Source organism: Bos grunniens, chromosome 20 (assembly GCF_055505025.1).
Source record: "Bos grunniens cultivar Pamir isolate PY7600 chromosome 20, Bosgru_T2T1.0, whole genome shotgun sequence".
Lineage (NCBI taxonomy): Eukaryota > Metazoa > Chordata > Mammalia > Artiodactyla > Bovidae > Bos > Bos grunniens.
The window spans coordinates 19,367,115-19,511,293 of NC_141184.1; the positions used below are offsets into that span (position 1 = coordinate 19,367,115).

General features: G+C 37.5%; 1 long non-coding RNA gene across 2 annotated transcripts; it reads left to right on the plus strand.

The window, feature by feature from the left end:
• Positions 1–53,874: 53,874 nt before the first annotated feature.
• On the plus strand, positions 53,875–99,276 carry LOC147350150 (uncharacterized). 2 transcript variants are annotated; one of them, XR_015149187.1, is made up of 4 exons: positions 53,875–55,126; positions 59,909–59,968; positions 73,058–73,192; positions 98,929–99,276. It is a non-coding gene; the product is annotated as an uncharacterized LOC147350150 (long non-coding RNA). The 2 variants fall into 2 exon arrangements; XR_015149188.1 differs by lacking the exons at positions 73,058–73,192; positions 98,929–99,276 and adding an exon at positions 61,331–66,135.
• The last annotated feature ends 44,903 nt before the right edge of the window (positions 99,277–144,179 follow it).

A 144,179-nucleotide genomic window follows, 5' to 3' on the forward strand; every position in this document is an offset into this window, starting at 1 on the left:
CTAAGTCAATACATCGTGTCCACTTCTTGCGACACCATAGACTTATGACCCATCAAGTTTCTCTGTTTATGGGATTTCCCAGGCAAGAATACTGGAGTGGGTTGCCATTTCTATCTCCAGGGATAAGACAGAATTGACTTGGGGCCTTAAAAATTGAGTTGTGTAGATATTTTTCTCAGTTTTTGACTTTTGTAGTTTTACTTATTTATTTACTTAACATTTATAAAATTTGTATAATGGGAAAATTAAAATCATCCTTGCCAACATTGTAGATGTCGCATGAGAAGTTAATTATGTCATGTCTGCAGCATTGCTTTGAACTCCAGGAAGCCAATTAAATTTTTAAATATTTAAAAAACAAATATGCAGACATTTCTGGTTTAAATTTCTATCAAGCCAGAGGAAAAAGTTCCTATATAACTACTCATTCAGATTTTAAAGTATATGAGTCCATAATAATGGTATTAATTTTTCTTTAATTTAGAGAATAATTCTTTTATATAGCCTTGTATATCGTTATCTATACATAGGGTGACAAAGTCCTAGTATTATCATTCTTGCCATTTCACAACAGGCTTGTGATTCAGAATCTGTTAAAAATTATATATCAATTTGGTAGACTCTTCATGACAAAATACCGCAGGCTAGGTGGCTTAAAAAAGAGAATATCTTCAACGTTACAGTCTGCAGTCCAGGTGCCTGATACCAAGGTGTTGGCAGGCTTGATTTCTCCCAGGCCTCTCTCCTGGATGTGCAGATGGCTTTCTTCTCGCTTTGTCTTCCCATGTTTGCCTCTCATTGTGCACACAGGCCTGATGTCTCTCTGTGTCCTAATCTCTTTTAATAACAAGACCAGACATATTAGACTAAGACTTACTTTAATGACCTCATTTAATGTAAATACCTCTTTAAAAATTCTAAATTTGGCCACATTTTGAGGTCCTGAGAATCAGGGATGCCACACATAAATTTGATGAGGATACAAAACAGCTCATAACACGTTGTTTGTTCTCTACCAGATAAAGATGAATTCAACTTGAAGTCTTCATTTATTGTATGGAAAGTCAGCAGAATGATACTGCATTTATACAAATGTAAAATAATTGACATTTCTGTATGTGGTTATTGGTATCCACCTATGCATATGCATATGTGAAAATGAGAGCTATAAAGCCTGAACACATATGCTTTGGTGTGCTTTTAAGAGCATTGCCTTTCAAAGAGTTAAAACACAGTTTCACTGTATTAATAAGGAGTTAGAAAGACTTCCGGTGGTCCACATATAATATAATATTATTTAGGATTAATTATTTCAGGCTATGTTCAGTGCTATGCTATTTTCTCCCAGACATAGTGATTTGATAATTCCTAAAGATAGGAGAGAGGCTGAGACACTGAGAGAGAAAGAGAAAAAAGATATCGGTGCTACCACCCAATTTTAGAGTAATGTGGTGGTATAGCTGCTAATTCCTGTCTGATCCTTGCAACCCTATGGACTGCAGCCAGCCAGGTTCCTTTGTTCATGGGGTTTCCCAGGCAAGAACACTGAAACTGGTTTCCATTTCCTTATCCAGGGGATCTTCCCGACCCAAAGTTTGAACTCCTGTCACCTGCATTGCAGACAGATTCTTAATCGCTGAGTCACTAAGGAAGCCCCTTTAGAGTAATAAATAAGCTTTGAATTTGAGAGAAGATACACACTCCGTCATTATTTTTTAAAGAGCTAACTGAGATACGTTTGATACAAAAGAAAAACTGAACATATTAATATATGCAATTTTGATAAGTATGGAATTATGCATATCCTTGTGAAACCATTACCACAAGCATGGTAATATACAGGATCTTCATTCTAGATATGAGAACACAGATAGACTGAAACTGAAGAGATGGATAAAGTTATCCCATGCAAACAGTAAGTAAGAGAGCAGGGGTAGCTATGTTTATATCAGATAAAACAGACTTTAAGCCCAAAGCTGCCACTAATGACAAAGAAAGACCTTATAGAATGATAAAAGGATTTTCCTCATTGTGATTTTTATTGAAGTATAGTTGATTTACAATGTTGTATTAGTTTAACCCTTCAATCTTTAAGTTTTGGGAATCAGGATACAGAAATCTGGTGAATGGAGAACTCAGAGTTCAGTTCAAACCAAAAACGAATTTGATGGAATGTAATTGAGCAGACCTTGAACATATTAAAACTTCCTAGGATCCTGATATTTGTATTGGACTCCTGGGCCCTGAGAATAATCACTTTGTTACCAAGGGAAGTAATTTTCTGTATTGCATTTTCCTTATTTCTTAACCTTCCAGAAAAGTTTTGGCAAAAATTACAGTCAAGTATAGGCTAAGTTCTGATCAGTGATAGAAGTGACATGTCCAATTGTGGTAAAAATTTAGTATGGGAAAGGGCAACACAAGATCTATAAATCTATGGAAATGTGTGTTGACCCTCAATATGTTAAAACAGCAATCAAATAGTACTTTCTGGCAGAGGAAACAAACACCAGATAGACATCAAGATCATGCAAATATCATTCAGAGATTCTCAGAAATGACTTGCAGAAAAGAATTTACTTCTAGAAAATGCTAATTGTTTTGTAGCATTGTAATTTGGATAATAGAGTTAATAGATACATACAGAAACATGAGATTTTCAGATATATCAATACCTGAGCAATAATTCCTGAACTACACCCCATGATAGCTCTTTTTAAAGTGTTTTTACTGAATTATTAAAACAGTAACATTTCTTTCTATATGTACTTTTAAAGTTTCTCTAAGAATATAAGACTTCCCCAGGGGTACAGATGGTAAAGAATCCACCTGCAATGTAGGAGATGTAGATTTGATCCCTGGGTTGGGAAGATCCTCTGGACAAAGGATGAGCTACCCATTCCAGTAATCTTGCCTGGAGAATTCCATGGACAGAGAAGTATAACAGGCTACAATCTGTGAGATTGCAGAGTCAAACATGACGGAGTGCCTAACAAGGAAGGTAGTGAAAGAAAAAAAAAAAAAAAGGAAGAATCTAGCACTTAAAATTTCCTGCATGAAATCTAGTGGATGATTACATTTGCAAATGTATATCTGTCAAATCTTTCTCTCTGTGTATCTCCCTTTGTCTCTTTCTGTCTTTGTCTCTAAGGCACTATCAACACAGAACACTTAATTTTATAAATGTATCTTGTTTTTAATCATCATGTGTGCCCTTAAAGTTAACACACCATTGGTTACTCAATTCAGCCCTTATCCAACTCTAAGACTAGAATCTCCTCCCACCTTGAAAAATAATAAGAAAACAAAAGTGAAGAAACATTAATTGTAGTAAATTTCTAGTACTATTTAACATATGAGCGTCTCAGAAAAAGAACTAGTCCATGCTTTATTAAAAATATATTTCTTCATTAAACGTGAAATATTAAATGTTATCAGATCACATTCATACAAGCCATAATTAGATTACTTCAGTTACAATTATAGTCATTCACAGCTTAAATATCTAGGATTGATTTACGCAGATTTTTTTTTAGTTACCAGTTTTTAACTCTGAAAAATTAAAAAAAATATATAAACAGATTAATTTAAAACTAGCAGGATCCTGAACTTCACTGTTTTCCTTAAAATATAGTTTTGTGGGATAAATAGCCAATGAAAAGTTTACAGATTTTGGAAGGATACAACATCATCAGTTCAGTTCAGTCAATCAGTTGTGTCCAACTGTTTGCAACCCCATGGATTGCAGCATGTCAGGCTTCCCTGTCGATCGCCAACTCCCAGAGCTTGCTCACACTCATGTTGATTGAGTCGGTGATGCAATTCAACCATCTTATACTCTGTTGTCCCCTTCTCCTCCTGCCTTCAATCTTTCCCAGAATCAGGGTCTTTTCCAATGAATCTGTTCTTTATATCAGGTGACCAAATTATTGGAGCTTCAGCTTCAGCATCACTCCTTGCAATGAATTTTCAAGACTGATTTCCTATAGGATTGATGGGTTTGATCTCCTTGTGATTCAAGGGACTCTCAAAAGTCTCCTCCAACACCACAGTTTAAAAGCATCAATTCTTCAGCAATCAGCTTTCTTTACAAACAACACTCAACATCCATACATGACTACTGGAAAAATCATGGCTTTGACTAAACAAACCTTTGTCAGAAAAGTAATGTCTCTGTATAGATTGGTCAGAGCTTTCCTTCCAAGGAGCAAGTGCCTTTTAATTTCATGGCTGTGTGCAGGTTCTCAGCTGCTAGCCAAGTCTTTCTGATAATTTCATGGCTGTGTGCAGGTTCTCAGCTGCTAACCAAGTCGTTTGGATAATTTCAGGGCTGTGTGCATGTTCTCAGCTGCTAACCAGTCTTTCTGATAATTTCAGGGCTGTGTGCATGTTCTCAGCTGCTAACAAAGTCTTTCTGACAATTTCATGGCTGTGTGCAGGTTCTCAGCTGCTAATCAAGTCTTTCTGATAATTTCAGGGCTGTGTGCATGTTCTCAGCTGCTAACCAAGTCGTTCTGAGATCCTGGATGGTTGACATCCCCCAGGAGCATCACAGCCTGAGATCAGCTCTGCAGGTGAGACATACAGCACACCTGAGACAGTGCTCTTGCAGTGCATGCAGGAAACAGAGTGGCTGGGCCTGGGGAGGTGATTAAGATGCACAGCCCACCTGAGCCAGTGCGCTTACCAAGCAACTGGTCACCTGTGCTGCTCAGACCTGGGAAGGGAACAAAACTCATGCCCAATCCACGGAGACTGAGCTAGAAGTGTGTCTGAGTGTCTCTTGTGGAGGTATGGGTCAGCAATGGCCTGCTACAGGGGCTCTGGATGCAGCAGACCTGGGTATGGGATAAGCCGTCTTGGAGAAGGTCGCCATTAACCCCACCATAGAACCACCAGAACTTACACAGGACTGGGGAAACAGACTCTTGGAGGGCACAAAAAGAAACTTGTGTGCACCAGGATCCAGGAGAAAGGAGCAGTGACCCAATAAGAAACTGAACCAGACATGCCCATGAGTGTCCAGGAGTCTTTGACGGAGGCTTAGGTCAGTGGTAGCCTGCTAAAGGGTCAGAGGCACTGAGTGCAGCAGTGTTTGTGTGGGATCTTTTGAAAGAGGTTGCCGTTATCTTCATTACCTACACCATAGCTTGATCTCAGGTCAAGGGACAGGGAGGGAATGCAGCCTCACTCATTAACAAAATGAGAAAGTTGGATTAAAGATTTACTGAACATGGCCCCACCCATCAGAACAAGATTCAGTTTTCCCCTTAGTCAGTCTCTCCCATCAGGAAGCTTCCATAAGCCTCTTATCCTTATCCATCAGAGTGTATACAGAATGAAAATCACAATCACAGAAAATGAAGCAAACTGATCACATGGACCACAGCCTTGTCTAGCTCAATGAAACTTTGAACCATACAGTGAAAGGCCACTCAAAAAGGACAGGTCATGGTGGAGAGTTCTGACAAAACGTGGTCCACTGGAGAAGGGAATGACAAACCACTTCAGTATTCTTATCTTGAGAACCCCATGAACATTATGGAAAGGCAAAAAGGTATGACACTAAAAGATGAACTCCCCAGGTCGGTAGGTGCCCAATATACTACTAGAGAAGAGTAGAGAAATAACTCCAGAAAGAGTGAAGAGACAGAGCCAAAGCAAAAACATCAGCCAGTTGTGAATGTGACGGGTCATGGGAGTAAAGTGTGATCCTGTAAAGAACAATATCGCATAGGAACCTAGAATATTAGGTCCATGAATCAAGGCAAATTGGAAGTTGCCAAATAGGCGATGGCAAGATGAACAAGGACATTTTACGAATCAGTGAACTAAAATGGACTGGAATGGGTGAATTTAACTCAGATGACCATTATATCTACTACTGTGGATAAGAATCCCTTAGAAAAAGTGGAGTAGCCATCATAGTCAACAAAAGAGTCCAAAATGCAGTACTTGGATGCAATCTCAAAATGACAGAATGATCTCTGTTCATTTCCAAGGCAAAGCATCCAATATCAGAGTAATTCAAGTTATGCCCCAACCAGTAATGCTGAAGAGGCTGAGTTGAATGGCCCTATGAACAACTACAAGACTTTTAGAACTAACACTCAAACAGATGTCCTCTGCATTATAGGGGACAGGAATGCAGAAGTAGGAAGTCAAGACATACCTGGAGTAACAGGCAAGTTTGGCCTTGGAGTACAAAATGAAGCAGGTCAAAGGCTAATAGAGTTTGCCAATAGAATATGCTGGTCATAGCAAACACCGTCTTCCAAAAACAAAGAGAAGACTCTACACATGGACATCACCAAGTGATCAATACCGAAATCAGATTAATTATATTCTTTACAGCCAATGATGGAGAAGCTCTATAGAATCAGTGAAAGCAAGACTGAGAGGTGACTGTGGCTCTGAACATGAACCCCTTATTGTCAAATTCGGACTTCAATTGAAGAAAGTAGGGAAAACCACCAGACCATTCAGGTATTACCTAAATCAAATCCCCTACGATTATACAGTGAAAGCGACAAACAGATTCAAGGGATTAGCTCTGAAGGACAAAGTGCCTGAAGATATATGGATGGAGGTTCATGACAGCATAGAGGAGGCAGTGATCAAGACCATCGCCAAGAAAAGAAATGCAAAAAGGCAAAATGGTTTTCTGAGGAGGCCTTGCAAATAGCTGAGGAAAGAAGAAAAGCTAAAGGAAAAGGAAAAAAGGAAACATATACCCATTTGAATGCAGAGATTCAAAGAATAGCAAGGAGATAAGAAAGACTTCCTCAGTGATCAATGCAAAAAAATTGAGGAAAATAATAGATTGGTAAATAATAGAAATCTTTTCAAGAAAATTAAAGATACCCAGGGAATATTTCATGCAAAGATGAGCACAAAAAACAAATGAAATTGTATGGACCTTACAGAAGCAGAAGATATTAAGAAGAGATGGCAAGAATACACAGAAGAACTATACAAAAAAGATCTTCATGACCCAGATTAAGAGCCAGACATCAAGGAATGTGAAGTCAAGTGGGCCTTAGGAAGCATCACTATGAAAAAATCTAGTGGAGGTGATGGAATTCCAGTTGAACTAGTTCAAATCCTGAAAGATGATGCTGTGAAAGTGCTGCACTCAATAAGCCAGTAAATTTGGAAAACTAGGCAGTGGCCACAAGACTGGAAAAGGTCAGTTTTCATTCCAATCTGAAAGAAAGGCAATGCCAAGGAATCCTCAAACTACTGCACAGTTGCACTCATCTCACATGCTAGCAAAGTAATGCTCAAAATTTTCCAAGCCAGGCTTCAACAGTATGTGAACCAAGAACTTTCAGATGTTCAAGCTGGATTTAGAAAAGGCAGAGGGACCAAAAATCAAATTGCAAACATCCGTTGGATCATCAAAAACCAAGACAGTTCCAGAGAAAAATCTATTTCTGCTTTACTGACTATGCCAAAACCTTTGACTGTGTGGATCACAATAAACTGTGGAAAATTCTTAGAGATGGAATGCCAGACCACCTGATCTGCCTCCTGATAAATCTGTGTGCAGGTCAAGAAGCAACAGTTAGAACTGGACATGGTGCAACACACTGGTTCCAAATCGGGAAAGGAGTTCATCAAGGCTGTATATTGTCACACTACTAGTTTAACTTATATGTAGAACACATTATGTGGAATGCCGGGCTGGATGAAACACAAGCTGGAATCAAGAATTCAGGAAGAAATATCAATAACCTTGGATACACAGATAACACCATCCATATGGTAGAAAGCAAAGAATAACTAAAGAGCCTCTTGACGAAAGTGAAAGAGGAGAGTGAAAAAGTTGTATTAAAACTTAACATTCAGAAAACTAAGATCATGACATCATGTCCCATCCCTTTCTGACAAATAGATGAGGAAATGATGGAAACAGTGAGAGAGTATATTTTTTCGGTCTCCAAAATTACTGTAGATGTCATGAAAATTAGAAGACACTTGCTCCTTGGAAGAAAAGCTATGACCAACCTAGACAACATATTAAAAAGCAGAGACACTACTTTAGCAACAAAGGTTAATTTAGTCAAAGCTATGGTTTTTCCAGTAGTCATGTATGAATGTGAGAATTGGATTATATAGAAAGCTGAGAGCCAAAGAATTGATGTTTTTGAACTGTGGTGTTGGAGATGACTCTTGAGAATCCCTTAGACTGCAGGGGTATCCAACCAGTCCATCCTAAAGAAAATCAGTCCTGAATATTCATTGGAAGGACTGATGCTGAAACTGAAACTTCAATACTTTGGCTACCTGATGTGCAGAACTGACTCATTTGAAAAGACCCCGATGCTGAGAATGAGGATGAGAAGTTGATGACAGAGGATGAGATGGCTGAATGGCATCACCGAGGAGATGAACATGAGTTTGAGTAGCCTCCAGGAACTGGTGATGGACAAGGAAGCCTGGCGTGCTGCAGTCCATGTGGTTGCAAGATTTGGACACGACTGATTGACTAAACTGAACTGAACTCACTGAACGGCAGTCACTCTCTTCAGTGATTTTGAAATCTAAGAAAATAAAGTCTTTCACTGTTTCCATTTTTTTCCCAGATTTGCATAAAGTGATGGGACTGGATGTCACAATCTTCGTTTTCTGAAGGTGGAATTTTAAGTCAGCTTTTTCACTCTCCTCTCTCACTTTCATCAAGAGGCTTTTTAGTTCCTCTTCACTTTCTGCCATAATGGTGGTGTCGTCTGCATATCTGAGATTATTAATATTTCTCACAACAATCTTGATTCTGGCTTGTGATTCATCCAACCCAGCATTTTGCATTGTGTACTCTGGTACTCTGCATGTAAATTAAATAAACAGAGTGACAGTATACAGCCTTGACATACTCCTTTCCCAATTTTGAACCAGACCATTGTTCCATTTCCAGTTCTAATTGTTGCTTCTTCACCTGCATACAGATTCCTCTGGAGGAAGGTAAGATGGTCTGGTATTCCCATCTCTTTTATAATTTCCATAGTTTGCTGTGATTCAAACCAAATATTCGGTATAATCAATAAATAAGAAGTAGACATTTTTCTGGAACTCTCTTGTTTTTTCTATTATCCAATATATGTTGACAATTTCATCTCTGGTTCCTGTGCCTTTCCTGAATTCAATTTGAACATCTGGAATTTCTCAGTTCACATACTGTTGAAGCCTGGCTTGGAGAATTTTGACCATTACTTTGACCATTACGTTGTGAGATGAGTGCAATTGTGCAAAAGTTTGAACATTCTTTGGCATTGCCTTTCTTTGGAATTGGAATGAAAACTGACCTTTTCCAGTCCTGTGGCCACTGCTGAGTTTTCCAAATTTGCTGGCATATTGAATGCAGCACTTTCACAGCATCATCTTTCAGGATTTGAAAAAGCTCAACTGGAAGCCCATCACCTCCACAAGTTTTGTTCCTAGTGATGCTTCCTAATGCCCACTGACTTTTCGTTCCTTGATGTCTGGCTCTAGGTGAGTGATCACATCATCGTTGTTATCTGGGTCATGATTTTTTTATATAGTTATTCTGTGTATTCTTGCCATCTTTTCTTAATATCTTCTGCTTCTGGTAGGTCTATACCATTTCTGTCCTTTATTTTGCCCATCTTTGCATGAAATGTTCCCTTGGTATCTCTAATTTTCTTGAAGAGATCTCTAGTCTTTCCTATTCTATTGTTTTTCTCTGTTTCTTTGCATTGATCACTGAGGAAGACTTTCTTATCTCTCCTTGGTATTCTTTGGAATCCTGCATTCAAATGGGTGCATCTTTCCTTTCTCATTTGCCTTTAGCTTCTCTTCTTTTCTCAGTTATTTAAAAGGCTTCCTCAGATGCCCATTTTGCCTTTTTGCATTTATTTTTCTTAGGTTGGTTTTGATCACTGCCTCCTGTACAATGTTATGAACCTCCATCCATAGTTCTTCAGGCATTCTGTCTATCAGATCTAATCCTTTGAATCCATTTGTCACTTCCACTCTATAATCATAAGAGATTTGATTTAGTTTATACCTGAATGGTCTAGAGGTTTTCCCTACTTTCTTCAACTGAAGTCTGAATTTGGCAATAAGGAGTTTATGTTCTGAGCCACAGCCAGATCCTTGTCTGGTTTTGCTGACTGTATAGAGCTTCTCCATCTTTGGCTGCAAAGAATATAATCAATTTCATTTCAGTATTGACCATCTGGTGATGTCCAAGCGTAGAGTATTATCTTGTATTTTTGGAAGAGGGTGTTTGCTATGACCAGTGCATTCTCTTGGCAAAGTTCTATAAGTCTTTGCCCTGCTTCATTTTGTACTCCAAGGCCAAACTTGCCTATTACTCCAGGTATCTCTTGACTCTTGCATTCCAGTCCCCTATGATGGAAAGGACATCCTTTTTTTTGTTTTTTGTTTTTTTTCCTTTTGGTATTAATTCTAGCAGGTCTTGTAGGTCCTTGTAGAACTGTTCAATTTCAGCTTCTTCAGCATAACTGTTTGGGTCATAGACTTGAATTACTGTGATTTTGAATGGTTTGCCTTGGAAATGAACAGACATCATTCTGTCATTTTCCTCTGTATCAAAAGATAGTATAATAGTCAGTAGAGAAATGAGGCCTATGACTTTTCCTTCACTATTACAAAGATTTTGCATTGCAATTATTCTTCCAGTAAATCATTAAATAGGTGTTTCAAATTTTTCTTTTATGGTAGAAATGATTTGCACATTATTTTGATATCATGTGAACCTGACCTCAGAAGTGTAAATGTGACCTTGAGATGCCTTTTCACTTTTATTTAGTAAACAGAGACCAGAATCCTCAGATTCATGCACACATTCAACACTCTGCAATTCAAATGTGTTTGAAACTCTGTTAGGAAGTAATAAAATTTTAGCCACATTTCCCACAGCACTTTGGGGTACTGCTGCTTCACAAGATTTTCTCTAAAGTAAGGTTTCAAAATCAGCCACAAAAGCTCTTATTCTAGATCATACTGGCATTTGACCTTTGTAAACTTACACACATTTAAAAAAATTTAAAAAGGAGATGCTAAGAGAGACACTTATCTATTTCAAACTGCAGTTATACCCATAAACTACAGAGATATCGTGACCTATAAAGTTCAGAGTTGTGTTGATTCTTTCTAACAATTACCCACAGTTACTATGATTTTTCTGCCATCACTAAAAAATGTCATTGCTGAGATAACTGCTCCAGTTTGAGATGGTGGAAGATTTAACAAGTAACTCATATATAAGATTGGAGGAAGAGGTTGATTTGATTACTGCCATTTTGAAGTGCTAATTGACCAAGTGATAAGATGTCTCATTCTCTCTGAATCTTTATCATTATTCAGACACTCTTAACAATGTTTTATCCTGATATAGTTCTTTGAACAAGATTTTTTTTTCCTCTTCTTCTTTTAAATTGGCTCTGAGATGGCCAGTGTCCAATCTAATTATGTGATAATAAGTGTTAATGACAGTATTATCAGATGGTAACTGGGCTTCATTAATGTGTCTCATTATGAGTCTCAGTCTCTTGTGGAAGGTTTGAAGGAAGGACCTTGGGTGTTCCAAATTATATATGAATATAACATTTATGGATCCATAGCCAGGGGAAAAGAAGTTATCAGAAACATACTTAAGCTTTTTCTACAGGCTTTTCTTTCCCAAACCTAAGCAGTCATCAGTTCCTTCATAAAATTCACCACAGACCTTTAACATAATGACCAAAATAAATAGGCTTTGATTAGATAAATACTGTGTAAGACCATCAGAGCTGCCAACGTTAATATACTTTGGTAGAGGTATACATGAGTTCATGTACAAAACAGTGCCAGCCTGTTTACCCATCAACAGGTTCAAACCAGTTGGACAGAGGAAACAAAAATATTTCTAACTGGATTCACCTACACAAGTATTAATATTCAAAGGGTTATTATAAAGTTATGATATATTACAATTCTTAATGCATCCAAGTCAACTTCCTATAGCTTCTTTTTGAGATAATTGTGTGTGTATGTGTGTTTGTGTGAAGCATATATTAACAACTAACTTGCTGTAAGTAAAGAGAGTTGAGTAAAGTCACTTAGTCATGTCTGACTCTTTGTGACCCAAAAGACTATACTGTTCATGGAATTCTACAGGCCATAATACTGAAGTGGGTAAAATGGTCCCTTCTCCAGGGGATCTTCTCAACCCACGGATTGAACCCAGGTCTCCCACATTGCAGGCAGATCCTTTACCATCTTAGCCATGAGGGAAGCAGTGCAGTGAAAGTGAAAATTTTGCTCAGTCATGTCTGACTCATTGTAACCCCATGGACCATAGAGTCCATGGAAATCTCCAGGCCAGAATACTGGAGTGGGTAGCTGTTCCTTTCTCCAGGGGAATCTTCCTACAGATTGAACCCAGGTCTCCTGCATTGCAGGCAGATACTTACCAGCTGAGCCACCAGGAAAGCCCAAGAATATTGGAGTGCATAGCCTGTTCCTTCTCCAGCAGATTTTCCCAACTTGGGAATCGAACTGGGGTCTCCTGAATTACAGGTGGATTCTTTACCAGCTGAGGTACCAGGGAAGACTGCTGTAAGATTCAACTAAAACTTAAAAGTTTACTTATGACAAAAATTTTGTCTTATTAATATGACCTAGATTAAAAACATGTGGGTAAAACATGTCTGTCCCACACTTTTATAGTTTTGAGGAATAAAACTTTGCTGTGCCAAGAGAACACTTTTTTTTTTTTTCTGAGGAACAATTAGCCCTGTTGAGTAGACAAATGTAACTGAATCACCGGAGATGCTACCAGGGCTGCACTGTAATAGGATGTTTAATGGAACATGTTATTATATTTTAAAACTAGAGACTAGGTTAAGGTTTATATTTGCATTTGTTAGTATGTACGATTGCTTCCTTATATCTAATAAAATATTTAAATAAGGCTTGAGCTTTCTTAAGGCCCAGGAAAGAATAATAAAGACACATATGATATGTTTCAATATTTAAAAGTCATAAATAAAGTTAAACTATGACATAAACTATACTTTGTCTCCCACTTTGACAAATATACCTTCTTAATTAAAGCCAGATTTGAACTACAGTTCCTGGATACTCAAAATTCAACACCAGATTCTGGGGACATGAGTTGAGTTGGCCCAAAGACATTGTCTCATAGATACCTTCGAGGCAGGAGTTCACTGACCCATCTAAGCTCAGTCTACTACCATACATCCTACAAAAAACTTATTAGGCCCTATGGTCTCTAGTTTTCCACACTGTACATGTAACCTGTGTGACAGAGTTATTCACACATGCATTTCTTCCATGCTAGAAAACAAGTAATATGGTTTAGTGATCAGAAGGAAGACAAATAAAGACAAATAGCAATAAGGAGGAAAAGAGAGAGCCCAAACTTCACATACTTGCAGAGACTATTCTAGAGGAGAAGCTAAGGAATAGATATTGATGTATGTGCTTGGAACAAGTGCATATAGAAAAAAAAATTTAATAAAAATGTCCTGAGGAAAATACTTGCAGGAAAACAGGACATTGTAGAATATAAGAAAATTGGATACCAGAAAGAAAAATATTGATTAAACCAATGTCATTTCCTTAGGCACTCTGATTAATATCAGTTCTTTAACCAAAGCAAAACTAGAGATTAATATCAGAAGTCCTGGTGTAACTTTTCTTATTTCATTGTATGTAGTAATGTAAGAAGCACAAGCTGGAATCAAGATTGCTGGGAAAAATATCAATAACCTCAGATATGCAGATGACATCACCCTTATGGCAGAAAGTGAAGAGGAACTAAAAGGCCTCTTGCTGAAAGTGAAAGAGGAGAGTGAAGAAGTTGGCTTAAAGCTCAACATTCAGAAAATGAAGATCATAGCATCTGGTCCCATCACTTCATGGGAAATAGATGGGGAAACAGTGGAAACATTGTCAGACTTTAATTTTGGGGGCTCCAAAATCACTGCAGATGGTGACTGCAGCCATGAAATTAAAAGACGCTTACTCCTTGGAAGGAAAGTTATAACCAACCTAGATAGCATATTGAAAAGCAGAGAGATTACTTTGCCAACAAAGGTCCATTTAGTCAAGGCTATGGTTTTTCCAGTGGTCATGTATGGATGTGAGAGTTGGACTGTGAAGAAAGCTGAGCGCCAAAGAATTGATGCTTTTAAACTGTGATGTTGGATAAGATTCTTTAGAGTCCCTTGGGCTGCAAGGAGATCCAACCAGTCCATTCTAAAGGAGATCAGCCCTGGGATTTCTTTGAAAGGAATGATGCTAAAGCTGAAACTCTAGTACCTCATGCGAAGAGTTACTTATTGGAAAAGACTCTGATGGTGGGAGGGATTGGGGGCAGGAGGAGAAGGGGACGACAGAGGATGAGATGGCTGGATGACATCACTGACTCAATGGATGTGAGTCTGAGTGAACTCAGGAGTTGGTGATGGACAGGGAGGCCTAGCGTGCTGCAATTCATGGGGTCGCAAAGAATCGGACACAACTGAGCGACTGAACTGATGTAGTTATGTTGATCAGTTATATAGGTTTTGATTCAGAATACAGGTTCATTTGAATCTTGGTAGATACATTTTGTCTATTTATAATTTCTGAGTTGAAACAAAGCCTCTTCCATCTAGTGCAGTAATTGAATATTTGGACTAGATGATAATTACATGTCTATTGACATAACAATTCTCATCACAGTAACACAAGTTGCATAGCAGTTAATAAAGGTTTCAATGAATACTGTTTTGAATGAGTGTTTTCTGTTAACCAGCAACACACCATAGAGGTATTAATAGGGATTTCATATGGACAATTTATAGAAATGGAAATTTGCTATTTTTGTATCAAATTCACTTCTAAACATGGTTTGTTTTATTTTTATTTTAAATTTATTTATTTTAATTGGAGGCAATTACTTCACAATAGTATGATGGGTTTTGCCATGCATCGGTATGTATTGGCCACAGGTATACATGTGTCCCCTCATCCTGAACCCCTCTTCCCACATCCCTCCACACTATATCCCTTAAACTTGATATATTTTAGATAAACATTTACTCTCAATATGACTAAAATATTTCTTCCAGGCAAGTAAGAGGACTTTATATAATTATTCTCATGCACCAAATAACAATTTTTTAATTTTTTTTCTTTTTTTATCAATGTATTCTTAATTTACAGTAAAATGTTTTTAATCAAGCTTAGACTATTTCCATGTATAGGCTTGAAGTTCTTTAAGAACCAATGTGTGTGTTAGTTAGTTGTATTCATTTGACTCTTTGCAACTCAGTGGACTGTAGCCCACCAGGCTCCCCTGTCCATGGGATTTCCCAGGAAAGACTACTGCAGTGGATTGCCATTCCCTTCCCCAGGGGATCTTCCTGACCCAGGTATTGAACCTGGGTCTCCTGCATTGCAGGTAGATGCTTTAACTTCTGAGCCACCAATAGTCACCTCATAATTCCATCCTCTTTTTGCATAAAAAGTTTACAATAAAAAGTAAATAAATTGGGAGCTAGTCATGGGTCTCAAGAAAGTCACACAAATATCATTGCTTACTTTTCTCAAAAAAAGATATATTTTACTTATTGCAATATATGGAAAATACCATGCTTAGAACTCTCTTAGAAAGAACTACATTTAAATTTTATCTGCTTAATGTTTCATGTTATTATAAAGGCAAAAGCCATTTAAAATGTACATAAATATATAAAGAAATATAAAAAGATGTCATCACTGCCCATGACTTTTGGTCCAGGAATGGTTAGAAATGTGCAGATAGCACATTGTATTTATGCAGCCTACTGCAGGTAGTAGACAAAATCAGACTTCACCACCCTCCAAAGGGTGGTGTCCAAAATTTCTCACAGTAAAATAAAAAAAAAGTCTCACCTCCTGAAAAAAGACTAAGTCAGTGTGTTAAAATTAATGTGATTGAGTACTTTGAATATAGAAAAAATATTTCAATTTTTATCTCTTGGTTTCCTAAATTCACAAATATATTTTATGAATTATTTTCAAAGAACAACAAAAAGTAGAAGCTTCCTGAACTTTTGGAAGGTACCAAATATAAACTATTGATAAATATATGGGAAGTAAATGGGATAGATTTGTGGGCACGGAGCACAGGGTTATATTCTTGAGATCTGACTGGAGCTGTGGTGGTTGTATGTACAATATTTAGTGACAGATATATTTAAATGGGCTTCCTTAGTGACTCAGATGGTAAAGTATCTGCCTTTAATGCAGAAGACTTGCGTTTGATCACTGGCTCAGAAAGATCCCCTGGAGAAGGGAATGGTTACCCACTCCAATATTCTTGCCTGGAGAATTCCATTGACAGAGGAGCCTGTCGGTCTATGGTCAGTCCATGGGGTTGCAAGTAGGACACGAGTGACTGATTAACACTAATCACTATACTTACTATTAATGGGTAAAGAACCCGCTTGCCAATGCAGGACATGTAAGAGGTGCTGGTTTCATTCCTGGGTTGGGAGGAGATTCCTGAAGGAGGGCATGGAAACCTACTCCAGTAATTCTTGCCTAGATCCCATGGGCAGAGGAACTTGGAGGAGTGCAGTCCACGGGATCGCAAAGAGTAGGACGTGACTTAGCAGTGCATGCATGCATGCATACATACTTACTAATTCTTCTAGTCAACTATTATCCCTCTCATTTTGTTGATGAAGATGGTGGAGTTGCATCTCCTGGGGGTTCAAAATGACTTACAGGGAGAGGAATTTTGTCATACTTGGCAGCTAGTCCATCCCTCTCCCTATCCTTCACCTCTTGGAGCAAAAAAGAACAGCCCATGAGACTGAAGTTATTGAGTCTGTCTCCTCCCCTTCTTTGCCTTGTGATGGAAAGTGGGAACCTAATGGGGCTTACAGATAGAGCAGATCCACATTTATAATTAACAGGCCTATGACAGTTTTGTGAAATCAGTCAAGAAATCAATCACCTTCATTGAAGAACTTCTCATGTATTTCCCAAAACAGATTACTTACATCAAATATTAAGTGAGTCCTTATTTTATCTTAAACACAAAGACTGCTTAAAATAACACGAAACTTTTGAGTTATTTTGAGTTGTTTTGAATTTTGTTGTTTTGAGATGTGATGATGGATGAAAAGGGATCTAAAGAGTTCACCAGCTGTCCAGGGATTTATCCATCTCTGTATAGAAGTCTTCAAAAATAAACTTATTAATTAAAGGATGGATGATCATAAGAATAACATTTCAAGGCCTATGTGGGAGTTGTTTTACCTGTTAGTAACTCTTTTTTAATGTGGGTAGTGCCTCTTTCTGACTTGACATTAAAGTTCCCATATTTCTGTAAAAGTGCTTTGACCTTTAGCAGTGTGGTATGATCAAAGGTATTATAAACTTATATGAGTTTAAAAAAAGCCACATGGGGTTTTCAGAGTTTTAGAACTATATATCTGTTTGCAAAAATAGCACCCTTATATTTTGAGCACAGATTTTTGAAACAATTCATTGAGATACAAGCCTATCCTTTGAGGAAAATAATCAATGCACACACATATATACCCTAACACACCCCTGCACACACACACACACACACACATGACACAAACTCACACATCTGATTTTCTGAAACTTTTCTTTCAAAAATGAATATTTCAGGAATATAATTGATGGGAATAAAAAGACATGTTTACAGTATATAAAAAACTAAAAAGTTGGGGTTTTATCAATTTGAAGATGTTCATTAATTTGACAAAGACAAAATATAATGACAGTTTTAAACTTATAATTTTAATTTTTAGCAATTAAAAAATACATTCTATGTCCTGAAAATTGGCAGTACAACAACATAATCACAGGAAACATGCCAAGAATATAATTAAGGGGTTGGAGATTTAAAACAGATTTCTTCTGAAAATAAAATGTTTCAGAGGAAAAAGAACCAGACTTTATTTCCATGGTCCTAACTGCCAACTGAAATGCAATAAGTAAATAAATAAAGACCTTGCATATTTGCTAAAAGTCTCATTTCAGTTGCTCTGTCATGTCTGACTCTTTGTGACCCCATGGACTGCAGCACGCCAGGCTTCCTTGCCCATCACCAACACCCGGAACTTGCTCAAACTCATGTCCATTGACTTGGGGATGCCATCCAAACATCTCAACCTTTGTTGTCCCCTTCTCCTCCTGCCTTCAATCTTTCCAGCATCAGGATCTTTTCCAATGAGTCAGTCTTTCAAATCACGTGGCCAAAGTATTGGAGTTTCAGCTTCAGCATCAGTTCTTACAGTGAATATTCAGGACTGATTTTCCATAGAATGGACTGGTTTGATCTCCTTGCAGGCCAATGGACTCTCAAAAGTCTTCTCCAACACCATAGTTCAAAAACATCAATTCTTCGGCATTCAAGTTTCTTTATAGTCCAACTCTCACATCCATACATGGCTACTGGAAAAAACATAGCTTTGATTAGACAAACTATTGCTGGTAGAGTAATGCCTCTGCTTTTTAATATGCTGTCTACTTAGTCTTTAGCTTTTCTTCCAAGGAGCAAGCATCTTTTAATTTCATGGCTACAGTCACAATCTGAAGTAATTTTGGAGGCCCCAAGAATAAAATCTGTCACTGTTTCCATTGTTTCCTCATCTATTTGCCATGAAGTGATGGGACAAGATGTCATGATCTTAGTTTGCTGAATTGAGTTTTAAGGCAACTTTTTCAGTCTTTTCTTTCACTTTCATCAAGAGGGTCTTCAGTTCTTTTTCACTTTCTGCCATAAGGGCAGTGTCATCTGCATATCTGAGGTTATTGATATTTCTCCTGGCAATCTTGATTCCAGCTTGTGCTTCGTCCAGGCCGGAGTTTTGCATGATGTACTCTGTATATAATTTAAATAACAGGGTGACAATATACAGCTTTGACATACTTCTTTCCCAATTTAGAACCAGTCTGTTGTTCCATGTCCAGTTCTAACTGTTGCTTCCTGACCTGCATACCTATTACACAGGAGGCAGGTAAGGTGGTTTAGTATTCCCATTTCTTTAAGAATTTTCCGCAATTTGTTGTGTTCCACATAGTCAAAGTCATTGGCATAGTCAATAAAGCAGAAATAGATGTTTTTCTGCAACTCTCTTGCTTTTTCGATGATGCAATGGATGGTGGCAATGTGATATCTGGTTCCTCTGCCTTTAGTAAATCCAGCCTGAACATCTGGAAGTTCATGATTCATGTAATGTTTAAGCCTGACTTGAAGAATTTTGAGAATTACTTTACTAGCATGTGAGATGAGTGCAATTGTGCAGTAGTTTGAGCATTCTTTGGCATTGCCTTTCTTTGGGATTGGAATAAAAACTGAACGTTTTCAGTCTTATGGCCACTGCTGAGTTTTCCAGATTTGCTGGCATATTGAATGCAGCACTTTCCCAGCATCATCTTATAGGACTTGAAATAGACAACTGGAATTATATCCCGTCCACTAACTTTGTTCATAATGATGCTTCCTCAGGCCCGTTTGACTTTGCATTTCAAGATGTCTGGCTCTAGGTGAGTGATCACACCATCATTGTTATCTGGGTCATGATGATCTTTTTGGTATAGTTCTGTATATTCTTGCCACCTCTTTTTAATATCTTCTGCTTCTGTTAGGTCCATACCATTTCTGTCCTTTATTGTCCCCACCTTTGCTTGAAATATTCCTTTAGTATCTCTAATTTTATTGAAGTGATCTCTAGTCTTTCCCATTTTATTGTTTTCCTCTGTTTCTTTGCATTGATCACTGAGGAAGGCTTTCTTATCTCTCATTGCTATTCTTTGGAACTCTGCATTCAAATGGGTATATCTTTCCTTTTCTCCTTTGCCTTTAGCTTCTCTTCTTTTCTCTTCTATTTGTAAGGCCTCCTCAGACAACCACTTTTCCTGTTTTGTGTTTCTTTTTTGGGGGGAATGGTGTCGATCAATGCCTCCTTTACAATGTCACAAACCTCTGTCCATAGTTCTTCAGGCACTCTGTCTATCAGATCTAATCCCTTGAATCTGATTGTCACTTCCTTTGTATAATTGTAAGGGATTTGACTTCGGTCATACCTGACTGGTTTTCCCTATTTTCTTCAATTTAAGTCTCAGTTTTGCAATAGGGAGTTCATGATCTGAGCCACAGTCAGCTCTCAGTCTTGTGTTTGCTGAGTGTATAGAGCTTCTCCATCTTTGGCTGCAAAGAATATAATCAATCTGATTTCAGTATTGGCAATCTGGCTAAAAGTCTAATGTTCTGTATCTATACTATATTTATGTATATAGTTGTATGTATGCATAATATAAGGTCTTCCCTTGTGACTGAACAATAAAGAATCCACCTCCAAAGCAGGAAACCCAGATTTGATCCCTGTGTTGTGAAGATCCCCTGGAGGAGGGCATGGCACAATCTACTCCAATATTCTTGCCTGGAGAATACCATGGACAGAAGACTTTGGTGGGCTACAGTACACAGGGTCCTGTGAGCACCTTCAAAGAGATGGATATGACTGAAGCAACTGTACATGCATGCATGCATTATATATATATATGAAGTGAAGTGAAGTTGCTCAGTCATGTCCGACTCTTTGCGACCCCATGGACTGTAGCCTACCAGGCTTCTCAGTCTATGGGATTTTCCAGGCAAAAGTACTGAAGTGGAGTGCCATTTCCTTCTCCAGGGTATCTTCCTGATGCCGGGATCGAACACAGGTCTCCCGCATTGTAGGCAGACGCTTTACCTCTGAGCCATATATATGTACATATGATTGCAGATTTAATAAATGTTGACATTCTTAATTTTAAAGAAATTAAAAATGTGAGTTATAGAAGCAGCCACTTTAATATTTTGCTTTGATGGTGAAACACGTTTTTGTAAGATTAAGTTACATACACTAGCTAACTATTTCATCAGGATAATCTTATGGTTACCACAAAAACAAAATAGAGATAACAATAATGAGGTGCTTTAATCCTTACAAAAATTCAAATATTTTCATCACACATAAAAACGACAAACATTTTCATTAATGCAAGCTAGTGGTAAAGAACCTATCTGCTAATGCAGGAGACACAAGAGACATGGGTTCGATCCCTGGGTGGGGAAGATGCCATGGAGTAGGAAATGGTAACCCACTCCAGTATTCTTTCCTGGGAATCCCATGGAGAGAGAAGCCTGGTGGGCTACAGTCCCTGGGGTCACAAAGAGTCAGATATGATTTAAACAACTTAGCACAGCACCCAAAATATGTAGTCTAATAAGGTACATAGTATAAGGTCATTCTCCACCTTGGGAAAGGAAAATGTATGGAAATGATGACAAATGGAATTGACTTTAGTCTTTCCTTTGTGTGTTGTAAAAAATTTGGCCTTTATCATGGAGAGATCTGGCCTTGCCCTCAGCTTCTCGGAGGTAATCTATATCATACTTGATGGGAGTTATATATAGTGGCTGAGCATGTCTTAATTCTCAGCAAGAATAACAACTAACACTGGATGAATGTATGTAACCATCTGAAATCATTCCCTACCTAGGGTTTTAATGCACCTTTTAAAAATAATACAGATTTCATCGTATTTCATAAATGCCATTTTAATACCCACTGTTACCAATTAAATAGCTTGCAAGTGCTCACTGAATATGTGTCAGGAATTTCTACAAGTTAAAACTTTTGACATATCTGATATAATTGTATTAAAATGTCTTAATGACCTGGATAATCACAATGGTGTTGTCACTCTCCTAGAGCCAGACATCCTGGAGTGTGAAATCATGTGGACCTTAGGAAGCATTTCTACAAACAAAGCTAGTAAAGGTGATAGAATTCTAGCTGAGCTGTTTCAAATCCTGAAAGATGATGCTGTCAAAGTGCTGCACTGAGTATACCATTACATTTGGAAAACTCAGCAGTGGCCAGGAGTGGAAAGGCTCAGTTTTTATTGCAATCCCAAAGAAGGACAATGCCAAAGAATGTTTCAACTTCCTCACAAGTGCACTCATTTCACATGCTAGAAAGGTAATGCTCAAAATCCTTCAAGCTAGGCTTCAGCAGTACTTGAACTGAGAACTTCTAGATGTACAAATTGGATTTTAAAAAGGCCAAGGAACCTGAGATTGAATTGCCAACATCCACTGGATCATAGACAAAGCAAGAGAATTATAGAAAAACATCTACTTCTGCTTCACTGACTATAGTAAAGCCTTTACTGTGTATATCACAACATACTGTGGGAAGATTCTGAAAGAGGTGGGAATACCCGACCACCTTACCTGCCTCCTGAGAAATCTGTATGCAAGTCAAGAAGCAACAGTTATAACCAGGCATTGAACAATAGACTGCCTGGTTCAAAATTGGAAAAGGAGTACATCAAGTTTGTATCTTGCTCATTTAACTTCCATGCACAGTATATCATGCAAAAGCCAGGCTGGAGGAATCAAAGGCTGGAATCAAGATTTCTGGGAGAAATTTGAATAGCCTCAGATATGCAGATGACACCTCCCTGATGGCAGAAAGTGAGGAGGAACTAAAGAGGTTTATGATGATAGTGAAAGAGGAGAGTGGAAAAGTTGGCTTAAAATAAACATTCAAAAAAGTGAGATCATGGCATCTGACCCCATCACTTCATGTCAAATGGATGGAGAAACAATGGAAACAGTGACAGAATTTATTTTCTTGGGCTCCAAAATCACTGCAGATAGTGATTGCAACCATTAAATTAAAAGATGCTTGCTCCTTGGAAGAAAAGTTGTGACAAACCTAGACAGCATATTAGAAAGCAGATACATTATTTTGCCAACAAAGGTCCATGTAGTCAAAGCTACAGTTTTTCCAGTAGTCATGTATGTATGTGAGGGTTGGACCTATAGAAGGCTGAGCACTTAAGAACTAATGCTTTTGAGCTGTGGTGTTTGAGAAGACTCTTGAGAGTCCCTTAGACTGCAAGGAGATCAAACCAGTCAATCCTAAAGCAAATCAAACTTGAATATTCATTGAAAGGACTGATGATGAAACTGAAGCTCCAAATTTTTGACCACCTGATGCAAAGAACTGACTCACTGGAAGATGTCCTGATTCTGGGAAAGATTGAGGGCAGGAGGAGAAAGGGGCTCCAGAGGCTGAGATGGTTCAATGTCATCATCTACTCAATGGACATGAGTTTGAGCAAACTCCAGGAGATAGTGAAAGGCAGGGAAGCCTGGCATGTTGCAGTCCATGGGGCTGCAAAGAGTTAGACACAGCTGACTGACTGAACAATAAAAACTAATTTTATCTGTGGAAAAAAAATAGAATCAGGAATGTTTGTAATATCCAGATTTTCTTCTGGCAACTAGCAAAAGATGATAGAGTAGAGAATACTGTCATCTTAGCAAAGTTTTATATTCTAGAGGGGTTATATTGCAGAATAATTCATATCTTTAATTGTAGAAATCAACTGTCTGCAGGTAAAAAATGCTGTGCCACTTTCTAGTGGGAAAAACTTCAAAATATTATTTAATTCCCATTCCCATGGGCATATGTTTTTGCCGTTATACCACATACATTTGCTGTGAAGCACACAAAAGCTCACATGCAATGCTCTTAGAAGAGTGCCTGATACATATTACACAGTAAATAAATATGTCATATTTGAATAAATATATTGTTATATAATTAATGTTCAAAGTGAATATCTCATATGGAAAAGGAAAAACAGATAGAAAAAAGGAAAACAATAACTTTTCTTGAAATATATTTGATCCATGAACTATACCTGGTAGTTCAGCTAGTAAAGAATCCACCTGCAATGCAGGAGACCCTGATTCTCCTCCAGGGTTGGGAAGATCCTCTACCCACTTCAGTATTCTTGGGCTTCCTTGGTGGCTCAGCTGGTAAATAATCTGCCTGCAATGCGGGAGACCTGGGTTTGATCCCTGGGTTGGAAAGATCCCTTGGAGAATGATACAGCTACTCAATCCAGTATTCTGGCCTGGACATTTCCATGGACTGTATGGTCCATGGGGTCCAAGGAGTCCAACAGAACCGAGGGAAACTTTCACTTTCACTTCATAGTTTCCCTCCTGGCTCAGCTGTTAAAGAATTCACCTGCAATGTGGGAGACCTGGATTTGATCCCTGGGTTGGGAAGTTCCCCTGGAGAAGGGAATGTCTACCCACTCCAGTATTCTGGACAGGAGAACTTCATGGTCTATATAGTCTATTTTGAGATTGCATCCAAGTACTGCATTTCAGACTCTTCTGTTGACTTTGATGGCTACTCCATTTCTTCTAAGGGATTCCTGCCCACAGTAGCAGATATAATGGTCATCTGAGTTGAATTCACCCATTCCAGTCAATCTTAGTTCACTGATTCCTAGAATGTCGATGTTCACTCTTGCCATCTCCTGTTTGACGACTTCCAATTTGCCTTGATGCATGGACCTAACATTCCAGGTTCCTATGCAGTATTGCTCTTTACAGCATCAAACACTGGTTCTATCACCAGTCCCATCCACAACTGGGTATTGGTTTTGCTTTGGCTGCATCCCTTCATTCTTTCTAGAGTTATTTCTCCAATGATCACCAGTAGCATATTGGGCACCTACTGAGCTGGGGAGTTCATCTTTCAGTGTCCTATCTTTCTGCCTTTTCATGCTATTCATGGGGTTCTCAAGGCAAGAATACTGAAGTGGTTTGCCATTCCCTTCTCCAGTGGACAATATTTCTGTCAGATCTCTCCACCATGACCGGTCTGTTTAGGGTGGCCCCACATGGTGTGGCTTAGTTTCGTTGAGCTAGACAAGGCTGTGGTCTATGTGATCAGACTGGCTAGTTGTCTGTGATTGTGGTTTCCATCTGTCTGCCCTCTGATGCCCTCTGTCAGTTCGTACCACCTTACTTGGGTTTCTCTTACCTTGGACGTGAGGTAGCTCCTCTCGGCCACTGCCCCTGACCTTGGACGTGGTGTAGTTCCTCTTGGTCGCACTCCTACGCTGTCCATCTCAGCCGCCTCAATTACACAGGGACAACACCAGATGGTCAACACTGAAACCAGATTATTATATTCTTTGCAGCCAAAGATGGAGTAGCTGTATACAGTCAGCATAAACAAGACTGGGAGCTGACTGTGGCTCAGATCATGAACTCCTTATTGCCAAATTCAGACTTAAATTGAAGAAAGTAGGGAAAACGACTAGACCATCCAGGTATGGCCTAAATCAAATCCCTTATGATAATACAGTGGAAGTGAGACATAGATTTAAAGGACTAGATATGACAGACAGAATGCCTGATGAACTATGGATGGAGGTTCATGACATTGTACAGAAGACAGAAATGAAGACCATCCCCAAAAAAAAAAGAAATGGAAAAAGCAAAATAGCTGTCTGAGGAGACCTTACAAATAGCTGTGAAAAGAAGGGAAGCGAAAAGCAAAGGGGAAAAGGAAAGTTATACTCATTTGAATGCAGAGTTCCAAAGAATAGCAAGGAGAGATAAGAAAGCCTTCCTCAGTGATCAGTGCAAAGAAATACAGGAAAACAATAGAATGAGAAAGACTAGAGATCTCTTCAAGAAAATTAGAGATACCAGGGGAACATTTCATGCAAAGATGGGATCAATATAGGAAAAAACTGGTAGGGACCTAACAGAAGCAGAAGATATTAAGAAGAGGTGGCAAGAATACACAGAAGAACTCTACAAAAAAGATCTTTACGACAAAGATAATCACGATGGTGTGATAACTCACCTAGAGCCAGACATCCTGGAATGTGAAGTCAAGAAGGCCTTAGGAAGCATCATTATGAACAAAGCTTGTGGAGGTGATGGAATTCCAGTTGAGCTCTTTCAAATCCTGAAAAATAATGCTGTGAAAGTGCTTCACTCAATATGCCAGCAAATTTTGAAAACTCAGCAGTGGCCACAGGACTGGAAATGGTCATTTTTCATTCCAATCCCAAAGAAAGGCAATGACAAAGAATTCTTCAACTACCACATGATTGCACTCATCTCACACGCTAGTAAAGTAATGCTCAAAAATTTCCAAGCCAGGCTTCAGCAATACGTGAACCGTAAACTTCCAGATGTTCAAGCTGGTTTTAGAAAAGGCAGAGGAACCAGAGATCAAATTGCCAACATCCGCTTGATTATCGAAAAAGCAAGAGAGTTCCAGAAAAACCTCTATTCCTGTGTGATTGACTATGCAAAAGCCTTTGACTGTGTGGATCACAATAAACTGTGGAAAATTCTGAAAGAGATAGGAATACCAGACCACCTGACCTGCCTCTTGAGGAACCTGCATGCAGGTCAGGAAGCAACAGTTAGAACTGGACATGGAACAACAGACTGGTTCCAAACAGGAAAAGGAGTATGTCAAGGCTGTATGTTGTCACCCTGCTTATTTAACTTATATGCAGAGTACATCATGAGAAATGCTGGGCTGGAGGAAGCACAAGATGGAATCAAGTTTGCTGGGAGACATATCAATAATCTCAGATATGCAGATGACACCACCCTTATGGCAGAAAGTGAAGAGGAACTAAAAAGCCTCTTGATGAAAGTGAAAGTGGAGAGTGAAAAAGTTGGTTTAAAGCTCAATATTCAAAAGACTGTTCTATACATCAGTGTCTCTTTTGCTGTCTCGTACAGGGTTATAGAACAGTCTTTTGGACTCTGTGGGAGAGGGAGAGGGTGGGATGATTTGGGAAAATGCCATTGAAATAAGTATAATATCATATATGAAATAGTCGCCAGTCCAGGTTCAATGCACAATACTGGATGCTTGGGGCTGGTGCACTGGGACAACCCAGAGGGATGGTGTGGGGAGGGAGGAGGGAGGAGGGTTCAGGATGGGGAACACATGTATACCTATGGCAGATTCATTTTGATATATGGCAAAACCAATACAATATTGTAAAGTTAAATAAAATACAATTAATAATGTATGGAACAGTCTTATGGACTCTGTGGGAGAGGGAGAGGGTGGGAAGATTTGGGAGAATGGCATTGAAACATGTAAAATATCATGTATGAAACGAGATGCCAGTCCAGGTTCAATGCATGATACTGGATGCTTGGGGCTAGTGCACTGGGACAACCCAGAGGGATGGTATGGGGCGGGAGGAGGGAGGAGGGTTCAGGATGGGGAGCACATGTATACCTGTGATGGATTCATTTTGATATTTGGCGAAACTAATACAATTATGTAAAGTTTAAAAATAAAATAAAATTAAAAAAAAAAGAAAAAAAATAAAGCTCAATATTCAGAAAACTAAGATCATGGCATCTGGTTCCATCACTTCATGGCAAATATATGAGGAAACAGTGGAAACAGTGGTTGACTTTATTTTTCTGGGCTCCAAAATCACTGCAGATGGTGATTGCAGCCATGAGATTAAAAGACGCTTACTCCTTGGAAGGAAAGTTAAGACCAATCTAGATGGCATATTAAAAAGCAGAGACATTACTTTGTCAACAAAGCTCTGTCGAGTCAAGGCTATGGTTTTTCCAGTGGTCATGTGTGGATGCGAGAGTTGGACCATAAATAAAGCTGAGCGCTGAAGAATTTGTACTTTTGAATTGTGGTGTTGGAGAAGACTCTTGAGAGTCCCTTGGACTGCAAGGAGATCCAACCAGTCCATCCTAAAGGAGATCAGTCCTGGGTGTTCATTGGTAGGACTGATGCTGAAGCTGAAACTCCAATACTTTGGCCACCTGATGCGAAGAGCTGACTCATTCGAAAAGACCCTGATGCTGGGAAAGATTGAGGGCAGGAAGAGAAGTGGATGACAGAAGATAAGATGGTTGGATGGCATCACCGATTCAATGGACATGGGTTTGGGTGGACTCCAGGAGTTGGTGATGGACAGCGAGGCCTGGCATGTTGCAGTTCATGGGGTCGCAAAGAGTTGGACACGAATGAGCAAGTGAACTGAACTGATATAGTCTGTTGCTGCTGCTGCTAAGTCACTTCACTCATGTCTGACTCTGTGTGACCCCATAGACGGCAGCCCACTAGGCTCCTCTGTCCCTGGGATTCTCCAGGCAAGAATACTGGAGTGGGTTGCCCTTTCCTTCACCAATGCATGAAAGTGAAGAGTGAAAGTGAAGTTGTTCAGTCGTGCCCAACTGTTAGGGACCCCATGGACTGCAGCCTACCAGGCTTCTCTGTTCACGGGATTTTCCAAGCAAGACTACTGGAATGGGTTGCCATTGCCTTCTCCGCTGATATAGTCTATTGGGTGGCAAAGAGTCAGACACGACTAAGTGACTTTCACTTTCACTGTACTAAGGTACAGACGTTAAAAAAAAATCTTCTGAATGATTATATTACACATGAAGATGTACCAAGTTGCTTTTACATTAAACAAAAGGCTTGCCTGCACATTTCTAGAGTTGATTTTCAAGCAATATTTTTTAATTGAACTGATTGCCAGTTATATTTGGGAGCTTAATTATCACAAGATATTCCATTATATTCTACTTTTCTTTGCCTTCTTCTCTGCACAAATAAAAGAGAGAAACATGCTGCTGCTGCTGCTAAGTCTCTTCAGTCATGTCCAACCTTGTGCGACTCCACAGAAGGCAGACCACCAGGCTCCTCTCTCCACCAGATTCTCTAGACAAGAATATTGGAGCGGGTTGCTATTTCCTTCTCCTGAGAGAGCAATAGAACACAGTAAAAAGCATATAACTCACAAAGCAGAATTAATAGCTTGTGGAAATATTTTAAGCAAAATATTTTACAATATTATTGTAAATATTTAGCTGTCAGTGAAGACATGAGTTCATATTTCAGTGCCAATATATAATAACTGGATATTACTGGGCATGGAAATACATGTCTCAGTATCTATATCTGAATAGAAAAACATAACGTCTTTAAAGAGTTTAAATTGCATAATGAATATAAAGCAATTATTAAATTACTTGACATACCCAAATTGCCAAACTTTCTATAGTTGTTATTATCCTAACCACAAACATTATTTTGAAAACCAGATGAATCTTTTTAAGGAATACTAAATCTGACCAGTAGTCATCATCAATAGAAGTTTCTGTCATTGGAACTTTTTGTTTTTGACTATTAGTAATAATTCAGCCACTATCAATATTTTTTATCCATTTTAGGAAAGAGAAAAAAATGAAATTGGGTCATAGTAAATTCTTGGCTCCATTTGTTTATCCTTTTCTCTATGCATGTTCTTTGTCATGGAACTTTGCCGTTTCTTTAGTAGTTTGTAAGTTGCAAAATTGCTCTCTCTCGATTTGGGGGTCACCCCTGTTAAACTTGGTCTGACCAATAAAATGCTAGCACTTGATTCAAGTAGAGCCTTGAAATGTGCTTGTGAAGTTCACTGTGACCACTTCATCTTCTCTCATTGCCCTTAGAAAAGCATGCAGAACCTGAGTGGTCCCAGTTCATGGGAAGTGGAAAAGATACATAAAGCAGAGAATCACTTACCTAAACAGAGGTAGAAGAGTTACCTCAGCAGACCATTAAGTTTGTGAAAAATTAATGCCAATTGTGCTATGCCACTGGGATTTTTACTTTTTCTTATGCAGTTTGACTAATATAGGAGTTAATAATATTATTTACTATAACATACACATACACACATATACCTATATATATATATATACATAAATATATATATACATATGAAAAATATACTTTAGGTGCATTTTTATTTTCTTTGTTCTACCTATGCAACTCTTTACAAGAGCAAATATGTTTGTTTAAAAAAAAGGAGGTAAAATTTTGAAATTAGAGCAGTAATCTTGTATTTATTCCTTTGTACAAGACATGTCAATATTAAAATATAAGATGACATGAAATTTTCAAATCCTGAACATGGCTATCGTAAGTACACACACACAAGCACAACACATACACAGCCATACTATAGTTATCTCAAAAGCCTGACTAAAGCATATATCAGAATTTATTAGAACACAGATAATCACTTAAGGACATATGGAAGGAGTTCTTGATTTTAATTAATTCTGCCTGAGTGTTTCAAAGATTTGTAGAATTATTGCCTTCAGTAATTTGGATAGATAGGGGGATTCAGTGAGATTTCCTGAGGCAAGAAGTAGAAACCACATGATCATTAATTCTTCTTTCTGTATCCCATAACCTAAGGATATATGTGTGCATATATGTGTATTTGAGAAAAAAATATGTTATATTGATATATATGACATACCATTTTATACATCTAAATGTATTCAATGCTAACTTTATCACCTTTTTCTTATATTTTCTTTTCTAATGTTTTCATTTTGCTTTCCACTCTGAAAAAGTTAATTTACAAAAATTTCATAAGATTATAGACAACTGTAATTAAAGCAAAATATCATCAACTAAAATTGACATTCTCTAGCATAAAATATTGATTCTGGAATATTATTCTGGAAATATTAGTGAAATTTAGAAGTATTTGAATTCCTGGATACTGTAGTTCTGAAACATACATGAGTGATGATGCAAATGTTTAAAGTTGATATGTTGTACCTATTAGCTGCCTACACTTTACTGTAAAAGGTCTGATATTTTTTGTAGGATACTCCCTTGAAGTGGTATAAAAATGGACTAATCTATTTCCTGATTTTAATTCAATTCTAATGTTTATGTTCAGGAAATTATGTACAAAAATAAAGCACTATAGTAGACAAAGTTATGTCCTTCTCAAAGGATTCCACCTATTAAAGCCTAAAATCTGTGAATGTGTACATTACATGGCATGATAGGATTAAAGTTGAAGATGAAATTGAGGTTGTAAACTAACTGGCCTTAAAATAGGGAGTTATCTTGGATAATCTTGTTGAGTACAATGGGATCATTAGAGGCTTCAAAATACGGAAGAGGTAATCCATACCAAAGTAATGCCAAGAGAGACACTTGACCAGTCATTGCTATCTCTCAAGATGGAACGGGAGCACAATTCATAAACACCAGGCAGTCTTTAGAAGCTGGAAAATCAAGAAAATGGATTCTCTCCTAGAAACTCTAAAAATGCATGCTGGTCTAAGGATACCTCGGTTTTATCCAAACAAGACACATTTTGGAAGTCTGACCTCAGGATCTGTAAGGAACACTTTTGTGTCACTTTAAGCAACACATTTTGTATTACTTTCTTATAGAAGCAATAGAAAATTAAAACAGCTACTGATAAAAAGGAGATTTCCCCAAGCATAGTATACAATAGGGAGTGGTCTTTGTAGGATTGGAGGAGCAGGCTTGGAAAAATTTCTTCAGCACAGTCTCCCTGATGTCTCATCTTCAAAGCAGTACGGCGTCTGACAAAAAGGGAAAATCTTGCCAGATCACTGGGATAATTCCCTTCTGTAGAAAGATGTGGCAGATTTTAATATAAAAGATCAGTGACATTCTAGCATTTTAATGTAGATTAAGATTTCCCCCCAGGAGAGTAACAACTAGGAGGCTTTACACACTGATCAAGTCCCAAGAGCTTGAATTGTTGATTTTTTAAAAAGCACATTCTCAGTTTAACAATTCTGCTGGCATTTACTGTAGATCAAAAGCAGACATATTATTTCAGTTTTAAAAAGGGGAACTTAATAGTGATAAAACTAGCATTTTTTGAGCTTTTTTAAAGTTGTTTTATGAGTCAGTGGATTTCACTGACTGTGTGTATGCACACGTTTGTACACATTTGTGTGGGGTCTGGGGGGTAGGCATTGGGGCAAGGGTGCAAACAGGATGATTTTAAACAAAAGCTGTAAATGCCACCAAATGATAAGAGCAGTTCCCCAGTGACAGAGATTAAACAAATCATTTCAAGAATTGAGAGACTTGAAAGCATGCCATTTTCCACAGGAATGGTGCAAAGTTCCAGGAAGAAATTTAGGGAACCAAGAACCCCAGGGTAGTCCTTATTTTTGTCTAATCTCTAGAAGAAGATGGCTTTCCTGAGGACTTTCTTTCAATGACATAGCCCAGCTGCACATAGAATCAACACCAGCTACAATATTTTGTGAAGCCCAATTCAAAATAATAATGGAAATCTCCTTATTCAAAAATCATTAAGGATTGCAAGATGGTGACAACAGAGCACTAATCCAAAGGAGGGGCTCTTCGGAGGCTGGGACCTTCGGCAAGTACATAGGTGGTACACCCATGAAGTCATGCTGGAGTGGAATGGTGTGTAAGGAAGGCCTAGGCTGAGGCTGAGAAAGGACTTGATGAAGCTGCCTTTTACACCCCTGTTGTGTTTCTTTCTCCCTTGGGATCTGGGGGGAAATCCATGTGTTCCTGCACACTAGACTGCAGTCTGGAAGGGACTGAAAATGGACAGGTGCCTGTTTTGCTTTCCATTGGGGTGATAACTGTGTGAAGTGGTTTGAGCCCCAGCTAATTCTCTGGTATTGAGAGCCCAAGCCACATGCAGGAGTGGCTGAGTCCCACCAGCAGTGAACCTGTAGCACCTGAAGAACAGACTGTCCTTCTCAGCCCCTCCCAGCATCCACTCTCCAGCACATGGCAGACCTCAACAGTGAAGACAGCAGGCGGTGACCAGGGCCCAGCTGACCTTCTCTGAGTACCATAAAACAGTACCTAAGGCCCCAGAATACGGATATTTTAGTAAAAGAGTAAAACCTAAAAAATCTGTAATATTTACTTAATTCATAAATTCATTAGAATAATTTAATAACTCTCCACTTTCTAGCTTATAACAATGTAAACAAGTTCACTTTATGGTTTGTAAGTATCATGTTTGAAAAAATACAATTTTAATTTTCTTTTACCGAGTTTATTTCACTCATATTTCAGAATAGCAAAAATCTCAATTTCTCCAAGTATAAGTACAAACACAATTCTGGTTTTAAATTACCTTACCTTTTAGTAAGCTCTCAGCAAAATTCAAGAGGAAATGAAGAGCAAATATATGTGTATATGGGGGGGGGATTCAGTATTTCACACTGCATATTTCACTATGCTATTATAAACATAAACATTTTAAAATATAAAATGGAATTATAATTATTCTAATAAATTTATGAATTAAGTAAATATTAAAGATTACTTTTTACTATGTTATTAAAATAAAATATTAAAAATGGACCATGTTTGAAAAGAGAATAACTCATCAAGTATATTCTTCACATTTTCAAATCAGATCAGATCAGTCGTTCAGTCCTGTCCGACTCTTTGCGACCCCATGAATCACAGCACGCCAGGCCTCCCTGTCCATCACCAAGTCCCGGAGGTCACTCAGACTCACGTCCATCGAGTCAGTGATGCCATCCAGCCATCTCATCCTCTGTCGTCCCCTTCTCCTCTTGCCCCCAATCCCTCCCAGCATCAGAGTCTTTTCCAGTGAGTCAAATCTTCTCATGAGGTGGCCAAAGTACTGGAGTTTCAGCTTTAGCATCAGTCCTTCCAAAGAAATCCCAGGGCTGATCTCCTTCAGAATGAACTGGTTGGATCTCCTTGCAGTCCCAGGGACTCTCAAGAGTCTTCTCCAACACCACAGTTCAAAAGCATCAATTCTTCGGTGCTCAGCCTTCTTCACAGTCCAATTCTCACATCCATACATGACCACTGGAAAAACCATAGCCTTGACTAGACGGACCTTTGTTGACAAAGTAATGTCTCTGCTTTTGAATATGCTATCTAGGTTGGTCATAATTTTCCTTCCAAGGAATAAGCATCTTTTAATTTCATGGCTGCAGTCACCATCTGCAGTGATTTTATAATCAATTATTGACTTACCACACACTATATATTTAACAATATGACTGCTCTGTTGTGCTGATTAATGGAGAATTATATAATTGAATAAAGCATTGGTTAATTAGAAAATTCTCACATAATAAAACATAAAATGATAGGTGTACTACAATAAATATCCTTTTAAAATCAATATTTGGAACTTCAAGAAAGTAACAGAAAAGAGGGAAATGAAAATGAAAATTTTATTGAGGTTTAATGCTTCATCTGGAAGAAAACGATTTCCTGGAAATAAAAGAATATGGTATTTGTTGCTGTATAAGCATGAGAAATTGGTACTGAGTTCACACCGAGTTTGGGACAAATTTATACTGAGAGTCCCACATAAAGATGGGACCTCTGAGAAGTCATTTCAAAAAGAACCTAGAACATAGGCCTAATAAAAAAAAAAAATTTGATTCCAAGAAAGTGTGAGTATATTAGTTTTGATGCTTCAGAATTTAAAATTGTACATATAGGCTTGTAGAGAAAAATATTCTCCTGCATGGACTTGGGGCCCCCAAGGTGAAGTATTCACATTAAAAGACAGGTATTGAGGTAGGGTTTCTGGAATGATCCCTGGTGGCTCAGATGGTAGAGAATCTGCCTGCCTTGCAGGAGACCCAGGTTTGATCCCAGGGTTGAGAGATTCCCTGGAGAAGGGAATGGCTTTCTACTCCAGTTTTCTTGCTGGATAATTCCATGGACAGAGGAGCCTGCTGGGCTACAGTCCATGGGGTCTCAGAGAGTTGGACACAACTGAGCAACTAACACTTTCATTTTCTGGAATGATAGAGTGAGGATCCTGGCAGAACTTCTCCCCAGAAAAAAAACAGCTATTTAATTGGTAAAAACTATATGTGTAATATAATGGTTTAACTTTCAGAAAATTGACATAAGGGCATATGACATATGGAGAAATATTCATTTAAGAGAACCTCCTAAATCTTGGTAAGTACAGCCAGTCAGCTGCAACCTGCTTCCTCACCAGTTCCCCATGTTATCCGAACTCTCCTCCAGATGCTCTGTTGGAGAGCATCTGTATGGGGATGACCAAGAATAAAGGGACTCTCTTCCTCTAGTTTCCAGTTTTAAGTCTGGAGTTATACCCTTGGAATGACAGACTGCTGGCACTTCTTCACTCCAACTATGCTACCTCTCCACTCCAGCCCCTTGTTGCAGAAAATTTACCCTGGGTGGACTGGGCTAAAAGATGGAGGATCCCTCTCTCATTTTGCCCGTATTAGTAGAGAAGCTTTAGCAAAGGCTATGAATCCCAGAGACCTGGTGGATCCCACTCCAGCTCACTTATAGGGAGGAGATTTAATACTGAGAAGGGCAAGTTAAGGAGATGAAGGTCCATCCTGCCCCACCCCAATAATGCCTGCTCATTGAGCAGGGATATCTCTCAGGAGAAGTAAGCTGTTTCCCACACTCCCAGCTCTTTTGTTTTGATGCAGAGTTTCTTTCCAAGGGGAGAGGTAAGTCAGCAGTACAAAGATATCACCTGCTCTGCCAAAACAGACTTTAAAACAGAGCATGAAGAAGGTTATACCCAAAGACATTGTCAAAAAGAATGAAGAGCTTGGTGGAGAGCAGATATGAGGATCTTGGTAGCTTCATGATACCAATGGCAACAAGTGAAAGAACAGAGCAGCCAGAAATTCATGAGAGAGAACCCAGTCAGCCAAGAAAAATAATCCTGGGATCAAAGGAGCCTCTGACCCCTGGGGGTTGGCAAATGCCATATGGCATAGGATGGGTTGACCTGCAGAGCAGCAGAGTAGGACATGAATTAGTTCAAAATAATTTTCCAGCTGACACACAGATCCATCAATGCAAGGAAGAAGCCTTACAGGCACAAGGACCTTGAGCACAATCTCTAATGAAAACTGGCTGAAGCATGAACTTCTCTTAGGGGCAATTCTTAGGAAGTCAGACAAAACTAAAATTGCACACATCCCTGTCAGTCTGCAGGACTGTGCATGTTCAAGGATTCACCTTTTTGGGAGTGATAGGAGAACAAACCCCTCCCCCCCTTCCACCCCAAGCAATCAATCATTGTCTGAATATGAAGCAAAAAATATAAACTCCCTGTAGCAGCTTCTAAGTGACACAAATAAGAGTCAAAGAGGAAAAACAAATCTAACTGACTAAAGTGGCTTAAGTACAACCTGTGACCAAAAAGAGGTATACAACAACCTAGTTCTGACTGCGTAGCCAGTTTAAAAGATGAAAACAAACAAACAAAACAATCTGAACTGGGGCATCAAAGGCAGCATTAAGTAAAGGGAATAGACTTCATGAAGATAGTTCAACCAGCCACTTGAAAAAATAAACCACTAAATAAACAACCAAATCACCAATATCAAGCAAGGATGCTGTTACTAGAAACTGACTCTGGAAATAAATTGGTGCTCTGCCACTAGGAAAGCAGTTATGTTACTTTGTGACCTAAGTTGGTCACACTATACCCAGCCCACACCCCACTCACACCTTTATTCATTTAGAAAAAAATTATATGTGTATATATACGTATATAATCTCCATGGAAACTATGAGAACAGAATTAACTGAAAAATTCTGTAGATAATTGCAGTGTTTTCTGTAAATAGTCCCTATCCCTGAAAAAAGCTGTGTTGCTAAAAATGTCTTAATGGCTCCAATTTTGCCATTTACTCTTCCAAACATTTATAGTCTATTATTTATAAAAGTGTGTTTAGGGTATTAAAAATAAACTATATTTACCAAAAATAAAAATAAATTCAATTATTACCAAAAAAGAAAGAAAACTGTATTGAAAAATGATTTTTTCAACAGTAATTGGAGTTCATATAAAGAATGAAGATAAACAAATAAATTATTAGAAGAAGGTTAATATAATGAACTTTAAACTCTCTCTCTCTCTAAGTGCTTAGTTGCTCAGTCATGCCCTACTCTTTGCAACCCCATGGACTGTAGCCCGCCAGGCTCCTCTGTCCACTGGGGATTCTCAAAGCAAGAATACTGGAGTGGGTTGCTATGCCCTCCTCCAGGGGATCTTCTCAACCTAGGGACTGAACCCAGGTTTCTTGCATTGCAGACAGATTTTTTTATCGTCTGAGCCACCAGGTAAGCCCAAGAACACAGGAGTGGGTAGTGGGTCTCCTGCATGTCAGGCTGGTCCTTTACCAGCTGAGCTACCGGGTAAGCTTCTCTCTCTGTTTTCTCTCTCTAAAAAGCCATAAGATTATATGAAATGGTAATTTTAACAATATGTTGGTAAATTATCAGTTCAGTTGCTCAGTCATGTCCAACTCTTTGTGACCCCATGGACTGCAGCACACAGGTGTCCCTGTCCATCACGAACTCTGGAGTTTTCTCAAACTCATGTCCATTGAAACAGTGAAGCCATCCAACCATCTCATCCTCTGTCATACTCTTCTCCTCCTGCCTTCAATCTTTCCCAGCTTCTGGGTCTTTTCCAAGTGTAGGTTATATATACATCTAATACCTATGAGAATAATAGCAGACACGGATGGAGGAGAGAGTGGAGGTATATGGAAATAAGGTTTCTATCTTTCACTGCATTCAAGTCAGTACAAATGTGGAGCAGATTTTGGTGGTTTTAGTAGCCACTTTTAATCCATAGAACAACCACAAAAATAACTAAACATTGTAATTAAATATCATTTAAGAAGTTAAAATATTACACTAGAATATATTTATTTTAAAAAAAGGGACACAGTTTAAAAAGAACAAAAGTACAAAAACACTAGTCATATAGAAACAAAAAGAAAAGAAAAATGTGACATATATATTTTTATATATATATATATATATATATATCCAGCTATATTGATAATAGCATTAAATGTGAATGGTTGAATAAAACAACTGAAAGTCAAAGACTGAAATTTTATAAAGAAAATCAACATCCAACTATGCTGTTTACAAGGGAGACAATTCAGATCCACATATATATAATGTTGAGTAAATTGAACAGGAATATATTTTTAAAATTATATAGATAAGCACTATTCAACAAAGTTCCAAAATGCATTAGGATAAAACTGACAAAACCAAAGTAAAATAGGTTATTCAAAATTATAGTTTGAGATTTTAATATTCCTCTTTCAATAAGGATGAAAAAACTAGGCAGATCGACAAGAAAATGGAAAGGTACAGCAGCAGTAAACTGTATAAACTGAATAGATATCTATAGAACACTCCACTCAACAAAGCACAGTACAAATTTCTCAAGGGCACTGGGAACATTCTCCATGATAAACCGTAGGTGGAGCCCTAAAAATAGCCTCAATACAAATAAAAAAGCATTGAAATAATATAAAATATATTCTCTACCCTCTATAAAATTATAAATCATTATTAGGAGGAAACTTACAACTGTATGAAAATTAAACCACCTATTCTTAAATGCTAGTGTTTCAAATGGGAAATTACAATGGAAATTTGAAAATATTTACAGATGAACTAAAATGAAGAGTTATAGTAAAATTACATGAAGTACTTAAAGCAATTCTCTGATTTAAATTTATAGCTCTAAATAATTGTATTAAGAAAGAAGAAATGCCTAAAATTAATATAATAAAACAGCACTTTAGATTCAGCTTGAGAGAAGACACAACTCTCTCTATATATATAAGCAAAAAGGCATATTCAATTATTACCACAGAAAGGCAACGATGGAAGATTATTAAAGATAGTTTGAGAGACATGTATGCAGATCACTACTGTCTAACACATATCTTAGAAAAGGTCTAGGAAGCCATGGAGTGTGAAAGAAGGAATCATTGTTAAGGAATACCAGTTGAGATACATCTGATGGAGGATGTCATTCCCCAAATTGAGGTAACATGATTCAAAACTGATGTTACCAACAGTCTTAAAACAGTTAATGACTTAGCAAACATTTCCCTAGTTGTTCAGTGGTAAAGAACCTACCTGCCAAAGCAGGTGACATGAGTTTGATCTCTGGATTGGGAAGATCCCCTGGAAAAGGAAATGGCAACCCACTCCACTATTCTTGCCTGGGGAATCCCATTGACAGAGAAGCATGGTGGGGTACAGTCCACAGGGTCTCAAAAGAATCAGACACAACTTAGCAACTAAATAACAACAAAGATTTGTTGAATAAATCCAAATACATTCAGGTAAAATTGTTGTTGTTGTTGTTGTTGAGTCGCTCAGTTGTGTCTGACTCTTTGTGACCCATGGACTGCAGCATGCCAGGCTTGTCCCTTGCCATCTCCTGGAATTTGTTCAAACTCAAGTCCATTGAGTCGGTGATGCCATCCAACGATCTCATCCTCTGTTGTTCCCCTCTCCTCCCACCTTCAATCTATCCTAGCATCAGGGTCTTTTCTAATGAGTCAACTCTTCGCATTAGGTGGCCAAAGTATTGGAGTTTCAGCTTTAGCATCAGTCCTTCCAATGAATAGTCAGGATTGATTTCCTTTACAATTGACTGATTTGGTCTCTTTGCAGTTCAAGGGACTCTCAAGAGACTTCTCCAACACCACAGTTCAAAAGTATTAATTCATCGAAGCTCAGTCTTCTTTATGGTCCAACTCTTACATCTGTATATGACTACTGGAAAAACCGTAGCTTTGATAATATGGACCTTTCTTAGCAAAGATAAAATTATGAAGTATCAAGTGTAAGGAAAAGTCTTTAAAATCTAATGTTCATTTAGATTTTCTAAAAACATGGCAATTAAATGAGAACAGAATTTTCAATGAAAAAAAATTGAAATTAGATCACTTCCTTGATGGAAAGATGGAAGAAAATAGTTCTCAGCCTAGAATTGTATACACAAATAACCATATAACAAAATTGAGGGAAAATAAAAGTTATAAATAAACAAGAGCATAGAGCCTAATGTTAATAGACTTTCAGTGAAGTTATTGTATTTTTTTAAGTGATAGCATTCAGAAATAGACATATATCTTGCTGTAATATCACAAATAGGTAAAAATGGTGGTGAATCTAAACAAGTGTTAACACTAAATAAATAACTTGATGCTAGATATTTGGGGGTAATAAAGTTGGAATTAAAATACAGACACAATGCCATTTTAGAAGAAAGATGGCTCAGAAGGCATGAAATCCTAATTATATTTTATATAGCTCAGAAGGAGAATGCAGACATAATTTTATGAAATTTGGTTAGTAAAATGTACATGTAAAGTTTTTAACTAAGAAACTGAACATTTAAAATAGAATATACAATTTCAAACTGATAAACAGTAAAAGAGATAAAAAATAATAGATAATCAAAATTAGAAAAAGTCAACATTGCAATAATATAACTATTACATGAAATATAAGTTTTGTGCACATAGGAAAATATGTTATGGGACATTTGAAAGGTCAAAGATATTTCAATAGCTTGATTATTTTAATTATGTATCCTTGTTCAAAACCCAGGTGTGGAACTAAATAAAAAAGGATCTTAAATTTAGCAACAAATTATATATCAGACATTAGTAAATAGATTTTTTGTTTGCTATAGACACTGAATACCTACGGCCATTGTTCAGCTACCTCTTTTTCAGTATTTTCTGAGGGCTAATTTTTCACCTCCACTTCAGTTGAAAAATATGCATTGATTTTGACATTTTCAAAAATGAATTGCAATTAGTATTTGATGACACACTGACCCCCTGCTAAGAATTCATTAGGCAGATGATACAGTGAAATTTAGATATAATTTTGTTCACATCGTTCCAATTTGACATATCCTATTTAAAACTATGACCCATTTAAAGATGACTGAGAATGTCTAACAGAGCCATTCAGCTTCCTTATTCACTCTCTAAAGAATTTAGAATGACACAGAAAATAATGTGTGAAATTTTTCAATGGCCCTGAAAATTTCCATTGAAGATGACAAAGCCTAATCAAAAGAAATTCCTTTAATGAATGTGACTCTAATGGAGATAATATTTTCTCAGAAGCTGGTGAGTGTTAACATCTTCATGATTTGGATGCTCTGATTTTAATAAATTGTTTTAGACTTCACAAATTTTATCAAATCTACTCTCAAGCAAAATATTTCATAATTAAGAAATAAAATACTGTGGCCCATATTATCTACATAATAAGCCACTGCTGCTGGGGTTGTATTCTAATGCACTAGATACTTGAAATTGAATATTTGCTCACAATATTTTATTTTCTGCTATTAAGCAAAGCTGTAATATAGAGAAAAAATTCAATATTATGAAAACACGTTTTATTTTTTAGTTTTCCCTAGTTAATCTGGTTGTCTTTTCATTTTTTTTTTTTTCACATTTAGCTGGAACTCTTTTGTTACTGCTTTATTAACTTTTAAAATTCTGCTGGATAGACACTGCTGGTAAGTGCAGCACAGTAACAATAGAAGGTTAAAAATAAATGAAACAAAAGGAGAAACAATATTGTTCTGGCTAATTTCTATTTACAGAGAAGAATGTCTAGTCCCAAATCTGCTAATAGTTCCATATAGGTCCTAGTATAATATTTTGGTTTGCTTGTTCATCAAATCTGCCTAGAGAACAAAAGACATTTTCATGCCCTTTTGTTTCATGAGTTCACGTTTCAAAAGATAATTCATGAACCCAGTGTTATGATTGTTATTTTAGTGTCTTGTTCCCAGAATCTATGTTTTTGAAGTACATGTTATGTGGCTTATATTCATAGTCATATAATATAATCCTCACCAAAAGCAGGGACTATAATATAACATAGCATATGCTGTGTGTGCTCAGTCATATTTACTCAGTGTTTGACTCTGCAACACCATGGACTGTAGCTCACCAGGACTGTAGCTCACCAGGCTCCTCTGCCCGTGGGGATTCTCCAGGAAAGAATACTGGAGTGGGTTGCCATGCCTTCTTTCAGGGAATCTTCCCAACTCAGGGATCAAACCCATGTCTCCCACATTGCAGGTGGATTCTTTAACATCTGAGCCACCAGCAAAGCCCATGAGTATTGTGGTGGGTAGTCTATCCAGTCTCCAGGGGATCTTCCCAACCAAAGAATCGAACCAGGGTCTTCTGCATTGCAGGTGGATTCTTTATCAGCTGAGTTACCAGAGTAACTCATATGATAAGCCCCATATCACAGCATAGCATAGGCACATTTTATTAGGAAAGAATGTGATCTACTACAAATTGATTTAACGTGGCTTCCAGGAAAAGGGGTTTCTCTCATATAATAAGAGAAGTCCAGAAAAAGACAGTGCAGAACTGGTTTAGGATCTCCATGATAAAAGCACATAACCAGGTTTTCTCTCCCTTTTCCTTCTCTGATTCTTATGTGATTTTTATCCTCATTCCTGCTGCCGTTTAGTGACCATAAGTCTGCAGTAACACTGGGTATCATGTCTAAGATTAAGAAATAAAAGGATCATAGGAGAAAGATATCATGATTATCTACTGCTGCATAATGAATAAACAAACTAATGGCTGAAAAGTTGATTATTGAGTGTTATATTTTCATTATTATTAAAAAAGAATGGTTTATTTCACAGATCCTACAACCTGTGCTATACTCACCTGAAAGAATCTACTAGTCGTGAAAGCTGGAGGATTAGCTGGAGTCTCACTGAATGATCTTTCTCTCATTTTCCTCTCTCAGTCCTTTGCCCCAAGCATTGTATCTCTTCTGCCTGCTGGGAAAAAAAAAAAAAGCTTATGTGGTTATATTTTCCAGGAGCCCAAATCCAGTAATGTCTAGGCCTTCTAAGAGATTTGGCTTGATATCATTTTTGCCACCTGCTATTCCTATAAGTAACCCTCAGGCCCACCCCCGTTTCAGAAGGAGACTATACAAGAATCTAATACTGAGAGCATAGTTCCTTGGGAATCATCATTTAACAGATAATTGTGGTACATCATTTGTCTCTGAGGGATTCACATTTATCCCCACATTAAAATACACTCACTTTCTCAACTCCCAGAACAGCAGATGTCTCTTTGTATCACAGAATCAGGGTGTCAGGCTTGAGATTTGGAATATAGTGAGGTCCAGTTGTGTATAAGGATCTTCAGCTGTCAGAGCACTTTATCTGAATTCCTTTAAACTAGGTAGACAAGTTAACTTACACACACACACACATCCAGTATGCAATGTTGAGATTAGGACAGGAAAACAAAAACAGACAATTTTTACAAAGAGAGATTGTAAAAGGCACAGAGCAGGAAATGGTACCTTGTAATTCTGAAATCTAATCAGATACATGGCAAGTCATGCCAAATGTCGCCAAACATGACTTGCCAAGATGTGGCATGACTTATATGCAGAGTACATCATGCAAAATGGTGAATTACAAGCTGGATAAATTACAAGCTGGAATCAAGACTGCTGGTAGAAATATCAACAACCTCAGATATGCAGATGATACCACCCTAGTGGGAGAAAGTGAAAAGGAACTGAAGAGCCACTTGATGAAAGTGAAAGAGGACAGTGAAAAAGCTGGCTTAAAGTTAAACATTCAAAAAGTTAAGATCATGGCATCTGGTCCCATCACTTCATGGCAAATAGATGGGGAAACAATGGAAACAGTGACAGACTTTATTTTTGGGGGCTCCAAAATCAGTGTGGACAGTAACTGCAGCCATGAAATTAAAAGATGCTTGCTCCTTGGAAGAAAAGCTATGACAAACCTAGACAGCATATTAAAAAGCAAAGACATCACTTTGCTGACAAAGGTCCGTCTAGTCAAGCTATGGTTTTTCCAGTAGTGATGTATGAATGTGAGTATTGGAACATAAAGAAGGCTGAGCGCTGAAGATTTGATGTTTTCAAATTGTGGTATTGGAGAAGAGTCTTGAGAGTTGCTTACACCTCAAGGAGATCAAACCAGTCAATCCTAAAGGAAATCAACCCTGAATATTCACTGGAAGGACTGATGTTGAAGCTGAAGCTCCAATACTTTGGCCACCTGATGTAAAGAGCTGACTTACTAGAAAAGACCTTGATGCTGGGAAAGATTGAAGGCAGGAGGAGAAGGGGATGGCAGAGGATGAGATCATTGGATGGCATCACCAACTTAATGGACATGTGTTTGAGCAAACTCCAGGCAATGGTATAGAACAGGGAAACCTGGTGTGCTTTAGTCCATGAGGTCACAAATAGTTAGACACGACTTAGCAATTGAACAACAACAATCAGTTACATGATGACAATTGTTTGATGAGGTTCCAGTTCTGCTTCATGTTTCCCGAGAATTCTCTGAGTCATCTTTCATTTTCCATAAGAAGAGTTTTTCTTTTTCATCTCAGTGTCTTTTTAGCCTGTTCCCTGCCTGAGAAATTTGAGTATATTGGTCTCTTGTTACTGTCTTTCTCTTAAGTTTATAAAATTCTTTCACAAAACTGTGTATCTCTCAGGTCTCATAATCCACTCCATTATACAAAGGCAACACCACACAACATCTCTTTTTGAGTCACACCCTTCTACTTTAGACTGAGAATTAGGGTGCTGAGGTATAATGCTATCAGGATTCTTAGAATAACTATTATTCTTGGAATAAATTATCTTAGGGACTAAATGAATATATATAAGATTTTCCAAAAGTCATGTTTTCCTCCTTGAGAATTAGGTATCCAGTTGACATTTTTTGAATATCACTAAAAACTCTAAGAACCACACCCTGACTTAAGGCTATTTTTAATGGCAAGACCACACATTTAGTATTTATTTTAATAATATTTCTTACCTGGAGATTTTTGCCGAGAGAGAAACTGGGGGTGAGAAATAGTTTTGAGCTCAGTAACCACTGACTTCTTCATATTTCCTCTAAATTATGATTTAAACATGAACAATCCCTTCTATAGCTCATCTTACCCCTTCACTATTTTATTCTAGGCAGTTAACAGGAGCCAACCAGCACTTTCAATATCCTGTCTGGAAATTTCATAGCCATATCCGCTAGCTCAATGTGAGGACTTTCTATCTTCCACTTTAATGCATTCAAGAGTTTTGCTGATTATTCTGCACTTAACTCAGGTCTACTTAATTAAGTTTTGTGATAGAAATTTTCTCATTGTCCTTTCAGAATTTATTAGCAGTTTTCCTTCAGATCTTTGCCTGCTACCCAGTTTCAAAATGAATGCCACTTAATTTCAGGTATCTGTTACAGAAGCATCTCCCTCAGTGTCAATTTCTATTATGATAATCTCTTGTACCAAAATTCACTATTCAAAATTTGCTGACTTAATGACCATTTTATAATTTTTCACAATAGTTCAATACTGCTTGGGCCCATCTGGGCATATATCCTTCTTGTCTTGCCAGTGGTCACTTGTTTGTCTGCATGTCTCTTACCAGTTGCCAGAGATTAGGCTTTCCTTTCCCATGTCATCTCAGATGGTCTCCCTTTCCACATGAGTGCTCTAATTGATTGTTCCCTGGGGATCTTCTTTCAGGGTTGGAGGATCCCTTACATGATAGTTCTGATTTCCAAAATGCAAACATAGAACCTGCCAGGCCTTCTTAAAGCTTAGGCCAGGGACTGACACAATGCCATCTCCACCAGATTCTCTTAGTTAACACAGGGCCAGCCCACATTCATGCAGAAGGAATGAAACAAAGAGCAGTTATTAGGATACATGATTAATTTAGATAAAATCACAGGCAACAGACCATTGTAGGCTAATGTTCACCAGTTCTGGAAGGTTTACATAGAACACACTACAGCCATATTGTATTAGGAATGATCTACTAAAAATAAAGTAACTGCACCTAAATTTAAAAGAAATTTACCTTACATAATAAGGAGAGTCCATAGAGAGAAAGCATGCTTTGTGTACATTCTCAGGGATCATACCATGGGCCCTGTTCTTTCTGTCTTTTCATTCTCTGATTCTCAGTAGGCTGACTTTCCTCTTCATCTACCCTGGCTAATGATCAACATGAGACTGGTATAGATCCACGTGTCAAGATGTTATTGCAGGTGGAAAAGCTATAAATGGGACAAAATAGATTGTGAGTCAGGTTGTTATCAGAAAAGCAAAACTAGGAGACTTTTACATCCTCTTCATTGTACAATTTGTATCATCTGGCTACTCCCAGCAGTATGGGAAAAACTGCAGGCTAGAAAGATGCTGATCATTTCCTGTCACTGCAAAAACATTTGATAAGTAGGCTATTTGGCAAAAACCTATAGCTTTAGGGAAAATAAATTCAATATACAAGAATATTGGTGTGTTTTGGATACTCTTTAATTCCTTCAGCAAAAGGGTATACAAGGTTTATAATATTGTTTGGAAATAATTTGTAAACAGAGATAAAAAAAATGTAACTCCGATAACAAAAGTTGTCTGTCAGTAGTCTGTAATCCAAATTGTGCTAAGTTGCTTCAGTCCTGTATGACTCTGTATGACCCTATGGACTGAAGCCCACCAGGCTCCTCTTTCCATGGGATTCTCTAGGCAAGAATACCAGAGTGGGTTGCCATGCCCTCCCTCCAGGGATCTTCCTGACCCAAGGATTTAATCCATGTCTCTTACATCCCCTGCATCGGCAGGTGGGTTCTTGCTTGGTAAATCCCATGTACAGAAGAGACTGACAGGCTACAGTCCATGGGGTTTCAAGAGTTGAAAATGAATTGTGACTAAACAAAAACAACAATAGTGGAAAAATCAACTATTATTATATTCCAAATAAAAGAGAAACAATGATTATTTAGTGCCCTTTTCAAGAACTTCTTATTAAATATTATCAGACAGTTAATGTGATACTGTTAAATGGCAAAGGTTAAATATAATATTTGCATTCACATCAGTAGGAGCCTACTGGCTCTCATTCAAATCAGTTATGTTTATGGCTTAGGTTCATGGCTATCAAGCTTGAGATTGAACTTCTCAGCTTCCCTTGTAGCTAGGTGTGCCTACTGCCTAAATTCTTACTAAAGAGACACAGCATCAAACACATCTTAAATATGACTGGCAATAACTCACTCTTTCTTTACCTTGCTCCCAAATGAAAACAGTAATGACCAGAACATTTATAACTTTGTGATATGGATTATTGTTGTTCAGTCACCAAATCATGTCCAACTTTTTGTGACTCCATGGACTAAAGCATACCAGGCCTCTCTGTCTCTCACCACCTCCCAGAGTTTGCCAAGTTCATGTCCAATGAATTTGTGATGCCATCCAGCCATCTCATCCTCTGTCACTGTCTTCTCCTTCTGCCTTCACTCTTTCCCAGTATCAGGGGCTTTTCGAATGAGTCGACTCTTTGCATCAGGTGGCCAAATGTTGAAGCTTCATCTTTAGCATCAGTCCTTCTCACTTCCTGATGAATATTCAGGGCTGATTTTCTTTAGGACCAACCGTGGTATAGATAGCAAAGCCAATTTGCTGGCTGCCTGTACTGTTTCATGGAACATTGAATTCCTGGACCTACAATACACGTGTTTAGACACAAAAATGATGAGATTTATTTCTTTAACAAATTATTCTTTACTCTAGCCAATAAAAACTTGTGTATTGGAAGGCTTGCTGCCTGCCACAAAAGCCTAACAACAACAACAACAAAAAGTGTGGGTGTTACACTGCAGTCAGAGTGAAGGTAGTGCCTTTATTGAAAATGTCACCTCTGGTAACTGGAAGAGCACACCACTTGCCTAAGGAGCCTGCAAGTCTAAGAGAAGCTATTGGAAAGAGTCAGAATGTTGCCATGAGTTAGCTGTTTATTGCTGCATTTAGCCAGCTTATTTCAAGAATTAATGAGCTCAAGCAAGAACCAGACAATTTTCAAGCAGAGATTGAAGGGAATAGAAGGAATTTTGAAATGAAGGCTCTGATTGTTTTTATCATCCTAGCAGTAGGAAATAACCCTGTTGCATAGACCCTTTCTACCAGGGCCTGTTAAGAATTCTCAGCACAACAAATGAATCTGTAGATGATTTGTGCCAATGAGCAGATTAAGGGTGTTGCTTTCCAAATAAGCCTATTGTTTTATATGGTTTTATGTTTTCAATAGAGCCATCATTAAAATGATAGCACATGCTACTCACTGACTGAAGAAGAGAACCATTCCATGAGAGCAGGTTTAATAATTATCTCCAGAAAGAACCTTGGAGGTGGTTTCAAGCACATGGAAATAACTGGAACAACTGTACCAGAAGCTCACTGAGGTGTTTTTTTTTTTTTTTTTTTTAAGGAATTGTTTCACTAAGAAAGTCATATATTCAGCCTTCAAAAATTTTCTAGCTCCCAAATCAATGGGAACAGAAGCAGGCTATAAACATTGGCTGTGCTCCTGAGAAAAGCAATCTCTTTAATATCCATGCAGATATGACTAGGGACGATATACAATAAGAATACATTTTTTTCAAAGAGAAAGCCAGGGGCCACAAAGGAGATAAATTTTTTCCAATAAGCAGAAATGACTTCTAAGCAAGAAACTTACTTTAGTGCTGGGCAAAGAGTCTTTGCAGTTCTTTTCCAGCAAAATAGCTTTGCTCTGACAAGGGACTGCCTGCCTGATCATTCTTTACTTTTCTAAATGGAAAAATATATATATTATAATTGCAATATTCTTACTCCAAGTAAGTTATATATTTGGTGTGAATGATAAGCAGATAATTTATCTTGTGGTGAGGACTTCTCCCAAATATCCTAGTATTTGATCTGACTCTTTAGAGTCCCTTGGACTGCAAGGAGATCCAACCAGTCCATTCTAAAGGTGTTCATTGGAAGGACAAATGGTAAAGCTGACACTCCAATACTTTGGCCACATGATGCAAAGAGTTAACTCATTGGAAAAGACTCTGATGCTGGGAGGGATTGGGGGCAGGAGAAAAAGGGGACAATGGAGGATGAGATGGCTGGATGGCATTGCCGACTTGATGGACATGAGTTCACTCAAATTCCGGGAGGTGGTGATGGACAGGGCCTGGCGTGCTGTGATTCATGGGGTCACAAAGAGTCGGAAACGACTGAGCAACTGAACTGAACTGATAATGAATAACATCCTCAGTTGATTTCCTTGCAAAGGTTGCTATTCAGTTACTAAGTCATGTCCGACTCTTTGAGACCCCATAGACTGCTGCACTCCTCTGTCCTCCACCGTCTCCTGGAGTTTGCTTAAGTTCATGTCCATTGAGTCTATGATGCTATCTAACCACCTCATCCTCTGTCACTCCCTTCTCCTTTTGCCTTCAATCTTTCCCAGCATCAGGGGCTTTTCCAATGTGTTGGTTCTTCACATTAGGTGGCCAAAGTATTGGAGCTTCAGCATTAGTCTTTCCAATGAATTTTCATCCTTGTAGAAGGGGTGATGCATTTAGGGAAAAAAAAAAAAAGATAGGCATCAATACTCTGGTGGAAGATTGTGACACAGACTGTTCTCTTTTCCTCTTAGTATTAGGTTGGTCCACGCATATCTGTGGTTTCAGACCATGAATTTTAAATACTTATCCCTAGACTCCGGAGAAGTCAATGGCACCCCACTCCAGTACTCTTGCCTGGAAAATCCCATGGACGGAGGGGCCTGGTGGGCTGCAGTCCCTGGGGTCGCTAGGAGTTGGACACGACTGAGTGACTTCACTTTCACTTTTCACTTTCATACATTGGAGAAGGAAATGGCAACCCACTCCAGTATTCTTGCCTGGAGAATCCCAGGGACAGGGGAGCCTGCTGGGCTGCAGTCTCTGGGGTCGCACAGAGTCGGACACGACTGAAGCGACTTAGCAGCAGCAGCAGTAGCAGCATACCTAGACTCAAACATATCTTTATTCATCAAAATAAGAACCATTAAAATTAACATATTTTTGCTAATGAGAAGTAAGTTTGTTTTCCCCATAGCATAAAAGTCCATGCTTTGGGATTTGAAGAGGTCTTGAAAGCATGTGCTGCTTCCTGTTAGTTGTGGAAACATTTCCCTGCAAAAATTTGTCAAGATGCTTTGAAGTAGTGGTAGTCACTTCGTGAGAGGTCAAGTGAATATAGCAGATGAGGCCAAACTTCTTAGCCCAATTCTTTCAACTTTTGAAGTGTCCATTGTTCTATGTGCAGTCAAGCATTCTTCTGGAGGAGAATTGGGCCCTTTCTGTTGACCAATGCTGGCTCCAGGCATTGCAGTTTTTGGTGCATCTCATTGACTTGCTGAACATACTTCTTAGATATAACAGTTTCATAGGGATTCAGAAAGCTATAGTGGATCAGATGGGCAGTAGACCACGGAACAGTGACTGTGACCTTTTTTTGGTGCAGGTTTGGATTTGGAAAGTGCTTTGGGGCTTCTTCTCAGTGCAACTACTGAGCTAGTCATTGCCTGTTGTGATGTACAATCTACTTTTTGTTACATGTCACAATGTGCTCGAGAAATGGTTCTTTATTGTTGCATAGAATAAAATAATATGACATATCAAAATTATGATTTTTCTTTTTTATTTGCAGTCAGGTCATGAGGCATCCCTGGCGGGCTTCCCTGGTGGCTCAGAGGGTAAAGTGTATGCCTGCAATGCAAGAGACCTGGGTTTGATCCCTGGATTAGGAAGATCCCCTGGAGAAGGAAATGGCAACCTATTCCAGTACTCTTGCCTGGAAAATCTTATGGATGGAGAAACCTGGTAGGCTACAGTCCATGGGGTTGCAGAGAGTCAGAAACGACTTTCACTTTCATGAGGCATCCACTTATTGAGCTTTTTCACCTTTCCAACTTGAAGCATCAAATGCTGGATGACCATAGAATGATCATTGTTGAGTTCTTCAGCAACTTCTCCTGTAGTTGTAAGAAGATCAGCTTTGAGGATTGTTCTCCATTGGTCATTGTCAACTTCCAATGGTTGACCACTGCACTTCTCATCTTCAAGACTCTAACCTCCTTTGAAAAACTTCTTATCGCTGCACTGAACATTCTTTAGCAGTTTCTGAGCCAAATGCTTCATTGATTTTGCAAGTTATTTTTGTTGCTTGAGGAACCATTTTGAACTCAATAAGAAAATCATTCATTAGTCTTATGGACTCTGTGGGAGAGGGAGAGGGTGGGAAGATTTGGGAGAATGGCAATGAAACATGTAAAATATCATGTAGGAAACGAGTTGCCAGTCCAGGTTCGATGCATGATGCTGGATGCGTGGGGCTGGTGCACTGGGACGGCCCAGAGGGATGGTATGGGGAGGGAGGAGGGAGGAGGGTTCGGGATGGGGAACACATGTATACCTGTGGCGGATTCATTTTGATATTTGGCAAAACTAATACAATTATGTAAAGTTTAAAAATAAAATAAAATTAGAGAAAAAAAAAATCTGCCTCCAAAGGAAAAAAAAATAATAAAATAAAATAAATTAATTAATTAAAAAAAGAAATTTTAAAATAAATAAAATTTAAACTACCTTTTATTTAAAAAAAAAAAAAGAAAATCATTCAAACTTGCTTTTTGTCTAACATGATTTCTGTAGTCTAAAATAAATATAAAATAAGCATCAAGTAATGTCATTAACAACAACAATAACAAAAGCAAAAAGTGAGTAATGTGCATGAAAATGATGTATAACATAACCCCATTTATTTAAGAATGTATTCCAATATCAAATAGCAAATTTCAGCAATGCAAAAACTGCAATTACTGTGCACCAACCTTGTCATAACTGCCCCTCCATTAGAATTTAAACTGGCATATGTCATCTAGAAACAAGTACTTTATTAAACTTTAGACAAAGGGATATGCAGAGAAGTGATATATGCAACCTCTACATCACATATTCAGGGGAAATGCTGCTTGCTCTTTAATATCTTTTCTTCCCCTCACGGTGAACCTGTTGGATTGTATCTTTTATACATGTCACATAGATATATGTCCCATCCCTCATATTCTTACAATCAGGCATCCTCAAAGTTTATTGGATTCTATGTTGTCACCTTGTCAATTTTGTTTGAGACTTCTGATTATCCTGACAAATGGTGTATGATAAAAGTGATGGCCTAGGAATTCTGAGTCCAGTTCATAAAAAAAGGAAGAAAGAAAGAAATTGTTTCTATTTGGCTTCTGTTTCTGAATGTTCAACTTTGGAATGTAGACACTATACTGTAAGGGAGTGCAAGACATATGGAGAGACCATACATTGATGCTCTTTTCAATATCCATAGCCAAGTTCTCAGAGAATAGTCTGCATCAATTGCCAGCTATGTAAATGAGCAAAAGGTCATAAAATTCAAGCCTCACAAGGCAATGCCAGAATATGAAAAAAAAAAAAATGAATCTGAACACTGGATGACCTTATAGCACAGAGATGTCTATTTGGATTACTTTCCCTCCTTTTGATGTTTTCAATGAGAAACAAGTATTTACCTTATTGGAAACTTTGAAGATTGAGGATCAAATATAGTGGTAGTATAAGACTGAAGCTTTCGTAGCTTCCTCCTACTGTAGGATGTTTGGGTAACATAGAGCTTTGCCCAATTGGTAGTCTATGTCTGTATGTGTGTGCTGCTGCTGCTGCTGCTAAGTCGCTTCAGTCGTGTCAGACTCTGTGTGACCCCATAGGTGGCAGCCCACCAAGCTCCCCCATCCTTGGGGTCCTTCAGGCAAGAATACTGGAGTGGGTTGCCATTTCCTTATCCAGTGCATGAAAGTGAAAAGTGAAAGTGAAGTCACTCAGTCGTGTCTGACTCTTAGTGACCCCATGGACTGCAGCCTACCAGGCCCTTCCATCCATGGGATTTTCCAGGCAAGAGTACTGGAGTGTGGTGCCATTGCCTTCTCCGATGTGTGTGCTAGTTGCTTCAATTGTGTCCAGCTCTTTCAACTCCATAGACTACAACCCACAAGGCTCCTCTATCCATGGAATTCTCCAGGCAAGAATACTGGAATGGGTAGCCATTCCTTTCTCCAGGGTTTCTTCCCTGACTCAGGGATTGAACCCTGGAATCCTATATTGCAGATGGATTCTTTACTATCTAAGCCACCAGGGAAGTCCAAAACAAATATATTCTAATTCTGGAGGTCAGAATTCAAAAATCAATATAATGGGAGGACCTGGATCCTTCTGAAAGCTTAGTGATCAGTCCATTCCCTTGCCTCTTCCAGCTTTCACAGGCTGCCTGCATCCCTTGGCTTATCCTGCTCCACTCCAACCTCTGGTCTTATTGCCACCTCATTGTATTTCTATTTTTTTTTTTTTTTAATTTTCTTCCCCACGTCTTATCTTTAGTCTGCCTCTTGTAGGACCTCTGTGATTCATTAGGCCACCAGGATAATCCAGAATAACCCCCATTTCAAAATGTTTAATAACTTCCACACTGTCTTCTTTATCATGCAAATTAATATATTCACAGGTTCCAGGATTTTGGACATGGGACATCTTTGAGAATCCATCATCAATCTATTGCAGTCCCCATGAAACATACAACCTCTTTAGAAATGTTGAAAACATCTTTAATGAGAATTAATTCTTTAGACACATTACTTAATAGTGTTAGAAAAGTTTATTAATGTTATTTCAGTCCATATTCTCCAGTGAAAATGTTTACTCTGTGACTTATGCCTGCACTATTTGGAATACAACCTTGCAGTAGCCAAAGTCATTTTCCTTTCTCCTTTTCTTCCTTTATGAAAATTGTTATTTATTATAGCTCACGTTAATACCTTATCTGCCTTCAGGTAGAGAATGAGAGAGTTCTAAAAGTAAATAAGTCAGGCAGAGGAATCATTGGATATCTCAAGTATATTTCTGTTACTCTATGTACATTTTTTTTTCCAACTACAATTTTATTTTATTTTTAAACTTTACAAAATTGTATTAGTTTTGCCAAATATCAAAATGAATCCGCCACAGGTATACATGTGTTCCCCATCCTGAACCCTCCTCCCCGCTCCCTCCCCATACCATCCCTCTGGGTCGTCCCAGTGCACTAGCCCCAAGCATCCAGTATCGTGCATTGAACCTGGACTGGCAACTCGTTTCATACATGATACTTTACATTAAGGCGGCTTTTCTGGTGGCTAAAGTGGTAAAGAATCTGCCAGCAATGCAGGAGCCGCAGGAGCCACAGGATTCCATATCTGGGTTTGGAAGATCCCCTGGTAAAGGGTGTGGCAACTCACTCCAGTATTCTTGCCTGGAGAATCCCATGGACAGAGGAGCCTGGGGGGTTACAGTCCACGGGGGTCACAAAGAATCAAACACAAGTGAAGCAACTTGGCAGGCACACTCATGTTCATTTAAAAAGACCTTGTGATGGTGTCACCAGCAAAACATATTAACAGTTCCCAGGAAGTATACATATTAATATCATCTGGGTAATAACATAAAGCCTTCCCCCCCCCGCCCCCCCGCCCCCCGTGCTTAATCTGGTCTGGTTCACAGAGGGCCATGTACAGAAGCCTAACATCTGGCACCTCAGACCAGAGTTTCTTCTGTGGAAAAAACCTCCTCTGACACCTCAGCTCAGGGTACCATTTGCAGATGCTGCTGTTGCTGCACAAGATGCTCAATTCAAGATGGTGATGGTAGGCCATGTGCGGTGGCACTCAGACCTCTGAGCCGCGCAACTGCACAAGCCTCGCGAGAACTCCTTGCCTGACTGAGGAGAACCTCAAACGCAGCCGCTGAGGATCTGTTTGGAAGACTATGGATGCTAGAGTGAGAGCTCACACCTTTTCAGAACTGAACTCGATATTGTTTTATTAGTACGAGTTACACCAGGAGGACACTTTTCGGAGCCTAACTGCCAAGGATTGCTAACACATTTTGGCCCACCCTGGCTCCTGTAGGAACACGGAGGAGACTTTGGGAGGTTTGTTTGAGGATGCCGAGATCTGGTTTTAGTTTACTGTGATGGGGTACAATGGCGTCAGCCTGTAGTTGAATTAATAGCAACTCTGCACACACCGCATTGCCCACAGGGTCATCTGTACTGTGTATCGTTGGGGGTTGAAGACTGAAACTCACTCGAATCTGCCTGCTGCCCTTGGCTGTCCTTCCTTTGGTGCAGGATGCCCTGGATGACAGGGACCTGTGGATGAGAGGGAAGCCTCAACACTCTGCCCATTGTCTCGCCTGATCCCTGAACTAAGCAGTAGTCGACGCACCAGCGCTTTTTGTGCTCCCGACCTCCATGATTAACAGTAAATTTTGCCTTGTCACTTCCGGTTTGGTAAAGAACGCTGAGCAGCCCTGTGAAGCCGCTGTTGCTGCATGCAGCCTGAGCTGAGACCCAGAAAGGCCCAGGTAGTGAGGATTAGCTGATAAAACTGGTTGAAGATGCTGGACCTGAATTTCTGAAGTGAGCTTGAGGCCCTTTGAGCCACTTAACCAGATTCTGAGCTGCTAGTGAGAAGAGGAAACACCGACTTCCACCCTCTAGAGGCAAACGTTGGGTGTTTCTTCATCGTTGGAGGTTCTTCAGGCTCTTCTCCCAGCAACAGCACAGACTACCAGCTGCCCCAGTGATCTGGTGAGTACCTCATGGGAATCCCTTGTGCATTTAGCTCTCAGTGGGCTGGGAGTCTGAAAGTTCCTCTTGTTTGGCGGCAAGGGAAAAAGAGAAGACCCCCATTATTAGAGGTGACAGATTTCACATCCATTCTATATAGGCTGTATAACACAGCTGTATCTTAAGAGGTGAAAATCAGATTGTCTCAATTTATAATATATCATAAGTGAGACAGGAGGGCTCTTCCAAAAGCAGAGCAGTTTATTTCTATTGGAATATACTTGTCTAAGTGAAAGCGTTATGAAGTGTGAATAGATACATCTAATAAGCTCTCATGACAGGATTTTATTTTCTTTTTGCATGTATACTGACCATATCTCTTCTGAGTGCCACTGAAGCCTAAAATTTCCATATACACATTAATTATGTTCAGCATTGACCCCTGTTAAAATGAAAGTATTAAAATATTAATTTAACATATGATCATTATATAAAGGAGTCTGGGCTTTCAAAATATGTAAAACCAATGAAACTATTTATAATAAAGCAAATTAGATTTTGTGCAAAACTGAACAGTAAAGGCAAGAATTAATGTAATGCTTTCTCTGCATTATCTAGCAGGAATAGTTTTGCAGCAATAATTAACCTGAAACTGTCAGGTTCTGTGGACTTGGTCTGAATTAGAAGGTGGTAACTAGGCTATTCCTAATTTTAACTTATCTTCAATATGATATCATAGGACATATTTCACGAAGTTTTAGTTGTATTTATGTGTGCTTGTTAAGGAGAGCAGCAACAATAATTTTAAAGATTTTAAGAAACAAATTTAACAGTTAAATATTTTTAAAGCAAGCACAGAGTCTTCTGCATGTTTACATTTTGATTGAGAAGTGGCTAGTAGTTTTCCTTCTGCCCTTTAAAGCTCATTTACTTCTCCAATTTAAGTACAGTATTCACTGTTCAAATTACCATGATTTATAGAGCAGATTCTTCCCTTATTCTAGCAGGATACTTTATTATTTAATTACAAGATTTTTTCCCAATTACCCTAAAAGTCAGTTATATTTGTTATAAACTCTATATTCTTTAAATAACTTAAATCAAATACTAACATAATACAGAAAGGACCACTAAGTAAAATAAAACATCTTTATCAATTTAGGATTGGACAATTTCTCTGAAGTTTTCAAGAAGGTGTCTTAGCCATGCTTTATTTGCTAGCTAAGTTTTGCTGAATAAAGTTTATTTCCGTGCCAATTACATTTGATTCTTAAAAAAGATGAAATTATGTAGACAAAATATAAATATTTTTGTCCCATGAATATAATGTAGCTACTGTCATCTGATGTAAAGAACAAGGATTTAATGAAACAAATTCTATTAAGATACAAAATGTAAAATGATGAGCTTGAACAGTCACCTACAGTGCCTGAAAAACCTGCTAAAAGTTTTCCTTTAATTTCTTATGTGTGTGTTAGTCGCTCAGTCGTATGCAACTCTTTGCCACCCCATGGACCGTAGCTCACCGACAGGCTGCTCTGTCCGTGGATTCTCCAAGCAAGAGTACTGGAGGGGGTTGCCATTTCCTTCTTAATTGCTTATGAAGCTATAACAAAGAGATAAAATGTGGCTGTCCCTTTAATTGCATAGAAGAATGAGAACATATACCAAGATCTAGAAATCGGTTGTTGGAAAAGGAAGAGACTGAAATAACCAACATCAGTGAGAAAGATTTTTAAGTATGTTCTTGGACTACATTTTTTCCATTACCTACCCTACACTAAGGAGATGGAGAAGGCAATGGCACTCCACTCCAGCACTCTTGCCTGGAGAATCCCATGGATGGAGGAGCCTGGTAGACTGCAGTCCATGGGGTCGCTAAGAGTCGGACATGACTGAAGTGACTTACCTTACACTAAGGAGAAGGCAATGGCAACCCACTCCAGTACTCTTGCCTGAAAAATCCCATGGACCGAGGAGCCTGATAGGCTGCAGTCCATGGGGTCGCTAGGAATCCGACACGACTGAGTGACTTCACTTTAACTTTTCACTTTCATGCATTGGAGAAGGAAATGGCAACCTAGTCCAGTGTTCTTGCCTGGAGGATCCCAGGGACGGGGGAGCCTAGTGGGCTGCTGTCTGTGGGTTCGCACAGAGTCAGACACGGCTGAAGTGACTTAGCAGCAGCAGCACCCTACACTAAAGCAATTTCAGTGGTACCTAAACGAGGAATGTAAACAAATATATTTTCCAAAACCTTAAGATTTTGCTTCACATGCATTCTTTAGTTCTAAATTCTAGACTTATTTATTGCATTGACTACAAAAATAGAAAAAAATAATCATCAATTTGAGAGAAAATTTCTCTGAAACCCCCAAAGCTCAATACTGATGTGCCTCACCTATAAACTAATCTATTTCTAAAACAGACTATAACATTGAATTCATAATTCCTGTGGCATGAGACTTTCTCACTACGTTTACTTTATTATGGAAATTAACCTGTCTCGTATGCAAAGGAAGTAACACAGGGTTAATTCTAGGACATGGAGAAGTTCAACATGATCAAGGATACAGCACAGATGTGCAATTAAATGTATTAGTCAGGGAAACTTCCAGTGAGAAAAGAGAGTTCAAGTTCAGAAGAGCAGGTGACTACCATGAAAAGTTGAAAATTAGCACCTCAAAATTCACCTAGGAAAAATATGCATTCCTCTGTCCTCATATAAGATGCAAAAGAGGAAAATTTCAATTTGAGCCTTGATTTTATAGTCACAATACAAAGATGAGTAAACAACACATACAAAATCGAAGTTGAATGAATAAAGTATGACAGATTAAGGACAAGAATCAAGTTCAAAGTATATATGATTGTATTTCTAAAAATACTTTTGATCAGGGATAAAATGTTAAGTAAGAAAGTATTTTACAAATAAGAAAATACTCAGAGAGATAAAGTGAAGTCTCTCAGTTGTGCCCGACTCTTTGCAACCCCATGGACAGTAGCATGCACCAAGCTCCTCCGTCCATGGCATTTTCCAGGCAAGAGTACTGGAGTGGGTTGCCATTGCCTTCTCCAGGGAATCTTCCCAACCCAGGGATTGAACTCAGGTCTCCCGCATTGTAGACAGATGCTTTACCATCTGAGCCACCAGGGAAGTCCAGAGAGATAAAATGGGACATGAAATCATGAGGTAAGAGAGGGCAATAGAAAATAGGCAGGTATATTTTTTATAAGTAAAAAGGCTTGCTGAAATTAATACTATAAAATGTATATAAAAATTTTAAGAAACCAATAGAAATATATTTGCCATTGAGAATATTAACCATTCTCATGCAGGAAAAAGCCATGCATTTGTCTTACAAATAAAACAAAGTAAATTTTAGATATATCATTATATAGATACATGATCATAATTTATGAATAAATATATTTGGAAAAAATTTAGATTTGCTGAAAACATGCAAAGAAAATACAAAGAGTTTCCATACAGCCTTCATTTAATATTCCTAATATTATATAATCATAGTAGGTTTTTCAAAAACAAGAAATTAACACTGGTACAGTATTCGTAAGTAAGTTAGAGACATTTGAATTTCTGCAGTTTTTCCACTAAGTTTTTTTGCTTTCTAGGATTCTATTCAGAATGCCACCAGTTTATTCAATCATCATGCCTCCTTGGTATCCTATGATCTGTAACAATCTTCTTTTGCTTTACATGATCTCAACTGATTTAGAATATCTCTTAATTTGAGTCTTTCTGATTTCCTCATGGTTGCACTGAGTTTATAGTCTTTCATGAAGAATGCAACAGTAGCCAAGTTTCCCTCTTATCAAAATATATTGGCAATTAATTGTATCAATATGATTTTCACTAGTGATATCAACCTTCATCGGTTCAATAAACTTGAAATATAAAAATATACAGCAAATATTTAACTGACAGTTAAATATTTATGAACTTTCTATATAAACTAATTCAGATATAAATTTGTTTAAATATATATCTTTATAAATTATATAATTATAAGTGCATATGCAAATGTAAATATATAATTGCATATTTTATTCATCTATGCATATACATATTTAAAACTAGATTTGGCTACCTCAGTTTTTAAAATTATGTTTCAGGTGACTGTGACTGTGAAACCTTCTCAGTTGTGTCTGACTCTTTGCGACCCCACGGACTATACAGTCTGTGGAATTCTCCAGGCCAGAATACTAGATTGGGTAGCCTTTCCCTACTACAGGGGATGTTCCCAACCCAGGGATCTAACCCAGGTCTACCGCATTGTAGTCAGATTCTTTACCAGCTGAGCCACAATGTTTCAAGTACAAAAGCAATTAAATAGAAAATTATAATCTGTAAGTATATGTAACAAAATAATATTAATGGAAAAATTATTAATGTTCTTAGCATCTAAAGAATGTAAGCAAACAAATTAAAAGTCTTCAACAGCAAGTGGGTGAACAAAAGTAGAACAACAGACAACATATTGTAGCAACAGAAAATAAACTGAAGAGATTAGATTATTATTAACTTTTTAAAAAGTTCTACCTCACATATTAAATGAAAAAATACCCAGCCAGTATAAAACATATAGTTTTAATACAAAACTAGAACTTATAAAAATCATCTATTTGCCACTGTTATAGTAGAAATAAAAATTGAATGCTTGGATTATGGTGGGAGATTAAATAGTTACAATTTTTTTTCCCTAAGAGCAATTTGCATTTCTTTATAAATATGCATGTCTATTAAAATTTTCAATTGTATTTAATATATATTTTTTTCCTTAGAGTACATTGGACCATAAACAAAATTACTTTAAGAATGATCATCATGGTGACATCTAAACAGTAAGTTGAAAACTCCCTAAATGCTTAACAGGGACAATAAAAATATACTATAAAAATTAATTCAATGCTATGTTTGCATTAACTAGTCCAATTAACGAACACTGGAATAGAAAAAGAATAAAATTGCTAAGTAGAAATGAAATTCATGTTATTTAATAATGTTTGTAATGCCATAGCAATATTATTATAAAGGAAAACAAATAAGAACTATATGTATGAATAAAGTCCAGAAATGTATACACCCAAATGCAGGTATTATTTAATAATAAAATCAGACTAGTAAATATGTTATTATTTTTCTCATTATTTTAAATATAAGTGCATGTATTTTTAACTTCTGTGATGAGAAGAAATTAGCTAACGTGAGGTACAATGGGAGAAGGCAATGGCAACCCACTCCAGTGTTCTTGCCTGGAGAATCCCAGGGACGGGGGAGTCTTGTGGGAGGCCGTCTATGGGGTCGCACAGAGTCAGACACGACTGAAGCGACTTAGCAGCAGCAGAGGTACAATGAGACATTATATTTCTTATGATAATGACATATATAAAAAGTAGTTTTTTGTATTTGAATGAAGATTGAGATTTCATTGTATACTGCTGATGTGTGGATATACAGTACCACACAGGTTTTTTTGAACCTCAGTTTTACTCAGTATATAGCAAGAGCTTTACATTTATTTCACTCTGAAGATTCTGTTTTGAAATAGACTTTTATTGGTTGCATTTATGTCTGATGTATTATATTAATGAAAATTGGACATTCACTAATACACTGACAATAGCAAACAGGTGAAAGTCACTTTGTATATCATGTTTGGATTATATTTTTGTTTCTTTTGGGTGCAGGAGTATAACTAAGCTCGAAACACCATTGAGTCTGAAGATCTACTAGGAAAGCAGGGAGACAAGCATATTAATAGAAGCTCAGAATGGATTGAAAGGTGATCTATAATAGGGAAGGAGGCTCCCACATCTGCAACATTGACTGAGGTTGTTTAAATTTATAGGGACCATTTAGTGATGCTCTATGAATTCTAAAAGAAGGGTGCAGTGGAGCATCGGCATTGTAAAACTTCTCAGTAAAAGGCCATTTCGTAGGTAAGGCACTCCCTTGGTCTGGTCAGGAAAGAATTGCACGACTTGACAAATGTAAATTAGACCAAGTGTTCAGGTCAGTTCAGTTCAGTTCAGTCACTCAGTCGTGTCCGATTCTTTGCAACTCCATGGACAGCAACACCCCAGGCCTCCCTGTCCATCACCAATCACCAGAGTTTACTCAAACTCATGGGCATTCAGTTGGTGAAGCCATCCAACCATCTGATCCTGTCTTCCCCTTCTCCTCCCACCTTCAATCTTTCCCAGCATCAGGGTCATTTCAGATGAGTCAGCTCTTCACATCAGGTGGTGAAAGTATTGGAGTATTAGCATCAGCATCAATCCTTCCAAAGATACAGGACAGATTTCCTTTAGGATGAACTGGTTGGATCTCCTGCAGCCCAGGGGACTCTCAAGAATCTTCTTCAACACCACAGTTCAAAAGCGTCAATTCTTCAGTTCTCAGCTTTCTTTATAATCCAACTCTCACATCCATACATGACTACTGGCAAAACAATAGTTTTGACTCTACAGACCTTTGATGGCAAAGTAATGTCTCTGCTTTTTAATATGCTATCTAGGTTGGTCATAACTTTTTTTTTAATTAATTTTATTTTATTTTTAAACCTTACATAATTGTATTAGTTTTGCCAAATATCAAAATGAATCCACCACAGGTATACATGTGTTGGTGATAACTTTTCTTCCAAGAAGCAAGCGTCTTTTAATTTAACGGCTGCAGTGATTTTGGAGTGATCTGCAAAACTCATTTTGCAGATGTGATCTGCAGTGATTTTGGAGCCCCCAAACGTAAAGTCTGTAACTGTTTGCACTGTTTCCCCATCTATTTGCCGTGAAGTGATGGGACCAGATGCCATGAACTTAGTTTTCTGAATGTTGAGTTTTAAGCCAACATTTTTACTCTCCTCTTTCACTTTCATCAAGAGTCTCTTTAGTTCTTCTTCACTTTCTGTCATAAGGGTGGTATCATCTGCATACCTGAGGTTATTGTATTTCTTCAGGCAGTCTTGATTTCAGTTTGTGCTTCATCCAGCCCAGTGTTTCTCATGATGTACTCTGCATATAAGTTACAGAAACAGGGTAATAATATACAGCCTTGATGTACTCCTTTCCCTATTTGGAACCAGTCTGTTGTTCCATGTCCAGTTCTAACTGTTGCTTCCAGACCTGCATACAGATTTCTCAAGAGGCAGGTCAGGTGGTCTGGTATTCCCATCTCTTTAAGAATTTTCCACAATTTGTTGTGATCCACACTGTCAAAGGCTTTGGCATAGTCAATAAAGCAGAAGTACATCTTTTTCTGGAACTCTCTTGCTTTTTTGATGATCCAGTGGATGTTGGCTATTTGATCTCTGGTTCCTCTGCCTTTTCTATATCCAGCTTGAACATCTGGAAGTTCACGGTTCACATACTGTTGAAGCCTGGCTTGGAGAATTTTAGCAATATTTTGCTAGCATGTGAGATGAGGGAAATTGTGTGGTAGTCTGAGCCTTCTTTGGCATTGCCTTTCTTTGGGCTTGGATTGAAAACTGACCTTTTCCAGTCCTGTGGCCACTGCTGAGTTTTCCAAATTTGCTGGCATATTGAGTGCAGCATTTTCACAGCATCATCTTTCAGGATTTGAAGTAGCTCAACTGGAAATTCATATCCTCCACTAGCTTTGTTGGTTGTGATGCTTCCTAAGGCATCACATCATTTGACTTTACATTCCAGGATGTCTGGCTCTGTGTAAGTAATCACACCATTGTGATTATTGGGGTCCTGAAGATCTGTTTTGTATAGTTCTCTGTATTCTTGCCACCTCTTCTTAATATCTTCTGCTTCTGTTAGGTCCATACCATTTCTGTCCTTTATTGTGCCCATATTTGCATGAAGTGTTCCCTTGGTATTTTTAATTATCTTGAAGAGATCTCTGGTCTTTCCCATTCTCTTGTTTTGCTCTATTTCTTTGCATTGATTACTAAGGAAATCTTTCTTATCTCTCCTTGCTATTCTTTGGGACTCTGCATTCAGCTGGGTATATCTTTATTTTTCTCCTTTGCCTTTCACTTCTCTTCTTTTCACAGCTATTTGTAAGGCCTCCTCAGACAACCATTTTGACTTTTTGTATTTCTTTTTCTTGCTGATGGTCTTGATCCCTGCATCCTGAACAATGTCATGAACCTCAGTCCATAGTTCTTCAAGCACTCTATCTATCAGATCTAATCCCTTGAATCCTTTTGTCACTTCCACTGTATAATTGTAAGGGGATTTAGGTCATACCTGAATGGTCTAGTGGTTTTCCCTACTTTCTTTAATTGAAGTCTGAATTTGGCAATAAGGAGTTCATGATCTGAGCCACAGTCAGCTCTGGGTCTTGTTTTTGTTGACTAGTATAGAGCTTCTCCATCTTTGGCTGCAAAAATATAATCAGTCTGATTTAGGTATTGACCATCTGGTAATGTCCATGTGTAGAGTTTCTCTTGTGTTGTTGGAAGAGCGTGTTTGCTATGACCAGTGAGTTATCTTTGCAAAACTCTATTAGCCTTCACCCTTCTTCATTCTGTACTCCAAGGCCAAATGTACTTGACCAATTGTTACTTGTTATATGAAATCTGCCTCCATATAATGTAAAGAGGGGGAAAAACTTCTGATTCTGTTTAGATTGTAAAGGACAGTAGTAAAAACAATAGAAAACATTTACAGAACACTTAACCCTATGTCAGAAAACGTGCCAACCATTTTCACAAACATCATTTCACAGTTACTCACACATCACTTTGACGAGTTTCTGAAATGTTTCTATGCATTTGAAATGAGGCTTATTAGTAATTTGTCCAAAGTCACTTATTAGTAAAAGAGAGACCTAGTTTTGAAATCCAGGCAGTCTTCCTTCAAAAACTGAGCCCTTCACCTTTACATGCTGGATATTATCAACTTCAGTTCAGTTCAGTTCAGTCACTCAGTTGTGTCCGACTCTTTGTGACCCCATGAATCGCAGCACACCAGGCCTCCCTGTCCATCACCATTAGTTTTATTATTAAATATAAAGATAGACAAGCTATAGCTTTCTCCCTAGTGTCATTTCAGTTTGTAGGTTATTTTTATAACATACATTATTCATATCTGGGAAAGATGGAAAAGTTTTCTTAATTTATCTGTAGCGAATATTCTATGTGAAAAATTCTAATTAGCAAATTAATGTAACATACAGCAAATGTAATGTAATAAATGAATACAAATATAGGTAACGTACATTGACATTTTTAACGCTGGATTATGAATTTATATATGGAATAATTTTAATCTTCATTATTATGATTTTATTTTAAGCTTTCTAAAATGGTTTAAGAATGTTTATTATAGAAAAATGTTATATTGATTTCAAAAAAAGAGACAAATTGGAAAAACATCTAGGAAAATACAATATGCTTAAAATAAAAGACTGGCAAATTTCACAAAAGTTGGTAATGAAGCCAAATTTTATAGCTTTGGAGACTAAACACTTACCATCTTTTATAACATTTTATTTTTTAAAAATGTTTCTTTTTTAAACATTTCATTTTTAAAACTTAAGTGAGAAAAAAATTTATCAGGTTCAAAAATGAATGTTACTTAGATTAACTTATTTTTAGAATGATATGGTACATTATCTTTAAAAATAAGGTACAATTTAACATAGTTGTATGTTTTGTTTTCACAAAATGAGAAAATTATTTATTGACTCTGCTATTTCTCTGGAATTTCAAGAATTTCCTTCTTGATAATTTTCCTTTATAGTAATTTTCAAAAGTATTGCTGCTAATATACCATAAATTATAGAAAATTATGAGAAGAAAATAAAAGAAATAGTAAAATGGATTAATATATGAACTCTATGACTGGCCTATAGTGAACTACAGACATGTTAGTGATTTTTTGTAAAATAATACTACCAACTATGTTATTTCTTTAAAGACTTATAGTTCTACTAGTCTTAATAATTATGTTATTAGTATTTTTGTCTTTATGTTAAACATCATGTTTGTATGATTTATTTTCTCTTTATGATAATGTTCTGAATATATGCTAATATTATCACTGTGTTGTTGATGGATATAATGACTTTTTAAAATTATTGGCTAAAATTAACAAAGCTGCTTGAATTGATCACTGGTATTCACATAAATGAACCTAATTGCAATTTATATGCCTTGTTATTATATGATACTCTTTTCACATGACAAGCTTTTAAAATTTACCAAAATGCTGTTAAACATCTAAATATAGCTATATTTACATTTTAAAATTTATTTTATCATTCTTAAAATAGTTAAAATGATTTTTAGTGATGTTGTATATTTCATGAATTGATATAAGAGAACAGCTTTCATAATTTAACAGAATATTTGTTAAAATTATGATATCTCTGTTATTTTTATATGTTAATAAAAATTTAATTTACCTTAATTTTAAAAAGTAATCTCATGGAAGTACTTAACTAAGTTAAGACATAAAAATGAACTAAACTGTATTAGGTTCAATTCTTGATAGCAGAACATACATGCATATGCTACCTTAGAGGAACAATTAGCATTTTTCAGAATGAGGCAATGAAGTGATGATAACAAGATAACAAAAGATAACAAGCAGGTTTTTTTTTTTTTTGGGTACAAAATGATATATAAATTTCCTGAGAACATTACATAAATAAGAATATAGAAAGGCTTATACTCCTCAGATTCCCATAGCTCATTATTGGAACTGTTGTGACTTAATCCAGCATGAAGGAGGATTTCTTTGGAGGGAAAAATCTTGCTTCCCTTTATCTTAAGAGTTTTCTATCCTTACTCACCCCCACTTCACTATTCTGGAAACTCTTACTTTGTGCTTGGCTCCCCTTATAAGGTAAAAGTAACAGTAGTTTAACAAATGAACAAGATTCGCAGCACATTTGCTGAGATTCAGTTCTGTGGACATAAATGTCCTGTTTCCAGTAGCATCCTTTGACAGGCTGTCTTTAGTTCTGTCTATGGTTCAGTTTTGTTCATCATCCATTAATGTCATGGTGAATATCAATAGAGCCTAGCAATGCTGAACAGTAGGGAAGAGTTTGAATGACTGACTAGCTCTGTTCAAATCGTATCAATGTGTCCTTGCCTTACATAACAAGTGAAGGTTTGAATAGTCTTCAAGTACTGTGAACCATCCTAATTCAATTTTAAATTCAGTGAAATATGAGGAAATTATCTATGAAATGAAAATTCTCTGCCCTGTCTACTTTAATAAAATTTGTTAGAAATAAGTTATTCACAGTTCCTATATTAACATATTGGATTCTTCTCACACCGTTGAATATATGTTGTTCCTACACATCGCATACCCTATTTATAAAATATATAGTAAAACTTATGAAATTAACATACTAAATTGATTTTAACCCTTTCTCAGTAACTATTAAGTTTCCATGTCTTTCCCTAACTACTAAAATTGTTTATTATTCACAACATCCCGCAAGATACGTACAAATAGATCTCTAATAAGAGAGTTCAGGAACTGTGGGGTCTATGACATATATTGACAGGAAAGAAGGTAAAGAATTTGCCTGCAACACAGGAGACCCAGATTTGATCCCTGGGTTGGAAAGATCCCCTGGAGAAGGGAATGGCAACTCACTCAAGTATTCTTGCCTGGAAATCACCAGGGACAGAGGAGCCTGGTGGGCTACAGTCCATGGGGTCACAATGAGCTGGACATGACTGAGAGACTGACACACACGCGTATGATGTATATTAGTTTCCTTTTCTTGGCATGTACTTTTTTAGTAAGTTAATGACAGAGTATAGCTGTATGCTTCTGGAGATGTTAATCTCTGATGTTGTTGAAGTGTGGCCCTAACAAGAAATTACACCTCTCAACCCAAAATGTGCTTGTTGTAAGATGTGCATAATTGTAAAAATTTGGATTTATTGAGTGGTTTGGAGTTGGGAGTGAACAGTAGACTAGAAAGGAGCAAGTATGGCCTTCTGTGGTGAAATAACTGAAAAATTATATATTAGTCTATATGGTATAATCTAAAGAAAGAGAGCAGAGCCGAGTAACTAGAGCACATACTCTGCCTGCAACCACACAGATGATCCAGAGCAAGTTCAAGTATTTATTCAAATTCTGCTCTGTAATTTCCTACTGTCTCAGCCTCTGGAACTGTAATCTCTTAAGAAATGTTTTACTCCAGCCAGACTGAGGTCTATAACCTGGAAGACAGTCTCTCAGATAGCTGTGAGGAACTTCTCTGTAGAAGCATGGTTTTTGGCATAATTTTATATCTTGTCATAACAAAGAAGCATGGTAGTAGTACATTCCTTCAAGGCTTAAGGGGGAAAAAACAGAATCATATGTACACAGTGGATCAGTAGGGCTTTTGCATCTGAGAATTGAGTCTTACCATAGATGGAATACTAGCAATTTCATCCCCAAAATGGATGCATTTATCACTATCTTCAAAATAGATAATCCTTACTTCTGGACAGTACATGCTTTAATGGTTAAAGCAGATTTAAAGTGTGTACCTGATAGGCTACAGTATAGGCTCTTCTAGTTAGCATAAACCCAATCATGTATTAGCCAAATAACTTCTTACCTTAATGGAGAAGGAATGGCAACCCACTCCAGTATTCTTGCTTGGGAAATCCCATGGACAGAAGAGTCTGGCAAACTATAGTCCATGGCGTTGAAAAGTGTAGGATGCTATTTAGCAATTAAACAACAACAGTATACCTTAATAGGTGGAATTTTCTTTCCTTATTTCCAAGTTTTGATTGCAAACCTTCTGATATAAAGATTTGATGATTAGTATATTTGCCCCTCGGTGCCAGGGTGGTACTGCCTGCCTGTAGTGGGCCCATTTTGTCCCTCAGTGACAAGCTTTTTCTTATATATGTATATAATTTTTTTCTTAGTTATCCACATAGGGGGCAGAACTAATCAGATATAGCGAACAAACACAAGAAAACATTTTATGTGTTGACATTTTAAATGCTGACAAGAAATCATTTCATAGGCTACACATATTGTCAGTTATATCACATTGTTGAACAAACGTTGAAAATGTGTTTTTAGCAATAGTTTTAAAGAAAGCAGTGATACATGTCATGAGTAGATTGATAACTAGGAAAAGAGTAGTAATACATACTATGAAAATTATAAGCATCTGTAAAACAGGGTGGGAAAAAATGCTTATTTCAGAGAGGAGTCAACCTCTCTGAAAGTAAGTGATCTGAATAGATCACTTAAAGAGTTATATTCCCTTATATCTTATAACCAATTTATCTTTGGGGAATTTTTTTTCTAGGTATGTCTCCACTTCTCCAAAGGTATTGATATAAGAGCAACAAGTGTTGCTAGCAGGAGCACAAATATTTCTTGTTTAACCAATAGGAAATCTAAGGCAACCCTGTTATCTGATACTTCTTGGGCTAAGGTATTTAGTGATGCTTGTTCTGACATGATTTGTGTAGAGTCCTTGACTCTTTGACTGATAATAGCTGATAGATTTCTGATCATATACTCATGCACTAAGAACCAAAATTCACAAAACACTTTGCAACCAAGTGTTTTGATATCTTACTAACATAGGTTTATTGACTTTGTAATAAAGAGAGAAAAGAGATTCATCTATTTCCTTATATATAGACAATGAGGTAACATAATGTCCCAATAAGCATAAACCTTCTGTATGCCAGATATTAAGGCAATTTATGCACCCATCCTTCATAAACTGGGTCAATTACAATATTAAAACAAAACCTAGGGGACGCAGTGATTCCTCCCAGAGTGCTCTCATTGAAAGTCTCATTAATTGGGAGTTCTGTAAACACAATGTTAAACCATAAATCATTTTCTTGCAGGCTTTCTAAAAGTCATCTGTATTGTATTTAACATATAGGAGTTACCAGAATAGTTTACTCCTGTTTTTCTCTTTAAGACATTTGTTAAACAAGCAAGTGATGCAACAAGGGGACCTTGGGGTGTGCTCAGTCTCTAAGTACTGAGGACAGTATCAAACAAAGGATGGACCCATTAATATGTTAAAGAAATTGAACATGAAAGATTAGGCCAGACCGAGGTCTCTCTAGTTGAGTGGTAATTTTAGGAACACCTGAAAAGTTGGTGACAGGAATTATGAAGGGATTTATGTCAGTTTTTATTGACTGGGGAATTTGATGATAGATCCAAACAATCAGTTAGATAGCCATACTTTGTGACATATTTACTAGATAATTTTATGTCCATAATGATCATTAATAGCTTAGAGTAAAGCAGTAATTTTCAATTAAAAAACAATACCTGTGGCGGATTCATTTCGATATTTGGCAAAACCAATACAATATTGTAAAGTTTAAATATAAAATAAAATAAAAAAAACAAACAATAACCCAATTTTCATAGGGAGGCAAATATTTAGTAACGAGTTCATCTGAACTACCAGGATGGGTCTTACAGTCCTGGTTTGGTTCTTGAGTCAGCTATCTACCACTGTTGTCTTCTTCTCCTTGTGGTATGGGTATTGTTTCTTCTCTGCAGTTTTCTCTGCAGACCAGTCTAATGCAAAGACACTTTTAAAAATAAGAGATGTGAACCCATGAGTCTGTGCCTTTTAATTTGGCACATGGATTATTTAACAATACCTAATAAGGTCCTTTCCAATGTGGCTGCAAAAAAATCTTTTATTTGACATATTTTCTAACAAACAAAATCTCCATATTGTAAATCATGATCCTTAAGGCCTTTGTTTCTGGGAAGTTCACCAAGAAATGAATTAACTACCAACTTTTTTCATTTCTTTTAAGTGCCTCAATAAGACCGTGACAATAATGTAATATATCTCCCTTGAGTAAGATTGGTTCATATATTCTCTCATCTAATTACATAGGGTGTCCTGTTAATATTTCAGAAGGAGACAGCTGATGTTACCAAAAGGCATAGGACTAAATTTAAGAAGCACTAACAGAAGAGCTTTTGCCCATGAGAGATTAAATACTTCTGAAGGTTTTTGCCAATTGAGTTTTGATAGTGCCATTAATTCTTTCCACCAGTCCTGAAGATGGGGGGTGATAAGTTCACCAGAAATACTGCATTATTGGCCATATGTCACAAATAGATTTAATTATTTGTCCTGCAAAATAATTTCCCTGGTAACTGTGTAATTTGGAAGGAATTCCCCAAACAAGAATTATCCTTTCAAATAGCAATTTAACCTTATAGCCGTTCCTCTGCTGTAAGGAAAAGCTTCACCTCAGTGTGAAAGTATACAGATTGTTACCAAAATATATTTATACTCTTGAGACAGTGGCATTTGGACAAAGTCCAACTGCTGTATCTCAAATGGTGCCTTAGGAAGGAAAAAGTGGCCTTGTGACCCATGCAGTGATTTTCCAGAATTATGTTTAGGGCAGTTAGTAAGAAAAACATATACTTTATGAGCCATCATGGGAGAAAGTTTCCAAGCATACAGTTTTCCCCATATAGCCATTTTCTCAAGTGCCCATTGAGTTAAAGATTGTACATACTGGGTTAATGGTTGAACTCCAACAGGCACTATAATTTTTTATTTGTTTTGTTTGTTTTATCATTTCCAAAATATATATATATATATGTGATGGGATCAAAATTCCCTTTTCTGGTTGCCCTATTTGTTTCTCTTCTTCAGTGGCAATTTCCTGAGCCTGCAGACGGAAATCTTCTACTGAATTGATAAGGTTAACAGAAAGCAGTGGCCATTCTCAAGGCTAGACAGAATGGGTATTTAAAGCTCCCTATTTGGCTACATCATCAATAAGCTGATTTCCTTTAGTTCCATACTGCCAGATTTGGAATGCCCTAGTATTTTAATAATTGCCAGCAGTTTTGGTATATAACACTTAATAACCTGGCAACCTGTTTTCCATTTTTTAATAAGCTGTCCTGAAGAGGTTAAAACTTTCTGTCTCTATAACATCCCAAAGTCGTCTGCAATTTAAAGACATAATGACTGTCACATTTGATATATGATCTTTAGCTGGTTGATGAGTTCAAGTTAGAACTATTAATTCAACTTGGGCTGACTCTGTTTTTGGTTAAAAAAAAATTAACTTTCAATTATGTTCATTGTGGTTGTTACTGCATATATATCTTAGTAATTTCCCCAATCATTTTTTAAGTAGGACCCATCTGTAAACCAAAGTAGACTAACATTATCAATAGATTTTTATTGTAAATTATTCCTTGGAGTAAGAAGATAATTGTTAGTAAAATGCAATTGTAGTCATTTCCTTTCCATGGTTCTGGAAGCACAGTTTCAGGGTTGAGGTTATTTTTGTGACATACAATAAAGATAAAACTAAAATTATGATTAATAACATTAAACTAGAATATATTTACATTTTAGCAATGTCAAATCATCTGTACTACATATATTAATATCATTTACCCATACAATATGAGCTTCCCTGGTGGCTCAGACGGTAAAAAAGACCCCAGTTCAATCCTGGGTTGGGAAAATCCCCTGGAGAAGGGAATGGACACCCACTCCAGTATTCAAGCCTGGAGAGTGTCATGAACAGAGGAGCCTGGTGCGCTACAGTCTCTGGGGTCACAAAGAGTCGGACATGACTGAGCAACTACACACACACACACACACACCACTCCATCCCACCTCCCCATACAATAATCTGAGAAGATTTAGCACCATTCATTTGACATTGCTTCCCATGTAATTTAACATAGCAAATAAGCCTAATTAAGTTTAATTTCTATCTTGGATATGCTTCAGGTGCTCTTGAGGAAGTTTTTCAAAGACATCAAAAGGGTTCAAAAACACTTTGCTGAGTAGGAAAATAAATCAGTATAAAACAATACTTATTCACTCGACCAAAGTGACAATAAATGATTTGAAGGGCAAAAAATAAAGTTACAACAGGCTATTCAAAAAGTAAAGCAACTTTTCGGTCTGGTATCAACAGCAGATATTTCAAAAAAACGATGTCACCTAACAATATCTAATCCAAGTTTTGCACAAGCTTACTACTGATACCAAAATTCACTTAATTAGATCCATTCCAATATTAGTCAGTCCCATGCGTGTGTGCTAATGACTTCAGTCATTTCCTACTCTGTGTGACCCTATGAACTGTAGCCCTCCAGGATGCTCTGTCCATGGGGACTCTCCAGTCAAGAATATTGGAGTGGGTTGCCATGCCCTGCTCCAGAAGATCTTCCCAAACCAGGGGTCGAATCCATGTCTCCTGCATCAGCAGGCAGATTCTTTACCACTGAGCCAACAGAAAATTCCACCTGTTAAGATATACCTATTTAATTAAACCAATAAAATATTAACTTGTTTTCACTCATTAAAGATTAATCTAAAATCACCTGATCCTTTTCAAAATTCAGGTTCATTTTGATTACATTTATCAATACATAATTTTTAAATACTTATTTTAAGTAAATTAAAAATTTCTCTTTTACAAATTAATTTTTCTAAGACCATCTGAAGGCAAAGAGGTATCATATTTCTAACATACACACATGCATGTAGACAGACACAACCAGAGAACTCATAACCTTATTTTAAAACTTAGTCATAAATCAGGCATTACAATGTAAACTCACTGGTTTATAAATAAAAACTGGAATAAGTTAAATTTATTTTCTTGAGTTTAAAGACACCTCTTATCCTACCCTCCTTTTTTTCAGTTTTGGATTTTACTTATTGAGCAAAGGCTGTAGTCTCAGGCAATATGGTCTATGTTTACAGTTCAAGGACATAATAAAATTACAACCTTAGGTTTTCTCCTAGGAGTATATTTGTTCCCTTAGGGTAAGAATTTTGAAAGGATCAAGTCAGTTTTTATTTATCCCTAGTTTGTATATGTAGAAATCAGCTTGAGAATGTCTCAGTTTCTCCTGCCAGGTTTTAGAAACCTTACTGGTGGTTCAGAGCAATGGGTGACCAGTCCTTATGTGTGTATGTCCCAGGATCCAGGATCCTGATTTCAGAAGAAATTTACCAAAGTACCTGGAGTGCTGTTAAGCTCAAAGGGCAGAGTGGATGCTCAAGGGACTCATGCTTAGAGCAGGGCACCAGTCCAAAGCAGATTCCAGGTGAACATGGTAAGTTTCTTTGACATACTGCAAACTACATCAAACAATGTTGATGCCCTGTCTTCCCCACTCCCACCTTTCTAGCAGCAGGCTGGTGGACACTTTTTTTTTTAAACTAATGTTTAAATGATTAAACATTAGTCAATGTTTTGACTAATTTTGGTCCAAAATTGTGGACCAAATTAGTGTGGTGATAGAGTCCATGTGGTGATAGAATTAGAGTCCATGTGGTGATAGAAATAATAATAAAAAAAAAAACCCTTAATAAGAATAAAGGAGAATTTTATTTGAGCGAAACTGAGGACTATAGTCTAGGATATAACCACTCAGATAGCTCTGAGGAACTACTCTGGAGAAGTATGATTTTCAACACAGTGTTATATCTTGTTAGAACAAAGAACATCACATATAACAGAAGTGCATTTTTCAAGTTTTCAACAAAAAAAGAAAGAAAGACAGATTAGCCTGTACACAATGATCAGTATGGCCTTGGCACCTGAGAAGGAAGCCTTATCATGAAGGTGTACTAACCCTGGGATCCCGAGGATGGAGGTATTTATCTGTATCTTCAAAATACACACTCTTTGCTTCTGTACAAAGTACCCTTTACTTTAATGGTTAAAATAAGTATGCAATGTGTGTTTGATAGGCCATAAGACAGACTTTAAGATGGTAGGCACTGAGAGAGGCATCAGAGAGCAGACAGACAGAAACCACAATCACAGACAACTAGCCAATCTGATCACATGGACCACAGCCTTGTCTAACTCAATGAAATTAAGCCATGCCATGTGGAGCCACCCAAGACAGATGGGTCATGGTGGAGAGGTCTGACAGAATGTGGTCCACTGGAGAAGGGAATGGCAAACCACTTCAGTATTCTTGCCTTGAGAACCCCATGAACAGTATGAAAAGGCAAACAGATAGGACACTGAAAGATGAACTCCCCAGCTCGGTAGGTGCCCAATACGCTACTGGTGATCAGTGGAGAAATAACTCCAGAAAGAATGAAGGGATGCAGTCAAAGCAAAAACAACACCCAGTTGTGAATGTGACTGGTGATAGAAGCAATGTTCAATGCTGTAAAGAGCAATATTGCATAGGAACTTGGAATGTTAAGTCCATGAATCAAGGCAAATTGGAAGTGGTCAAACAGGAGATGGCAAGAGTGAACATCGACATTCTAGGAATCAGCGAACTAAGATGGACTGGAATGGGTGAATTTAACTCAGATGACTATTATATCTACTACTGTGGGCAGGAATCCCTTAGAAGAAATGGAGTAGCCATCACGGTCAACAAAAGAGTCTGAAATGCAGTACTTGGACGCAATCTCAAAAGTGACAGAATGATCTTTGTTCGTGTCCAAGGCAAAACATTCAGTATCACAGTAATCCAAGTCTATGTCCCAACCAGTAACGATGAAGAAGCTGAACAGTTCTATGAAGACCTACAAGACCTTCTAGAACTAAAACCCCAAAAAAGATGTTCTTTTTATTATAGGGGACTGGAATGCAAAAGTAGGAAGTCAAGAACCACCGGGAGTAACAGGCAAATTTGGCCTTGGAGTTCTGCCAAGAGAACACTCTGGTCATAGCAAATACCCTCTTCCAATAACACAAGAGAATACTCTACACATGGACACCACCAGATGGTCAACAGTGAAATCAGACTGATTATATTCTTTGCAGCCAAAGATGGAGAAGCTCTATACAGTCAGCAAAAACAAGACTGGGATCTGACTGTGGTCCAGATCATGAACTCCTTATTGCCAGATTCAGACTGAAATTGAAGAAAGTGGAAAAACCACTACACCATTCTGTTCAGTTCAGTTGCTCAGTCGTGTCCAAGTCTTTGCGACCCTGTGAATTGCAGCACTCCAGGCCTCCCTGTCTATCACCAACTCCAGGAGTTCACTCAAACTCATGTCCATCAAGTCGGTGATGCCATCCAGCCATCTCATCTTCTGTTGGTCCCCTTTTCCCCCTGCCCCCAATCCCTCCCAGCATCAGTCTTTTCCAGTGAGTCATCTCTTTGCATGAGGTGGCCAAAGTACTGGAGTTTCAGCTTTAGCATCATTCCTTCCAAAGAACACCCAGGACTGATCTCCTTTAGAATGAACTGGTTGGATCTCCTTGCAGTCCAAGGGACTCTCAAGAGTCTTCTCCAACACCACAGTTCAAAAGCATCAATTCTTCGGTGCTCAGCTTTCTTCACAGTCCAACTTTCACATCCATCCATGACTACTGGAAAAACCATAGTCTTCACCAGACAGACCTTTGTTGGCAAAGTAATGTCTCTGCTTTTTAATATGCTGTCTAGGTTGGTCATAACTTCCCTTCCAAGGAGTAAGCGTCTTTTACTTTCATATATGACCTAAATCAAATCCTTTATGACTATACAGTGGAACTGAGAAATAGATTTAAGGGACTAGATCTGACAGAGTCCCTGATGAACTATGGATCGAGGTTCATGACATTGTACAGGAGACAGGTAAGAAAAATACAAAAAAGAAAAATGGCTGTCTAAGGAGGCCTTACAAATAGCTGTGAAAAGAAGGGAGGTGAAAAGCAAAGGAGAAAAGCAGAGACATACCCATTTGAATACAGAGTCCCAAAGAATAGCAAGGATAGATAAGAAAGTCTTCCTTAGCAATCAATGCAAAGAAATAGAGGAAAACAACAGAATGTGAAAGACTAGAAATCTCTTCAAGAACATTAGAAATACCAAGAGAAATTTTCTTGCAAAGATGGGCTCAATAAAGGACAGAAATGGTAGGGACCTAACAGAAGCAGAAGATATTAAGAAAAGGTGCCAAGAATACACAGAAGAACTGTTCAAAAACGATCTTCAGGTCCTAGATAATCATGATGGTGTGATCACTCACCTAAAGCCAGACATCCTGGAATGTGAAGTCAACTGGGCTTTAGGAAGCGTCATTACGAACAAAGCTAGTGGAGGTGATGGAATTCCAGTTGAGCTATTTCAAATCCTGAAAGATGATGCTGTGAAAGTATTGCACTCAATATGCCAGCAAATTTGGAAAATTCAGCAGTGGCCACAGGACTGGAAATGGTCAGTATTCATTCCAATCCCAAAGGAAGGCAATGCCAAAGAATGCTCAAACTATGGCACAATTGCACTCATCTCACACGCTAGCAAAATAAAGCTAAAATTCTCTAAGCCAGGATTCAGCAATATGCGAACTGTGAACTTCCAGATATTCAAGCTGGATTTAGAAAATTCAGAGGAACCAGAGATGAAATTGCCATCATTTGCTGGATCATGGAAAAAGCAAGAGAGTTCCAGAAATACATCTATTTCTGCTTTATTGACTATGTCAAAGCCTTTGACTGTGTGGATCACAATAAACTGTGGAAAATTCTTAAAGAGATGGGAATACCAGACCACCTGACCTGACTCTTGAGAAATCTGTATGCAGGTCAGGAAGCAACAGTTAGAACTGGACATGGAACAACAGACTGGTTCCAAATAGGAAAAGGAGTCCATCAAGGCTGTATATTGTCACCCTGCTTATTTAACTTATATGCAGAGTACATCATGAGAAACGCTGGGCTGTATGAAGCACAAGCTGGAATCAGCATTGCTTGGAGAAATATCAATAACCTCAGATGTGCAGATGATACCACCCTTATGGCAGAAAGTGAAGAAGAACTAAAGAGCATCTTGATGAATGTGAAAGAGGAGAGTGAAAAAGTTGGCTTAAAGCTCAACATTCAGAAAACTAAAATCATGGCATCCAGTCCCATCACTTCATGGCAAATATATGGTGAAACAGTGGCTTACTTTATTTTTCTGGGCTCCAAAATCACTACAAATGGTGATTACAACCATGAAATTAAAAGACACTTACTCCCTAAAGGAAAGTTATGACCAACCTAGACAGCATATTAAAAAGCAGACACATTACTTTGTCAACAAAGGTCCATGTAGTCAAGGCTATGATTTTTCCAGTGGTCATGTATGGATGTGAGAGTTGGACTATAAAGAAAGCTGAGCACCGAAGAATTGATGCTTTTGAACTGTGGTGTTGGAGAAGACTCTTGAGAGTCCCTGGGACTGCAAGGAGATCCAACCTGTCTATCCTAAAGGACATCAGTCCTGGATGTTCATTGGTAGGACTGATGTTGAAGCTGAAACTCCAAACCTTTGGCCACCTGATGCTAAGAGCTGACTCATTTGAAAAGATCCTTATGCTGGGAAAGATTGAGGGCAGGAAGAGAAGGGGACGATAGAAGATGAGATGGTTGGATGGCATCAGCGACTCAATAGACATGGGTTTGGGTGGACTTCGGGAGTTGGTGACGGAGAGGGAGGCCTGGCATGCTGCGGTTCATTGAGTCACAAAGAGTCAGACACGACTGAGCGACTGAACTGAACTGAAGACAGAGTGTGCTAGTAGCATAAAGTTGAAGTCAAGCCATGCGTAAGCCAAACAACCTCAATATGTGAAAGTTTCTTTCATCACTGCTAACCTTATTTTGGGCTTCCCTGGTGGCTCAGAGGTTAAAGCGTCTGCCTGGAATGCTGGAGATCCGGGTTTGATCCCTAGGTCGGGAACATCCCCTGGAGAAGGAAATGACAACCCACTCCAGTACTTTTACCTGGAGAATCCCATGGAGGCAGGAGCCTGGTAGGCTACAGTCCGCAGGTGCTGCAAAGTGTTGGACACGACTGAGTGACTTCATTTTCATATATACTTTCATATATAGAGAACACATAGATAGGCAGTTTTGTGAATAAAGAACAGACCACTTAATAAATGCCAAAACCTGAGGCTCATTTGGTCAAATATCAGTATTATTTAAAGTTGGAATTTATTACTCTTTATCCTCTTTCTCTTGGATCTGTTTACTCAAATTGATGTGGACTTATTGTTGATTTTTGCAAGAAAGAACCCTTTGAATACAAATATTACTTGTTTTCTCCTAATCTTGCAAACATATAGTTAATAAAGCTTTTACTTAGCTTTGAGACATTAATTTTTTTTTTATCTCCATGCTTATCCATCTTTATCTTAAAGGCCAAGAGATAATTTAACTTCTTCTGTAACTCCCCAAACTAATGAAAATTTGCAAATTTTATTCATGTCTGCCACTACTTCAATTTGCTTATTCTTTCCATAAATGTTGATTGGTTGTTTTCTATCTACCACACATTATGATAGGTGTTGGAAAGTGAACAATAAAAGGCTAATTTTGTAATGATGTCTTTGAATATGCATTTGAAGAGTGAGATATGTAATGAACAAATAAAAATATAGCTTTGCAGATAATAAAAAGTTCGATGTAGAAAAATAAGGCAAATAAAAATCTAGATAAGATGGAAAGTTTGGAGGAGTCTCTGAAGATTTGAGATATGTGTAAAAACCAGTCACTACATGTCTTGTATTTAACTATGTCAACGTGAATCTCTCTTTTTCTCTCTTTTTTCCCACTTAAATTTCTCTATACAACACTTAAATACAACCTACATCTGACTGTAATCCTTTCCATTTTCCTTTTAAGAATTACTTTGAGTAATAATTCTGAAAAAAATAGCATAATGAGATTTCTCCTAGATTAAAAATTTCTATTTATTTACCATTTGTGAAGAATGGTCCTAATTGCTTCTTAATTCATTAAGTTTCTGCCATGAGGGATATCTCAGAAAGAAGTGAGAAGTCCATAGCTTTTACGCTATTTTAGACAAGAATGACTCTTGGGAAAATAATTTATTTACATTTATTACTGAACATTATGATAAACTATTGCACTTGTTCTGCAAATATCAGTTTATCAGCATAATTGTTTGTATCTTTTCTTTACCCAACTCTCATGTAAATATACACATATATATGTTTTAGACAAGAAAAGAAAAACATGCTGTAATATCTCTAACATCCTATGATACAACATCTAACATTCACTTAGACATGATCTGTATAATCTGTTGAACCAATATATTGAAAAGTCACAAAAAGTAGGAATTAGGAAAGAAAAACAGCTTTTGAAAATCACAAATAGGGCTTCCCAAGTGACTCAATGGCAAAGAATCCACCTGCCAATGTAGGAGACACAGCTTTGATCCCTGGTCAGCGAAGATCTCATATGTCACGGAGCAACAAAGCCTGTGTGCCACGACTAATAGTCCTGTGCTCTAGAGCCCAGGAACTGCAAGTGCTGAAGCCTGTGCACTCTAGAGCCTGTAATCTACAACTAGAGAAGCTGCCGAAATGAAAAGCCTGTGCCCCGCAACTAGAGAGTAGCCCTGACTTGCCCCAACTAGAGACAAGCCTGCACAGCAATGAAGACCCAGCACAGTCAAAAGTAAATAAATAAATAAATTTTAAAAAGGAAAAAAAAAAAGAAAATCACAAATGGAAGCAGAAAATTAACATTTATATTACTCTCTGTGTTCCCAAAAGCATCCATAAGACTTGTCCTACTTTAATTATTTTTCTTAATGTTTTACTACTCTCCACATGGTTACAAAGACATTCTATTCAGTTTATCTTTCACAAAACACAAAGAGATTCTAGGTGTTAAATAATTCACAGTGACGCTTGGAGCTCACAGCTGTATTACCAGAAGCCTAGCCAAAAACAGATATGGTTGTTTTTGAAATCAGAAATCACTCTTATTGGTTCTCCTCTAGCACATAGAACTCAGCATTTAGAGAGGTTCCTGTGACACAGATTGATATGTTAAAATGCATATTTTAATATTAGATGGGCTCATCCTATTACAGCAGGATTGTTGCTAAAGGAAATGGAAAAATTGGAGACGCTGTATCTCCTAATTATATCTAATGGCTTTCGTGGGGGAGAGCAGCTCTCAAAAGCAATACAGTCTTTTGGAGGGAAACTTTCTCAGCATATTTGTTGGTAGATCTCTGCCTCCTTGATTAACAGTGTTAAACATTTCATGAAGACCAAGACAGATAAGGAAAAAATGTGGCCAATGAATTTGAAAATAAATCACTGACAATATTTTCCAAAATGTGTTTGATAAAATGAGAAAAATAACACTAATAGAGGAAAATTAAGTTGAAAAAATCTACAGAGAATTATTGCAAGAAATATGAATATATTGTTTTTTTTAAAGCAAGAACAGATCTTGTTAGTTAGATTTATACATAAGTTAAGACGGAGATGGTCACAATGAAGAGTTGATAAATGAGACATTTGGGAAGTTGGAACACTGTTGTTTTGTTGTTCAGGCACTAAATCATATCCAAATCTCTGAGACCCCATGGACTGCTGCACACCAGGTTTCCCGATCCTTCACTATCTCCCAGAAATTGCTCAAATTTATGTCTGTTGATTTAACGATGCATTGTAACTATCTTACCCTCTGCCTCCGTCTTCTACTTTTGCCTTCAGTATTTCCTAGGATCCGGGTCTTTACCAATGATTCTGCTCTTTACATCAGGTAGCCAAAGAATTAGAATTTCAGCTTCAGCATCAGTCTGTCCAATGAATATTCAGGGTTGATTTCCTTAACATTGACTGGTTTGGTCTTATTGCTGTCCAAGGGACTTCAAGAGTTTTCTCTAGCACCACAATTCAAAAGCATCAATTATTCAACACTCTGTCTTCTTTATGGTCCAAGTCTCATATCCGTACATGACTACTGGTAAAACCATAGCTTTGACCATATGGACCTTAGTCAGCAAAGTAATGTCTCTGCATTTTAATACTCTGCCTAGGTTTGTCATAGCTTTCCTTCCAAGGAACAAATGTCTTTTAATTTCATGGCTGCAGTCACCATCTGCAGTGATTTTGGAGCCTTTCAAAATAAAATGTGTCAACTGCTTCCACATTTTCCCTTTCTTTTTACCATCAAGTGATGGGACGAGAAGCCATGATCTTAGTTTTTTGTGTTGAGTTTTAAGCTAGCTATTTCACTCTTCTCTTTCACCCTTCTTAAGAGGGTCTTTAGTTGCTCTTCACTTTCTGCCATTAGAGTGATATCATCTGCATATCTGAGGTTGTTAACATTTCTCCTGGCGATCTTGATTCCAACTTGTGCTTCATGCAGCCTGGCATTTTGCATGATGTCTATGTTTATAAACAGGGTGAAATATACAGTCTTGATGTTCTCCTTTCCCGTTTTTGAACCAGTCCATTGTTCCATGTCCAGTTCTAAATGTTGCTTCTTGACCTGCAAGCAAGTTTCTCAGGAGACAGGTAGGATGATCTTGTGTTCCCATCTCTTTAAGAATTTTCTAGTTTGCTGTGATCCACACAGTCAAAGGTTTTAGAATATTTAATGAAGCAGCTGTATATGTTATTTCTGGAATTCTCTTGCTCTTTTCTATTATCCAATGGATGTTGGCAATTTCATCTCTGGTTCCTCTGCCTTTTGTATATATAGGTTATATATCTGGAAATTCTCAGTTTACATACTCCTGAAGTCTAGTTTGAAGGATTTGAGCATTACATTGCTAGCATGTGACATCAACACAATTGTAGGGTAGTTTGAACACTTTGGCATTAGAATGAAAATTGACCTTTTCCAGTCCTGTGACCACTGCTGAGTTTTCCAATTTTGTTGACTGCAACACTTTAACAGCATCATCTTTTAGGATTTGAAATAGCTCTGCTGAAATTCCATCACTTCCACCTGCTTTGTTTGTAGTAATGCTTCCTCAGTACCATTTAACTTCACACTCCAGGATGTATGGCTTTAGGTGAGGGACCACACCATCATGGTTATCTGGGTCAATGATACCTTTTTTTGTACAGTTCTTCTGTGTATTCTTGCCACTTCTTAATCTCTTATGTTTCTGTTAGATTCTTGCCGTTTTTGTCCTTTATTGTGCCTGTCTTTGCACAAAATATTTCCTTGGTATCTCCAATTTTATTATTGAGACCTCTAGTCTTTCCCATCCTATTGTTTTCCTCTGTTTCTTTGCATTATCCATTTAAGAAGGCCTTCTTATATCTCCTTGCTGTTTTCTGGAACTCTATATTCAGTTAGCTATATATTTCCCTTTCTCCTTTGTCTTTCACTTCTCTTCTTTTCTCAATTATTTGCAAAATTTCCTCAGACAACCACTTTGCTTTCTTACATTTCTTTTTCTTTGGGATGATTTGGTCATTCCTGTACAATGTTATGAACCTCTATCCATAGCCTTTCAGGTACTCTGCCTATCAGATCTAATTCCTTTCATCTGTCACCTCCACTATATAATCAATCATAAGGGGGTTGTTTTAGCTCACTCCTAAATGGACTAGTAGACTTTCTTCAATGTAAGTCTGAAGTTTGCAACAAGGAGCTTATTATCTGAGCCATAGTCAGCTCCTGGTCTTTTTTTTTTCTGTCTGTATAGAGCTTCTCCATGTTTGGAAGCAAAGAACATAATCGAGCTGATTTCTGTATTGAACATCTGGTGATAGCCATGTGTAGAGACCAATTTTGTTGTGTTGAAAAAAAGCTGTTTACTATTACCAGTGAGCTGTCTAGGCAAAACTCTGTTTGTCTTTGCCATTTTTCATTTTGCACTCCGTGGCCAAACTTACTTGTTATTCTAGGTACCTCTTGACTTCATTCTTTTGCATTCTAATCACCTATGAAGAAAAGGACATATATTTGGGTGTTAGTTCTAGAAGGTCTTGTAGGTCTTCATAGAACCGGTCAACTTCAGCTTCTTCAGCAACAGTGGTTGAGGCATAGACTTGGATTACTGTGATGTTGAGTCATTGCCTTGAAAATGAACTGAGATCATTCTGTCATTTTTGAGATTTCACCCCAGTACTGCATTTTGGACTTTTGTTGGCTATGAGGGCTACTATATTTCTTCTAAGGGATTCTATCCCACAGAAGTAGATATAACATTCATCTGAATTAAATTTTCCCATTCCAATCCATTTTAGTTCACTGATTCCTAAGATGTCAGTGTTCACTCCTGCCATCTCCTGCTTGACCACATTCAATTTACTTTTATTCATGGACCTAACATTCCAGGTTCCTATGCAATATTGTTCTTTATAGCATCGGACTTTGCTTTCACCACCAGACATATCCACAACTGAGCATCATTTCTGCTTTGGCACAATCACTTTATTCTTTTTTGAGCTATTAGTAATTGCCCTCTGATCTTCTCCAGTAGCATATTGAACTCCTTCTAAATGAGGGGCTCATCTTCTGGTGTCACATCTTTTTGACTTTGGTGCTGTTCATGGGGTTCTTGCAGCAAGAATACTGGAGTGGCTTGCCATTCCCTCCTCCAGGGAACCACATTTTGTCAGAATTTTTCACTAGGACCCGTCCATCTTGGGTGACCCTGCATGTCATGGCTCAGAGCTTCATTGAGTTATGCAAGCTCCTTTGTCATGACAAGGTTGTCCTCCATGAAGGGGATTGGGACACTAAAGTATTTCAAAAATTAGATTGTGGCTGTGGCTGGCCACAGTAACAGTAACCTGAGTAAAATAATTATTTAATGTTACACAGTAACCTGTGTAAAATAATTATCTCCATATTTGTTGCTGTTCAGTTGTGCCAGACTCTTTGCAACCCCATGGACTGAAGCACATCAGGCTTCCCTGTCCTTCACTATTCCTGGAGTTTGTTCAAACTCATATCCATTGAATCAGTGATGCCATCCAACCATCTCATCCTCTGTCACTGCCTTCTTCTTTTGCCTTCAATCTTTCGCAGCATCAGGGTCTTTTCCAGTGAATTGGTTCTTCACATCAGGTGGCCAAAATATATTGCGGTACTGTAAAAAATAATTACATTTTGCTAATGTTTCAAATTATTTTTTCTAAGAAATGAGTATTGGTGTTACTGTAAACAAATATTTGCATATAGCACAGAGATTTGTAATGCCAGTACATCAGAATGCACTTACAAATAAGAATTTCTAAAACTTGACTGTATCATATTTTACATGGTTTTTCTTAAAATATAACTTAGACAACAGATTGATGACTAAACATATTGTTTTCAGTTATTTCTGAGGCTCAATGACAAACAACAAAGCAGTCTAGTTCTGAGAAAATCAATGCAAAAAAGTGTTACCATGAAAGTAAATGAGAGTATTTTAATGGAGTTTTACTACTATATCCCTCAGGAGACATTCTTGAAACAGTACTAAACTGATAAAACTAATATGTTACTTGCTGAATTCCTACTTTCTGAACTGAGAGAGGTAAACCTTACTGTAGGTGCCAGTAGTGAGTACAGTAAAAGCAAAAAAAGTCTATTAAAAAAAAAAATAACAGTACTCCAAGTCAGTGAGAACTAACACAATTCATGGATTCAGTGGCATTATATGACTCCTTAGGCTGCAGATTTTGAGAGTCGCAGGATATGTGAGAAAGTTATTAGTGAGCATAACTTAGAGATTACTTTTCCACTGGTAGAAGGGATAAATATTTTGGAAAAATACTTGTACAGTGTTAACATTTTAAAGGCTGTAGTTAGAGAAGCAGGTAAACATATTAATAAACTTAAGATTTGAGTAGCATGCATTTTTCCATGTCTCATATAATACCATGAATATGGTATGGTATTTAATTTTTCTCTACCACAATGCAACCATTAGGAATTTAATTATATCAAATATTCTGAAAGAAATATGTTAAAATTGTTTCTTAAGTATTCATTGAGTAATTTTAAGAACAATATAAAAAAGAAAATCTAAATATGGTTTAATTTTAATTTAAAAGCAAATATTGAGACATTGTTGATTTTTGGCAAAATCCATTGTCCATGGTATATAAGAAATTTGTTTCTGTCCACAAGGTAGAGAGTTCCAGAAAAACATGTATTTCTGCATTAATGACTGTGCCAGTGCCTTTGACTGGGTGGATCACAATAAAATGTGGAAAATTCTGAAAGAGATGAGAATATCAGACCACCTGACCTGCCTCTTGAGAAATTTGTATGCAGGTCAGGAAGCAACAGTTAGAACTGGACATGGAACAACAGACTGGTTCCAAATAGGAAAAGGAGTACGTCAAGGCTGTATATTAACTTTATGCAGAATACATCATGAGAAACACTGGGCTGGAAGAAGCACAGCTGGAATAAAGATTGCTGGGAGAAATATCAATAACTTCAGATATGCAGATGACACCACCCTTATGGCAGAAAGTGAAGAGGAACTAAAGAGCCTCTTGATGAAAGTGAAAGTGGAGAGTGAAAAAGTTGGCTTAAAGCTCAACATTCAGAAAACGAAGATCCTGGAATCTGGTCCCATCACTTCATTTGAAATAGATGGGGAAACAGTGGAAACAGTGTCAGACTTTATTTTTTGGGGCTCCAAAATCACTGCAGATGGTGACTGCAGCCATGAAATTAAAAGACACTTACTCCTTGGAAGGAAAGTTATGACCAACCTAGATAGCATATTGACAAGCCGAGACATTACTTTCCCAACTAAGGTCCGTCTAGTCTAGGCTATGGTTTTTCCACTGGTCATGTATGAATGTGAGAGTTGGACTGTGAAGAAAGCTGAGCCCCGAAGAGTTGATGCTTTTGAGCTGTGGTGTTGGAGAAGACTCTTGAGAGTCCCTTGGACTGCAAGGAGATCCAACCAGTCCATTCTGAAGGAGATCAGTCCTGGGATTTCTTTGGAAGGAATGATGCTAAAGCTGAAACTCCAGTACTTTGGCCACCTCATGCGAAGAGTTGACTCATTGGAAAAGACTCTGATGCTGGGAGGGATTGGGGGCAGGAGGAGAAGGGGACGACAGAGGATGAGATGTCTGGATGGCATCACCAACTCGATGCACGTGAGTCTGAGTGAACTCTGGGAGTTGGTGATGGACAGGGAGGCCTGGTGTGCTTCGATTCATGGGGTCGCAAAGAGTCGGACACGACTGAGCCACTGAACTGAACTGAACAAGGATTTAAATAACTGCACACCTATGTGACTCATCTTTGTTTGCATCTTGTATTCTTGATATTTGCAATTTAATAAACTAATGTTTTGATGGCAGATTTCTGTAGGTCTTGAAGATAGCTTAACATTAAATATTGAGTGATGATCTTCCCATTGTGTAAATAATACAACAAATACAAAAACCAATCCTAGGTGTGTATTTTTCAAGTGAAGCAATATTATTCTTTTCCATTAAACATATTATAAATTTTTATAAGTAAAAATGTTGTACTCATAAAATGAGACATTATGCTTTTAAAATAATGTTATATAATAAAATTCACTGTCATCTTAAAAGAAATAGAAGGTCTGAAATCAGTTTCTATAGTAGGAATTAATTTTACTATCAGATGTTTCAAATAAAAATTGATAATTTAATGATAGAAGGTAAAGTACATTTATAAAGATGTCATGAAATTACAAGCATTAAAGAAATATAATTATATCTTTTCTTAAACAAAGACAGGAAGAATCCTCCTTAAAATTTGGAGAGTTTATAAATAATAGGAGAAAATAAATGGTTACAGATCCAGGAAGATGGATAAACAAACACAATAATACCAAAAAGAGAAAGGAAATCACATCCCAGTGAAGGAGTGAAAACTTGTGGAAGTCAGAGCCATTCAGAAGAACTTTGAGGTGCTGACAGCTGTCTTACAAAGCAGTTGGGGTCCCTGTACAACTCAGGGTGGTTAATTGTAGAACTGCATTATGTTGTCAGTCAACTCTGCTCTCCCTCCAACAAAACCCTCATATAAAAGCAAGAACCTCACCTCTCTACAAATATCAAGAATCAGACCTTCTTATATGTAATAAATAAGTACAAAAATAATCAGAAAATGCACCACTATTAAACAGAGGGAAAAAATCTCAATAACCAGAAAAATAAAAGTGAGTAAACAATTAATGTAATAAATTAGTAAGTTATTTACAGTAAAAAGCTTTTGAAGAAATATTAGCTTTATAAAAATTCTTCTAGAGGTCTTGGAATTTAAAAACTTCATCACTTCATTAAAAAACTTAGTAGATATGCTGAACAGTAAAGTTGGTACAGCTTGGTTAGAAGAAGGATCTAAAAGATTGAACATGGGGAGTTTTCTTAAAAGCTTAATGAAGTGTAAAGATATTTTTTTTTAATGAGAAAATAAGAAACTATAGAAATTCTTCCTTTTATGCAAGAAAAATTCTATAATGAAAAAAAAGAGATAAAAAGAAGGGAGCAGTATTTTTAAGTCAGTCTACTAATGTTTATAATCTGTTCACCATTTTTATAATGTGTTTGACAATTTCTCCTTCCTTTAATTGCATTTCCTGATGTTGCCAGCAAGCTTTTGCAAGTGCAGTGTTTTCTGTTTTTGATTTTTCACATCAAAGTTGTATCATGAGAAAATTTAAGTGATAAACATCTAATGTTGATTAATATTTGTTTTTAATGTTATCATGCAGATACGATTAATATATATGATTTGTAAATAAATAAATTCACGTGTATGAGACTGCATCATAACATTTCTTTGGTAGTATGACTGTTTTACAATGAATTTAAAGTACAATCTCCATAAAAACTAAAATGTTAGATGATATTAAGAACATAAAAATAATTTTATTACTAATCAGCAAAATTGAAACTATGATTTCACCTCTGAAAACTAATAAATGTTAGTGTTTATTGAGATTCAATTATGGCCTGACACTTATCATTAAGTAACTTTACTGCTTTTATTATAGAATTCATTTAACTAAGTACTGAGGTAAAGAGACTCCATACCTGCACCAAAGGAACAGATATGACTGTATGATATTTGCATCATCTAGATTGACATATGTTTCATATATGTTAATGAGCTTAAAATTTCCAGTTGAGATTCAGAATATTTTTTTTTTCTATACCAGCCCACTCACCAACCTCAACTATGTATTTAGAATGTCTTAGCTTCAGTACCCTACAAGATCAGCAGAGGCTTTCTCAGGACTAAAGACAGCTCAGATTCTCCATCTACCACTAGTAGATTTTTTCCCTTCTAGACCAATATTGATCACAAAAGCACTTGCTCATTGATCTAACACATTTCTTGGCCATCAATCTCTGAGAATGGGCTATCCAAGGACACAAACCTGCAAAAACATTCAAAACATTTCATGTGAACAAAAACATGTACACATATACACAGAAAATATAAGCTAATTATTACATTTGTTTAATGTAATACTTTAAACAAATTATTTAAGGGAGGAGAAGGTGCAGAGAGGATGAGATGATTGGATAGCATCACTGACTCAGTTAGTCAGTTCAGTAGCTCAGTCCTATCCGAATCTGCAACCGCATGGACTGCCACACACCAGACTTCCCTGTCAATCTGCAACTTCTGAAGTTTGCTCAAACTCATGTCCGTTGAGTCGGTGATGCCGTCCAGCCATCTCATCCTCTGCTGTCCCCTTCTCCTCTTGTATTCAATCTTTCCCAGCATCAGGGTCTTTTCCAGTGAGTCGGTTCTTCGCATCAGGTGGCCAAAGTATTGGAGTTTCAACTTCAACATCAGACCTTCCAATGAATACTCAGGACTGATTTCCTTTGGATTGACTGGATTTATCTGCTGGCAGTCCATGGGACTCTCAAGAGTCTTCTCCAACCCCACAGTTCAAAATTATCAATTCGTCTGTGCTCAGTTTGTTTATGATCCAACTCTCACATCCATACATGACCACTGGAGAACCATAGCCTTGACTAGATAGACCTTTGCTAGGAAAGTAATGTCTTTGCTTTTTAATATGCTGTCTAGGTTGGTCATAGCTTTTCTTCCAAGAAGCAAGCATCTTTTAATTTCATGGTTGCAGTCACCATTTGCAGTGATTTTGGAGACCGCCCCCCCCAAAAAAAAAGTAGTCTGTCACTGTTTACAATGTTTCCTCATCTATTTGCAATGAAGTGATGGGGATGGATGCAATGATCTTAGTTTTATGAATGTTATGCTTTACGCCAGCTTTTTCACTCTCCTCTTTCACTTTCATCAAGCAAATCTTCAGTTCATCTTCACTTTCTGCCATAACGGTGGTGTCATCTGCATATTTGAGATTATTTATATTTTTCCCGGCAGTCTTGATTCCAACCTGTGCCTCATCTGCCCCAGCATTTTGCATGATGTACTCTGCATATAAGTTAAATAATCAGGGAGACAATATACAGCCTTGACGTACTACTTTTCCCAATGTAGAACCAGTCCGTTGGTCTATGTCTGGTTCTCATTGTTGCTTCTTGACCTGCACACAGATTTCTCAGGAGGCAGGTCAGATGGACTGGTATTCCCATCTCATTAAGAATTTGCCAAAATTTGTTGTGATCCACACAGTCAAAGGCTTTGGTATAGTCAATAAAGGAGAAATAGATGTTTTCCTGGAAGTCTCTTACTTTTTCTATGATCATATGGATGTTGGCAATTTAATCTATAATCCTATGCCTTTTATAAAACCAGCTTGAACATCTGGAAGTTCTTGGTTCACATAGTGTTGAAGCCTCATTTGGAGAATTTTGAGCATCACTTTGCTAATGTGTGAGATTAATGCAATTGATATGCCATCCAAAGATGGCATTATCTTTCTTCAGGATGGGAATGAAAACTGCCCTTTTCTAGTCCTGTTGCCACTGCTGAGTTTTCCTAATTTGCTGGCTTATTGAGTGCAGCACTTTAACAGCATGAGCTATTAAAATTTGACATAGCTTTTAAGATTTGTAATTTATTGCCAAATTCAGACTTAAATTGAAGAAAGTGGGGAAAAACACTGGACCATTCAGGTACTACCTAAGTCAAATTCCTTATGACTATACAGTGGAAGTGAGAAATAGATTCAAGGGATTAGATCTGACAGACAGAGTGCCTGAAGAACTATGGACGGGGGTTCATGACATTGTACAGGAGGTAGTTATCAAGACCATCCCCAAGAAAAAGAAATGCCAAAAGGCAAAATGGTTGTCTGAGGAGGCCTTACAAAAAGCTATGAAAAGAAGTGAAGTGAAAGGCAAAGGAGAAAAGGAAAGATATACAGTTTGAATTCAGAGTTCTGAAGAATAGCGAGGAGATATAAGAAAGCCTTCCTCAGCGATCAATGCAAAGAAATAGAGGAAAACAATAGAATGGGAAAGACTAGAGATCTCTTCAAGAAAATTAGAGATACCAAGGGAACTTCTCATGCAAAAATGCTCGCAATTAAGGACAGAAATGATGTGGCCCTAACAGAAGCAGAAGATATTAAGAAGTGGTGGCAAGAATACACAGAAGAATTATACAAAAATGATATTCATGACACAGATAATCACGATGGTGTGATCACTCATCTAGATCCAGACATCCTGGAATGAGAGGTCAAGTAGGCCTTAGGAAGCATCACTACAAATACAGCTAGTGGAAGTGATTGAATTCCAGTTAAGCTATTTCAAATTATAAAAGATGATTCTGTGAAAGTGCTGCACTCAATATGCCAGCAAATTTGGAAAACTCAGCAGTGACCACAGGACTAGAAAAGGTCATTTTCCATTCCAATCCCAAAGAAAGGCAATGCCAAACAATGCTCAAACTACCACACAATTGCACTCATCTCATAGGCTAGCAAAGTAATGCTCAAAATTCTCCAAGCCAGGCTTCAACAGTACATGAATTATAAACTTCCAGATGTTCAAGGTGGATTTAGAAAAGTCAGAAGAACCAGAGATCAAATTGCCAACATTCACTGAATTATGGAAAAAGCAAGAGAGTTCCAGAAAAACATCTATTTCTGCTTTGTTGACTATGCCAAAGCTTTGACTGTGTGGATCACAACAAGCTGTGGAAAATTCTGAAAGAGGTGGGAATACCAGACCACCTGACCTGCCTCTTGAGAAATTTGTATGAAGGTCAGGAAGCAACAGTTAGAACTGGACATGGAACAACAGACTGGTTCCAAATAGGGAAAGGATTACGTCAAGGCAGTATATTGTCACCCAGCTTATTTAACTTGTATGCAGAGTACATCATGAGAAACGCTGGGCTGGAAGAAGCACAAACTGGAATCAAGATTGCTGGGAGAAATATCAATAACCTAAAATATGCAGATGACAGCACCCTTATGATAGAAAGTGAAGAAGAACTAAAGAGCCTCTTGATGAAAGTGAAAGAGGAGAATATAAAGTTGGCTTAAAACTCAATATTCAGAAAACTAAGATCATGACATCTGGTCCCATGACTTCATGGCAAATAGGGAAACAGTGGAAACAGTGACAGACTTTATTTTTGGGGGCTCCAAAATCACTGCAAATGGTGACTGTACCCATGAAATTAAAAGACTCTTGCTCCTTGGAAGAAAAGTTATGACCAATGTAGACAGCATATTAAAAAGCAGAGACATTACCATGCCAACAAAGGTCTATCTAATCAAAGCTGTGGTTTTTCCAGTAGTCATGTGTGGATGTGTGGGTTGGACTTTAAAGAAAGCTGAGCACCAAAGGATTGATGGTTTTCAACTGTGGTGTTTGTGAAGACTCTTGAGAGTCCCTTGGACAGCAAAGAGATCCAACCGGTCCATCCTAAACAGTCCAGAATATTCATTGAAAGAACTAATGCTGAAGCTGAGACTCCCGATATTTTAGTCACCTGGTGCAAAGACCTGACTTGTTTGAAAAGACCCTGATTCTGGGAAAAATTGAAGGCAAGAGGAGAAGGGGACCAGAGGATGAGGTGGTTGGATAGCATCACCAACTCAATGGACATGAGTTTGAGTAAACTCCCGTAGTTGGTGATGCACAGGGAGGCCTGGCGTGCTTCAGTTCATGGAGTCGCCAAGAGTCAGACATGCCTGAGTGACTGAACTGAACTGGACTGATCAAGTGGAATTCCATCACTCTGCTAGCTTTGTTCATAGTGAATCTTCATAAGGCCCACATGACTTTGCTCTCCAGGATGTCTAGTTATAGGTGAGTGAGCAAACCATTGTGGTTATCTGGATCATTATCTGGGTCATATCTTTTTGTATAGTTCTTTTGTGTATTCTTATCACCTCTTCTAATTTCTTCTGCTTCTGTTAGGTCCATACCATTTCTGTCCTTTATTGTACCTATCTTTGCATGATATATTCCCTTGGTATCTCTAATTTTCTTGAAATTGTCTGTAGTCTTTCTCTTTTTTTTGTTTTCCTCTATTTATTTGCATTGATCACTTTGGAATGCTTTCTTAACTCTTCTTGCTATTTTTTGGAACTCTGCACTTAGATGGATATATCTTTCTTTATCTCCTCTGACTCAATGTACATGAATTTGAGCAAACTCCAGGAGACAGTGAAGAACAGGAAAGCCTGGCATACTACAGTTCATGGGGTCACAAGGAGTTGGACATGATGTAGTGACTGGACAACAGCCACAGTAAAATACATATAAAAATTAAAATGCAAATACCTTTATGAGGTTGAGGTTAATCATATAACAAAGCATTGTAGTGAATTTGAAATATTTCAGTTGTTCACAGAATATTGAGATAATTTGATAAATAGTATGGATTTATTTATGCCTGAATTCTTATAAGCACATTAATTAATACACAGTTACCCTGGATATATTACAGTGTCTACTAGGTTATAGTCTATAGGAATTTGAATAGAATTTGTATCCTACTCTTGTGTGAAAGTTGTATAAATCTTAATTATGTTGAAACAGTTCATGTTGGCTTTCAGTTCTGTTTTATCATTCTACTTTTCTGTATATTCTTTTTATTAATTTTTGAAAATTTGATATAAAACTACATCTAAAAATCTTTATCTACTTAAAAGTAATTGTAATATATTATAAAACTTTATGTATGTTTGTTCTGTATTTTTCAAATCTCCTGTAAATGTGTTAGTGAACTTTCACAATTTAAAAAATAAAAAAAAAAAGTAAGAGAAAAACAAAAACAACGAAAGTAAAGAGACATCATAATTTTATGGAAGGTGGGATGAGAATGTGAGTGAATTTCAACATAGATAAGAATTGTTCAGGAACAGGATAAAATGGATTCTGAACACTGGGTACTGCAGGTGAGAATCTGGGAAGAGCAAGTATGGAATATGGAAAGTGCTTAGTCTATCTGCTATGCACTTATTTTAATGAAGCAAAACTAGAGAATTATTAAAATAATTATTTCCTGATAAGTGCTGTATTTAACAGAAAGTATTATCTCACTGAAGATCATTTCCTTAAGTTTTTAGGAGTTATTTATCTATAAACTTTGCTTTCCCTGAGATAATACAGAGAGTAAAATGTCCTACAAATGCATATGGATAATTTAATTGGCTTTCTATCATCAGAATCTAGAGCTCTGATTAATTTGTTAAGTAATAAAAGTATTCTTACTGAAAGGATTTGTCATTGCTTGGTCATTTTTCCAGCAAATTTTCTTACACACTTGTATCTGCACAGTTCTCCAAAAAAAAAAAAAAAAAAAATAGTCTGCTTTGTTGAGAGGGTGTACAGTATTGGATGAAGTGACATGTTTTGTCATGGTTACATATTATGTTCTGCTTTAGCTTAGTAATAAACAAGGTATTAGTCAGATATTCCTTGTATATATAATTTTTTTAAAATTCATTACATCAAAATGTCAAACTAATCTGTTTTCTGAAGTGATATATTTTTGCTTCATGGATTCATGGCAAGTTAATGGCTTAGTTAGTTAGTTCTGTTGCTCAGTCATGTCCGACTCTTTGCAACCCCATGAATCGCAGCACACCAGGCCTCCCTGTCCATCACCAACTCCCGAAGTTCACTCAAACTCACGTCCATCGAGTTGGTGATGCCATCCAGCCATCTCAGTCTCTGTCATCCCCTTTTCCTCCTGCCCCCAATTCCTTCCAGCATGAGTCTTTTCCAATGAGTCAACTCTTCTCATGAGGTGACCAAAGTACTGGAGCTTCAGCTTTAGCATCATTCCTTCCAAAGAAATCCCAGGGCTGATCTCCTTCAGAATGGACTGGTTGGATCTCCTTGCAGTCCAAGGGACTCTCAACAGTCTTCTCCAACACCACACCTCAAAAGCATCAATTCTTCGGGGCTCAGCTTTCTTCACAGTCCAACTCTCACATCCATACATGACCACAGGAAAAACCATAGCCTTGACTAGATGGACCTTTATTGGCAAAGTAATGTCTCTGCTTTTGAATATGCTATCTAGGTTGGTCATAACTATTCTTCCAAGGAGTAAGCGTCTTTTAATTTCATGGCTGCAGTCACCATCTGCAGTGATCCTGGAGCCCCCAAAAATAAAGTCTGACACTGTTTCCATTGTTTCCCCGTCTGTTTCCCATGAAGTGATGGGACCAGATGCCATGGTCTTCTTTTTCTGAATGTTGAGCTTTAAGCCAACTTTTTCACTCTCCTTCACTTTCATCAAGAGACTTTTGAGTTCCTCTTCACTTTCTGCCATAAGGGTGGTGTCATCTGCATATCTCAGGTTATTGATATTTCTCCCAGCAATCTTGATTCCAGCTTGTGCTTCTTCCAGCCCAGGGTTTCTCATGATGTACTCTGCATATAAGTTAAATCTGCAGGGTGACAATAGACAGCCTTGACAGACTCCTTTTCCTATTTGGAACCAGTCTGTTGTTCCATGTCCAGTTCTAACTGTTGCTTCCTGAACTGCATATAGGTTTTTCAAGAGGCAGGTCAGATGTTCTGGTATTCCCATCTCTTTCAGAATTTTTCACAGTTTATTGTGATCCACACAATCAAAGGCTTTGGCATAGTCAGTAAAGCAGAAATAGATGTTTTTCTGGAACTCTCTTGCTTTTTCCATGATCCAGCGGGTGTTGGCAATTTGATCTCTGGTTCTTCTGCCTGTTCTAAAACCAGCTTGAACATCTGGAAGTTCACGGTTCACATATTGCTGAAGCCTGGCTTGGAGAATTTTGAGCATTACTTTGCTAGTGTGTGAGATGAGTGCAATTGTGCGGTAGTTTGAGCATGACTTAGGAATGTCTTATGTGATTTTATAATATTAGTTATTATTGTACCAGACATAGGAAGAATTGTACTTAAATTAATTTTGAAAACAAGTGTACTGAAATGACTAAATTTTATCAAGAAAATGTTGGGCAGAAGATTTACTGGCTAGTGTAAAATTCAGTGTCTCCTCTATCCTCCGCCCTTTCAACAAGCAGTGTGGAAGAGACCCTTAGCTTCTTTACGATAGCCAGGGCATAATTAGTACAGAAAGAAGTATCTTATTGCCTAGAAATAACTTCATGAAACCTTACAGCATTTATTGGTTACAGAGGTATTAAAGGCTCCTCTATGGTTATTTTTTCTTGTTTTACAAACACAAAAACTAAAGCATAGCTAATTCTTTGACTTAGCCAAGATCAAAAAGAGGCAGCATTAAATTCCTTTTATTAGGAAATTGTAAAATCAAATTATTCTTTCTAAATTAAATTTTGGCATGTTAAAGAAAACATTCAAAATATAAATTATAAAATAACACATTGAATCTAGTAAATTTAAGTACAGCTCTTCTATAAATTTTCTGTTAAATGTTATCATATATATAATATATGAATATATATATATATATATATACATACAATTATAGTAATTTTAAAATCTGTACTAAGTAGGAGTTCTGAAGTCATAGATGCATGGATTTAGGACATGACATTGTCACAGTAGGCAAACTTAGAACATTTCTTTTCAGTTTTTTTTTTTTAATCAGTTTGCTAATTCTAGAATTATTAAAGTATCATACACTTGTAGGATTGCTATTTTAAATTAAATTTATATAGAGTAAAAAGTACAAAATTTTACACACAGTAAATACGAAATGCATATATATTTACACTTATACATATATAAGTAAATAATTTTGCCCTGTCTTAGTATACAAGCATGGTTGTCTAAAATATCCTGTGTCAGGTGAAAATATCTCACTGCTCATTGAAGCTCCAAATAGCATTTAGTGTATAACTGCACTTACATTATCTTTGAGCAGAAAGAAGACCCAGGCTGACCCTTGCTCATTACTTTTCAGTGTGTTTCATATACTGATTATTCATTGCCTCAGGGAATGTGATGACTTCTAGGAATGATCGTGAAATATGCAGTATTTGAACAAAAGTCTATTGACCAAAATGTTTTCAAACTTTAAAGCCTGGGCTAATGCTTTCCTATCGATTTGATAGTCAGAGATGATGCTGTTCTTTGATAAGGGCTGTTCTCATTAAGTAGCAGCCTGGGTACAGCCCAGAAGTGCTCATTGAAAGCACAGCCTGCAGATCGAAAAGCAATTAGCATGCTGGACTGTGATAATTACCCACAGTATGGAGGCTTCTCTAAGATAGAGCTTCTACTGTGTCTAATAATAGGATTCCTTAAATGGTGATATGTTTTCATAGACACACCACCATCCTCACTTCAACCTTGTCATTAATATGGGATAGGGAAATAAACATCCTTCACTTTTTTTTTTTCTTCCCCAAGTATGGCTCCCTGTTTTTTACAATTTGCAACGTATGTCACCTGAATGTTGTTTGAATCATGATTTAATCTGCCAAGGCAAAGCAACATCTCATTTATTTCTATTTCTTTGCCTTGCAATGAAATGATTGCCAAGATGCAACAATTTAAATGGAGCTGTGCTTAAAATTGAATGTGGAAACAGATGGAGCAATTGTGTGTCTCCTATGATTTGCCTCTTATTACAAAAGGTCAGGGTGTCTCAAAATTTTATTTACCTGGGGAAAAACAAACTTGGGATGTAGCATAAGCCATATGACAGTTTATTTCACTCAACAAAGATCTGTTGTGGCTGAATAATCAGTCCTTGATTCCTCTTGGGTGCTGTCCTTGACCTCGGACGTGGGATAGCTCCTCTCAGCCGAGTAGCTAAGATGCAAAGATGGGCTCAATAAAGGGCAGAAATGGTAGGAACCTAACAGAAGCAGAAGATGTTAAGAAGAGGTGGCAAGAATAGAGAGAAGAACTATACAAAAATATCTTCATGACCAGATAATCAGGATGGTGTGATCACTCACCTAGAGCCAGACATCCTGGAATGTGAAGTCAAGTGGGCCTTAGGAAGTATCACTATGAATAAAGCTAGTGGAGGTGATGGAATTCCAGTTGAGCTATTTCAAATCCTGAAAGATGATGCAGTGAAAGTGCTTCACTGAATATGCCAGCAAAATTTGAAAACTCAGCAGTGGCCACAGGACTGGAAAAGGTCAGTTTTCATTCCAATCCCAAAGAAAGGCAATGCCAAAGAAGGCTCAAACTATCACACAATTGCACTCATCTCACACGCTAGTAAAGTAATGCTTCAAATTCTCCAAGCCAGGCTTCAGCAATATGTGAACCGTGAACTTCCAGATGTTCAAGCTGGTTTTAGAAATGGCAGAGGAACCAGAGATCAAATTGCCAACATCCGGTGGATCATGGAAAAAGCAAGAGAGTTCCAGAAAAAAGTCTATTTCTACTTTATTGACTATGTCAAAGCCTTTGACTATGTGGATCACAATAAACTGTAGAAAATTCTTAAAGAGATGGGAATACCAAACCACCTGACCTGCCTCTTGAGAAACCTATATACAGGTTAGGAAGCAACAGTTAGAACTGGACATGGAACAATAGACTGGTTCGAAATAGGAAAAGGAGTGTGTCAAGGCTGTATGTTGTCATCCTGTTTATTTAACTTATATGCAGAGTACATCATGAGAAATGCTGGGCTGGAGGAAGCACAAGCTGGGATCAAGATTGCTGGGAGAAATATCAATAACCTGAGATATGCAGATGACACCACCCTTATGGCAGAAAGTGAAGAGGAACTCAAAAGCCTCTTGATGAAAGTGAAAGAGGAGAGTGAAAAAGTTGGCTTAAAGCTCAACATTCAGAAAACTAAGATCATGGCATCTGGTCCCATGACTTCATGGCAAATAGATGGGGAAACAGTGGAAATAGGGGCAGACTTTATTTTTTGGGGCTCCAAAATCACTGCAGATGGTGACTGCAGCCATGAAATTAAAAGACGCTTACTCCTTGGAAGAAAAGTTATGACCAACCTAGACAGCATATTCTAAAGCAGAGACATTACTTTGCCAACAAAGGTCCATCTAGTCAAGGCTCTGGTTTTTCCAGTGGCCATGTATGGATGTAAGAGTTGTATATAAAGAAAGCTGAGCCCCAAAGAATTGATACTTTTGAACTGTGGTGTTGGAGAAGACTGTTGAGAGTCCCTTGGACTGCAAGGAGATCCAACCATTCCATCCTAAAGCAGATCAGTCCTGGGTGTTCATTGGTAGGACTGATTTTGAAGCTGAAATTCCAGTGTTTTGGCCACCTGATGCGAAGAGCTGACTCATTTGAAAAAACCCTGATGCTAAGAAAGATTGAGGGCAGGAAGAGAAGGGGATGACAGATGATGAAATCATGGTTGGATGGCATCACCGACTCAATGGACATGGGTTTGGGTGGACTCCAGGTGTTGGTGATGGACAGGGAAGCCTGGTGTGCTGTGGTTTCATGGGGTTGCAAAGAGTCGGACACTACTGAGTGACTGAACTGAACTGAACCAGTTCTTAACATGTTGATTTACATATACTTTTATTATCAGTTGGAAGTTACATACAGTAACAAAGGTGATGTGATAGATTGCTTTAAAACTTAGGTGTACTTCAAGAATAATATCAAAAATATTGTATAACTCTATTGCTTCATCAAAGATAGCATCTTAAGACTAGATTCAGGACTTATTTTTATAAATATACAATGAAGAGTAGACTTCTTCTCTAGGCAAGTTTTAGGTTCATAAAATCTCTTACAGTTCAGTCCTCTTATGTGTTTATTATTAAGTTTTCTTCTACTTTAGGAGGAAATGGCAGCCCACTACAGTATTCTTGGCTGGAAAATCCTATGGACAGAGGAGCGTGGCAGGATACAGTCCATGGGATCTCAGAGAGTCAGTCACAACTGAGCAACTGACACTACTACTACTACTACTACTACTACTACTACTACTACTTTCTTCTATTTTAATTCAGACTTCTATGATCATTTACAAATGACATTTACTAACTGAATTTCCAAGCTGCTTGATAGCTCACATTGGGTAATTATCTATATTTAATTATTTGTCGATTCAAATTAAATAACATGTAGAGCACATGCAAAGCAAAAGGCATCAAATAATTAATAAAATGGAAATACTACTTTTTAAGTATGTAATATGTTTCTTCTGCACTTTTACCTATTTGATCTTTTCCCTAGTGATTGGTGGGTAGTAAATGAGGATTGTTTTATTAGGAATAAAAAGAAAAAAATAAAATATTTTTTATTTTATTTTTTTGTTTTTGTCCAGGGTTTAGAATCAAACATTTTTCTCAGAGGAAATAATTTATTTTAGACACCTTTAGCTCTCATTTGTGTATCAAAAGGTGAATGTGATGGCTTAGATCAAAGATCTTTCATTATATGTTTTTATTATTTTAGATTTATTATTATTATTTTATGTTTTAAAAGTTGTGGGAGAACCACTCCATCCAGACTGAAGGATATTTTAGAAGAAAATAGTGAGAAGATATAAGGCAGACCAGAAAACCAAGTCTTGTTAGAATATTAAGCAATGCCAGGTAAATACAGATGGAAGGTTGTCATTTATTTCAGTTCCTACTTGGGATAATAGGAGAAGATAACCTTGTAGCTTGTTCCATTTACAACCTCAAGTGACAGAGGGTGACAGAGTTTGTGCTTCTCAACCCCACAGCTACTGTGCTATAAAAGAAGTGCAGCTTTCCCTGCCTACTCTATGGGGAGGTATGGGCGATGTCTGAGGCTGGAAGGCAAACTGAGCAGAAGGTTTGCAAAGGTGAGAGAAGTGGAGGCCTGTACTGTGGTTCTTAAGCTAAAATCTACAAGGTGATCCACCTGGCCTGAAGGTAGGTGGATTATCACTGCTGGGTATCAGGTGGAGGTAAATGAACAGAGGCATCAGTGGGCTTTCCTCAAACCCAATAAGAACACAATTTGTGTTACAGAAGGTCATTAATAGACCCCAATAAAATACCAACTTACCAAACAGACATCAGCCACAGCACATCAAATAACAAGACATATCAGTTTGGTTCTCAAATACATTTATCTTCACACTGTGCTAAGTCACTTCAGTCTTGTCTGACTCTGCAACCCTATGGACTGTTGCCTGCCATGTTCCTCTGTCCATGGGATTCTCCAGGCAAGAATACTGGGGTGGGTAGCTACCCCTCCTCCAGGAGATCTTCCTGACCCAGGAATTGAACCCACGTATCCTGCAGCTCACACATGTTTAGTTTGGTAGTTCAGTCATGTCCAACTCTTTGTGACCCATAGACCACATGTTACGTGGATTCTTTACTGCTGAGCCACCAGAGAAGCCCATCTTTACACTAGGTATAGCCGATTAGTCTGACCAGTGTTCAGCATCTAAACATTTGGTGTCCTGGAAAGAGGTTAAATGCATTTCCAGTATTCTTGCCTGGAGAATCCCAGGGACAGAGGAGACTGGTGGGCTGCCATCTATGGGGTTGCACAGAGTTGGAGACAACTGAAGCAATTTAGCAACAGCAGCAGCAGTTACATAGTATTTAATATTGCAATCCTATGTATTTTGTATTTCTCTACTTGGAAGAAAAGCTATGACCAACATAGACAACATATTAAAAAGCAGAGACATTACTTTACCAACAAAGGTCTGTCTAGTCAAAGCTATGGTTTTTCCAGTAGTCGTGTATGGATGTGAGAGTTGGACTATAAAGAAAGCAGAGCACCAAAGAATTGATGCTTTTGAACTGTGGTGTTGGAGAAGACTCTTGAGAGTCCCTTGGACAGATGGAGATTGAACCAGTCCATGCTAAAGAAATCAGTCCTGAATATTCATTGGAAGGACTGATATTGAAGTTGAAACTCTGATACTTTGGATACCTGATGTGAAGAACTAATTCATTTGAAAAGACATTGATACTGGGACAGATTGAAGACAGGAGGAGAAGGGGACAGCAGAGGATGAGATGGTTGGATGGCATCATCGACGTGATGGTCAGGAGTTTGACTAGGCATCAGGAGTTGGTGATGGACAGGGAAGCCTGGTGTACTGCAGTCCATGGGATCGCAGAGTCAGACAAGTACGTGACTGAACTAAACTGAACTGTAATTGCTGAGCCTTCTTCTGAATAACACATTGTTTTTTTTTTAGATTTGTTTATAGTTGTATTAAGGTTAATATTCAGTCCTGCTGGGCTGGGAGCTCAGTGCTCTCGAGGTGATCACTTAACTAGTCTCAGCTCCATTATGAGTTTTACAGATACTTTCACTGTCAGGCAACAATATTTCCACTGTATTTTTAAGTCAGCCTTTCAAAGTTTTATATTTGAGTTATTTGTAAAATATGCTAGAAAAAATCATTATACTTCCCTATTTTCATATACTTTTTTTAAAGAATTTTAAAATTCTTAAACTTTTTTCATAAAACCATTTAAGAATTTAATTCCAAATTTTGATGTTAATAAACTAGCATCTCAAATACAACTTGTCATCATTTGTCACAAAGGAATAAATGTTAGAAAAAAATGTAGGACTAATGGGACTACATCTTATTTTCTGTTTAGTTTTATTTTTAAAAAATTAGGAAGTTCTTGCACTAGAGGTCGGTTGATTTTTTTTTATTGGATCATAAAATTAGTGCAGTGGAAAAAAAAATTACCAGTTCTCAAAAGGAAGATTACTTACCAATATTTTAAAAACTTGAGACTTCACATAGAAATTAGGAGTACTGCTTCTGACTACTTCTAACCTCTGAGTTAAATTATGCACAGTTTGGTAAAACAGTTGCAGGTGAGTAGAATTAAGATAAAAATTAAACACTTCTTTGTTATTCACTGTTAAAAGTGAAAAAGTAAGCGTAAACGAAGATCATGGCTTCTGGTCCCATCACTTCATGGGAAAGATGGGGAAACAGTGCAAACAGTGTCAGACTTTATTTTTTGGGCTCCAGGATCACTGCAGATGGTGACTGCAGCCATGAAATTAAAAGACGCTTACTCCTTGGAAGGAAAGTTATGACCAACCTAGATAGCATATTGAAAAGCAGAGTCATTACTTTGCCAACAAAGGTCTGTCTAGTCAAGGCTATGGTTTTTCCAGTGGTCATGTATAGATGTGAGAGTTGGACTGTGAAGAAAGCTGAGCACCTAAGAATTGATGCTTTTGAACTGTGGTGTTGGAGAAGATTCCTGAGAGTCCCTTGGACTGCAAGGAGATTCAACCAGTCCATTCTAAAGGAGATCAGCCATGGGTGTTCTTTGGAGGGAATGATGCTAAAGCTGAAACTCCGGTACTTTGGCCACTTCTTGCGAAGAGTTGACTCATTGCAAAAGACTCTAATGCTGGGAGGGATTGGGGGCAGGAGGAAAAGAGGACTACAGAGGATGAGATGGCTGGATGGCATCACGGACTCAATGGACATGAGTTTGAGTGAACTCTGGGAGTTGACGATGAACAGGGAGGCCTGGCGTGCTGCGATTCATGGGGTCACAAAGAGTTGGACAGGACTGAGTGACTGAACTGAACTGAGGAGTAAACATAGAGAATCATACCTTTTCAGTGAAAAATAAAGACTTCATCTCTTAGTCTAACTAAAGGATTTTTCTGCTATATCACTGATTTGTTAAGATATTTTATATCATTGCCAGTCACTTTTCCTCGGCTGGGTTACCTAACCTGCTTCTGCAAGGCATTTCAGGGAGTGATTCTTAAGCACTTGCATTACCAGGCATGTTCTCACTGACTGGCTTATAAGTTTGTGGTGCTAAGTGGTTATCAAGATCTACTCTGTTGGCATCAACGTGAGGAGCAGCATGCATTGAGGTGATGTGACAGTTGGCCATTGCCTTCAGTGGTAACTTTGGTGAAATGTCACTACAGAAGAATAATGATGTCATTGCTAACATGAAGTCAAACTAGCTGATTGTGAAACAATGAATTGTGTTTTATTGAGTATGATTTCTTTGTGAACTGTTTGACCTTGAAATCTGCAGCTACTAAATGTCATTGAAATTTCAAGTGATATACACCTTGGCTGATCTGAAATTCTGTGGCCAAAATTAATAAGTAACCTAAGCTTTCTAAATAGCTTATATCTTATCTTCTGCATGAAATAAAAGAATGACTGAAAGAGAAAAATATGCCAAGCTTGAAGCTCAGATGCTCAGTTGTGTCCAACTCCTTGCAATCCCAGGAGCTGAATGAAGCCCATCAGGCTCCTCAGTCCATGGGACTCTCCAGGTTAGAATACTGGAGTGGGGTGCATATCCTCCTCCAGGGAATCTTTCCCATCCAGGGAATCTTTCCCATCCAGGGATTGAACTCATGTCTCTTGTGTTTCCTGTATTAGCAGGTGGATTCTTTACCACTGTGACATCTGGGATGCCTAGATGGTATAGTAAACCTAGGCCATGGGGGTCACCCATATGACTGAATATTCGAAGCACATCTAGTTATTTATTTTAATAAAAATCCATAAATTTCTTGAATATTGTTTTAAAATTCACAATGTGCTGTAGGTGAAATGAAAATTTCTAGTGAAAAATAGATTCAAATGAGAGTCCAGAATATCATTTTTATGAAGATAATGTGGAAAAGCATGTCATTATGACAATTCTACTTGGTGAACTAGGAAATAAAATGCAGTATCAAAGAATAATTGATTTAAACTAATCAAGCTACATTTTTCAAAAAGCATTATATAAAAGAACAATTTATTCTCTGGGTTTATAAATTTAACTCTTGTCAGAAAAGCTCTGTTTAGTTGGGAATATGTGTTTAAGGTAATTTTTCCTTTTCATACAAAATTGTATCTTCTTATGTCTCTTTCATATTAAATTTCCAGAGAGCTAAACACATGATCTTATTTCACATGTTGTTTTTATCTTTGAACAATAAGTCTGTTTTATCCACCATTTACAAATGTATTTTTGACAGAGCTTTGAAAATACAGGTTTCATTAACATCCATGAAAGTATATTCCTGTGATATTTCTTCACTTAAGTAATTAAGTTAACACAATTTTCTTCTACATAACTTTTAATTCTTTTAATCATCATTAGTTGTAATCTGATTAGTAGTTTACAGAGAAAAATACCCAATTCATTAAATGGACCTTCATATATTTATTGTTCTAAGTTATAAACACTTAAATAATAAAACACTGTAATAGATATTAGATATTAGAAGTTATTTTCTTTAATCATTTTATTTCCTGGCATAGGAAGCACATACACACAAAAAACTGTAGAGAGATATGGAAACATAACAAAGATGTTACTATAACAGTTCTAGAACTAAAATCTGTCAACTCCATATGGTACAAAAAACTTGCAATAGAGAGGCCTTCCACAACTGTGACTGATAAATTAATAATTTTACCATTAAAAATATCCCCTTGATTAACTTAATATTAAGTCTCATGGTTTCATATAATGTGTATTTCCCAGTTCTTCTTCTGAAATCCACTGACCCAGGACCCTGCTCCATTCACTGTTACTAAGTATTTCTTCCATTCATGTCCCTGTCCTTTTCTGTTTTTTCTTAGTTATACTCTGAGGCTATCATCTTCTGTTTTCTTCCACACCTCCCCCACCACAGCCCCTAATACCACCATTTTCTTCTTTGTTTCTATGAGATTAGCATTTTTTTTTTAAGATTCCACATATAAGTAACATCATACAGTATCCATCTTTCTTTGTGTCAGTTATTTCACTTAGCATAATGCCTATAAGATTCATCCATGTTATCACAGTGGCCAGAATTCCCAGTTTTTCTCATGGCTGAATAATATTCTCAGTAAAGTTCAGTTCAGTTCAGTCACTCAGTCCTGTCCAACTCTTTGCGACCCCATGAATTGCAGCACACCAGGCCTCCCTGTCCATCATCAACTCCCGGAGTTCACCCAAACTCATGTCCATCGAGTCGGTGATGCCATCCAACCATCTCATCCTCTGTCGTCCCCTTTTCCTCCTGCCCCCAACCCCTCCCATCATCAGAGACTTTTCCAATGAGTCAACTCTTCGCATGAGGTGGCCAAAGTATTGGAGTTTTAGCTTCAACATCAGTCCTTCCAATGAACACCCATGGCTGATCTCCTTTAGAATGGACTGGTTGGATCTCCTTGCAGTCCAAGGGACTCTCAAGTCATCTCCAACACCACAGCTCAAAAGCATCAATTCTTTGGTGCTCAGCTTTCTTCACAGTCCAACTCTCACATCCATACATGACCACTGGAAAGACCATAGCCTTGACTAGACAGACCTTTGTTGGCAAAGTAATGTCTCTGCTTTTCAATATGCTATCTAGGTTGGTCATAACTTTCCTTCCAAGGAGTAAGCGTCTTTTAATTTCATGGCTGCAGTCACCATCTGCAGTGATTTTGGAGCCCAAAAAATAAAGTCCGCCCCTATTTCCACTGTTTCCCCATCTATTTCCCATGAAGTGATGGGACCAGATGCCATGATCTTAGTTTTCTGAATGTTGAGCTTTAAGCCAACTTTTTCACTCTCCTCCTTCACTTTCATCAAGAGGCTTTTTAGTTCCTCTTCACTTTCTCCCATAAGGGTGGTGTCATCTGTATACCTGAGGTTATTGATATTTCTCCTGGCAATCTTGATTCCAGCTTGTGCTTCTTCCAGCCCAGCATTTCTCATGATGTACTCTGCATATAAGTTAAATAAGCAGGGTGACAATATACAGCCTTGACATACTCCTTTTCCTGTTTGGAACCAGTCTGTTGTTCCATGTCCAGTTCTAACTGTTGTTTCTTGACCTGCATGTAGGTTTCTCAAGAGGCAGGTCAGGTGGTATTTTTGATTTCTCTACAAAATTGCTTCCTCTAGGATTAGATCATGTTTTGCCTTTATTTAGTATCCAGTCTGATCCAATGGTTCAATGGATAAAGAATCCACCTGCAGTTAGGAGACCCAGGAGATTTGGATTCAACCCCTGGGTCGGGAAGATGCCCTGGAGGAAGAAATGGCAACCCACTCTAGGTTCTTGCCTGAAAAAATCCCATGGACAGAGGAACTATGGTCTATAGTCAAAGGGTTGCAAAGGGTTGGATTTGACTGAGTGAGTAAGCATTGAAGCATTCAAGGGATTGTTACTATAAGTTACCATAGCCCTAGGGGAACATGGCTTCTACTATCCCACATTTGCCTGGAAACTCAGTGAGGAGACTTGTTATATCAACCTAGGCTCCCTTAGTCCATTATTTAAACTTGATTTTTCTAAGCATATGCCTAGTTTTCCTCAGTGTTTGCACATTGGAACATATTTTTCTGTTTGGGCAAAATGCAGCCTTTTGACAATGGAACTATAATAAGGAAATAATTCATTTGCCATATTAGCGATTGTATTAAAATTCAAGTTTATGGAAATTAGGGAAAAATTAAGATTTTCTATTAATAAGAGAACCGTGTATTAATTATTTCTTGATGAACTCAAGAATGCTAGTGCATACATGCATGTAAACAAATAATTGAGATACTGAAATTTAAAATGCAGTGTAACAAGTTTATTATCAACTGTTATTCAAAATCCTAATGGGTAAAACTCAAAGGAAAAAATGTCTTCAGCTTACTTTAGTTACAGGATTATGTTAAAGTTGCAGGAAAATGACCTCCTTGAATTTGATTACAACTTGAATTTTGCAAGTTTGGAAAATGATCATCAATGTTTGTTTTACTGACAATTAGTGTCAAGCTTGGATACAGATGGTGTGTTATTAATCTGTGAAAGTTGAGGCTGTCTTTCAAGTAGTAAAACAAATCAGCAATGTTTATTACTATATAATTGAATATCCACAATTTCATTTTGCTCTAAATGCATTTACTATCACTAATGCTTATTGAAAAATTTGTTGTCAACCTATGACTTTGAGCCTCTGAAGCTATTTGAAGGACAGAATATCATCTGAGAATCTTGCAAAAGATTAAGGGTGACTTTACTTGAATGAATGCAATATTCTAACATAAAATAAAGTGTTTACAGTGTTTCAATTCCTTTAGGTATTAAAGGCTGGAATTATTTTCAGAAAATCAGATTCAATTGATAAGTAAATGCTGCAGTGCTGCCTGATCCCCATCTCTTCCTGCTCATATATTTTTGTAAGCCTTAGGAATGTTTACACTCTTTTAAAATTTTATTCTATTTAAATATTATTTTTGTGGTATTTTATAGAATAAAAATAAAATACGAGTTTCTTTCTTACAGTCTCTAAATATATGTGAAGGAAAACAACCCTATAAATGATTGAGAAGCCTCCATTGGACATGTGACAGAGGAGGGTTTAGATAAATTATGGATAAATAAATAATATACTCAGAGTTAATGTCCCTTACTTTCCTCTCATTATGAAAGTAACTAATAATTACTATAAAATATTATAGCTTGTTTATATATTTGGTGCATAAATTTATAATGGATGCATATATTAATGAACTCATAAAAAATAAACTATGATCACGGCATCTAGTCCCATCACTTCATAGCAAATAGAAGAGAAAAACTTGGAAGCAATGGTAGATTTGATTTTCTTGGGCCCCAAAATCACTGCAGATGGTGACTGCAGCCATGAAATTAAAAGACACATGCTCCTTGGAAGGAAAACTATGACAAACCTAGACTGTATTAAAAAATAGAGACATCACTTTGCCAACAAAGTTCCATACAGTCAAAGCTATGGTTTTTCAAGTAATCCTTTATGGATGTGAGAGTTGGACCATAAAGAAGGTTGGTCACCAAAGAATTGATGTTTTTAAACTGTAATGCTGGAGAAGATTTTTGAGAGTTCTGTTGACAGCAAGGAGATCAAACCAGTCAAACCAAAAGGAAATCAACCCTGAATATTCATTGGAAGGACTGATGCTAAAGTGTCAATATTTTGGCCACTTGATGCAAAGAGCTGACTTACTGGAAAATACACTGATGTTGCAAAGGATTGAAGGCAAAAGAGAAGGGGGCAGCAAAAGATGAGTGGTTAGACAGCACCACCATCTCAATGGACATGAATTTGAGCAATCTCTAGGAGATTGTGGAGGATGGAGGAGCCTGGTGTATTAAGTCCATGAGGTTGAAGAGTCAGACGTGACTTAATGACTGAACAACAACAAACATTAGTAAAATAGTTTTGTCATTCATTTAAAATCTGGCCTACCATGACATTAAATTAAGGAAATTTTGTTCTACCAAGTACTTGAATGACATTATATCTCAAGTTTTTCAGAATAAATCCCTCAAGTAACAAGTTAATCTGGACACAATTCTAACTAATCATCAAAAATCCACAAGTCCATGGCAATTGTCATTGATAACTTAAACTTCACATTGGAAATAATGCTATTCAATCATCCCCCCATATTTGTGGGAATTTTTACCAGTACCAATGCAGACACCAAATTCTGTGGATGCTCAAGTAGCTTACACAGAGTGGTGTAGTACAGTCTATTCTCCATACTTGTGCTTTGCTCATCCACAGATACAGAACTAAGGAATATGGAAGGTAGACTATATTCTGTAACACAAGATGTTTTAACAGTATCCAGAAACTGATATTTCAAAGATTTTTATGATGCTATCTCTGTCCATGAAATAAATTGTGCCTAAATATTTGGGCAACTTAATAAGAAAAATGCAGTGTGTTATGGCATAAATAGGTGATAAAACTAACCACTGACTACTATTTATTACATTCAATATATCATATTTTTATAAGTGTCATCTTAAGAAGATCTTGTATCCTCAAAAAAAAAAAAAAAAATCCCAAAGATAAAGTGAAATAAAAACATTCTAAGTTTACCTGTTGCTCACTTTATGATAATGACTGGGTGAACAGATGACCTGGAGGGATGGTACGGGGAGGGAGGTGGGAGGGGGGTTCAGGACGGGGAACACATGTATGCCCATGGAGGATTCATGTTGATGTGTGGCAGAACCAATACAATATTGTAAAGTAATTAGCCTCCAATTAAAATAAATAAATTTAAATTAAAAAAAAAAAGCAGAGACATTACTTTGCCAACAAAGATCTGTCTAGTCAAGGCTATGTTTTTTCTAGTAGTCATGTATGGATGTGAGATTTGAACTATAAAGAAAGCTCAGTGCCAAAGAATTAATGCTTTTAAGCTGTGGTGTTGGGGAAGACTCTTGAGAGTCACCTTGACAGCAAGGAGATCCAACCAGTGCATCCTAAAGGAAATCAATCCTAAATAGTCATTGGAAGGACTGATGCTGAAGCTGAAACTCCAACACTTTGGCCACCTGATGCAAAGATATGACTCATTTGAAAAGTCCCTGATGCTGGGAAAGATTGAAGGCAGAAAGAGAAGGGGAAGACAGAGGATGAGATGGTTGGATGGCATTACCGACTCAGTGGATATGAGTTTGTGTAATCTCTGGGAGTTGGTGATGGAGATGGAGGCCTCATGTGCTGCAATCCATAGGGTTGCAAAGAGCCGAACATGACTGAACCACTGAACTGAACTGAACTGAACACCCTACCAAAGTAACGCTCAAAATTCTTCAAGTGTGTCTTCAGCAGTACGTGAACTGAGAAATTCCAGATACTCACGCTGGATTTAGAAAAGGAAGAAGAACCAGAGATCAATTGCCAACGTCCTTTGTATCATAGAAAAAGAAAGAGTGTTCCAGAAAAACATATACTTCTGCTTTCTTAACTGTGTCAAAGCTTTTGACTGTGTGGATCACAACAAACTGTGGAAAATTCTGAAAGAGATGGGAATACCAGACCACCTTAGCTGCCTCCTGAGAAATCTGTATGCAGGTCAAGAAGCAATGGTAAGAAACAGATGTCGAACAACGGGCTGGTTCCAAATTGGGAAATTAGTACCTCAAGGGTGTATATTGTCACCCTGCTTATTTAAATTATATGCAGAGTACTTCCTATGATATGTAGGACTGGATGAAGCACAAGCTGGACTCAAAATTGCTGGGAGAAATGTCAACAGTCTCAGATATGCAGATGACACCACCCTTAGGGCAGAAAGCTAAGAGAAACTGAGGAGCCTCTTGATGAAAGAGAAAGAGTGAGTGAAAAAGCTGGCTTAAAACTCAACATTCAAAAAACGAAGATCATGGCACCCTGTCCCATTACTTCATGGCAAATAGATGGGGAACCAATGGAAACAGTGACAGACTTTATTTTTTGTGACTCAGTAATCACCATGGTGACTGTAGCCATGAAATTAAGACGCTTGCTCCTTGAAAGAAAAGCTATGACCAAGCTAGACAGCATATTAAAAAGCAGAAACATTACTTTGGTGACAAAGGTCCACCTTGTCAAAGCTATGTTTTTCCAGTAGTCATGTATGGATGTAAGATTGGGACCAGAAAGAAAGCTGAGAGCTGAAGAATTGATGTTTTTCAACTGTGGTGTTGGAGAAGACTCTTGAGAGTTCCTTGGACTACACGGAGAGCCAACCATTCAATCCTAAAGGAAATCAGTCCTGAATATTCATTAGAAGGACTGATGCTGAAGCTGAAGCTCTAATACTTTGACTACCTGATGTGAAGAGTTGACTCATTGGAGAAGACCCTGATGTGGGGAAAGATTGAAAGCAGGAAGAGAAGGGGACGAAAGAGGATGAGACGGTTGGATGGCATCACCAACTCAGTGGATATGAGTTTGAGCAAGCTCCGGCTGTTGGTGATGGACAGCAATGCCTGGCGTGCTACAGTCCAGGGGGTCACAAAGAAAGGGACATGACTGAGTGACTGAACTGAAATGAAGATTTCAACACGTGAGTTATGGAGGGAGAAATTTAGCCTATAAGTTTTCCCTTCCAAACTTTTTATATCACAGGCAGATTCCATGAAATAGGACCTGTTGTAGTCTCATAATCTTTATATAATTATATGAACGGTCATTCTCATATACGTGATTAGAAAATTTAGTGTAAATTTTACTCTAAAATGTAATTGTTTATGTATATATTAATTTTTCAACCAAAGCTACAAAATATCTAGATTGAGTTGTTACAAAGGGCAGAAGTGATGAAGGCCTTTTAACAATATACAGTAGTCATTGTGATTACCAGTTTATTCATTGTGACCCTGATAGTTTTGCTTGCAGAAGTAAATTCAGTTTCTGAGGTTACAAGAAGCAGAAATGGATGTTTTCCACTTGATTCTAGGTAATTATTTTGTTTTCTTTACAGATAGAAGGAGGAAACAGGTGCTTCTGGGACTTAAGAAAGAATGTAGCTCACAATTATTAAAATAAAATGTCAAAATTATGTTAATCTACATTGAATGGTGAGAGCACTATAATCATACCACAATCAAGTTAGTAGAGCAGTGTTCTTAAATTCTAACTAGGCTTTGAATGAAATTGTTTTAATTACAATAATTTAAAAGTTTCTTAAATCTTCACATTGCCCATTATCTTTCAGCAAATTGTAATTATTTTGTGGTGCTGACAACTACAGTTTGGAATAGGAGGGCCACTGGCATTTTCATAGATTACTTAAATGTAAAAATTGCTGCATAGTGGTTCATATGAGTAACTTTTACCACAGACAGTTTTCAAGGTATGAAGATACAGTGACAGATCATTTCTAGGTAGAATCAAGTTGAGAAGCTTGGTCCAATTACTACAAGAAATTCCAGTAATAAAATGCTATATATATATATATATATATATATATATATATATATACTGAAATTGGCAACTCAGAAAGAAAGGTCAGTTCTGGCATATGTTTGAGAATGAAAAGTGAGCTTATTAATTTTGCTTATTATACACAAAAATCACAAATAGGTCATTTCTGGTACACTTGCTGCTTTTTATCCAAGACAAAATAGCTTATTGAATTCAGAAAAAGTCACACAAGAATACACAAAGCTGTTATTTTCAAGTAAGTTTGAGTGTATCAGAAACAATTATTTTCAGATTTATTTCAGGAATTACATCACTTATATATAATTCAAGTATAATACATATACAATATAATTCATTTAGCAAAATGTATAATTCATTGTAGGGCTTCCCAGTGGGTGCTAGTGCTAAAGAACTCACCTGTCAATGCAGGAGACCAAAGAGACATGGGGTCAATCCTTGGGTTGGAAAGATCCTCTGGAGAAGGGCATGGCAACCCACTCAGGTATTCTTGCCTGGAGAATCTCTTGGAGAGAGAAGACTGATGGGCTAAGTCCATGGGGTCACAAAGAGTCATACATGACTGAAGCAACATAGCAGAGCACAGCATATTTAACTGTGCTTTGTATATTAACAGAATTGTGTAATCATCACCATAATAAATTTTAGAATATTTTAATTACAATAAAAGGAAACACTTTTGCAATTAGCTGTCACCCTCCACCCAAACCCAAATCCTAGGGAAGTACCAATCTACTCTGTATTCATTGGCTTTTCAGTGTGAACATTGCATATAAATGACATAATACAACATATGGCCTTTTGCAACTGAGTTACTGACTCCTTTCACTTAGCATAATGTTTCAATGTTCATTCAAATTCTTCCATTTATCAATATTAGATTCCCTTAAATTAACAAATAATGTGGTGGTCCTAAGATGGCAGAGGAATAGGACAGGGAGACCACTTTCTTGCCCACAGATTCATCGAAAGATCATTTGAATGCTGAGCAACTTCCACAAAACAACTTTTGAATGTTTGTGGAGGACACCAGGCAACCAAAAGGCAACCCATTGTCTTCAAAAGGAGGTAGGACAAAATATAAAACACAAAAAGAGAGACAAAAGAGTTAGGCAGGGCGACCCATCCTGGGGAGGGAGTCATGAAGGAGGAGAAGTTTCCAAACACCAGGAAACTCTCTCACTGGCGGGTTTGTGGGGAGTTTTGGAATCTCAGAGGGCAACATAACCAGGAGGGGGTGGGTGGGGGGAAAAAAGCACACCACAGAATATGCGCCCAACCACAACTCCCAGTGGAGATGTAGCCCAGACATGTCTGCCACCAGCGAGCAGGGGCTGAACAGGGAGGTGCCCGCTGCATTGCTTAGGGTAAGGACTGGGACTGAATGCCCAGAGGACAATCTGAGGGAGCTAACATGAGATAGCAACCCAAACTGTGGGATAGCCAGAGAGAGAAGAACAAAAAAGAGAGAGAGAACTTTCCCAGGAAAAGCTTTAACTAAACTAAGGCACAGCCTGCCCTGCTCACAGAACAAAGGATGGAGTGAATGCCAGAGGAGAGTTAGCCGGCTGCAGGCTGGCCCGTCCCCCTGCCAGAGGTAGAGAGGCAGGCTGGCGACAGCCAGAGCAGGAAGGCAAGGGGCAATCTTGGCCCCAGAGACAACATTGTGCACCAAATTGTGAGCAGGCTCCCAGTTGCTAAACAAATGTTCTTGGGATCCTGTTGGTTGACATCTGCCAGGAGGGTTGCAGCCTGAGATCAGTTCCCCAGAGGCGATACATGGCACACCAGAGATGGTGCTTTTGCAGCACATCCAGGAAACTGAGCGGCCAGGACAGGGGAGGTGATTAAGATGCACCGCACACCTGGGATAGTGTGCTAACCAAGCACCTGGTTGCCTGAGATGCTCGGACCTAGGAAGGGCACAGAATGCAGGCCCAACAGAGTCTGTGCCTTGGTGGAGTACCCAAGAACCTGAACCTGAGCAGCTTAGACCTGGGAAGTGCACTAAACCCAGGGCCTGCTTTGGACAGTTCCCCACAGAACAACCTGGAGCCTGAGCAGTGTAGACTGAGAAAGCACAGGTACATGAACTGGGGCGAACTCAGTGTGGTCCAGACACTGCGAACACTTCCCACACATGCCAGTGATATTTGTTTGCAGTGTTCCTCCCTCCCCACAGCATAATTGAACAAGTGAGCCTAAATGAGTGACCACCTTCACCCCCTTGTGTCAGGGTGGAAATTAGACACTGAAGAGACTTGCAAACAGAGGAAGCCAAATGAAGAAGAGGCAACTGCTTTGGAAGTGACAGGTGCAACAGATTAAAACCCTGTAGTTAGCATTGACTACATGGGGAGGGGCCTATAGACCTTGAGAAGAAGTATTAGCTGGAACAAGGAACTATCTGAAACTGAACTGACCCCACACTGCCCTCAACAGCTCCAGAGAAATTCCTAGATATATTTTAGTATTATCATTTTTAAAATTTTTAAGTTCTTTATTACTCCTTTAATTTTCATTTCTATAACTTAATATTACCTTGCAAAAAAAGACCCTATTTTAAAAGCAATTTTCATATATACAAATTCTATAATTTTTGTGATTTTTAAAAAAAAATATTGTATTTTTGAGTCTAACCTCTACTCTAGATTTTTAATCTTTGTTTTCTGGTATTTGTGATCAATTTTTTACTTTTAAGAATCTAATGTTCAGTTCCCATTTTTACTTAGGAGTGTGATTACTGGCTTAATTTCTTTCTTCCCTTTTGACTCTTCTTTTTCTCCCCTAGGTCACCTCTGTCGCCTCTCTCCTTCTCTTCTCTACTTAACTCTGTGAATCTCTTTTTGTGTTCCAGGCTGTGGAAAACACTTAGGGAACTTATTACTGGCTAGATATGATCTCTCCTTTTGATTCCCCCTCTTCTCCTCCTGGTCATCTCTATCTCCGTCCTCCCTCTTCTCTTTTCTGTGTAACTCTGTGAACCTCTCTGAGTGTTCCAGACTATGGAGAGCACATAAGGAATTGATTACTGGCTAGATCGCTCTTTCTTCTTTTGATTCTGCCTCTTTCCTCCTGGTTACCTCTATCTCCCTCCTCCCGCTCCTCCTCCATGTAACTCTCTGAACCTCTCTGGGTGTCCGTCATTGTGGAGAATCTTTTCAGCATTAACCTAGATGTTTTATCATCAGTGCTGTATGGATGGAGAAGAAGTCTTGAGGCTGCTTTAAGAATAAGACTGAAAGCCAGAGGCAGGAGGCTTAAATCCAAAACTTGAGAACACAAGAAAACTCCTGACTCCAGGGAACATTAATCGACAAGAGCTCATCCAAAAGCCTCCATACGTACACTGAAACCAAGCTCCACTCAAGAGCCAACAAGTTTCATAGCAAGACATTACAAGCTAATTCTCAAACAATGCAGGAACATGACCCTGAGCGTTAAAATACAGGCGGCCAAAAGTCACACCAAACCCATAGACACCTCAAAACTTACTACTGGACACTTCATTGCACTCCAGAGAGAAGAGATCCAGCTCCACACACCAGCACATCCACACAAGCTTCCCTAACCAGGAAACCTAGAAAAGCCACTCGTCCAACCCCACCCACAGGGAGGAATCTCCACAATAAAGAGGAACCACAAACTTCCAGCATACAGAAGGACCACCCCAAAGACAGCAATCTAAATAAGATGAAAAGGAAGAGAAATATTCAGCAGATAAAGGAACATGATAAATATCCACCAAACTAAACAAAAGAGGAGATAGGGAGTCTACCTGAAAAATAATTCAGAATAATGATAGTAAAAATGATCCAAAATCTTGAAAACAAAATGGAGTTACAGGTAAATAGACTGGAGACAAGGATTACAAAGATGCAAGAAATGTTTAACAAGTACTTAGAAGATATAAGAAATAGTCAATCAATAATGAATAATGCAATAATTGAGAATCAAAAGGACTCTGGAGGGAACCAACAGTAGAATAACTGAGGCAGAAGACAGGATAAGTGAGGTGGAAGATAGAATAGTGGAAATAAATGAAGCAGAGAGAAAAAAAAGAAATGACAACCTCAGAGACCTCTGGGACAATGTTAAACACCCCAACATTCAAATCATAGGAGTCCCAGATTAAGAAGACAAATAGAAAGGCCATGAGAAAATACTTGAGATAATAGTTGAAAACTTCCTTAAAATGGGGAAGGGAATAGTCACCCAAGTCCAAGAAACCCAGAGAGTCCCAAACAGGATAAAGCCAAGGCGAAACACCCCAAGACGCATATAAATCAAATTAATGAAAGTCAACCACAAAGAGCAAATATTAAAAGCATCAAGGGAAAAGCAACAAATAACACACAAGGGGATTCCCATAAGGATAATAGCTGATCTTTCAGTAGAAAATGTTCAGGCCAGAAGGGAATGTCAGGACATACTTAAAGTGATGAAAGAGAAAAACCTACAACCCAGACCACTATATCCAGCAAGGATCTCATTCATATATGAAGGAGAAATCAAAAGCTTTACAGACAAGCAAAAGTTAAGACAATTCAGCACCACCAAACCAGCTCTTCAACAAATGCTAAAGGATCTTCTCTAGACAGGAAACACAAAAAAGGTTTATAAACTCGAACCCAAAACAACAAAGTAAATGTCAACAGGATCATACTCATCAATAATTACCTTAAATGTAAATGTAGAAGGAAAGAAATCATAAAAATTAGGGCAGAAATAAGTGAAAAATAAAGGAGACTATAGCAAAATCAACAAAACTAAAAGTTGGGTCTTTGAGAAGATAAATAAAATAGACAAACTATTAGACTCATCAAGAAAAAAAGGGAGAAGGATCAAAGCAACAAAATTAGAAATGAAAATGGAGAACTCACAACACACAACACAAAAATACAAAGGATCATAAGAGACTACCTACTATCAGCAACTATATGCCAATAAAATGGACAACTTGGAAGAAATGGACAATTTTTAGAAAAGTATAACTTTCCAAAACTGAACCAGGAAAAAATAGAAAATCTTAACAGACCCATCACAAGCATGGAAATTGAAGCTGTAATCAGAAATCTTCCAACAAACAAAAGCCCAGGACCAGATGGCTTCACAGGTCAATTCTACCAAAAATTTTGAGAAAAGCTAACACCTATCCTACTCAAACTCCTCCAGAAAATTGCAGAGAAAGGTAAACTTCCAAACTCATTCGATGAGGCCATCATCACCCTAATACCAAAACCAGACAAAGATGCCACAAAAAAAAAAAAAAAAAAAGAAAGAAAAGGCCAATATCACTGATGAACATAGATGAAAAAATCCTTAACAAAATTATCACAAACAGAATCCAACAACATATTCAAAAGATCATACATCATGACCAAGTGAGCTTTTTCCCAGGGATGCAAGGATTCTTCAATATTTGCAAATCAATCAATGTGATACACCACATTAACAAATTGAAAGATTAAAACCATATGATTATCTCAATAGATGCAGAGAAAGCCTTTGACAAAATTCAACATCCATTTATGATAAAAACTCTCCAGAAAGCAGGCATAGAAGGAACATACCTTAACATAATAAAAGCCGTATATGATAAACCCACGGCAAACATTACCCTCAATGGTGAAAAATTGAAAGCATTTCCTCTAAAGTCAGGAACAAGACAAGGATGCCCACTCTCACCACTACTATTCAACATAGTTCTGGAAGTTTTAGCCACAGCAATTAGAGAAGAAAAAGAAAAGGAATCCAGATTTGAAAAGAAGAAGTAAAACTCTCACTGTTTGCAGATGACATGATCCTCTACATAGAAAACCCTAAAGACATCACCAGAATATTACTAGAGCTAATAAATGAATGTAGTAAAGTTGCAGGATATAAAGTTAGCACACAGAAATACCTTGCATTCCTATACACTAACAATGAGAAAACAGAAAGAGAAATTAAGGAAACAATTTCATTCACCATTGCAACAAAAAGAATAAAATGCTTAGGAATAAATATTCCTAAAGAAACAAAAGACCTATATATATAAAACTATAAAACATTGATGAAAGAAATCAAAAATGACACAAATAGGTGGAGAAACAGCATGTTCATGGATTGGAAGAATCAATATAGTGAAAATGAGTATACTACCCAAAGCAATCTATAGATTCAATGCATTCACTATCAAGCTACGAATGGTATTTTTCAGAGAACTAGAACAAATAATTTCACAATTTGTATGGAAATACAAGAAATCTTGAATAGCCAAAGCAATCTTGCGAAAGAAGAATGGAAATGGAGGAATCAGCCTGCCTGACTTCAGAATATACTGTAAAGCTACAGTCATCAAGAGAGTATGGTACTGGCACAAAGACAGAAATATAGATCAATAGAACAAAATAGAAAGCCCAAAGATGAATCCATGGACCTATGGACTCGTTATCTTTGAGAAAGGAGGCAGGAATATACACTGGAGAAAATGCAATCTCTTTAGCAAGTGGTGCTGGGAAAACTGGTCAACCACTTGTAAAAGAATGAATCTACAACACTTTCTAACACCATACACAATAATAAACTTGAAATGGATTAAAGATCTAAATGTAAGACCAGAAACTATAAAACTCCTAGAGGAAAACATAGGCAAAACACTCTCAGACATAAATCATAGCAGGATCCTCTATGACCCAGCTCCCAGCGTAATGGAAATAAAAGCAAAAATAAACAAATGGGACCTAATTAAAAGCTTTTGCACATTGAAGGAAACTATAAGCAAAGTGAAAAGACAGCCTTCAGAATGGGAGAAAATAATAGTAAACAAAGAAACTGACAAAGAATTAATCTGAAAAATATATAAGTAGCTCCTGTGGCTCCAATCAAAAAATGGGCCAAAGAACTAAACAGACATTTCTCCAAAGAAGACATACAGATGGCTAACAAACACATGAAAAGATGCTCAATATCACTCATTATCAGAGAAATGCAAATCAAAACCACAATGAGGAACTATTTCACGCCAGTCAGAATGGCTGCTATTGAAGTCTTCAAACAGTAAATGCTGGAGAGGGTGTGGAGAAAAGGGAAGCATCTTACACTGTTGGTGGGTGGGAATGCTATCTAGTAGAGCCACTATGGAAAACAGTGTGGAGATTCCTTAAAAAACTGGAAATAGAGCTGTCATAGGACTCAGCAATCCCATTCTGGGTGTACACACTGAGGAAACCAGAATTGAAAGAGACATGTGTATCCCAGTGTTCACCACAGCACTGTTTATAATAGCCAGGACATGGAAGCAACTTACACGTCCATCAGCAGACAAATGGATAAGAAAGCCACGGTACATATACACAATGGAGTATTCAGTTCTGTTCAGTTCAGTTCAGTTGCTCAGTCGTGTCCGACTCTTTGTGACCCCATGAATTGAAGCACACCAGGCCTCCCTGTCCATCACCAACTCCTGGAGTTCACTCAGATTCATGTCCATCGAGTCAGTGATGCCATATTACTTAGCTATTAAAAAGAACACATTTGAATCAGTTCTAATCCGGTGGATGAAACTGGAACTTATTATACAGAGTGAAGTAAGTCAGGAAGAAAAACACCAATACAGTATATTAACACATATATGTGGAATTTAGAAAGATGGAAACAATGAGCTTATATGTGAGAAAGCAAAAGAGACACAGATATAAAGAACAGACTTTTGGACTCTGTGAGAGAAGGCGAGGATGGGATGATTTGAGAGAATAGCGTTGAAACAGGTATATTACCATATGTTAAATCAATCAGCTTTGATGCATGAGACAGGGTGCTCAGGGCTGATGCACTAGGATGACCCTTAGGGATGGGATGGGGGGGGTGGGTGGAGAGTTCAGAATGGGGAACACATGGGCACCCATGGCTGATTCATGTCAATGTATGGCAAAAACCATTAAAATATTTTAAAGTATTTAGCCTCAAATTAAAATATATGTAAAAAAAGACTTCAGCACAGGAATTTTTGAGGGAAACATAATTCAGCCAATAATAGCACCATAAAGAAAAACAAAGCAGGGTGATAAAGATGTCAGTAGATGGGGCACTGTTGTAGACAAAATGGTCAGGGAAAACATTTCTGAAGAAGTTAAATTTGAATACAAGTTTACTTTAAAAAATTTATTGGAGTATAGTTGATTTAGTGTTGTGTTAGTTTTAGGTAAACAGCAAAAGTGAATCAGTTATACATATATATGCATGCATGTGTGCTGAGTCGCTTTAGTTGTGTCCAACTCTTTGTGACCCTATGGATGGTAGCCCACCAGTTTCCTCTGTCCATGGATTTCTCCAGGCAAGAATACTGGAGTGGGTTGCCATGCCCTTCTCCAGTTACATATACATATATCCTCTGTTTTTCAGATTCTTTTCCATATAGGTCATTATATCCCTTGTGCTATGCAGTAGGTTTTTATTAGTTATCTATTTTGCATATAGTGGTGTGTATATGTTAATCCCAATCTCCTAATATATCCCTTTCCCCATTCCCCACTGCTAACCATAAGTTTATTCTCTACATCTGTGACTCTGTTTCTGTTTTGTAAAAATGTTCATTGGCACCATTTCTTAGATTTCCCATAGAAACAATATCTTATGATATTTGTCTTTCTCTGCCTGACGAGTTTTCTTTTAATGAATGATAAGTCTCCTGAGAGCTGAGACTTTTTGAGATATTCTAGATAGAGTGATATAAGGAAAGACTTGGGCTTGGAAATATGTGAATAGAAAGTAGAACTCGATCTAGGGGGATTCAGAAGAGAGGCTTTTGGGGTGTTTTTGGAAGCAATAGAAATTAAAGTCCTAAGCATGCACTTAGCATGACATTAGAATTGTAGGATTAATCTCGAGATGATTAAGCTGAGAGAGCCTCTTTTGAAGGTTACAAGAAATGGAAAGGACAATAACAATGTCTCTTGGGAAGAAAAATCTAAGCTCACTATGTACAGGAAACAAGAACTGAGCAAACTGGAGGCCAGGGATCATACAGGAAACTATTATGAGGGTCCTGGTGTTGGTCATAAAGATCTGCTTTCAATAGCAGTTGGGGGAAGAAAAATTCAAAAATAGAGATGATTTCAAAAAATGAATCAACTGAGTCACAATAGACATTCAAACCTCATAGTTGTATGAAAGAAGTTTCACTCATTAAACTCCCAGGTAATGGTAACCTAGCCTCGAATGAAGCCCATGGCTGTAATACATCTGTTGCCACAGATGTATTATTATTAAATATTAAAATTAAATGCAGAAAATGCAGCCACACTTGGATTGGAAATGAAATTAAAATGCATTAAATGCAGAAAATGCAGCCACACTTGGATCGGAAATGCTGAATAGGTTTCCAGTCTCAAGGGATACCAGTTTCTTAGCCATGCCAATGATTGGAATTTTCAGTGTTGCTTTGTCTCTCAGGCATATCCACACTAGACTATTGGATATGGTCTGAATTGTGTCCCCTCCACAAAATCCACATGTCCAAGTCTTAACCTCTAGTATCTCAGAATATGACTATATTTGGAGATAAAGCATTTAAATGAGTCATGAAGATAAATTAGGTTGTGGGTGGGCCTTGGTCCAATGGGATTGGTGTCTGGTAGAGGAAATTAGGGCACAGAGACACACAGAGGGAAGACCATGTGAAGACACAGGGAAAAGACAGCCATTTACAAGGCAAGGAAAGAGGCCTCAGAAGAAACCAACTCTGCTGACACCTAAGTCTTAGACTTCCAGCCTCCAGAACTGGGAGACAATAAATGTCTATTGTTTAAACGACCCAAAAATGATGGCTGGCTTCCTTGGAAGATATAAAATATCCCACAGGATTAGAAGAACAGACAAAAGAGCCAAGGACAGCTCAAAAAACTTGTCGTTGTTTTCAATATTTATCTATTTATTTGGCTGAAACTGGTCTTTGTTATGGCATGTGGGCTCTTAGTTGTGGCATGTGGGATCTAGTTCCCTGACCAGAGATCGAACTCAGGACTCCTGGATCAGAAGAGGGTAGTTTCTGCCACTGGACCACCAAGGAAGTCCCTAACGAGTTTTGCAATTGGCCTTTGTGAGCCTTTCTTCCATGGAACTGTCAGTGTCCATGTCTTTCTATTCCACATCTCAAAAATCAGGAAAGAGAATCCAAATGGTCCATTCTGAGATGAAGGTCTACTCGGTCTAACATGGGTGGTCAAGAGATGGTGCCTTAAGGACAAAATGGTCATGTGATGTCCATCCATGTTTCTTCCTCTTGATCTCAGGGAGCAAGGAGTCAGTGTAAGTGGAGCCACCACCTCAATCATGGCTCAGTGCTCTGGATAAAGGTGTCTCTTTAGTAGTTGATCTAGAATCATCCATTATATAGTTAGCATTGTATATGTTTTTCTCTTTTTGTAAGTCATAAGCAGCAAATAGAATGATTCTCTTTACAGACTTGTGGACACAGCTGGGGCAGGAAAGGGTGGGTTGAATTGAGACAGTAGCGTTGAAATGTATATATACACATACACACATATATATATATACATATATACATATATATGTATATATATATTACTGTATGTAAAATAGTAGTAGAAACCTGCTGCATAGCACAGGGAGTTCTGCTTGGTACTCTGTGATGACTTAGAGGGGTGGGATGTGGGGTGGGTAGGATGGAGGTTGGAAGGAGAGGGAATATATGTATATACATAGCTGATTCACCTTGCTGTATGCTGTTGTTGGCAAAAACCAACACAACATTGTAAAACAATTATCCTATGATTTTTTTTTAAAGATGGTTCTCTTAAAAAAAAATGTTGCATTGAGTGGAATTACCAATTGGTTGCTGGGGATTTGGTTTGTTTACATTTTTTGGATATTCTGAACAAGGCTTCTATAAATTTTGTCTCAGTTCGGTTGCTCAGTTGTGTCCAGCTCTTTGACACCATGTGGACTGCAGCACGACAGGCTTTCCTGTTCATCAACAACTCCTGAAGCTTGATCAAACTCGTGTCCATTGAGTCAGTGATACCATCCAACCATCTCATCCTCTGTCATCCCGTTCTCCTCCTGCCTTCGATCTTTTCTAGCATCAGAGTCTTTTCCAATGAGTCAGTTCTTCACATCAGGTAGCCAAAATATTGGAGCTTCAGCTTCAGCATCAGTCTTTCCAATGTATATTCAGGATTTATTTCATTTAGGACTGACTGAATTGATCTCTTTGCAGTCCAAGGGACTCTCAAGCATCTACTCCAAAACCACAGTTCAAAAGCATCACTTTTTTGGTGCTCAGCTTTTTTTATGATCCAGCTCTCACATCCACACATGACTACTGGAAAAACATAGCTTTGACTAGATTGACCTTTGTTGGCAAAGTAACATCTCTACTTTTTAATATGCTGTCTAGGTTGGTCATAGTGTTTCTTCCAAGGAGCATGTATCTTTTAATTCCATGGCTACAGTTACCAAATGCAGTGATTTTGGAGCCCAAGAAAATAAAGTCTGTCCCTGTTTTCATTGTTTCCCCATCTGTTTTCCATGAAGTGATGGGACTGGATGCCATGATCGTTTTTTGAATGTTGTGTTTAAACCAGTTTTTTTCACTCTCCTCTTTCACTTTCATTAGGAGGCTCTTCAGTTCCTCTTAGCTTTATGCCATAAGGGTTTTGTCATCTGTATATCTGAGGCTATTGATATTTCCCCTGGAAATCTTGATTCCAGCTTGTGTTTCATCCAGTCCAGCATTTTGCATGATGTACTCTGCATATTAAATAAACAGGGTGACAATATACTAGCCTTGATGTACTCCTTTGTTCCATGTCTGGTTCTAACTGTTGCTTCTTGACCAACATACAGATTTCTCAGGAGGCAGGTCAGGTGGTCTGGTATTCCCATCTCTTGAAGAATTTTGCACAGTTTGTTGTGATCCACATAGAGGCTTTGGTGTAGTCAGTAAAAGAAGAATAGATGTTTTTCTGGAACTCTATTGTTTTTTCAATAATCCAATGGAAGCTGGAAATTTGATGTCTTGTTCCTCTACCATTTCTAAATCTAGCTTGAACATCTGGAAGTTCTCAGTTCACATACTGCTGAAGCCTTGCTTGGAGAATTTTGAGCTTTACTTTGATTGTGCATGTGATGAGTACAATTGTGTGGTAATTACAAAATTCTTTGGCATTGCCTTTCTTTGGGATTGGAATGAAAACTGACCTTTTCCAGTTCTCTGACCACTGCTGAGGTTTCCAAATTTGCTGCCATATTGAGTGCAGCATTTTAACAAAGTTTTAGTAAACTTTGTATCAGTTCAGTTTAGTCCCTCAGTCCTGTCCGACTCTTTGTGACCTCATGAAGTGCAGCACACCAGGCCTCCCGTCCATCATCCCAGAGTTCACCCAAACCCACGTCTATTGATTCAGGGATGCCATCCAGCCATCTCATCCTCTGTCGTCCCCTTCTCCTCCTGCCCCCAATCTCTCCCAGCATCAGAGTCTTTTCCAGTGAGTCAACTCTTCGCAAGAGGTAGCCAAAGTACTGGACTTTCAGCTTCAGCATCATGCCCTCCAAAGAAATCCCAGGACTGATCTCCTTCAGAATGGACTGGTTGTATCTCCTTGCAGTCCAAGGGACCCTCAAGAGTCTTCTCCAACACCACAATTCAAAAGCATCAATTCTTTGGCGCTCAGCTTTCTTCACAGTCCAACTCTCACATCCATACATGACTACTGGAAAAACCATAGCCTTGACTAGATGGACCTTTGTTGGCCAAGTAATGTCTCTGCTTTTGAGTATGCTATCTAGGTTGGTCATAACTTTCCTTCCAAGGAGTAAGCGTCTTTTAATCTCATGGCTGCAATCACCATCTGCAGTGACTTTGGAGCCCCAAAAAATAAAGTCTGACACTGTTTCCACTGTTTCCCCATCTATTTCCCATGAAGTGATGGAACCAGGTGCCATGATCTTAGTTTTATGAATGGTGAGATTTAAGCCAAATTTTTCACTCTCCTCTTTCACTTTCATCAATAGGCTTTTTAGTTTCTCTTCATTTTCTGCCATAAGGGTGGTGTTATCTGCATATCTGAGGTTATTGATATTTACCCTGGCAATCTTGATTCCAGCTTGTGCTTCTTCCAGCCCAGCATTTCTCATGATGTACTTTGCATATAAATTAAATAAGCAGAGTGACAATAGACAGCTTTGACATACTCCTTTTCCTATTTGGAACCAGTCTGTTGTTCCATGTCCAGTTCTAACTGTTGCTTCCTGACCTGCATATAGGTTTCTCCAGAGGCAGGAGAGGTGGTCTGGTATTCCCATCTCTTTCAGAATGTTCCACAGTTTATTGTGATCCACACAGTCAAAGGCTTTGACATACATATGCTTTATTTCTCCAGTATTTTTCCAAAGAGAAATTGTGAAGTCGTATAGCTATTCTATGTTTAATATTTTGAGAAACTTCCATATTTTTCAAAAGTGACTTTTCCATTTTGCATCCCTACTGGTCAAATTTGAGAGTTCTAATTTCTCATATTGTTCACCATTACATATTGTTATCTGTCATTTTAGTCTTGGCCATCTTAATAAATATGAAATTGTATAACATTATTTTATAACTGTTTTGTTTTCATATTTCAATTAGTAACAAATGCCCTAAAATTATCACTAAGGATCACTTAAACCATGCTGGATGAGCCATTATATGTGCTGGACTTGCCAATTTCTTACAACTACAACCACTGGCTTGAATAATTTTTTCATTAATTGGTTGATGGACATTTGGATAAAAAAAGAAAAGAAAAATAGGAAAAAAAAAAAGATATACTAGTATAAGAGGGTATTGATTCTAACTTTAAATGACATCAACTGACTTTAATATCCCAGAAAAATAGTTTTTATTTTAGAATACTATACTCAAAACAACTGTCAAACAAATTGGAAAACAAACTAAAGACCTTCAAATTATCACCCTTGGTTTTACATATATATATATATATATGTTTATATAATATATATTATATATATATATTATATATATATAATAAAATATATATTTTTTCCTCAAAAGTGATGTAATGGAACATTTATTAGATGCCATATGGGGTTGAGAAAAGGGGGCAGGAATAACAAAGATGCTGTAAGCTTCCTGAGAGCAAGAACTACTTTCACCAACATTTCCTGTGTGCTTTCCCATATTGTAGGACCAGTTTGGGCAGAATTTGAATAAAGATTATCTACATAGAAAAAAAAATCTCCTTAGAAAAAGTTCAGCCTCATAATACGTACTCTTCTTTATTATATCATCAGCCTCTTGTTACCACAGCATAGTATTATCTGAATTAAAATTCTCCAATTCCCATAGCCAAGTGTTGAGAGCTAGTAAATATGAATATGAAATTTTAGTAAACTATTGAAGTCTAAATCAAGAATGGTTTTGTGACTTGTATTCAAAGATAGTATTTCAAATCTTGATCAACTATTTAATTAGCTTTTCATAATATTATTGTTTGCTTTCTTAATCATAAAAGAACATGTAGTTATAAAAAAACAAGTTATTCAAAATATCTTACTATTTTGCTTTTTTACAAATCAGTGGGTTATACAGTTGACTATTTTGGATATATGCTCAGTTAATTATCTGCACACATATTCACAGACAGAAACTCACAGAACATTCAGTATGAGATAGAATTTTAAAAATGTAATTTCAGAATATGCATTTAATTTAAGTTATGAAATACTTTTCTTGACTTAATTTCATGTCTTAATTGGCTAGATAATAAGATTATCAGTACATGACTTTTTAGTGATACCCTGTATAAAACACTGAGGAAAGTAATATAGATTTCTGGCTTGAAACATTACCAGGGTCCAAAATTTATTCAGGGACAGTATAAACAAATTTAATTTGAACAGAACAAATCTTAGGGTTATGGAAAAAATGTTGAATTGAGAAGACAAATCTGGTCACAATCAGTTGTAGTCACAAGTATCACTAAAAACTAAGAGGTAGATAGAAAGACTGATAAATATATGAATAGTAATGATATTGTTTAATAGAACCTTTCTAACTCTCTCCTGGTGATACTTCAATGAGAGTATTGCTTTAATCAATACTCAGTATCTTGTTGTGACTAAAGAGCTGCCACTGGGCCTTGAAAGGCAATATCTTTGTTCTTTTTATTGAAGGTTCGAGTCATAGTTTAAGACTTGCCTTCTTGGCCTGTAGCTATTGCTGAACTTCATTTTACACACTGCTTACTCTTTTGAAGTAATATTGCTATTTTCAAGATTATAGCTCAGAAAATTACTTCCCCATTGGTCCACTGCTGTGATTTTTCCACATAGAGAAGAATCTTTGAAAAGCACATTGAGTTGTGTTGTGTGTATGTGCTCAATCATGTCCGACTCTTTGCGACCCCATGGACTGTAGCCTACAAAGCTCTTCTGTCCATGGAATTTTCTAGGCAAGAATACTGGGGTGGATTGTCATTTCCTGCTCCAGGGTGTCTTCCTGACCCAGGGACTGAACCCTTGTCTCTAGTGTCTCTTGCAATGGCAGGCAGATTCTTTATCACTAGCACCACGTAGGAAACCCCTGAGTTAGATGACAGCAAAGATATTTTGAGTCCTAATGCTTCAAGATCCTAAAGAACCATCCAAGAGCCTTGGACAATGCTTTGACTGATAATTATAATTTTAAAGGATACTAGTAAGTATTGTTGACAATGAAGCCCTCAGTTCTAACAAACGTCTTAAGGCTGCAATAATAAACTGCTAATTTTCTACAACTGCTGTTTTCAGACTAGGGCTAAGAAACTCCCAGAGTTGCACTTAGGAAAAGTTGAGGGAAATACTGGCCACACACACTAACCTTTAATTCAACAGTAAAATGGTTAGACTGTGTGATTTTATAGGAAGTTCAACATATAAGCTAATATATTTTCTGATATCTTCAAATGAACTGAATTCAATTCTTTCTAGTGTTGTACTCAATTTCTATAATGAAAACAAAAGATAAATGCCCCAAGAAACCTATTTACTGCTTGACTTGCTTGAAATTTTCTGGATCAATTTGTCTTCATAATTATAGATACTGAAAACTACCACATTCCTCATTTGTTTCATAAACAGGCAGGTAGAAGATAAAATTGAAGACCCAGATATATCAACACTTCCCAGCGTATTACACTTAATAATATAGTAAATTATTTTAGTTTTGGCAATCATCGTTACTATTGAAGTTATATTCTTTGCTTTATTGTAAATTTTGATATTAATTTTCTTGTTAGTATTGATATTATCAAGGCTTTTTATTTGGAAACTAATACTTTGTAACTTATTATAATTTTCCTTTGATAAATACTTTATAACACCTTGTCAGTGGGAACCATGTATATTTAAAAGTTATAATATTATTTTCTATGTAAGCTGTATCTTAAGTTCTCTGCATCCCTTTCATGGATGCAGCATTCTCAAAGAAGATTTCAGCTCAGTTCAGTTCAGTCGCTCAGCTGTGTCCGACTCTGCGATCCCATGAATCTCAGCATGCCAGGCCTCCCTGTCCATCACCAGCTCCCAGATTTCACTCAGACTCACGTCCATCGAGTTAGTGATGCCATCCAGCCGTCTTATCCTCTGTGGTCCCTTTCTACTGCCTTCAATCCCTCCCAGCATCAGAGTCTTTCCCAATGAGTCAACTCTTCGCATCAGGTGGCCAAAGTACTGGTGTTTCAGCTTTAGCATCATTTCTTCCAAAGAATATAAGTTAAATAAGCAGGGTGACAATATACAGCCTTGACGTACTCCTTTTCCTATTTGGAACCAGTCTGTTGTTCCATGTCCAGTTCTAACTGTTGCTTCCTGACCTGCATACAGATTTCTCAAGAGGCAGGTGAGGTGGTCTGGTATTCCATCTCTTTCAGAATTTCCCACAGTTAATTGTGATCCACATAGTCAAAAGCTTTAGCATAGTCAATAAAGCAGAAATAGATGTTTTTCTGGAACTCTCTTGCTTTTTCCATGATCCAGCAAATGGCAATTTGATCTCCGGTTCCTCTGCCTTTTCTAAAACCAGCTTGAACATCAGGAAGTTCATGGTTCACATATTGCTGAAGCCTGGCTTGGAGAATTTTGAGCATTACTTTACTAGCATGTGAGATGAGTGCAATTGTGCAGTAGTTTGAGCATTCTTTGGCATTGCCTTTCTTTGGGATTGGAATGAAAACTGACCTTTTCCAGTCCTGTGGCCACTGCTGAGTTTTCCAGATTTGCTGGCATATTGAGTGCAGTACTTTCATAGCATCATCTTTCAGGATTTGAAATAGCTCAACTGGAATTCCACCATCTCCACTAGCTTTGTTCCTAGTGATGCTTTCTAAGGCCCACTTGACTTCATATTCCAGGATGTCTGGCTCTAGGTGAGTGATCACAACTTCGTGATTATCTGGGACGTGAAGATCTTCTTTGTACAGTTCTTCTGTGTATTCTTGCCATCTCTTCTTGATATCTTCTGCTTCTGTTAGGTCCATACCATTTCTGTCCTTTATCAAGCCCATCTTTGCATTAAATGTTCCCTTGGTATCTCTAATTTTCTTGAAGTGATCTCTAGTCTTTCCCATTCTGTTGTTTTCTTCTATTTCTTTGCATTGATCGCTGAGGAAGGCTTTCTTATCTCTTCTTGCTATTCTTTGGAACTCTGCATTCAGATGCTTATATCTTTCCTTTTCTTCTTTGCTTTTCACTTCTCTTCTTTTTACAGGTATTTGTAAGGCCTCCCCAGACAGCCATTTTGCTTTTTTTGCATTTCTTTTCCATGGGGATGGTCTTGATCCCTGGGCAGAGTACATCATGAGAAACGCTGGACTGGAAGAAACACAAGCTGGAATCAAGATTGCCAGGAGAAATATCAATAACCTCAGGTATACAGATGACACCACCCTTATGGAAGAAAGTGAAGAGGAAATAAAAAACCACTTGATGAAAGTGAAAGAGGACAGTGAAAAAGTTGGCTTAGAGCTCAACATTCAGAAAACGAAGATCGTGGCATCCAGTCCCATCACTTCATGGGAAATAGATGGGGAAAGAGTGGAAACAGTGTCAGACTTTATTTTGGGGGGCTCCAAAATCACTGCAGATGGTGATTGCAGCCATGAAATTAAAAGACGCTTACTCCCTGGAAGAAAAGTTATGACCAACCTAGATAACATATTAAAAAGCAGAGACATTACTTTGCCAACAATGGTCCATCTAGTCAAGGCTATGGTTTTTCCAGTGGTCATGTACGGATGTGAGAGTTGGACTGTGAAGAAAGCTGAGCGCTGAAGAATTGATGCTTTTGAACTGTGGTGTTGGAGAAGACTCTTGAGAGTCCCTTGGACTGCAAGGAGATCTAACTGCAAGGAGATCAGCCCTGGGATTTCTTTGGAAGGAATTATGCCAAAGCTGAAACTCCAGTACTTTGGCCACCTCATGCGAAGAGTTGACTCCTTGGAAAAGACTCTGATGCTGGGAGGGATCGGGGGCAGGAGGAGAAGGGGAGGACAGAGGATGAGATGGCTGGATGGCATCACTGACTCCATGGAGTTTGAGTGAACTCCGGGAGTTGGTGATGGACAGGGAGACCTGGCGTGCTGTGATTCATGGGGTCGCAAAGAGTCGGACATGACTGAGGAGTCGGACATGACTGAGCGACTGAACTGAGCTGAACTTCCAAAGAAATTCCAGGGCTGATCACCTTCAGAATGGACTGGTTGGATCTCCTTGCAGTCCAAGGGACTCTCAAGAGTCTTTTCTAACACCACAGTTCAAAAGAAGGTTTAGATATAGTTAATTGGAACTAGTATTAGTGATGAAAATGTGAGTACTAGAATGCATTTATTGTGATTCCACAGTACTGATACTAGGTACTCTACTGGTACTGTAACTAAGTAGGCTGGCCCAATCACTAGGCCTCTTGGGTTATTTATAATACAGAGCCAAACAATAGTTTATTTTTTCATAGAATGAGTTCATGTCAGTAATTCTATTTTAAATTTAACTATATAAAATGTTTTACTTTAATTGCATTTAATGTAAATCACTCAAAGTTTTTTACTATAATATGCTTACCAAAATTTTATAATTCTGTAATTGTCTCTTGTAACAGTCTCTTGTAGTTATATACTTTTCTTTTTCTAATCCTTTTATGAGTCACTGATTATCATTCTGTGATTTTTTTATTGACCATGAAGTTTTTCAGTAAGACTTTTGCAATGAATCATTATTTAAAACAATTTATCTTCATAATTTTAAATTTCATATTTCAGATAATTAAAGACTTAAATAGTGGAAAACGATGTTAAAGTTAAAAGTATTATTTATTCTTTCAGATACATTGATTTCTAATTTTTTTCTCTTTTACTGCATTTTTCTCATTCCACTATCATTATATAAATAATTTGCATTACTTCTGCCTAGAAAAAACATATTTCATAGCTACTCAATGCAAACAAGTAGCCAAATATTACCATACAAAGAAATTATATATTTCCCATGATTTGACTTTAAAAAAATTAATTGCAGAGATTGCTTCTTTCCAGCTCACTAATCAGGCTGTAAATTTTTTGAAGGTCAAAGGCAGGTAAATAATAGAAATTATTCAAACAGTAATGGTAACCACAAAACTCAAACATAACTATATAGAGCTAGAAAGGAATATCAAGTGAAATTTTAATATTCTTTTTTTTCTTTTTTAATTAATTTTATTTTATTTTTAAACCTTACATAATTGTATTAGTTTTGCCAAATATCAAAATGAATCCACCACAGGTATACATGTGTTCCCCATCCTGAACCCTCCTCCCTCCTCCCTCCCCATACCATCCCTCTGGGTCGTCCCAGTGCACCAGCCCCAAGCATCCAGCATCGTGCATTGAACCTGGACTGGCATCTCGTTTCATACATGACATTTCACATGTTTCAATGCCATTCTCCCAAATCTTCCCACCCTCTCCCTCTCCCACAGAGTCCATAAGCCTGTTCTATACATCATTGTCTCTTTTGCTGTCTCATATACAGGGTTATCGTTACCATCTTTCTAAATTCCATATATATGGGTTAGTATACTGTATTGGTGTTTTTCCTTCTGGCTTACTTCACTCTGTATAATAGGCTCCAGTTTCATCCACCTCATTAGAACTGATTCATTTTTATACTTAAATTTTCAAAAGTATATTTATCTATAAAATTAGCATAAGTTTTTTTAAAAAATGTGATCTTCAATTGATTAAAAATTAATGTCCCTAGTTGCTTTTGTGTTTCCACCCTGTGTTGGGGAAAAAGCTAAGCTACAGGTGTAAAGTAGTTAAAACATATTTAGAGATAGTCAAGGGGAACGGTGATATCAATTGAAGCTTAAATGCAAGAAAGTACTGCTTATGATAAATATATGAATGACAGAGATAAACTACAGTTTCTGGTCAAGAATGTTTTTTAATAACTTTGTATATCAATGCATCAAAGAAAACCCATGACTTTTAAATGAGCTAGACTTGTAAGTTTGTAAGCATATTTCATTAAAAAATATATATATGTAAAAAAACCCAAAAAACTAACAAATCAGACTGTGAAGGGCACTTGTCTCTTCCTGACACTCGTCTCTTGCAATGGACTAGAAGCAATGGACTTCATCTAGAGAAATGCAAGACACTGTTTTTTGCTCAGAGCAGATTCTCAAGTGTGGTCCACAGGTAAGTGCTGGTCCAAGAACTGTCACTGCTCTGCCTATATAGCATGAGACTGAGAGCGAGCATTTCTGTATGTGAATATCTAAACAATTGAGTAATTTTCTTATGATCCTAAAAATAAAAGCGAGTATTTGCATTTAACTTTTTAAAATTTCATTTCTTCACTACTTCACTTTAATTGAATTTATGAATGTATTACTATGTAAGAATTGAGTTGAAAACATTAGATGTAATATAGATCAGTTCAGTTCAGTTCAGTTCAGTCACTCAGTCGTGTCTGACTCTTTGCAACCCCATGAATCACAGCACGCTAGGCCTCCCTGTCCATCACCAACTCCCAGAGTTCACTCAGACTCACGTCCATCAAGTCAGTGATGCCATCCAGCCATCTCATCCTCTGTCATCCCCTTCTCCTCCTGGCCCCGATCCCTCCCAGCATCAGAGTCTTTTCCAATGAGTCAACACTTCGCATGAGGTGGCCAAAGTACTGGAGTTTCAGCTTTAGCATCATTCCTTCCAAAGAAATCCCAGGGCTGATCTCCTTCAGAATGGACTGGTTGGATCTCCCTGCAGTCCAAGGGACTCTCAAGAGTCTTCTCCAACACCACAGTTCAAAAGCATCAATTCTTTGGTGCTCAGCCTTCTTCACAGTCCAACTCTCACATCCATACAATATCCTGCAAATTTCAGCCAATTTGCCAAATACTACTGCTGCTACTGCTGCTAAGTAGCTTCAGTCGTGTCCTACTCTGTGTGACCCCAGAGACGGCAGCCCACCAGGCTCCCCATCCCTGGGATTCTCCAGCCAAGAAGACTGGAGTGTGTTGCCACTTCCTTCTAGCCTGCAAATTTCAGCCCATTTGCCAAATACAGCATGACTATAAACTTTTTTTGAGTTTTCTTGTAACACAGCCAAAATCACTTATGTACATATTCATAGTGTTAATAAGAATAAACTCCTATTGGAGAAAATATCAATATTTTTGCCATTCTCAAGTATTCAAATATATTAGTTCATGTAAAACATTACTGTCTAGTAAGAATTATTAGCATACATTATTCTTTTATGATACAGTGAAAATATATTAAATAAATAATAGACTACCAGAGTAAGCTGAGCACCAAAGAATTGATGCTTTTGAACTGTGGTGTTGGAGAAGACTCTTGAGAGTCCCTTGGACTGCAAGGAGATCCAGCCAGTCCATTCTAAAGGAGATCAGTCCTGGGTGTTCTTTGGAAGGACTGATGCTAAAGCTAAAACTCCAATAATTTGGCCACCTTATGTGGGGAGTTGACTCATTGGAAAAGACTCTGATGCTGGGAGGGATTGGGGGCAGGAGGAGAAGAGGACAACAGAGGATGAGATGGCTGGATGGCATCACTGACTCGATGGATGTGAGTCTGAGTGAACTCCGGGAGTTGGTGATGGACAGGGAGGCCTGGAGTGCTGCAATTTATGGGATCGCAAAGAGGAGGACAAGACTGAGCGACTGAACTGAACTGAACTGAACCAGAGTAAACCAGTTTCTCAGTTTAAGATGATGCATTGATTAGATTCTTAGACATTTGAATTGAGTTTCTGGGCAGGATTGATGTGATTTTACATATCAGCAATAATATTGTACTTAAAAGCTATGTAACATTGTTAGAAGTCCTCCCAAAATATACTGACCTTTTGAAACAGATTTTAATCATGATTAGTTCAGAAAGCATGTATTTTTTTTTTTAAATTGAGAGCTCTATCACATATGTAATACTCAACGATTTGCTGAAAACCATGCTAAGCAGGCCTATGAAATGATATGAAACACAGATATAAAAGCTTCTGAAAAGGTAAAATTTGGCAATAGATTTATAAAAATATTGTAAAATTCTTAAACTTTATTGCCAATTATTTTCCAAGATTTCTTAATAAAATAGGAACTATACAAGATTTTAAAGCATTTATTCCTTAGTCAGCATCACTATAAGTTTAAATGCTTTCTAATATTTACGTCAGATGATTCTGTGTTTCAATTCGAAATTTAGATGTATGTCACAATTAACAGTGAATCACAAGTAGCATTCTAGTGAGTTTTAAAAAATGATCTTATGAACCTGGACTGGCGATTTGTTTCTTATATTATACAAAAAAATTTCAAAAAAAGGTCTTATGAGAAATCCTAGAATTCTCTAGTTAACAGATCTTTAAATATCTTAAAGATTTTTAGAAATAGATTCTTAACAATTTAAAACATTTTAGAAACAGATTCTTAAAAATCTTTAAAAAAAGATTTTTCTGTTTCCTCTGTTTCCTTTCCTGTTCTTAACTGAAGCAGGAATTGGCTTCCGTTTAGTAAACTTGTGTGTTTCTACTCTGGAAGCCAGTGCCAAATTTGTAACAGCTTTTTTTTTTGTTTGTTTGTTTGTTTCTACAACAGGCAGGAAAAGGATTCAGGTTCTGCTGAGCTTGTCTGATACTCCGAGCAGTACATTGCAGTTATAAATTATTCCAGAATTAGGAATTTTATAGAGCTGAATGGACTCCAAAGCCAAATAATATATTGCCTAGTTGTAATAATACTGGAATTTCCCTGGTGATTCAGTGGTAAAGAATTCACCTGCCAATGATGGAGATGTAGGTTTGATCCATTGTCCAGGAAGATTCCTTTAAGAAGAAAATGCCAATCCACACAGTTATTCTTGTCTGGGGAAACCCTATGGACAGAGAAGCCCAGTGAGCTACGGTACACGGGGTCACAAAAAGGTCGTGTCTACAACTTATTGACTAAACAATGACAACAACAGGATACACAGTTCAGTCAGTTCAGTCACTCAGTCGTGTCCGACTCTTTGTGACCCCATGAATCGCAGCACGCCAGGCATCCCTGTCCATCACCAACTCCCGGAGTTCACTCAGACTCATGTCCATCGAGTCAATGATGCCATCCAGCCATCTCATCCTCTGTCGTCCCCTTCTCCTCCTGCCCTCAATCCCTCCCAGCATCAGAGTCTTTTCCAATGAGTCAACTCTTCATATGAGGTGACCAAAGTACTGGAGTTTCAGCCTTAGCATCATTCCTTCCAAAGAAATCCCAGGGCTGATCTCCTTGGAGTCCAAGGGACTCTCAAGAGTCTTCCCCAACACCACAGTTCAAAAGCATCAATTCTTTGGCGCTCAGCTTTCTTCACAGTCCAACGCTCACATCCATACATGACCACTGGGAAAACCATAGCCTTGACTAGATGGACTTTTGTTGGCAAAGTAATATCTACTTTTCAATATACTATCTAGGTTGGTCATAACTTTCCTTCCAAGGAGTGTCTTTTAATTTCATGGCTGCAGTCACCTTCTGCAGTGATTTTGGAGCCCCCCAAAATAAATTCTGACATTTTCCCACTGTTTCCCCATCTATTTCCCATGAAGTGATGGGACCAGATGCCATGATCTTCGTTTTCTGAATGTTTTTGAGCTTTAAGCCAACTTTTTCAGTCTCCACTTTCACTTTCATCAATAGGCTTTTTAGTTCTTCACTTTCTTCCATAAGGGTGGTGTCATCTGCATATCGGAGGTTATTGATATTTCTTCTGGCAATCTTGATTCCAGCTTGTGCTCCTTCCAGGATACACAGTTGCTATTAAAAAATACTATATATCTGTATATTAATAAAAAAACTAAAACTAAAGTTTAAAACATACTATTTGAAATAGCATAAAAAATTTATCAAATACTGAAGCACAAATTTAAAAAACAGTTCAAGATTTTTATAAAGGCTAAGCTATAAACCATTGATGATATAAACTGAAGAATATTTAAATAACTGTAGAAATATACCAGGCCTATAAATTGAGAGATTGAATATTAGGATTTAAATTCTCCTAAAATTAATCTCTGGATTTATCTTAATTTCCCTACTTTACATCAAAATATTAGCTGTGGACTTTTTACTGATGTCCTGTATCAGGTTGATGAAGCCTCCTTCCATTCAAAATTTGCTGAGATGTTTAATGAAAAATGTCTATTTTACCTTGTCAATTATTTCCTTGCCTCTGTTGAAATAAATCAAATTCTCTCAATCTATTAATGTTAAAAAGTAATTTTTGAATGGTAATCTATTTTGGTATAATATGATAATGCTGTTTTTCTTTTCCTATGATGATGGATTTGATTCACTATTTTAATGACTTTGGCATCTGTTTTCACAAAGTGTATTCTTTTGTGATTTTATTTTGGCAATATCATTGTCTGATTTTCTATCAGTGTTGTAGTGGTCTCACCAAATGAGTTAGAAAGACGTTGCACCTTCTTTACTTAAAAGCTTATTAAGAATGCTATTATTTCTACTATAAATGTCTGTTTAATTAATCAATGGAGCAATCCAGATTTGGTTTTGTATTGTGGGAAGTTGTCTATGAAGTGTCTGCATAGACCCATTCTTCTTGTTGGTTGTATGTAGCTATTTTTTTTTTTTTTTTAGTTTCTTTTTTTTTTAATTTTATTTTATTTTTAAACTTTACATAATTGTATTAGTTTTGCCAAATATCAAAATGTATGTAGCTTTTAAAGTACTTTTTAAATTTCCCATTTGGATTTCAAGTTTTTTGGCACAGAATTCTTCAACATACCCACTGGTTATCATTTTAGTATCCGTGAGACATGAAGTAGATGGTTCCACTTTCATTCCTGGCATTAGTAATATGCTCTTTTTCCCCCTTTTTTTCCTCATGATTCTGTTAGGGGTTCATGAATTATACTGATATTTTTGGAAAAACCACTTCTCAATTTAATGATTCTCTCATTTACTGAACTTCTCTTTCTTATTTGCCTTCTGTTACATTGACTTATACTGGCATTCGTTTTTCTCTTTTTATTATTTGTTTTCTCTTTTTCTATTTTCTTTTTTGTACTAGTAGCTTTGTTAATGGACACATTCACATTTAATATTATATCTTCTTAATTAACTGATCATTTTAAGCTTATAAATTGCCTGACCTTATATCCTTGTACTAAACTTTTCCTCTTTTAAGAACATCAACAGCTTTCTTATGCTTAATGAATTCATGGTAAATGTATGTTTCTTTATCATGCATAATAGATGCATAATAAATATAGGTCTGTCCTCTAATTTTCAACCTGTTTTTGTCTTTATATTTACAGAACATTTCTTATAAGTGGCACTTCTATTTGTATCTTACAAGACCTTTCTGTTAATTAAAGTCAGTTCAGTTCAGTCACGTCTGACTTTTTGCAACCCCATGAACTGCAGCACGACAGGCTTCTCTGTCCATCACCAACTCCCGGAGCTTACTCAAATTCATGTCCATTGAGTCAGTGATGCCATCCAACCATCCCATCTTCTGTCCTCTCCTTCTTCTCCTGCTTCAATCTTTCCCAGCATCAGAGTCTTTTCCAATGAGTCAGTTCTTTGCATCAGGTGGCCAAAGGATTGGAGTTTCAGCTTCAGCATCAGTCCTTCCAATGAATATTCAGCACTGATTTCCTATAGGGTTGACTGGCTGGACCTCCTTGCAGTCCAAGGGACTCTCCAGTACATTTCAAAAGCATAAATTCTTCAGTGCTCAGCTTCTTTACAGTCCTACTTTGACATTCATACATGACTACTGAATTAATTAAAGTACTTAGTCTATTTATAGTCCATGCAGTTGCAAAGAGTCAGACATGACTGAGTGACTAAGCATAGCACAGCACAGTCTATTTTCATGTAAATTATTCATATGTGTAAATTCAGGTCTAATATATTGCTATATGATTTTGATTGTCTCATCCTTATTCTTCTATTCTCTCCTTAAACTGTGAGGAATCAAATACTTCTTTAAAAGTTTTATTTTATCTTCTTTTAAATCTTTGATGTTATTATCATGCATACATGTGTTTGTGTGTATTTATGTTTTTCACTAAAAAAGTGAAATGCTAATCTTTAACTTTGAATATTCTGTTTAAACTTTTAATGTTTCATAAAAGCTTAAGTACTCTATCATAATATGCTTCCAAAAAATTATCTTTCAACTTTTGTTGTTATTTTACATATTTGTTGTTATTCTACATATGCTGTAAAACCTCTTACTATAATCTGAACTGTTCCACCCTAAAATTTGTATGCTTGAGGCTTAATCTTCAATATGACTTTATTTTGAGATAAGGCCTTTACAGTTAATTAAGGTTGAATGAATTCTTGAGATTGGGAATTGAAGATAATCATTGTCCTTATAATTAAAAGAAGAGATATGAAGGATGTGCACACACAGGGTAAAGGTCATATTAGGACACAGCAAAGAGGTGGGCATATGCAAGTCAAGAAGAAAGGACATAGGAGAAACCATCTTTTCTGCTAGCACCTTCATCTTGAACTTCCAGTCTCCAGAGAAAACAAATTGTTCTTGCTTATGTTACCCACTGCATGGCAATTTGTTATGGCAACCCTAGCAAACTAATATACTTGCATTCCTTTATTATTTTTTAACATTTTAATAAGCAACAAAATTGAAAGAGACTCATGTATCCCATTGTTCATTACAGCACTATTTACAGTATTTACATGGAAGCAACCATTGATATCCATTGATAGATAAGTGGATAAAAAATTGTGGTACATATACACAATGGAGTATTACTCAGCTATAAAAAGGAACACATTTGAGCCAGTTCTAATGAGAGGGATAAACCTAGAACCTATTATACAGAGTGAAGTGAGTCAGAAAGAGAAAGATAAATACTGTATTCTAATGCATATTGGAGAAGGCAATGGCACCCCACTCCAGTACTCTTGCCTGGAAAATCCCATGGATGGAGGAGCCTGGTGGGCCACAATCCATGGGGTCTCTAAGAGTCAGACAAGACTCAGCGACTTCACTTTCACTTTTCACTTTCCTGCATTGGAGAAGGCAATGGCAACCCACTCCAGTGTTCTTGCCTGGAGAATCCCAGGCACAGGGGAGCCTCGTGGGCTGCCGTCTGTGGGGTCGCACAGAGTCAGACACGACTGAAGTGACTTAGCAGCAGCAGCAGCAATGCATATATATGGAATCTAGAAAAATGGTACTGAAGAATTTATTTATAAGGCAACAATGGAGAAACAGACATAGAGAATAGACTTATAGACATGGGGAGAGGGGAGGAAAGAATGAGATGTATGGAAAGAGTAACATGGAAACTTACATTACCATGTGTAAAATACATACTCAACGGGAATTTGCTATATGGCTCAGGGAACTCAAACAGTGGCTCTGTATCAACCTGGAGAGGTGGGATGGGGAGGGAGATGGGAGGGAGTTTTGAAAGGGTGGTTATATATGTATACCTGTGGCTAATTCATGTTGTGCTTTGACAGAAAAGAGCAAAATTCTGTAAAGCAATTATCCTTCAATTAAAATAAATAAACAGGGTAACAATATGCAGGCTTGACATACTCTTTTCCCAATTTGGAACCAATCTTTTTGTCCATGTCTGGTTCTAACTGTTGCTTCTTTACCTGCGTACAGATTTCTCAGGAGGCAGGTCAGATGGTCTGGTATTCCCATGTCTTTAAGAATTTTCCAGTTTGTTGTGATCCACACAGTCAAAGGCTTTGGCATAGTCAATAAAGCAGAAATAGTTTTTTTTTTTTTTTAATTTTGTTCATAAATATATCCTAGGTACAGTTGCCAAATTAATATTTGAGCATATTTTGATATTACATAATGAAAACTGAACACCCTGTGAAGTTTAGTCATAGTTAAGGTGAAAACAGAGTCTTGAAATCTTTTGTGGTATCTCAGTTTATGAAATAATGATATTGATGCTTTTAACTTGCAATATTCAAATTTTAAAAATTCATTGCTCTTTTAAAATCTGAGACATGTTAATAAATCATTGCTGTTTGGGAAAGTAATAGATACTCCTTTAAATGAATGATGTTACAGTCATATTTCCTAATTTATGTGGTTAAAATTCTTAATTATAAAGCTATTACAAAATAACTTATATTGATTAATTGATATGAAATATGGAAAAGTACATTGAATTCCAGGGAACATATCTCCAGCCAATAGTTTACTTTGCTAATTTGTACTTGTTTTCAGAAATCTCATCAGAGATTTCTAAATAGGACAGCAAAATAGATCAAAAGTCCAGTGAATGTGACTTTTCCCTACTCAATTTTGGTCTGTATGTTTATTTCCAAACCATTATTTCTCTCTGGATTTTCCACTTTCTCTATTAAAAATTAATGAAAGTTTTCTGAAATGTTCAGTTACTTTATGACATCTCTCAATGATTACAACATTGACCAAAACTTCTTCCACTGTGAATGTTTCATGTAGCTGTTTGAGTAAAGGAAGTAGCACGGCTAGGAAAAGGAAGGACTTTGAGATCCTTGGTATTTTCTGATAAAGTCTTTGATGTAACTTGCCTTAAACCTATGGGATGCAGCACAAGCAGTATTTAGAGGGCAATGAATAGCTATGAGTGCCTACAGAAAATGTAAAACTTCTGGTAGATCCTTTTCCAATTTTGGCTAACCAGATCTGGCATCTGGTCCCATCACTTCATGGCAAATAGATGGGGAAACAGAGGCAGATTTTATTTTGGGGGGCTCCAAAATCACTGCAGATGGTGACTGCAGCCATGAAATTAAAAGACGCTTACTCCTTGGAAAGAAAGTTATGACCAACCTAGATAGCATATTGAAAAGCAGAAACATTACTTTGCCAACAAAGGTCTGTCTAGTTAAGGCTATGGTTTTTTTCCAGTGATCATGTACTGATGTGAGAGTTGGACTGTGAAGAAAGCTGAGCAGTGAAGAATAGATGCTTTTGAACTGTGGTGTTGGAGAAGACTCTTGAGAGTCCCTTGGACTGCAAGGAGATCCAACCAGTCCATCCTAAAGGAAATCAGTACTGAATATTCATTGGAAGGGCTGATGCTGAAGCTGAAACTCCAATATTTTGGCCACCTGATTCAAAGAACTGACTCATTGGAAAAGACCCTGATGCTGGGAAAGATTGAAGGCAGGAGGAGAAGGGGATGACAGAGGATGAGATGGTTGGATGGCATCACCAACTCAATGGACATGAATTTGAGTAAACTCTGGGAGTTGGTGATGATCAGGGAGTCCTGTCATGCTGCAGTCCATGGAGTCACAAAGAGTTGGACACAACTGAGTGACTCAACTGAAGTGAACCAGATCTGTATTTTAGTAAAAATATTCCAGATTACTCAGTGGGACAACAGGCAGAGTGTCTTTATTGTCATTCTCAATACTGTTTGTTTAGGAAAAAATAAGTGATGTAACATCTTCCAATCTGTGATCCTGCCCTGATAAGGTCTAAAATACAGGCTTCATTGACATTATACATTTTTTTTTTTATCTTCAACTAACATCCACCACCTCTTTGTCAAAATCTCTTATAATTCTGAAGGTAATTCACAATTTGATGGACCTACTTGCACCATCAGAATAGCTTCTGAAATCCTTGGTGACTGAGAATCCATTTTTCCATTTTTGTTGTTGTTGTTGTTGTTTATTTGTTTTTTTATACTGACATTCATCTGTGCTTTGCCATGGATGACAAGCAGTTAGCACCAAACATCTGAGCTTTCTTCAATGGCTGTTAACAAAATATTCAGAGGTCACTGTGAGAGTGGTTGTCAGAGACTGTTTCCCAAATGTGTTCTTCTGTTAAACCCATTTATTCTGGATATTTTCAGGATTACTTACTTTACTTCATTCTTTCCCTTTGCTTTACTCTGGGTATCATGGCCTCTTCCCTGAATTTTTCCGGGGCTCTGGGAACCTGCCACAGCATTCAACCTGTACAGCCTTGCCCCACAGCCACTTCACTGGACTCCTTCCACAGGAGTGCTACTCCTTGAACACATTTTTGTTGTTGTTGTTGTTAGAAAATTTAGTGATATACTTGTATAAATATAGGGATATTTGATATTTGATATCTTTGTATTTAGATATCTATTTATTCTCTCTATTGTTCTTTATACCTTTTTGTTTCAAACTCTAAAACTATCCTGCAACATTTTTTGGCAGTATTATTTTGCAGGAGATGAATTATTTAAGATTTTTTATATCATTATTTCTAATATGTTTTCACAGGAAATTGAATTCTAGGCTTTCTTTTTTAGCTCCTTAAAGATTTAACTTTGTTGTCTCCTGACTCCTATTATTTCTATGAGAATTCAGCTATCATTTTACTATCAATTCATTCTATGTCTTTATTTTCTCTGAATTGTTTCAAAGATTTCCTTTGTCTTTAGTTTTCTATAGTTTTATTATGATGTACTTGGCTATTTTTTTTTAATTTGCATTTACCAAGAAGTTTCTTTGAACTTCTTGGATCTGTGGGAGGCTTTTTTGTTTGTTTTCAGACACTTTAAAAATTCTCAACATTAATCGCCTAAAATATTTCTTGTGACCTTGTCTCTTGTTTTCTTCTCCTCCTGGGTTTCACATACATTTATATTTGAATGTTTTGATATTCTCCAATTCTTCAAGAAATGGGAATACCAGACCACCTGACCTGCCTCTTGAGAAACCTATATGCAGGTCAGGAGGCAACAGTTAGAACTGGACATGGAACAACAGACTGGTTCCAAATAGGAAAAGGAGTATGTCAAGGATGTATATTGTCAGCCTTCTTGTTTAACTTCTATGCAGAGTACATCATGAGAAATGCTGGGCTGGAAGAAGCACAAGCTGGAATCAAGATTGCCCGGAAAAATATCAATAACCTCAGATATGCAGATGACACCACCCTTATGGCAGAAAGTGAAGAGGAACTAAAAATCCTCTTGATGAAAGTGAAAGGGGAGAGTGAAAAAGTTGGCTTAAAGCTCAACATTCAGAAAATGAAGATCATGGCATCTGGTCCCATCACTTCGTGGAAAATAGATGGGGAAACAGTGGCAGACATTATTTTTTTTTTAACTTTTCTTTCCTTTTATTTTTTTAATTTAAATTTATTTATTTTAATTGGAGGCTAATTACTTTATTTTCTGATGCTGAACCTGAAACTCCAGTAGTTTGGCCACCTCATGCGAAGAGTTGACTCATTGGAAAAGACTGATGCTGGGAGTGATTGGGGGCAGAAGGAGAAGGGGACGACAGAGGGTGAGATGGCTGGATGGCATCACCGACTCGAGTTTGAGTGAGTTTGAGTGAACTCTGGGAGTTGGTGATGGTCTGGGAGGCCTGACATGCTGCGATTCATGGGGTTGCAAAGAGTCACACATGACTGAGGGACTGAACTGAACTGAATAGTTTTCAAGTATTCCTTTTTACCCCCTCTCTTATTTTTGTGCTGTGGGTAAGATAATTTCTCTTGTCACATCTTCAAGTTCAAAATAATTTCCTGTCTTTTGTCTGTTCTGAGTATAGCATATAAACCTAGTTTGTTGTTGACTGGAGTGAGGAATTTTAGGTTATTTATTTATACTCAGTACCCGACGGACTTGAAAATCCTCTAGTGATAGACAGCTGCTGATTTTTGCCTGGCATGAGTCATGGAATGATTAAGGTTCTCTCTCTGCTTGTTCCTATTCCACTTTCTGCTTAGAACAGGCCCAGGAAGACTGTACTAAAGATGAGTTTTCTCTGTACTTTGTTCTTCTCTCAGTTGTAGGGCATTGCTTGCTACCCAATGTAAGATTTTTCCAGTGGGGAAAATACTTTTTCAGTTCCCCTGCTACCAGCACAACCTGAA